Source organism: Anser cygnoides, chromosome 3, assembly GCF_040182565.1.
Source record: "Anser cygnoides isolate HZ-2024a breed goose chromosome 3, Taihu_goose_T2T_genome, whole genome shotgun sequence".
Lineage (NCBI taxonomy): Eukaryota > Metazoa > Chordata > Aves > Anseriformes > Anatidae > Anser > Anser cygnoides.
Window position 1 is genome coordinate 115,966,078 of NC_089875.1, and position 144,179 is coordinate 116,110,256.

The 144,179-nt window shown below is 39.0% G+C and overlaps 1 long non-coding RNA gene across 2 annotated transcripts; it reads left to right on the forward strand.

Moving 5' to 3' along the window:
* Nucleotides 1-5,293: 5,293 nt before the first annotated feature.
* On the forward strand, nucleotides 5,294-102,197 carry LOC125182987 (uncharacterized). 2 transcript variants are annotated; one of them, XR_007163931.2, is made up of 6 exons: nucleotides 5,294-5,810; nucleotides 51,405-51,492; nucleotides 75,785-75,846; nucleotides 87,747-87,878; nucleotides 98,412-98,527; nucleotides 100,767-102,197. It is a non-coding gene; the product is annotated as an uncharacterized lncRNA (long non-coding RNA). The 2 variants fall into 2 exon arrangements; XR_007163934.2 differs by lacking the exon at nucleotides 51,405-51,492.
* Nucleotides 102,198-144,179: the final 41,982 nt, after the last annotated feature.

Here is a 144,179-nt window from a genome sequence, read left to right on the forward strand (position 1 = left end):
AAACCTGCCAGCCTCCATCACTCAGGGTCTGGCTCTGATCCTCCCTGCCCTCTACCTCTTGAGTGGTGCCACTTCACACCCACTTCATATAGGTGTCAAAGACTGGCTGAGGGTGGAGGGCAGTGCACAGCCGGTGCCAAGCTATTAATTTGTTTATTTAAATTATTTTAATTTTTTGTCTTTCAGAATGTTCAGATTATAAAAAGTGTGATCTGATCAACTGCATACAGCTAATACCTGTGCCAACAGACAGGGCTGAATGATAAATCTGCCACCAGTGTAACCAAGATATATTGGGAGCGAGCTTGATGGAGGAGAGATTAATTTAATTGGCTGCTTTGCTCCAGCTTTGCCTCAAGCTACCCATGCTACCATCTGCTCTACGTGCATCATCATCAGGAGCAGCTGATGCAGAGCAGACCAGACACATTCACAAGTCCCAGTTCCTACAGATGAAGTGTTTGCCGATCCAGGCTGTGCTCTGGGCTCTCCAGGACGAGGATGGCACAGCAGGGCATGGAGCCTGACCACATGGCACTGCACTTTGAGGCCCAGAGAGACCCTCTGCTCTTATTAATGTGGATGTTAGGTACTGGAACATGTGAGTACAGATCATATGTCTCTCCTTTATTCCCAGTTCTTGCCTATAAATAGATCACAGAATCACAAAATCAGAGAATATCCTGGGCTGTGGAAAGGTACCACGACAGATTAATGATTGCTCCACTGTTGTAGAGGTGACAGTGAAATCATGAATACTTAGTGACTTCTACACATGGATTTCTTATAGCCAAGTACATTTTCATGGACTCTCACGGTCTGTTCTGAGCTGTCAGCTGCATTGATGTTTTCATGACTGAAAGGTAACTCTTTGTTTCGGTTCTAGCCATCCACCCAGTTTCTGCTGGGTTTGAAGTGGTTCTAACAGAAATACACTTTTCTGTCATGTACAATCTTCCAAGCCAGTGTAATTATCATAAACACAGATTATGCTACAATTTCTATGGAGAACAGTGTGAAAATTCCTTCTTTGCTGTATTAGACCTTGGACCAGATCTTCAGTACTGTACTGCTACTAGTACAGTACTGAAGTTCTGGTATAGTACTGGTAGTTCTGGTACTAGTACAGTACTAGTACTGGTACTAGTTCAGTACTAGTACTTTCCCAAACTAATCTCTTGCAGAAAGGGGAAATGTGGATACAAGCCTTATGGACAAGAATGGATCTCCTAGCCTTCTCTCTCTCTCTTAATTTTATTTTTTATTTTTTAGCAGTGTAAACATAGCAACAGGATCTGCTACTACAGCAAAACCATGCATGTGAATCCTCCAAACGACTAGATGTTGGAGGACTATTATTATTATGAGTTAATTCCTGAGAATAAATCTATTCTATGATTCCATTTACTTTAGTTTCCTTTGTATTATCTTTCATTGTTCTATTTATGTGACTTTTGCACTTGCATTATCTGACCCCTAAAGTGCAGTTTTCTTTGCTGATCAATTGTTTTTATTATCTTCCTAAGTTCCTGCTTTTTTTTTGCTTTTTTTTTTTTTTTCTTTAGTCTATCTGGACTAAAGGTAAAGCAACACTAGCCACTGTAGTTGTAATGACTAATAATAATTTTGTTATTAAATAATTCTATTAATAAATATGTTTGCATCCAGGAATAAGTAAAGTCTATGAGTATTGTTAGTTCTCCAAACTTTCCTTGTGAAGTTCTCCTATAATAACTCCTCTTCTAGTTACTCACAGGGATCTCAGTCTCTGTTCTAAACTCTGTCTTCCCCAAATTTTTGACCCAAGAGTATTCTGGTTTTGACCAAATCATGTGTCTACAGTCTGTTTCATTACTGTATACCATTCTCCTACTGCTGTCATCCTCATTCCTATCTTCTGAAGGTGTGTACCTGAGTGTCAGTATTTCACCATGTCAGATATGTTAAATTTTGCAACATTCCTTATTCCAGGAACATTTCTGAAAGTGGTTTCACCTCTGGTAGTACCCTGGTTAGTCTGATGACACTGCTCTACCCAAGACAAGGATGTGCCTTCAAGGTTTCTGGTGCTTGGCTCTGGCATGGCCCTGGCTGAGTTTTAGGGCAGAGGTGAGAAGTGATGCTGGATGGTTGGGGGCAATGTTGAAATCAATTCCTCTTACACTTGACAGGTTTACAGATCCTGTTACTGGAGATACTCTTTTATCTCTAGAGCACTTTTGGAAAGAATCTGATGTTTTCCCTTGCACCTCCTTTTCTTTAGGCCGTTAACTTATATCCTCTGAGGCTTAAGTCATGGTGTTTGAAAAGATTTCTGGTTTTAGCCCCCAGCTGCTCATCTCTGCTAGGTGTTGCCATACTCTAAGCACTGTGTGCCGTTTCTTCCTGTCCTAATGTCCAGCTGAGCCAGGCTCATAATGCCCTCTACTTAAATCATTTACACTGTCTGTAACAGATTTGGATGCTCTCGCCTGGTAACCTTAGCCTGCAGACCACTGGGGACAGTAACCTTCAACCCTGTGTGCTGAAAAATGGCTGAAATAAGCCTACAGGCTGCAACTTCCTTATCTATACAACAAGACCAGGAAGCATCTAATTTTTCTTACTCTTCTATGCCCTCAAATTAAAATTAACCATTGGAAATGGATGATGTGACCACTCATGGTTACAAACCCCTTGTCCAAACACTATGTGACCTAAATTGTTCTGCATTTACCTTTTTCTAACAGAACAAATAAACTTATGTGCTAACACACTATGTTCTTTTGGCACACATTTAATTTGGGGAAAGGAAATTATTGTTTAGATTTGCATATTCTAGTACCTTCTGGATTTTACAGTCTGCCAGGGGGCAGGTGCATCATCTGACAAATGCCTCACTGCCTCACCTTCTCTGTATCCCTTTAGTTTGTATTTTGTAATGGATGGATGTATAGCTGAAATGCAGCTTCTCAAAAATTTGATCTTTTCCAGTTACTGGTGGGGAAAAAAGTGCAGGAGGACATTGTTGGATAAGATGGAGAATTTATTGGATGCATCTGTAGATATGGAACATTCCTCATCTTTAGTGACTTTACCCTTTAATAACTGTATCATGCATTAGCTAGATCTTTAAACAAAGGCTATGTAGGGAAAATGATTTGTTAAATGAGAGGTGTTAAACACACTTCTATGCATGGCAGAAGGATAGAGATCTGCGTATCAATGTTTTCACTTGGCTGGAAAAAGGGGATGGGAGGGAAGGTAGTGTGACTGGTAGAATTGGTGAGGTGTAAGGGAGGAAAGAGAAGAAACACTTATTTTCGAGCAAAATTAGGAAAACAGGTGATAGGGGATGTAAAGTCTTATTTTTGTTCTTTGTCTCTCTTATTTTTCCTTTCTTTATTCACTTCTTTGACCAAAACTTTTTTTTTTCCTTTGCTTCTGTTACCCTGTTGTCTTCATCTCTTCCAACACTTCTCTCTTGTAGTATTTCATACATCCCTTCTTCTTCCCTTGCATGTTTTATTACTACCTCGTCTTCAGGAGATAAGGAGAACCACACTTTGACCTTCCTATCCAGGAGGAGTTCACAGTTTCAGCTGCCTTTTGCTCTGTCCAGTGTCCTAATTGTTTTCCTCTGTGTAGTGAATCATTCATGTGGTGACTCCTTTTCTCCCACAGAATTTTTTGCTTCTTCTCCTTGGATACAAATGCATAGGTTAGAAAATCAGACCAAGGCATTTGCTAGGTCCCTGTACCACTGATTTTTCATGCTACTTAACTGCTAGCACATGCCCATGTGTCTGACTGAGGTCAGACATTTTGCCTCCTGTTTTATTTAGCAGCAGAAACATAGGATATGTCAGTAAGCTTGTGAAAAGGGCCATTGCTGGTTTTGTGATGGGGGTGACCCTACATTATCTCATTTTCTTCTTTTTTTTGTTCTTTATTTCTCATACTTGAATGGACGGGTTTTATGGTTATATGGTTCTGCAAATCCCACCAATGTTGGCTGGGACTGAGCGCTTCAATGCTTTTTGTGCCCCAGTGACTTCTGCTCTAAACAGCAGTCAGGTGAAAGGATAGACCGATGCTTTTAGCAGTTGCTTAAAGTCATCAAACAATTCTGTTTCTCTAGTTGAGGGTTTGATTAAGCCATTATTCTCATGTATGGCTGTTTGAATCACTGAAATGTTCTTTTTTGCCAAGGCTTAGGAAGAGGTAAATCCATGACACTGTGCATCGTGGTACCAGACCCACAACTGGTGTCCATTGGTGACTCAAGGCCAGGTTGAGGGCTGAGCCTTGTTAAATGCCAGGACAAATCAACACGAGCAAGCAGAGGTACTGCTTCCCCGTTGTGTAGTGCCCTCTCCCATATGATGCCCCTGCCTTTCTCCAGAAGGTCTGCTTCAGCCACATGAACAATGAAGCTGGGAGAGGCTTGGAGCTGGGTGGCCACATGATACTCGGAGCTAAGCCATTTACATGGATCTGAAATCAGCATTACAACATGGGAGGTCTTCCAGAGATTATTTATCTTGAATCCGGTGAGCTGCTCTGTGATGTTACCAAAACCATTTGTAAGGGGATTTAAAGTGCATGCTGAATGGGGAGTGCAATCTGACAGAGCAGAGGTTTAGAGACAGTTCCTTTGCTTGTTATAAGCTACCTCTGTGCTGTTTCATCTGAAAAAATAAAAATAAAAAATAAAAAAGAGTAAAAGAGTTAAAGCAGCTTGAAGGCCTTATTCCTGGATACAAAAGGAATTACACAACGAGTTAGTGGTGCTGAGAGGAGGCAGCTGGACTCCGGTGTGCTCCTTGTCCATGGTAAATAGAGAAAGATGAGGAGAAATGTCATGGAGCTGCCTGCTATGGAAATGAAAGTGGTTCTCAGGAAGTGGAACCACATTTTCCTGCTATTAATAAATGAGGGCCCGCTCTCTGGCCTGGAGACCAACTGGCATAGCCTGGCAGGGGACCGCGTAGCTCCCTGACATCAAGAAAAGCAGATTTAATATGGAGCTAAACTCATGCTTCTCCTTTGCTGATAAATTCAGTTTGTTTCCTGCTGTTCAGCTGGAACAAATGCTTCCATCTCCCCTGCCCAGATATCAAATGCAGGAAATAGCTGAAACCTTGGCAGGGCATTTTTATTCTCAGTGTATAAAGAAATGCCTTTTTTTGTGTGTGTCAGTTAAACTCTTTTAAGACTGCCTGTTTTTCTGTCAAATACCTTTTCATCTGATAATTTCTCATAGTTTTGTGAGTTTTGCAAAAAATGCAGCTATGTATGAGTTTTCACAGTCTCTTGTACTTGGTTTTGCTGTCATCAACAGCAACAGAATTGGAGAAGCAATTGCATAATGCTTTTCTTTTAGCTGCTTGCACCTGATTAGTCAATTAATATTTACAGTGGACAACTGACTCTCAGGAGATTTAACTGTGACATAATTACAGCTGTTGAAAGCACAGCTGCTGTCATTTATTTGTTTGCCTCCAACAGCAAAGATTTTCTTGTAACAGAGAAAAGAGGAAATAATGAGAAGAGAAGGCTAAATATAAACCTAAATACTGTCATATCTGTACGTCGCAGTGAAGATATGGGGAAACATCTCCTTGTGGATTTGCTCTGTGCTCACGCTGGTAGAGTTGCCTCAGATCTCTGCTGCTCTCTGTACACAGCTGTTTAGGGCTGCGTGGTTCAGTTTCAAAGCATTGCTCCCTCGCTATGCGGGCGTGCAAAGTGAAACTCCACATTCTTATGGCATCCACAGCTCATGTTCCTGACTCGGTGCTACTTCTGACTGAAAGAGAATTAAGGAGGTAAGACCGAGGAACAAGGGGGTTGGCATGGCTGGAAAATATGCTTATGTGTCTGAACAAGGATGGGTTAATCAGCTTACGTAACATAGCTGACAGAGGTACTACCCCTGAACATATGCCAGGCTGGAAACTGCAAAAAGAAAGCAAACCGAACTAGAGGTTGGGTATTCACTGGTACTTTGCTCTTCTCAGACCCGAGCTATATGATTCTTTTAACTCAGGAAAATGTTTACCATTTCCACTTAAAGTCTCAGGAGAAAGGACAATTATTAGAAGATGCTCTGTCAAAAAAAAAGAAAAAAAGATGTGGTTACACTTACTAGTCTGTCAGTTTTTCCATCCTGAAACAAGCTGATATTCAGAATGGTGCAGTTCATACACTGGAAGCAATTCTAATCTCTCGGTGCCAAATCTTCTCACATGAAAGAAATCCCCATCAGACCGTAAATTTCTTTAAAAGGGCAACCTGCTATCAGTAAAATAAACAGTGGATTTTTACAAACGAGTGCTATATTTTTCTGAACAAGCAACCTGCAATGAAGTCACTGAACACATCTGCAGACAAAATCTGGAAAATCCTAGTGGAATAATTTTACAATGAAGACTTCTTGACTAAGCTGCAGAGTTCTGTCTAGGTTTACTGGGAACTGAGAAGCTAAGGCCAGGCTCAGTCATGTGAATCACTGCTCATTTCCAGCTATATTTAGTGAAATTCATAACACAGGTGAGAATTTTATTTCTTCTGTACACTGTCTGTTTCTCTACTTTTTCTGTAGTTGTAAATCAGGTGTGACTGTACTAAGGTCATGAAACGTTTGGACAATGCTCTCAGACACATGGTATGATATTTTGGGTGGTCTTTTGGAGACCCAGGAGTTGGACTCAATGATCATTGTGTGTCCCTTCAAAGTTCGGATATTCTGTGACTCTGTGATTCTATGAAGGTCATAGGAATTATATTGCATAAGCTAAGTTTGAGAAACGATTTAGTAATTACCTCTTTGACAGCTACAGACACTCATCTTGCAAAGCTGTACGAGGGAGCTAGGTTGTGCTACAGTCCTCACCAGATCCTGCAGCAGGCTTCTAAAAATGAGTTGAAAATAGTGAACAAGGGACATCAATTCCACACAAATAAGGCTCATAGGTGAGGAGAAATTTCCTTCAGCAAGCCTAAGCATCTCATTTTTATAGTATTAGATAATCTCAGAAGCTCTTCCAAGATTTTGAGGCACAGTTTGATGATTATTAGCTCAATTCAGTGACAAAATTACTACAGGCCATTTGACATGAATGTATCCCCAGTTGCTATCCATTATACTAGTAGCTTTGATAATGTCAGTGCATATAGCTGAGAGCACTGTACATCATAAAAAAAAAAAAAAAAAAAAAAAAGGAAAAAAATGATACATTAATATCACGGCTCAGCTGTATATTTATAATATGAAGCCCGTGACAACACCATACCACTCAAATATTTAGGAAAAGGCTACATTGCATGCCAGCTGAAGGCTACTAAAATCAGATGTTGGGCCAAAATATGATTCTTTTTTTCATTACCATTGGCACTGTTATTCACACATAAAATTGTCCTCTCCTTGTGGATTAGATTCATCTCACCTACCTTACTCACCTAAAAATTCATTGCTTAAGTCTGAGCTAATCACCTTAGACTCAGTAGAGTCAGTAGAAAGAAATATGTATCTCCAGAGGGTGATTTTTCTCACCGTGAAATAGATGTTTGGATGGCACAGAGGATCTACCCCTTCACATGCAAATAACTACATGAATTTTCTCATCTATCCTTAATTCAATAATCACCTTGTTTGACTGTAGTGTGGTCAAAGAATTATTATTTTTTTCCTTAAGGGAGACTTACCATCTAGAGCAACCACAGGGTGACTGGAAACCATGGAAGTCCCATTCCCAAAGAAAGGGCATTCAGCAAAGGAGGCACCAGTCCATCCTGGTGACACCTGTACTGTGTGATGACAGGGTACAGGAGTAAGTGAGATGTTTCTCCAGTAAGATGCAAAAGGGTCTGGGGACCTAATGCTAATTTAACATAGTTGTCTCTCAATGTCAAATGTTAGCCAGCGTGTTTCTGGCAGTAGGAAAGGGAGAAACACACCTTGAACCTCCAGCCTCTCTTTGCGATTGTAACAGCTGTAGCTCCTTGTTATACAGAAGTCACTTCAATTTTTAAATGAATATATTAATTGAGACCTGGAAATGGTCTTTACTGAGGACTTCACCTTGTTTAACTTCAAAAGAAGTACAAGATAACTGTTTGCAAAATGGTTTGCAGGGCTGGATACCTAATTTCTCTTATAATAAATGGTAGCAAAGGTGCTTGCTCTCTCTAAATACAAAATGGAGGTAGGGGAAAAACCTATAATGTAATTAGATCTCTCTAAAAGGGCTTCTAGAGATAAGATCCTGTGTAATGATAATGTAGTGACACTCAACAGCGGAAACAAGAAGGCCGCTGGAAGCCTTTGCAACACTGCATGCCCAGGGTGCCTGCCTGCCACTTTGGAGGCCAAGAGGCACAACACCTAATGCACAAACCTCCAGCCGTGTGCTTGTTGGGGCTGTGGTGCTCTAGAGATTGCCTCACATCTCATACACCATCCCCTCGATGGAGAACAGGGGAATGGAAGAAAGGCTGATGCCCCCACAATGCCAGTTGACCCAGCAGCCAATAGAGCAGGAAGGTACCTTAATATTGCATGAGAAAAAAATTAAATGGGGATTTTCAGTGTTTACAGTAGGCTTTGCAAGTCCCAGAGTTAATGAAATTGCCCAGTAACCCCAAGTCACTGCTAAGAAAGTGCTGAGGAAGCTCTTGAAGAAATCCCATTTCAATTTGCTTATTTAAGTTACTAGAAAAAAAGACCTCCTTGTTATCTAATTTGTTGATGAGTTCAGACACTTTCTGGAATGATTACTTGCATAATTTACTTTATTGATACATTATTTATAAGTCCTCATTCAATTCCAGGCATGGGGTTTGGAAGTAAGTCTTACATAATGGGTAGCTGGTGTCACTTTGTATCAGAGGAACCAAAAGTGTTTTTGACAATCCAGGGATTGTCACTAAAGCAGCAATGTAATCAGAGGTAATCTTTCATTGCTGATTCATTACAAAATGCTCCCTTGCCATTAACTCATAGGAATCTCATAAATTATAATATCCTTTATTGCTTGAAGAAGAGTTTCCTGAGGAGTATCGGTTCCTGACTAAACTGCTCCCTAAACTGAAATCCAATATCTACGACTGGAAGCAGTGCTTTCATGACTTTCTGAGAGCATAAGTAAAAGATCTATTCAAGTTCAATACAGAAACACAGATATGCGAGGACCCAAACACCATGAGCTTCAAAACACGGATGCTTTGTAAACTGCTTGGTGATACACAATGAATTTAAAAATTTAGTGAGGCTTTGGCTTGTCCCCAGGAGCTCAGCATTTCCTTTCCCTTCCTGGCAATGTATTTTAAAATATACGTATTCTGAGAAAAGTATGTGTATATTGACAAAGAGTATGTATATATTGACAGTTTCCATTCACTGTGGTTGGGAGAAACCCTTTAGAGTCAGGCAGATAATATATTTTGATAGAGAAAGGGAAGCAATCAGTTTCTTGAGGCAATAAATCCCTTTCTGTTGTTTTAAGGGTCTGATGCTAACTAGCAAAAAAAGACTGCTCAGCCTGTCCTGCTGTGAGCTGAAATATTTTTGTTTCTGCCTCGTTGTTCTCTTTAGCAGAGCAAGGAATAATTTATTACTTCAGGTTTATTCCATGGGATTTTATTACTTAATATGTCAAGGTTTGAACCAGGCTGGCCATATTAATGTAAGAATCATCTAATCAGTGTTCCTGGTGAAGTGTGCTAGGCATTTTAGATGGAATAAAATCCCTGTCTATCATGATAAGATCCACTGCAGGAGAATTTGTTCCTAACTTTAGACAAACTTAGAGTTTTGTTCCTAGCTGAATTTTAATATCTGTTTAGAAATAAAGACAGAGCTATGAAATGGCTGTTTTACTATTGCCTTTCAAATCCACTCCCCCCCCCCCCCCCCAAAAAAAAGTAATTGCTGCTTCTCTATTTAGAAATCCCTAAATTTTCAGTTCCAATACTCACAGTGTAATATTCTTAATTGACACTATTTGAACAAATATATGTTAAAGCTCCTATTAATGCCAATGTCTTCTGGTTTATTATTTTTTGAAACAAATTCTTCATTCTTTTTGCCTGCTGACTTTTAAGGGAGCAGTGGGCACTATGATGACATTTTAAAAATGCTTTCCACATCCTTCAGGATTTTAGATGTTTTTCTGAAGAAAAGGAAAAGTGCAAGTGTTCCTTCAAATTCTCAAGTCTTTTTCTTTGAAAATATTTTTTCCTTTTTTTCTTATTTTTTTTTCCGTTTTCTCTCTCTTTTTTTTTTCTTTTTTCTTTTTTTCTGATGTTGACTCTTTTCAGATAATAATTTTTAGCAGGTTGAATTGGATTGGATGGGCACTCATACTGGAGATCAGAAACAGAACAAAACCAACTCTACATAAGCAGTCATCATTAACCAGGTTCAAAGGAGCTGGCAGTAACTCAGCTCCCAGACTTTAATTACCGTCCCTTTACTGAATCCCCCTTGGAGTCTGAAGCACATCATTCCCCAGCCCTGTTCATAATCACCCTTCCACACCATGGCCTAGTGGGAATTCATTAAGTGAGGTACTTAATTATGTAAATAGTATGTCTTCTGCCTGCCCTCCCTTTGCGCTTGCAAGTGTGCTTGCTTATTGATGGCTGGCTGCATTCAGCTCAGCGCAGGCTGTCTTTGCAAATGCATTGGAAAGCAAGCTGTGTGGTGCAAGCCCAGAAGTAAGCAAACACTCACTGTTACAGGTCAGTAGGTAACAAAGCAAGCAGACATGTCCAGGTCAAAAATATTCCCTCAGGTGAAGGCAGGCCATGAAGAGAAACTACAGAGTGAGACATGGGGTTGGTTCAGGCACTTTATTTGGAATAGCAGCTGTCACGGACAGTTAAGTGCACTGTTTCAGGTCCACCATTTCCTGTCATTTAGATGACACACGAACTTGAGCCCAAGTGCAGACCTAAGTAGAATCTGAGAACTTCTTGGTGGGCAGGAGCTTTAGCACGTGCTGTGCATTGAAGGAGGATGGATGGACTACGACTACAGCCACCAGCAGCTGCCCTGCTCTTCCTGGTCACAGTGTAAGCTCTGTGCTGACCTCCCACCAGGCTCATAGCCAACACTGCAAACAAGAATTTTGTGGGGCATGAGTATATATCATTCTTTCCAACCATGTTGTTGCAAAGGTGTGGATACAGAGGTCACCAGAGGGGTCTTCGCCTCCAGACTGTGCACATAGAGACTAGGTGCACACCTAGGTATAGATAGGTATAAGGGGAGTTGGCCTGGCTGGAGGTGGCCAAAAATTATTTTAACCACTAGACATTCTAGCACAGTGTTAGCTAGAAGGGGATTTAAAGAACATTATTTAAGGAGCTTTAATCATATTTATGGAGAAATTGTCTTCTACACTGATAGTAGCAGAAAAAAAAAACAAACGACAAACAAACAAAAAAACAAACATGGGTGAAAGCTGCAGTGCATGACAGAAAACCACTGGACAATTTACAGCTCTGAGCATGATGTACAACCCATCCACACTGTGCTCTGGTCAAGGAATGGTGCCTGAGCAAAGGGTCTGCATACAAATTGCAACAAGATACTACAGGGTGGTGAGTCATATAAGAGCAATTCAGCATTAGAATTGGAAACCTGCCTTTCCACGTGGGTAGCATTCACATATGGCAGCTAAAAACTTATCAGATGTAGGTCCCCAAGATGCTGATCCAGGCTGCTTTGTCTTTGCAGTCTGGGTTTTGGTTGCTGCAAACATGCTACTTAGAGCAGCTGGGGGAATGTGATCCTTCCTCCTATAGGAGGATCCTTGCCTGTATCCCACGCAAGCACATTCCCAGCTCCTGCTTGCCCATTGCCTTTTTGCACGTTGGACCTCTTCTCATCCATTCAGAGGGACAAGAGTTTTTCAGAGTACCTTGATCACAACCCAGAATGCTGCAGATTTACCAAGGATGACTGTGCCAAACTCCTACTTTGCTAAGAGTTATGAATACCTGAAAGGCAGAAAGAGAATGAATTTGAGAACTATGGAATTTAAATTCGTGGACATCCATTAGCTGAGTCACCATGACTAATTTCTGTCTCAGGTCACTTTTATAAATGGAGGATTAAAGATATGTGTACAAAGATTTTAAAGATTTTCTTTTTCTCATAAGGCATTTATGTATAGGTGCTTCACTGGTCTTACAGGAAGAGAAGACACAAAGAATACCCCCATGGCTTGGAATGAAAGCTTCTTTTAGACAGCTGTCTGGCAAGAGACTTTGGGGTTCTGGATTTTAGCAATAATTCAAATGCACTGTCTCGGGAGTTTGCTTAATGACAAAAAATAATAAGAAGATGCTGCTCCAGTTAATTTGGTTCAACAGGAAGGGAAAAGAATACACTGGTGCACTGTTTGGTGTTTTATTCTACAACTGCAAGAATGCAGCCAAGTTTGCAGAGTTACATGTCTGTGTTTGTTAGTTAAATAAAAGAATTTTGACTCACAATGGAAAAAGCTGAGAAAAAGCTTTAAGCACAGTTTTGGAATGTGTACATTCAAACCCTTTGTCTTGGCCTTATCCCTCAGGTGTGTAATTCTTCAGGTTTTACAAACACAACCAAAAAGGCACAGATGCATCTTCCTGCACCAGTTTCTACCAGAAGCACATGAATATTATGATGAGTATAGAACATCATTTATATTAATTTATGATGTTTATAGAACAAATATTATAAATATTTGCATTCAAATTGCAATTAAAGAGAAGCAGAAAAAAAGCAAGGAGACACCTCAACGGAAAAATAGAAAAATAAAAATACACCCACTCTCTCAGTGGTTTCAAACTAGAGCAGGACATCAGAGATGAAAGGTTCTGCTTTTCTTTTAATCTCACAGCACAGCTGTCTCCTCTATTGTTTGCAATGTGTCGGTGTCACAGATGCAAGTTTCACCTTTCTCCAAAAGCTACATCCTTTTGACAGCAGAGATAAACAGTAGGCAGACAGTCAGACTTGCAGGATCTTTGAAAATACCAACTCCCTGGACCCAGTACTCATTTCTTCAGGACAGCTCTAAATCATGCTCCAACTTTTCTGGCTCCCAGGGACCCCAGGGAAAGAGAACAGCAAAACAACGGTCCTTCCAGCCGGATCTTTTGTGAGTGTCACAGTCTCCAGCCGTGATCGTTTTGGCTTGCTTATTTTGGTATAACAAATGCATTAACTGAAACAGTTTCTCCAGGAGGGATGCAGATGTCCTCTCTTTTCTTAGGCCTGCAAGGGGAATGCAGGTCCCTCTGGAGTCTGACAAATGGCTCTCTTACCCCGTTTCTTTTTTTCTTTTTTTCAAATTATTATTTCATGATTATGATTATGATTTTTATTATTATTTTAGAAGAATGCATCAGAAGACGATTCTCCCTTGTCATGTGCTGCGGCCAGATTCCCAATGTGATCTGGTACATCAGTGGATTAGGAATAACAGTAGAAAGTTAGTGAAAAATCACTTCCTCATAGCCTGGATAAACTACACCAAGTGCATTTTTAAAGACCATGACAAAAGCTTAGCTGTGTCAGAGTAAAATAAAAGGTTTCCTTTTCTTTGAGTTTCTGATGAAAAAAACAAACAAACAAACAAACAAAAAAACAGTTTATTGAAACTTTTTTCTATTTATGACTAGGGCAAAATTAGTACCTGGAGGATAGAGTAAATTTGTCTAGCCCTGAGGGTGACATATTTGATGAAAAGTAAATGAAGCCCACAAATCTTTGGTGATAAACTGGTTAATAATGTATTGATCTCTGAATTGAGGGACACAGTAAAAGTACCACTATATCTTTTTGGTGCACACAACTCTATTTTCAGGCATTTTGTTTATTTAGCCCAGACACATAAATCTGCATTATTGGGAAGAAAGTCAGCTACAAGGTGATAGTGGCTGCTGATCCAAAATTTGTTAGAGAGTGACTTAATCATGTAACTGGCACCAGTACATGCAGGAAAAACAAACCACAATATTTTTGAGAGTCATATAAAATATGACAGTTAGGTACCAATAAGGTCTAAATCAGTCCTTATTCTCCTTGCTTGTGCAAACATTGATTTCCATATATATAACTATAGGTGTAAAGCTTAATTATAATTAGAAAGCTTAATTACCATAAGCAAGAATTAAGTTTGCCTTTCTAAAGCACTGCCTTGGTGAGCTAACTGGGATGTGAACCTCTTGCCAATGAAATTATGGACAAAAAAGTCATTGAAAGGCAAAAATCCGTCTCCTAAGTTTCACCTGAGTTACTTTATAGCTTAAGAAGTATGATTGATTTTGCAGTTGTTCCTGGTTTGCCAACATTATACTAATCTTTCCAGATCATGCAAAATCTGCACTGGCTAAAATTGAGATATAGTTGCTCATGCTGCCTTTTTTATCTAGTTAATTATGATGTTACACCACAAAATGTATCAGGCACCTTCAAAGATAGTGCCAGCTGTAATCACAGAAAGCAGCACTCCAGAGGCTTACATGGACTCAGTGACAGCTGCACAGGTTGGTTTGCTTTGGATCTGTTGAGTCAGTGCTAGACATTAGATTTTGGGCAGGCCATAGAGGAGGAAAATATGTAGTGTACTGGCAGAGCATTAACTATTGAGGATAAGACAGCAAAGGAAGGCCCTACTGTTCAACTTCATTTTACTTAAATTATTTAGTAATATAGACTTTGGGTGTGTTTTTTTTTTTTTTAAAAAAAGAGAAAGCTTGAAACTTGTCAAAAAAGGGAAAGAGAGAATGGTCTGCACAGGGAAAAGTTTGAAAATAGCTGCAAGAAGGTAGTTCCAATGTTGCAAGAATAAATACTACCTGCAGTAGTAGCACTTCTAATTTTCACTTTGATAAAGGATTCTTTACTTGACAGTTGTGCAATTCTCTCATGTAATCAATCGCCTAGCACATGGAGAGGAAACAGCAAAAACAAAGTACGCACTTGTCTGCTCCGATGCCAGCACCATGGCAGGAAGCATTGGGAGTGCAGGTCACACCAAGACCCTTGACTGCTGCTCCCAGACTACATTGTCAAAAGGCACTTGTAGAATGTTGTCTACTTGTAGGCCAGTCTGGCCACATCCACACTATTTAAATCTTTATCTTCTAAACTAGGAATGGGCTGTGTATGTAGAATAGTCATTTTTGAAAATTAACCCTCAGGCTAGCCTTTGGAAATGTACTGAGTTACACGAAGTCTACATTAGTACCAAAACAGAGACAAATTCTGACTGCAGGCATCAGCGTGTGTTTGTCCATGCAACTTGGTGGCTTTAGCGTTGTCACAATGTCCAGACACGATTTGAAAGATATCATATTCCCTACAGATGATATGGATGAGGACCTCCTTTATGGCAGAAGAGAGCCCAGCAGTATGCAGTTGTGCTGTTCTGTACTTCTCATCCCCTGGGGGCAAGGAAAGAAGCGTGGCCAGGGTCATTTCCTGGTACAGATGTAGCATTTGTGTCTGGCTTTGGAATTCAGAAGTGGTGTAAAAGTACTGAAAACACTGCAAAGGCTGAATAAACGTGTTTCTGTGGTTAGCAACATATTTATAAAAAGCCCCGCAAAAACAGCATGGACTTTAAGAGCTGCTGGTAAAAAATGGAAACAATTATTCTCTCCATGTTTGCAAAGTATTTTCTATAAAGGGGAACATTTATATTATCAGAAGTGTGTGTGGACTCTATTTTTCTATGTTTCTTATTACTACTGCAGAGATTTCTGTATTACGGAAGGGTTTTTCTAATTCCATGCCTGTTTGCTTGATCACAAAATGAAGTAGTAAACCTAATTTGGACATCACTGTTTATTGCCATAAATATGACAGGGATGCTGTCTACTATTATCACTTGCAATATGATACCTGTCCTTTAGTGTTAGGCATACATTTCTCTTTCCTACTTGTTCCTACATTGTCCAATTAATTTTAAGCTTTTACAGCAGAGGCTTTACATTTACCTGTATTTTTGTGCCACCTCGTAAAAACTGGTTTCATGTTTGTTTTCATTTCTTCTTCCTCGATAATTAAAATAAAGGATTACAGAATCAATTCATTTTTAGGAGATGAGGTAGTCCTTTCCTGAACCAAAAGGGCAATTCTGAGGTGGGTTGGTGGAATTGCCCCTCAAATGGGTATTGTGGTAGCAAATAAGCAAAATGTCCTGTGATCCTCAAACTCACCTACTGCCACCAGTAGAATCTCAAAACTGGTTGCAGAAAGCCATACTCTACTTCTTTCTCATATATATGTTAAGTAGCATAGAGAGCTTTATTTTGGTCTAGGATCTGATTAGATAATTCTGCTGTGAAAGGACAACTTGCACTATGATTGAACAAGCCTTGGCTGAGATATAGGAAGCTCTTCCAGAAAAAAAAAAAAAAAAGAGAGAGAGAAAAAAAATTGTCTTTAACCTCACGCTGAGCCTTTGCTGTTACATTTGTCCATGAGTCTGCCACTCTCTGCTGGTATATTACTTTACTCTGTCACCTGACACAAGAAGGCTGTGAGTGTGTGGAGTATGTTTGTTTCAAAGTGAAAGACAGATGAATTTTTATAACACTGGTACTCATATTCTGACTGCTGCACACTCATGGAGTAGCAATAAGGGTCACACTGACTTCAAAGGGCATTCTCTGACTGTTGCTTCCTCTGGCTCTTAACCTAGAAGTCCCATACTTCTCCCTCTGTTGAATTTAGCACCAAAACTGCCATTTACATTCAAAGGTCCCAATAGCTTTTTCCTGACTTATATTCATAGCTTGAAACATTTCTCCACATTTTTTTGTTGTTGTAAAAAACGATAGGGTGAAACTCATGCAAAAAAATGTCATCAGTCTTCAGTAGGATGTTCTATTGATTTCAGATTAGCAAACATCGTTTCAGAAAGGCTAAACCTAGTCTGGCCTTAAGAAAACCAAACTGGGAAAAATGGGAGCAAGGATCTTGCAAAACAATTTGCTCAACCTGGTGCAACAGAGCAGTTAATTGAATACTACAGGTGTCTCTCATTTATGAACATTGCATAGGATTCCTCTATTTATTTTACATCATTTTTCAGCTTGAGGGATGTGCCACACAAAAAGAAGGCACATTCTTAGGTTTAAATGTTCATTTAAATGGGAAGAGAACAGAGATTTCTCCTTCAGAGGAGTGATGTACTGAACAGATCTGGTTGTCCTCCAGACAGATGAACCTCGTCCAGGGTGCTAGCTGGCAAAACATTTAAGTATGATCTACTGAATACGTCTTAAGTCTGTGGGCAAGTAAAATACAGTCATGATTTGAAAAAGGAGATGCCACCTGACCCACAGGTATATGGAGAGTGCAACGGAGAGTTCGTAGGGTTCCTTAATAAAAAAGGACATGGGCGCTTTGGTTACCAAAGGTTCCTATTTATTACAAATCACTACAAATCACCACTAGCAAGAATACTATAATTAATAAGACAAATATATGTATACATAAATAGATAAAAACTATTACAGGTACTACCAAGAAACAAGATATGTGAGTATATATGTAAGAGATTATATATTAAAGAGATATTAAATAACACCACTTAATAGTAGAGTTAGTAGAAAAGCAATCTGATGTAGGAAAATCAGTAATATAGCAGCAGATAGGGTTTGAGGATAATTACAGGTCAGCAAACTTACCACTAATACCATGACAGTGAATGGACTTACTACGACTAACAAACAATAATATAACAACAAATGTGCTTGCCACAGATACTCTTATTAAGACTACATTTGTTACAACTCTATTTATCAAGAGCAAGAATATGCTTATCACAACTATATGTATTAAGACTGTATTTATCTTTTTATCTATGTGTATACATTCATAATATCATTGGCTCCAAACACTTCAAATGATCCCAGAAGAAAGTGCCAATGTCATATGACCTCAGAGGGGTCTAATGAAGAAATCAGCCTCAGGGAAAGACCAACCTCAAAGAGTCTAAAACCAGTCTCAGAAAGAGACTGACCAAAGTGATGGACAGTCTCACTTCAGAGTTGATCCTCATTATGGGGTGTGGAGTGTCACAGAAGCTAGGAGTCAGTGTTGCAGTGTCATGAAGACAATGTTCCAGTGAAGCTTCAACCTATGAGAGGAAAAAAAAATGAAAAAAGAAAAGAAAAAGGACAACGTGCAGCACAAGTAGTTTTTCAGAGAGGAGCTCTGTCTTGGGTAAAAAACAGGCCCTTTTTCTTTCCTTGAGACATAAGAAGGCATAGGACACCAGCACTTAGGGAACCAATGGATGGTGTACATTTTTGTCTTCTTCCTGAGACAGACAAGACACAAACACCCTGGAGGTGTTCAAGGCCAGGATGGATGGGGCCTTGACCAACCTGATCTAGTGGGTGACATCCCTGTCAATGGCAGGGGGGTTGGAGTTAGATGATTTTTAAGGTCCCTTCAAACCCAAGACATTCTATAATTCCATGATGTTCCTTGCTTTCTTTTATTTTCTTTAAACAAGAATTGTATTTCTCGTGTCAATTCCCAGTTTCTCAGGTGATATGTTGTCCCTCAGTTTCTTGTTTCATTTCCATCAATGATACTGTTGTGGTTTAACCTGGCCGGCAGCTAAACACCACACAGCCGTTCGCTCACCCTCCCCCCTCCCTCTCTGGGATGGGGGAGAGAAACGGGAAAGTGAAGCCGGTGAGTTGAGATAAAGACAGTTTATTAAGACAGGAATATAATAATAACAATAATAATAATAATAGTGATAATGATAATAGTATTAACAATAATAATGTGTAAGAAAACAAGTGATGCACAATGCAATTGCTCACCACCCGCTGACCGATGCCCAGCCTATCCCCCAGCAGCCGGCCCCCCACCCCAGCCAGCCACCCCTATATATTGTTTAGCATGACGTCAGATGGTATGGAATACCCCTTTGGCCAGTTTGGGTCAGCTGTCCTGGGTCTGTCCCCTCCCAGCTCCTGCTGCACCCCCAGCCTGCTCGCTGGCAGGACAGAGCGAGAAGCCGAAAAGTCCTTGGCCTGGTGTAAACACTGCTCTGCAACAATTAAAACATCAGCATGTTATCAGCGCTCTTCTCATCCTAATCCAAAACATAGCACCCTACCAGCTACTATGAGGAAAAATTAACTCTGTCCTAACTGGAACCAGGACAGATACCTTCAGGATGCCTATGGTATGAGGTATCCACCCACACATCAAGGATATTTTTCCTCCTAGGCCGAAGGCCAAGGAGCCAGGCCTGGTTACCAAGCTGAGTTTTCAGGCTGACAGACCTTTTCTCCTGTATTTAGCAGTCATTTTATGTCAGAACTTGTCTCATTAAAGCCATGTTACCTCTGGAACTGCTCCCATCAAGTACCTCGTTGATTTGCTGAAGAGTGGGAATTGCTGAGCCAGGCTTTTAACTGTGAGAGCATTACACTGTAAAGACAGCTCTTTTTTATGTATACATTCTGTGCACATTTGGGATTGTATTTTCATTCAGCATCCTCATGATGTTTAAAATAGCACCGGGTGAGGCTAGACAGAATGGTACACTTGAACGTGGGCACTCTGATGCCTTTATCTATAGATTTACTTAATTTCGTGTATGTACTCCCAGAGTTGATTCCATGCATTCATCTATTTTTCACGACATATTCCCATTACATGACATCTTCCCAGTGTCACTGTGTGCCTCTCAGCACAGATTGGTTTGTTCTGAGGAATAAAAGGGATATAAGAACAGTCATCATCACCTTTTATGACCTGAACTCTTAACAACCATAAATAAAATTGATTAAGACTGTTTTGCACTACTAAGGCCCTGAAGTTTTCTCTGACTGTTTTAAAAGAAGGTTTTGAAACATTCAAGGGGAGAGCACTATTTTCTTATGAACTCATGATTTTGTTATGAGAACCTTAGGTTTCCTTCAGATAGAGAAACTGCTTTGGAGGTCTTCCCAGGCCTTCTCTATTGCAGTAGGAGAAATTGTGGATTGTAATGCAGTGAGGGAAGAGACTGAACTGCAATGCTACCTGAAAGAGTGCAATACACAGATCAGCCCTGGGTCATCCCAACAACAAAAGAAAATACCGAGGCACTTTACTGAAGTCACCTAAGGACAGACACAAGTGCTTGTGAATGCCACAACTCATCTCATCTGTCTCCTTTCAGCATTGCCATGTAAATTTTGAATATCCTCAGCCACTCTGTTGAACAGAAAAAATTTTGGACAAATACAAATAACAAATGTGTCTGGAGGAACTCTTCTACCTCCTTCTCCCCTCCTTAATATTTGAGGAGAAGAAAGAAAATGAATGAGCAACTGTGTTAATTGTCATGAAATATGTATTCAGTCCAGCCTACAGGTTCACCTGCCCTGCAGTGGATGTGATCCTTTCAATGCACACCCATGTTACTCATGGGGAGGGTCTGGAAGTCTCCAGCTTTATCCAGAGTTGAACTGACTAGTCATGCAAGTACTGTTTCTGATAAGCCAGTAACGATATTGAAATTTTAAACTACTGAATGTGTCAATGCAATTTATGCTTTCCTGCAAAGTGGACAGCATTTCATATCCCGTCTGATCTCTAATATGTGTTCTAATATTTCCAGGCAGGATCACAAGAAAAAAAAAAAAATATCCCATAGCACACGTCTGTAGCTAACATAGCCATAGTAAATCACACCTATCTGTTGTACCAAATGAGATGTCTGAGAATTTGCTTGGCTAACTGTGTGGATTCCCAGACATACTTAGACTAAGACTTCCCAGCAATCATGTTGCATTCCAGTGTATACAGATGCACATTTGTTCTAACGAGTGATCAATGATACCATCCCAATCAGTACAGCATTAATGGAGCATCTAGAAAATGAAAACGACCAATTAAAACTCATTGCTTTTCTGGCATGGAGAAAATGAGCTAATAATAATCATCATCATCATCATCTAGCTTCCAAACACTGCACACTCACCTTGCAAACTCAAGCCTGGAAATAAAACGTGAACAACTTGATGCACTTGCAACTATATTGAAGAAATTTCAGTAAGTGATCAAGACTTCAAAAATGTCACAATTAAGAATGTCCATGAAGTTTTAATTTGCCTTTTGTGTGTCCATGTGTGGAAATGGTCCATAATTCTATCGACGCGTTTTATTTGTTTACATGGGGCATGACTTGCTTGATTTAACCACCTAAGCAAAACTTTCCAGAGATTTGGACTGTGAAGGAAGGTTAATACAATGATTTCCTTATTTATTGCAGAAGATTAAAAAAATGTAATCATAGGGGAAGAGCAATACTCTGCTTCATTATTAGGTTAAAAGCAAATTGGCATAATTCCTTTGAAGTCAAAGTAGCTGAATGTGTTTTTAATTTATGAAGACAGAATATGGCCCATAGGAAATATACATTTTCTAAATCATTTCATAAGGGTTTCTCAGATCTCCGTGATTTCAGTGGCTGATTATAGGCTTGGGAGTTTGAACTTCTGCCTGCCTTTCTCCAGTACCCTCAACACCTTCTTGTCCAGTTCCTGTCCCTCTGCAACACTTCCCCTTTTCCCATGTCAGAAGAAGGGTCAGGTAACACCCAGAAGATGTGTCCTGGTGCAAATCAACAAGTAAGGATCAGGGGGATTCAGAGGGATCTGGATAGGCTGGACTGATGGACCAAAGCCAATTGTATGAAGTTCAACAAGGCCAAGCGCTGGTTCCTGCAGTTGGGGCACAACAACCCCATGCAACGCTACAGGCTGGGGGAAGAGTGGCTGGAAAGCTGCCCAACGCAAAGGGGGCTGACACAGATCCCAAGCCCTGTTCTACCGTCCCTGTCCCCCTGTGCTCCTGTCCTCCACATGGGCATGAGGAACATCTCATGCAATGTGAGGACAGAAGGAGGAGAAGACATTCTGTGGATAACCTATGTGGTGACAAGGGTCTAGCTGCTCACCTTTCCCTCCTTTCAGTGCTTCCTAAGGAGGAAGATCCTTTTACTCTCCACCTCGAAAACTACTTGGAGATTCATCCCCCCTCCTCCCTCTACCAAATCCCTTCTCTCAGCATGGCCACAAAAGCCATCCTGGTACCACTACATGAAGTCAGTGGCTAGGAGGAGCCAAGGAGTGTAAGACAAGACAAAGTGCTTCAAAATGTTGCCTGGCAGGCTACTTCAGGAGGCAGAACCATGTCTGGAGCAATGTATCTGCTGGATGTTCTAACTGGGAGCAGGTGGAAACAGGGAGGTGGGATGGAAAGTGGTGCAAGGAGGTTCTGTTGCAGCACATTTGATGTTCCTTTCACATCCCTTACATTTCACTGACTCCATCAGTGCTGAACTAAAAAGTACCTTGGCCAGGCTGGTACAAATCACTATGTGGTCTTGAACTGCAATTTTACCATGTCTGATTACACACCAGGCCTTTCCGCCAGCCCCAGTAGAGTACTATTCATTTATCAATTTTCTGGAGACATTTCTGGGATGTGTATGGGCCCCAGACTGGCATGCTATGAGTATGCCTGCATGCCTGGCCCTGAGAATGCTTCTGACAGGCCATATCCTAACTGCCAGGCTGCAGACCAGGTTCAACACCTCTCCTGCCCTGGTTTCCATGGACTTCCATATGTAGATTACAGACGGCAGCCAAGCCACAATATTTTTAAAGTTGTTCTCTGGGCAATTGAAGGACTAGTATTGTATGTAGCACTGTGGAAAATGTCTTCTTGATGCTGTAGGTATTGCCCCTGTAAACCCTGTTATTGCCCTGCAGTGAAGTAAGAACCTCAAAAATGAGGTTGTGGCTACTCTGTGCTCCTCTGGCCATACTCACGGCAGGTGAACTGGACAAATAATTTATGTGTTGGACTGTTATGACTCTTATGTGCTCTTTTAAAGCACGTGCAACCTCAAGATTTTGGATTTTTTAAATATTTAGTAAAAAGATGGGTGCTTTTCAAAGGAATGGTTAAAATTTTATGTGTGACACTAAACTGATTTTCCTGACAAAGCAAAAGGATGAATGAGCTTCCCTAACAAAAAGTTCTAAGTATACAGACACGTATAAGTATATGTGCATACACAGAATGACTGACTGATGGCCCCCACACCAACTTTAGGGGGAAAAACAAGAAAACATTTTTTATTTTATTTTCTGAAGCTTTCCATTAAAAGTATTTTTGAAATTAAATATATATATATATTCTTCCTTTGTGGGCACTAACTTTTTCCTTTTCCCATGCAGGCTGAAAAAAATGCAGAACATTTATAATTTTTCAATACAAGTTTCTTCAGAAGCATGATATTCATTCAAAGCAGGAGTCTTAGAGGGCTGAGTGACCAGGGATCACTGTTTAATTTTACACTCTGGATTGGTATTACTATAAGCCATATCAAATATAAATGGCAATAAATTAGAATAGCTTCTCTTCTCTTTCCAAACCCACACATTCCCCAAGGAAGGATATATATATATATACATTTTTTTAGCTTGTGAACCCAATTAGAAATAGACACTATGAGTGTGTAAATGTGATGTCTTTTTACTGGATTCTATTCAAAATTTTATATGGGTTTGGGGGTTTAAATTATGAATTTTCCTGATGTCCATAGTTATAATTTCTTTATGAAAAGGAAAAAGAATAAATCAGAAGAAATGCCAGGAAGATGCATTGCATACTAGAAAATTAACAACATCTCAAAAATTCTTCTTATGAAGAAATGAATTATTCAAAAATCATTTTCTTGAGTTCAGGCTGTATTGGGCTGTACTCTCTCAATTCAGATTAGAAACCTCTGAGTAATAACGCAATGATGTAAACCACTGTCTCATCCCCTGCACATATCTTGCATCCATTATGATGAGATGATGGCCTAACAGCTTTGTGAGCTATTATTGACATTTCATAGAGGGGCAGGGGAGTAAGGAACTGATATTTTCTAAGTGCAAAGAAATAAATGCCCAAGTTAGGGGTATTTCTTACGGGCACGATGACCATACAGTCATCACAGTCTTCCTCTGTGTAGAATAACAGACCTTCAAAGTGTTAATCAGATCCTCTCTCTCCATGAATGGTAGAGGGAATTCAAAGCGTTTGGGGAAACAACGTCCTTAACTTGATGATCTAAAGTTGTGTGGGTCTTACTGGTGTAAGAGCTGGTGTAGCAGAAATGCACCTTACTCTGGTGTGAATTTTAGCTGTAGTTCAACAATTTATTTCCTTACAGAGTAAGTTCATGGTTGGTAAGAGTGCAGTTCACTATTCTCAAAATGAATTTTTTCACATTGCAATGAATAAATACAATGTCAGACTTGTGTTTTCTTTCTGTTTCTGGATGCTTTTGTACTGCTGCTGATCATCCAAGTTATGCAGCCTGTCAGACAGCACCAGATGCACATTATTAATGCACTAGTGACATCATTATTAATGCCATCTTTTTCTTTGCTTGTTTGTTTTTGCTTTTGTTATAATGGGCCAGAATAATTCAAATTAGAAGGGAACGATAAATACTATCATTTCAAAAGGATTTAATTCCTCTATAGTCACTCCTTTTCAAAAGATGGCTGCCATGAGGAAATTACTGTTTAACTGGACAACATATAACTCAAAAATGCCAGGACACGTGTCTTGTTAATGAAGAGTAAGAAAAAGAGGAAGCCAAAGAGTTATCTAATAACAGCCTACAACTAACTGAATGTCATCTACCAATATGGTGAAGCTAAACTCCTCTTCTTTTGATGGATATCCACCCATCTTTTCTTGGGACAGGCAGATGTTTTCACACGACATGGGGGTTAGAGTCAGTGACTTGAGGTGTTCAATTGCCCTTTAGGAAAAAAGACTTTCCCCCAGCAGATGGAGTAAGACAGGGAGAGATTGCTCAGACAAGTATTGGCATCCCCATCTTTGAATGTTTTCAAGACCTGCTCTGGCAAAGCCATATCTGTCCTGATTAGATACCAGAATAAGGGGGCTTTTCTGACACTGAGAACAAGACTGAAGTAGGTGACGAGTGCTAACATTTGAATTAAGAAATAATTTTAAATAAAAAATTCCTGGCACGTTTCCTTGCATCTTAGCTCTCAGATTTGTTTTCTAGCAAAGGTTGGGATTATAGCCAACTTTTAAAAGTAATGTGCATTTTTACAATTTTCCACATTTAAGAAGGAAATAGTCTTGTTTTCATCAAGAAAAAATGAAATAAATTATTTCCTGGAGTTTTACGGTATTTAATGTGTTATAAATCCAAAGAATGTATTCTTTTGTCACTTATACTGATTGCTGCGCTTTGCATATTCTGCCAATACAGTGTTGGGTGTGATGATTTAAGAGGCTTTCCACTAATTTACAATGGAAGAAATGTTTTTGAAATAATTCCCAACTTCTTGCCTGGACTCATATTTTGACTGGTGTCTCCCACTGTGTTACATGTGCCTGAAACTTGTGTTGAAATACACTTTTGAGATGATTTCCCCTGCTTGTGTATTGGGATGGAGTTGGTTCTTTATAACACGGACATAGTCAAATCCATCAGGATTTAAGCAGTCATGGGTGAAGTAACACCTTTTGCTCAGTATGAAGCTGTGCCACGGTGGAGAGAGTTTTGAGGAAGCTTTGACTGACCCAGAGGGATGCTTCTTCACTGATAAAAGAAAATGCAAAATCTGTCTGAGTACATCAGACTTCCTATCTATGCACAGCTACCTTTGGTAGCTGCTGAGGTTGACTGAAGCAGAGCTGGAAACATCTCTCTTGCTGTCCACTTATCACACAGGTGTGGAGGAGGCAGAGCAGTCATGCACCCATTGTTCTTTTTCTCCCACATTATTCATGGCTACAGTCCTGTAAGCCTAAAATGAGGTGTTTGATTCTTCTGAATGTCTGTGTAGGAAGAAATCAGAGTATAATACCTATTAATCAAGAGTAACTTTCAAATATTATAATCAGTTCTGCCCTTTAGACTATTATACAAAGGAAACTCTTGATACTACCTCTTCAATTCTCTTTATAAAAATGATCATAATGGCTCAGATTTCTTTTTTTTTTTTTTTTCCTGTGAGAAAGCATCTTTTCTGTACTTCTCTGGTTCCTTAAATTCTGTCCAAGGCACCTAATATGGGTGAAAGATAGGTCTGGGTTTGCAAAGGGGACAATGAATTCCATATAATTACAGCTTGTTTTGTGAAAACTGTTTTTTTTTTTTTTTTTTTTTTTTTTTTTCTCTTGTTTTAAACCAAATAACAAAGGTGATGCCCCTCTTGGTAGAAAAATTACTTCCAGTTAATGTTCTACTGCCTTCTGTTTCCAAAAACCACCCAACCCTGCACCCAAGGGCAGTCAGATCTGCTGTTCACAGATTCCCAAGTTTGGACACAACAAATTGAGATTTCACATTTTTGGTCTTCTCCTCGAAGTGCTCATAGACCACTCTGTTTTCCCTAGAAGCCTAGCCAAGTGTAAAAATTTCCTTTTTTGCAAATCCCACAGGCATAGGGATTGCCATGTTTGCCTGCAGGCAAACATGGAGGGCGTGATCCTGCGAGGTGCTAGGAGGTTCAGCAGTCCTTGAAGTTGAAGATTTACAAGTAAATGCTGGATGTTTCCATCTTCAGCTCTTTCATGATGTCTGTGCCTTTGCTGATTCCTGTTTCCAGAAGGAAAATGTCCATTTAGTTTAGAGGGATGCCTCTGGCTTTGCCCTGCTGCTAGCTTCTTCAAAATCATCAGTAACTTTTAATTCTAATTAAAAGTGAAAATTCAACAATTATCAGTTATTTTTGTCTATAGATTTGTGCTGTGCTTGAAATGTCCTATTTTTTATTTTTTTAGTTTTTGGTATATTTACATCAGCATCATCCTACTCCTACTTCACCCCTAGTTAAAAAACAGAGTAAAATAAAAACTCTGTTCACACTTATTTGATCCAGGATCATTCATGCTCTTAACTTCCAACTCCAAGATTTAATTCCTCTTGGTTATCACTTTATGCACTTCTGCTGCAACCAACATTTTATCTAAGGTTCCCATGTTCCTTGAGGGATATTGCTCTGTCACGTCACTGTGTACTGCCCACGTTGCCTTCAGCCGTACTGATTTCCACGTGTAGCAGGACATACTCAGAGCATAAACAGTTCCTCTGTCAGTGGCTTGCTAATATGGCATCTGTGCTATGACAGATTTGATACTTTTCTATGAACTTTGAGGACTTTAGTGTAACAAATTCTGTAATTTCAGGTTGGAAAAAACTTAAGCTCTGGAAGAATTACTTGCATTATTTCTTTGTATATATTTTTTTTTGTATATGCATAACTTTTTGGAGAGCCAAGGAGAAAAACTCTAGAAATGATTACACCTGCAAAGTTATGAGAGGCTGGCTATGTTAGGGAGGGGTGAGATTTTTATCAACCCACCGATAACAAATCCCAGAAGTCTCTGCTGGGAAGGCAGTTGTGCCAGGAGAAAAGTAACCTGGGGAGGCATGGAGGAATTAATATTTCACTTTTAAGGTCCAAGATTTCTAAGGTGACAAAGATTTCTATTTTTCATAAGCTGGAATAAGGGTTGTGTCTCCCTCAGTCAGTGCTGATCTGTTCTGGCTTCTTCTGAACTGGTTCAGTCTGCCACACACCACAGTTCTCTGGTGGCTCCTGTCTTCTTTTGTCTCCAGAATCAAGAGTTAATCCCAAGAAAGGCTGAATTAAATGACCCACTTGCACTGGAACACACAACCATGTGCTCAGCTCTGGACTGATATTTTTCATTTGTCTGTTCTGCTTTTTGAAAACATTTACCAAACGGAAAATATAATTTCCTCCTTCCGCAAGTTTTTGTTGCCTCACAATCCTTGCTGTATATGTAGCAAGACACGTAAGCTGCTCTGCTGACTGCAGGGGCATTAACGATATATTAATTCTGGGCAAAAATATGTGTTTAGAGAAAAAGTCTTCAAAAAATCTTAGCAGGTGTAAACAAAGGTAGCATATTGCTCTTTACGCCTTGTGGCTCCTACTGCTTCAGTAGCTCATTGATACAACAGCAGATTTATCAAATTACACCTGAGCCTGTAAGAAATCCATTTCCAAAACAACTATGAAAGAAAAAATGTTTCTTATTTGTTGGGAAGTGCCTGTGTGCTTCTTCACATTGTGAAACTCTTTGGCAGTTACAAAATAAAAGTTGCAGCTTTGTAATTAATTTCAAATTGACAGAAACATATTTTTACTTGACAGTTTTGTTACGCTCAATTTTTTAACAGTCCAATCTTTTCTATTTTTAAATATTTCTGATCAATATTATCTCATTATTTTATTTTAGAGTCCTCAGTTTTGATAGTTTCCAGTGTCTGACTTGCTTAATCAATCAGATCTAACCACTGAAAAGAAAAAAAAAATGCAACAGAAATGAGATCATCTCCTGGAAAAATAATGATAGAAAATAGAAAACCTAGAAAGGAAATAAAAGTTCAGAAGATACTGTAAAAGCAGTGGAGTTCTAATAAGAAATATTCCTTGTGAATATTTCAAAATAGTCAGAATTAAATCCAAGCCAAAATCAGGAATGTCTATTACTGAAGTGGGAGAAAAGATCTGCTGAATTGAAGGCAACATCTGACCTGGGAATCTTTATGCCTTGTCTAATCCATAGAAGCTGCTGGCTAGTGTGGTAGCAAGAAATACTTGCTAGCAGTAATAGCAGTAGTTGTTGTAGCAATGTGAAGGGGGCTTTGGCACTCAAAAAAGGATACTTTAGATATCTGCAAGCCAGCAGGGCTGGTCAGAACAGATAGCAAGTGCCAGGTGATGATCCTGAGCTGGAAATTCTATGGATGGTGTTGGAATGTCAAACAAGTCTGCTGGCAAAACAGGGTGAGACAGATGAGGAAGATGTTTGCAGTGGTTCCATAAACTGATGGAGAAGGTGATGGTGAGAATGGAAGGGAGGTGGTGGGAGGGGTGAGATAGCACAAAGATGTGTTAATACAATTGTTGCTTCTTGTTTCAAGAAAGGGCCCAGATGTGGATATCCAGGGAAGACTTCCTGGCTGGTGACTTGATTTAGTCTTAAGAAATTGTGTTAACCATCATGCTTCTGCTTAGGGCTTCACTCTTGACCCTTCCCTTTCCTCCAGTGTGCTGCAGCAGCATGGGGCTTTGTATGAGCTACGTGATACCAACCTGAGCCCAAAACCTGATCTGTGAACCAAGAAAGAGGCAGTACCTGGAAACTTCTCTTAGCAGAAGCAGCAGAAAGTAGCAGAAAACGTCAGCAATCTTACACATCCTGGAACTTCCAGATCCATTTTAGGAAAGTCACTGTGCAGTCATGTGGATCCAAAGCACACCACTCATCCTGCCTGGAGCTTTCTGACCGATCTGACATTTTCCACACCGACACAGCTGTGCCAGAGTGGTTAGAAAACTGGAATTGTTTTATTACAGTATTACTTTCCATAGGTTATGTCACACTTTCTTCTGGGTGAAACAAAATTAATTGGATTTTTTTTTTTAACTGAACTTTAAAAAAATTACACGAGTTAGTCAAAAGTCTGTAATTGCTTTTGTTCAAATACTTATGGATCTGCTGTGCTTGCTGTGGGTGGGCATTCTTTCCCCGCAGAGCTCAACCAAGACCTATTTCTGTGAGATGATGTGCTATTCTAGGTTTTATTATTTATTTATTATCCAGTGTCTTTTACTGGATCACTTAACACAAGATACTGTGGATAGTAAAAAGTCTGTGAGTTTGAAAATTGAGCAAACAAACAAAAGAAAAAAATTATTTTGAAAGACTTGAAATAAAACAAATAACGTTTGGCTTAGGAATGAGAAAATGGGTATGTGCTGGGAGGGCATACCAGGGATTAAAATATGCTAAATTGCTTGCCTATGCTAAATATGCTAAAATATGCTAAATTGCAACCTAATTTGCATGGGTTGTGGTGTTTCTTAAGATTAATATGCTTATATTTCATTCCTTTAAAAAAGTGCCACAAGAGGGTTGCAGTTGTATCTGGACTTTGCTGCCCTTCATGGTACAGGAGTGATTGGTCTTAGGTTGAGCAAGCATGAAGAGCTCTTCATGTTGAAGCTGTGGGACACAAGCAGCATCCTCTGAATTTTTCTGCTTCTTTATGACCTTGATTTAATGTTAAATGCACCTCTCTGATCAGGGTCACTATTCAGGGTTTTCATTAAGTTCTGGGTCATAGAAGAGGATAACAAATAAGTTCACAGAATAATTCAGGCTGGAAGGGACCTCTGCAGGTCTCCAGTTCGACCTCCTGCTCAGAACAGATCTAACTTCAAAGTTAGATTGGATTGCTCAAGGATTTCCTTGCTTTCAATTTTTGAATATCTCCAAGGACTCAGATTTCACGAACTCTCTGGGCTCTCGTCCTAGTATTTTAGCACTTGAAATTTATTTTCCTCTTATGAAGTCAGAAATTTCACTGCTGTAACTTGTGTCTATTGCTTTTTGCCCTTATACTGTCCACTTATAAGAATAGCCACATTCCATCTTCTCTATTTGTACCTTTTCTGTAGTGAAAGAAAGTGCCAAGATCTCGTCTCTAGACTAAAACATACCCAGTTCACTCCAGTCCATCCCAGCAGTGGTTTTGGCATCTCATTAGAAGACAAAGTGTCCCCACATGGGGTGAGCCAGCTCAATCCTGCTCACAGGCAACATTCAGCTTGATCACAGTGCCTGGAGGCAGAAGGTACAGCACAAGAGAAACATGCTGAAATATTAAACTGCAAAGGAAAACAGGGATGCTATGATCTAGCTGTCTGTGATTGCATCTGGCGACATAATTCAGCTGTGAACTGAAAGGAAGGAAGGTAGATAAAGAGTGGAGGATGCCCTAGATGGTTTCTACAGATTGGGTGAGGCAGAAAGTGACTTTTCACCATTGAGTTGTACCAGCTGTATGGTGTGTATGAATATTTTCAGTCTTAGTACTGCCAAATGCTGTAGAAATGGAAATAGCATTGTGTAACAATCTTGCAGGAAATTCAACTGTTGGTTATAGCAAACAGAACGTAATAAGGTCTTTTTCTGTTTTTCCTCCCCTTTCCACTCCCCCAACACCAAGATCTTAGTTATTGAAAAAAGTCCATATATTGACACCTATAATGAAATTTAGTAAGTGATGTGCAGAAATGTATACACCTTGGCAAAACTTCCACCAGGAAAATTTTCTCCTAAATTGGATGCAGCTTTTGCTAGGAAGAGAGAAATCATATTTCGCAGCTTTCATGGGAGCTTAAAATGTTGAGGGAAACCTCATCTGTAGTACATGCTCAGGACCAGGTAGTGTTGCAATGAGTATGGGGTCTCTGAATTTGAGATGCCTAGATTACTGAACTGGTAAATCTGAAAGAACAGATCTCTTTCTTTTTCTTCAGGAGATAAAGGGATCTCATGCAAAAAGGCTCTCTTGTCTGTTGTAAGATGAATCCAAATAATGAAGGATCAACAGTTCATGCAAAACAGAATAATTCTTCCTTGACTGGCTCTGATATTATGTAATCCCAGATTTCCAGTATCTCTCTACAAGATCTGGTGTCAAAAAGTTAATTTCCAGTTGCATATTAAAGATGTTCTCTTGTTATTTTTTTTTCCAGTTATTTTCAATATATTTATATATTTTACAAACAGAAAAACTCTTTATTTTTATTATTATTATTATTATTATTATTATTATTATTGTTGGCATCTGATTTATTATTTCTGTCTGTTTTATTGTTGGTGTCTGTTTTATTATTTATTATTAAAATGTCTGTTTTATCGCCTCAGAATTGAAAGAAGATGCTTTTATAAAGATGACAGAGCAGCTATAGGTCTTTTAGAAAACAGAGCTTAGAAAATGATTATTCTGTTACAGTAGCTATGTTAAATAAAAGTTTTATTAAGAATACATAGAAGTTTCACAGTCACATTTCATTTTCCCAGATTTACTTCACCTGCAGATCAGGAGAATACTCAAGCCTCCAGTGCTAAAGATATAGAATCTTTCCTAATAACTTAACTTCATTTGCTTCTGCAAAGAAATAGGAAACATCCAAACCATGATGCTATAGTTTAGGTCCAGTAGCAGCATTTAGCAAAATTTCAGTTCCAAGAATGACATGAAACATCAAATTACAGTGGGCTTATGTTTATCTGTACCTCCTGCTACTCCTCAGCTTTTCTGATTATCCTTAGCTTTGGAAAAATGTAAGACTTGATCTTCAGCTATAATTAAGTGTGAATTGTGTAGAGAAGAATGATTTCACTTGTAGGTCTTACATTTCTGAAATCTATTTTCCTTAGTGTGGGAAAAAAAAAATACACAGTTTTAAGAATTGTTCAATAAAGCAGGACAGAAAACCATGTCTGATATTGACATGTCTTGATCTGATGATCTACAGGTGACATCTTAATGAGCTAGGCTGTACTGGGAAGCAGGAAGAGACCCCAGTTAAATGAAATCTTGCATTATGGAAGCCCTTTGTGAGTAACTTTCCAGTGCAGTTCCTGTTCTTATTTATCACATTGCTTTTAAAAAATGACCTTTCCACCAGAAAATATATATTTTATATTACTTATTAAATTTGGGACATTGGGGTGTATTTTGCAGTATTTTGAATCAAAACTGACAGACTACTGTGTGCATGCTACCATCCCCTATATCTGGTTTCTTATTTTTCAAAGAAGATTCAGAAGTGTTGAGGAAGCTGAGGATGTTGAAAGCTGTTTAAAGAAAACATTTTTACTCCTGTTTTTCCTGAAACTGGCTCACATAAAAATTCAACTGCTACTAATTAATTTTTCTGTTAGTCTGCTGTCACGTCTAGCTTATCACAAGATGGACCTAAACTGTCAGCACATATAGCACTTCTTTCTCCATTGTGGAGCTCAGCAAATTTGTCCCCAAGGTCAGGCATCTTTATTAGCAGCTTTCCTTTACTGTATGTACAGTAAGCTAGCTCATCTGCTCTGATGTTATCAGATAAAACCTGATTGCAATGACTGCCTCAGAGGTGACCTGACATAAGATGTGATGCATCATTCAGCCATGCAACAGGCAATTTTGCTTGAGTTGTTTAAAAAAAAATCCAAAAGAAAATACTCCTAAACCAATGGGTTTGTGTACTGCCCTGGAGAACTTGTGTAGAATTTGCATGGTTTTTGCTTCTCGCCTAGGGTAAGGGGACATATAGACCTATACCTTTACTGCTAACACATTTCCTTTCATGTAGCTGATATCTGCCTCACCGTGGGTCAAATCTGATGGCATGATGAGGGACCTAGCATAAAGAAGAATATTTATGGCTATTTTTAACTTTAACATAGCACCTAATGTGATCACACATACATGTCTTTGTTGCTGTTAGAGAAGTCTTGTACCATCTCCTGCCCTGACTGCAAGTCCAGGGTGTGAATTTTCTGAATCTGGCAGTGCAATGGCAATGCTCACTGGTAACGTCCGTGTAGTACCCTCACTGGCATCACACACCTAACCACAGCCCTTGTAGGGCAGAGAAAGTTCTCACCTGATTTATAGAAAGGCTCTAGGAGATTTTCTGCAAGATGTTGTAACAATTTCACTCTACTTCAAGGTGCAAAATGGAGATAGAAATATGTTTTAAATCTTAAAGGAGCTCAACGAATAGCACAGCCTTTGATTTGTTAGTTACTGCCATGCTGGTAAAGTGGATTTTTTTGTAATAGTAATTGTAGTAGAATAATTGTAGAACACCTGTAGTGGAGAAATTACACTTTATTTGTCTGAATAACAAAGGCTCTGGGCAATGTATTAGATCACCTGTTGAGGTATTATCCAGCTTATTTTTCTAAGCTTCTGTGACTCTGTTGGGATGACAAAGGCTAAGGACAAAGATTTGTCTTCTCGGAGTTTACAGTAATTGCAAAGCAATTGCTGAATGTGATCCTTATAGATTAATTTTACAGCATTGGGGCAATAGAATGCTCAATTCAACAACTTTTTCCTTTCACTTGGTGCTGCTCCTTGCTCCTGATAAAGTGCTCTCTTGGTGCTGCACGTTATCATCTTTCATAAGCAACAATTGGAGAAGCATTAAATATGTAATAGAAAAGGCCTGATCTTGTTCCCAGCCTGGTGCGGGTGAACTTTATGGTTGACTTATGTGTGATTAGAATATGGCCCCAGGGACAAGCTGCCTCTGAGCACAGACCAGCAAACTCTTGTTTAGTCATTCAGACTTGTACTGCAGAGTGTTCTTCAGCTGCCCATGGGGCAGCGTGTATGTGCTGATCCTACCCGTGGGATGGCAGCCACTAACTCAACACAGCATTGAGAGGAGTCACCAGGGTGCTGACACTGACCTGACAATATGGAAATGCTATTTTCTTGCCTTTGGCCTGTCCATTTCTTCCTTCCTTTCTTCATTCCTCAGACAGCTCACTAGTTACAGATGGGTCTGTAAGGTGCAGCCCCTCGTCATGGAATCAGGGCTCCAGATACTCCTGTCGAGTAACTGCAGAAAGCGTCAGGTTGGTTCCTTTAATTTATCAGCCCCATATCTGCCAAGATTAGGCTTAGGTTTTCTGTAACTGTAGCTGTGGGACATTGTGAGAAATTTTCTAGGTATATTTTCTGTAAACACAGATCTACCCCTAAGCCAAAGTAAATACTTAGGAGATGCGATCTAGAATTAACTTGTGAGTTTCCAGAAATCAATTTCATTTCAAAATAACTTTGTCACAGAGAATTTGGAGATGATCCCACCTATCTGGCCTTCCCTCACAAGCATTTCCATAGAACAATCTCCCTCTTCTAGGGACAATGCAAGCATGGGTGTTATGAATTTTCTAAAGTGGATTTCCCCACTTGATTCCTAGAGATCAGGTCTACAAATCAGCCAGAAAACCTCCAGCAAACTGAGGCAGTCAAGTTGAACCTAAATATTAGGCTAATAGTAAAACACTTATGCTGGAAGTAAATATCTTCATTTCTTACGTAGCCAATGTCTTGCAGGGGCTACATTTGAAGGCTTTAAAGAAAGATCCGACATTCTTTAGCACCTCTGCTAGGGGGGGTGCAACAACATTTTGCTGGAGATCCTTCAGAAAGATTGGCTCACTGGGCACCAGAGAGCAATTCATCTTGTATGCCTGTGCTTTAGGATAGGAAAATCATCTTCTACTGATCTATTTTCACTAACAACAGCAGGACCCAAGTCCACAATATAGACAACTATATACCCAAACGAGGTCAGAGGAATCCATGTCTCCCAAAGCCTGGGCTCATCTGCTGAGGCAAACTTGATGCAAACTTTTACTGACAGGCAATTTCATAAATGTCCTGCAATAAGAGACAGCTTTTACGCACTCCTTCCTTTTCTATCCTGATACCGTGCAAAGAGGGTGCTCAGTCATCAGCCAGTTCAGGAAATTCACCTAGAATTGCAGAAGTCTCCTGCAGGCATTTTTTTTTCTGAGCTGTCCTAACTCACATAAAAAATAATTGTCATTAAATAAAAAGCTGAACATGAAGAGGATGGACACATATCACACATTTTTTCATGTGTAAGATACTTTTTATGGTCTCCTCTGTGTCTATTGATGTTTTCTCTAACTTCAGGCAAAATATTGACACTGGGAGGATCACGTCTGTTATCTCTTAGTAAAGTTTGGGGAACTAAAGGCCCATAGATCATGAGGCCAGGGACTAATGAAATAATCTACTATGAAATTCTGCTGAGGGAAAACTTAGATTAAATCATTCTTTCTCTCCCTGTCCTTGTCTCTCTGTCTCTGTCTTTCTCTCCCACGCAAAGCCACTTGCATATTGTATATATATTGTGAAGCTTCTTGTACTGCAGTTTGGAAGCTGTCTCTGCTCTTTATTTTAAACCATTTTTTTTTTTTCTGTCAAAACTGAATGCTTGTTTTATTCTGAAAAAAATCTTGTCACTCCTTAACAATCAGTAATTTTTTATTTTTTATTTATTTATTTATTTTTGAACAGACTGTCATGTACTGGGGATTGTGATCTAAAGAATGAAAGAAGTGATTCAATTCTTTTGCAGGTTATGTGTGGCTATGATGCTTCAGGTAGCCTGAGCAATAGACTTCCCTATATCTTCCCTTTGACTTTCACTCCTTGCAGATCTTCAGGGGAACATTACTGCAGAATTAAAAAGTGAGTTGGAAATGCGTTGATGTTTACCTTTAAAAATAGTGTGTGTGATGAAATAATAAGACTCCACTGTTTTTCAACCTAATCTTTTATTTGTCATAGTCATCAGCTTCTGTACCTGGAGGAAGAGAAGACAGGTGTGTAAACCAGATGGACAGATGGAACAAAATGTCACTGAATTGTGCAGGCATGGAAATAGAAAGACCTAGGACAAATGGCATTTTGAATGGAAGGTGACCCAGTCAGTCAGTTGTAGTTAATTCTTATTAAAACTGAAAGAGACTTTTAGAAAACAAGTTGGAATGTAGATGGAATGATGCTGAATGTTTGTTAGTCCATTTTGTGTGTGTGTGTGCTGGAAATAGGAGGACACACCCAAGACAGGTCTAAAACTAGAAGCTTAATATACAAGAAACTTATTGGGTGGCTTCCTTGGAGGGAGAGGATGTTATTTATTTATTCCAGTGACCCACCTTGCATTAACTGGGACATCACTTACTGTCATTAAGAATTTTGGGGAACATCCTTCATTTCAGAAGAGCTCTGTCTGGGAATGTCAGGCGTATTTCTGCTCTCCTTTAAATTCTAACTTCTTTGAAGCCAGTTTTTCCACCTTGCCCCACCTTGGTTTCAGCAGCCCTAATCCGTATGCTGTTTCCCAGCTTCTTATTCTGACCTATGATCTGGATATTTGTCAGTTCATCCTTCACCAATATCAGATAAACTGCCATGCAAGAATTTATGCTAAGGACCCTTCTATTATTACTATTGTATGCAAGATTTTATAATAAGGGCTTTTACTGTTACTACTGTTGTATAATGATTAAAGTAATAGCCTGAAAATAACAACTCTAGTGGGATTCCCATCTTGGCTAGACAGCAGCATGGAACACGACATTTTGGCACTCAAATTGTTGTTTCTGTGAGGCCAAAAAACCCCTACAATTGGCTGTTTTTCATTATAATTCTAAAATCTATTTTTTATAGACCTAATCCTGGAAAAATCACATAAGCTATAAAAGTAACCTCAAATCTTTTCATGTCAAGCACAAAAACTATTTTTCTGGGGATCATAATTAAAATAAATAAATAAGTAAACAACAGAAAAAAAATAAGCATATAGTAATTACTTGGTATTGACACGAACAAGAGTAAAAGAAAATGTGTTAGTTTTGGTCTTTTTGTAAAGTGACCAGCTGCGCAATGTGTCATAATTAAACAGACACACACAGTAATGAGAATGATAAGAATCCTCAATTTTCAATTCATACACATGAATGTACTGCTGAAGAAGTGCAGAATAATATCCACCTGTGACTGGACTGCAATAACTAGAAATAAAAAGGAATATCCACCTGTGACTGGAGTGCGACAACTAGAAATAAAAAGGAAACTTTCCTGTAGCTTGAAATTCAGAGCAAATGGGACAGAAAACACAAACAAGTGGTTCAGCACATATACAGGTTTCATCTTCAGACAATCTGATTCATTTTGCACTTAAAAAGCAATTTATATTCATTCATCTGGTTTTATTTATTTATTTATTAGAACTGCATTTCTTGATGCAAGTTTATTAGCTGAAAGAAGGACTTTTTTCTCTATCTACCAGAGCATTTAAAATGAGAAGATTTATAAATTTGCATGGGAAAAATGTTGATTAGGCTATATAGGTTTTTATGTGAGCTATTAAACAAAAAATGTTTTCCTTCCTCTTTAGGAACATGCAATGGGTATTCATCAGTACTAACTACTATAGATGTTTTTTACTCACTTTTTCCCATTTAATAACCCTTATTTTTTTCAGCTTTTCAGTTTTTTCAGACCTTCATGTTCAAAACAGTAGTCCAATAGGCCAGCATAGTTACCTTATAGACATTTACCTGTAAAGTGAGTGGATTATATTTTTGTGACAGTTTTTGAGGGCTGCAACACCCTGTATGATAAAACTCTCAGATACTTATTCATATTTGTTCTTCTTTCTGAAGCTTTTCATCCCCTCATTGGTGTCCAATGTTATATGAAACTTTATGTGAGTCTGCTCTAATTACAGGAGATGGGTCTCAGGAAGGCAGAAACAGCTTTGGTGGGAGAGAGAAGATGGTCAATGTTTTTTAACTTAAAAAGAAAGTCAGTCAAATGCATTTCTAGGACAAGATTAAAAATCCTAGTTTGTAATAAACTGTTTCCAATCCTGACCCAGTCTTCATATGGATCTGTAAGCTGATGGCCACCATGACTCTTCATATTAATCTGTTATGGACTTCAGATCACCAATTCCACAAAAAATATTAAGAAAATTAGCTTTCTTGCACAAAGTAGACTTCTCCCCAGTGAACAACTCAAGACAGGCATTTCCTGACACTTCCTCTGTTAAGGAATAACCTGAACTTAGTGTCATTGTATTTTTTGGTTGTTTTCTTTCCCCTGTGACAGGAGGTCAATCATTTGGTGGAAGCTGCATCTACTTCTGCTGATTAGAAGGAAAAAAAAAAAACATTTTTAGTTTGGATAAAATTGCCTTCTACAACACCAAATTCTTCTCCAATCAACCCCACTGCCTGCAAGAATGGCACAGGTCCAATTTTTGAAACAGTCAATGTTAATGGTGATATAGTTATTAACAGAGACCATCCTCTCTCTACCGAAATAGCTGAGTTCCTTTGGGAAGAAGAATCTAGAAAGAAGACTTTCATGCTTTAATTCAGACTAGTCTAAGTAAAGAGCTCATTTGGGGATCACCTTGTCTGTTTGAGTAGGGATGTTCAACATAATTAACATTAGAATTAAAAAAATATACATGTAGATACTTCAGCAAAGAGGAGCCACCTGGGATGAAGAAAGGGAAAACAGCAGGGGATTCCAGTAAACTTTTTAAGTCTCTTGCTATTTGTATGTATCTTTTCAAATTTTCCCTGCCCTTGAAGCACTGATCTAATGAACCCCAATAAATTAATTAACACTGAGATGGCTGTCATACTCCCCTGAGAGTATCTTAGCAGGCCTGGAGAGTGGAGAACAGGCAGAAGAGCCTGAAGGATATTGAGAGAGACAGAGGAACCTTGGTACAGGTGGACTGGGAGTGCCCATGGTTCCCTGTACAAGGGCTGCCCTGCTCCCCCTAAGAAAAGAGGAGAAAAGGGCAGCCTGTCTCTATACAAAGCAGGGAAAGAGCAAGAAATGTATCTAGATCTTACCACCCTGGAGGTGTTTTTAAGTTTTGTAAATCCTTTGTTACAGGGACCTAAATTGCTCCCAGGTTACATTTATCACACCTGAGAGAAAAAGAGATTTATCCCCAAGAGAAACCTGGACTGGGCAAGCCAGCAGAGCTTGTCCCTGTGTGCAAGAAAGAAGGTGACCTTGGTTAGACCATCAGGTGTCATAGCAATCTCCACGTTCAAGGTGAGAAAACACAGCTAAGCCAACCACATTAGGAGGATTAAGAAGGACTCAGAATTTATCTGTGCATATTCAGGTACAGGGAAACTTCTTGCTTTCATAAACTCATTTATGACTGGTTAAGCCTCTTTCTCTCTTTCCTCATTCACTCTTTTCTGTTCCCAATAAATCTTCGTGCCTCTCTTCTATCTTGTAGCCTTATCTGTGGGGAGGGGGGAGATAGTTCCTTAGATGCAAGTTGTTAGATTTATGTTCTTGTCTTTGATGATAAAAGCTTGTCACTCCTTGCCAGACAGTGCTATTAGTTCTGAATTTCTTCAAAGGCAGCAGCAGCCTCTCTTTGAAACAAAGAGGAAACATTATGTGAAGGTACCGAGAAACCCAGATGATGGGAAAAATATCCCAACTCTTCCAAAATAGTGGGGGAAGAGAAGGAAGACATTTGAATTACAACAGAGTGGGGAAAGCTGGGTTTGCTCTGATTTGACTGGGAAAACATTTAGTCTTGTATCTCTACTAGAAAACTATCCAGTGCCAGGAGCTTTTGTGAAGCCCTGAAGCCAGCTGGAAAACCAGGCTGTCATTCAATTCCTTCCATAATCCAGTGCCTGGTGGAAAGGTCTTTGGTCTGGTCTGGCTCCCAAACCATGCTGGGGAACCAACCATCTGGGAAACTGATAGTTGGTCCGGGCCAAAAGCAGCTAAGGGCTCCTCTAGCTTTTTAACAGCAGGGATAATGAATTCCCGCACCTGTGCTCTTGTCCTGGTGTTGTTAAATTTACTGGTACAAAAATGGAAGGTGGGAAATGAAGGAAGAATATTAGGCTCCGTGGGAGTCTAATCCCGTGATATTATAGGGGTACAGAGGCAAACCCACAAATACTCCTATTTTTTCTCAAGACAGAAAGAGCTAGTATTTAATATCAAGTGCTCAGCACCTCAATAAAGATCTCTTTCTTCAAAGCCTGCTTGACTTGTGCATAACCTGGTAATAAAGAGTGCTGGTATAAGGGATGTTTATTCCTTTTGACATACTAAGACCTCCCAAATAAATAGTCTGACAGGCAGTTCCTGCTTCCTGGGTTTTGTGATCTGTTCTTGTTTCAGAACTGAGAGAGAGGGAAGAGATTTTCTTCCTGTCTGCTTCTGTTTTTTGTTTGTTTGTTTCTGTTTGTTTGTTTGCTTTATAACTTTTTTTTTCCTTATAAATCCAAACAATTAAATAAATAGTTTTGCTCTGTGTTTGCAAGGTGGCACAAATGGAGACAAACTGTGGCCTTTCTTCCTGTATTGACCTCTAGAAATACTGAAAATAAAATACAAAGCAAAGATCCTCACAGTGCACTGGGGTTCGCTGAACTAGCTAAGCACTGCAACCCAGGCTGCCCATTTATTTTTGACCACCTACCCATCATCTCAAGCTAGGGATACAGAATTTGAAGCACTAGAAAGTTGTGCTAGAGTTCCTTGGTGTCTCTTGCAGTGAAATGAGAACACAAAAAGTCTTTTCTTACAAGGGTTGTATGCATTTGATATATTTTATCAGCAGGCAAAAGGAAATGCTGTTTGTGCTTTTTTGACATTGCAGGGTTATTCATGACTGACGTCAAATGGAGATCCAGGTGCTTTGATTTTTATGGCTTCTATTTGCACTGTTTTCTCACCACAAAATCAAAAACAAAACAACTGAAATGCCAGTAGAGCATATTGCTGAATAACTGATTACTTTCTGCGATGAGGTGACAAGAGAAGAGCAGTGGGTGTTTGTCAACTTAGTAAGGCTTTTGGAACAATCTCCCATCGTAAACTTACAGTCAAATGTAGGAAATAAGGACTGCACAAGTGGATGATAAAGTTTGTGAAAAGGTGTCTGGATTGCTGGGCTTGGAATGGGATGTTCAGTGGTACAAAGTCCAACTGGTAGCTGTGTATTAGTGGACATCCTTGGGGTGGGAAACTGGGAAAAACTATTACTTAATATCTTCATTAAAAATCTGGATGATGGGGCAGTGCACCTTCATCACTCTTCATATTGGGGTAGTTGATAAATGGAAAGCAGAGCTGCTATATGGAGGGACCTAGACAGGTGAGAAAAAGGAGCTGACAGGAAATTTGGCAGAGAGCGAGAAAGAAGGAGAGAGAAGAAGAGAAAACTGCCTTTACAATCTGGTAACTGATGGACTGAGACCCGTACATGTCACATTACAGTGTGGAATAAAAGCCATCTTTAAAACATCAAATTTAGAGTGAAAATGGTTGTACTATGGGTATCTCTAAAAAAATTATAGTTGTTGAGACTGATTCAGTAAACAGGAGAACAAATTTCATGGTTCCCAGCACAGAATAAGCATCTCCAGGGTAAGAGATCTCCTTTATTATTTGTAGCACAGTACTGCTGGTTTCCATACTTGCAAATGTTAGTTTTTTTTGTTTTGTTTTTGAATTATTTTTATGTTTATTATTATTATTTTTTTTTTAAGCAGTGAAGCCACTGGTCCCAGAGGATAGTACTATTTTCATGAAAAAAAAAAAGTCATTGTCAGTTTATTGTTCCTGTGAATGATTTGTTAATTAAAAAGAGGCCAAAAATCATTAAGGATCATGGGTAGCCCAATTGAATTTGGTCTTTCTTTGCATTTTAGCTTTTAAATACTGTCAAAGGTTAAAGCTGAAAGGAACTGGATTAACCAAACCCAGACTTATACTGATTGGATTTATTTTACTTTATTCAGGGATGGGATTCTGTCCATCTGGTTTTGTATGCCTGCAGCGTAGATGCCTGCATCTGAAACAGTCATCTTGGGCACTGTTTCTACAGAATGGAAAGTGATTGCCACTTTTATCTAATCTATTCCAGCTGTCTTTGTTAGAGCAAGAGGAAAAGGTCCGAAGATGATTATATTATTCATTGAATTCAAAGTGAGTTTCCGTTAAGTTTGGGCTGTGGACAACTACATCCAAACTAGTAAATATAGATATTTACTTTTTAGATGTCGGCAAAGGAAACAAAACTGAAATTTCTAAGTTCAAGATTCCTATATGATTATCAAGGAAAACAGACACAGTCAGTAGGAGATTCATTCAGCATCTTTCAAAATGTTGAATCTCATTTGAAGATGCCAGTTTCTTTCTTGAATTGAATATAATTGAAATGCATAGGAATCTCCTGCTCTGAATTACTTATGAAAGGTGCCATCTTCTTCCCATTGATTGTAGAAGGAGACAAACCTTTTTTTTTCTTGACACCTGCCTTCCTTGAAGGGTAGATGGTAGGGTAACAAGGATTCAATCTATACAGTAATAGATCTGGGCTTATTTATCACACATAAACCTAAATACATCCAGCATTAGGCAGCTGGTTTGGGATGCAAAGTTTTGCTGTTCCACTGCTGTCTCTTACTCCTTTTTGTCCTTGTGTTTAATGGTGTGTCTCCACTTGCCAAGGGAAGAAAAGCAGTTGTGACTTCTCTCTGTGCAGCGTATCTTTCCATGGTAGGCTTTTCCCTCTACATCTTCTCATGCCTCACTTACTCCGCTATCATCTGCTCTAGTGGAGGGAGGATGAATGATAACTGCATTCCCATTAGGTGTCTTAGTGTCTTCATGATGTTTCTGAGTCTGCTTTGTTCCTGAAATGTCCTGTTTTCTGTAGAGTTAGTAACTGCTGATGCAACATCTGCCAAAGCATGCACTTGTGGATGGTGAACTTTCCAGTTCTTTTCTTAAATTCAGAAGGTGAAAGCCCAAAAATCTGTAGGTGTGCATGACTATAGTCGCTCATAGCTGGAGCAGGGGCTGACCTCTTCCTCTGAGTGTAAAAAGCTTTGCTTTGTGAGCAAAGACCTGTCCCATGTCCCAAACTTTATTAAACTCTGTATCCAGAGAGTCTTCAGATTGGAGCAGGCTCTGATGTGTTTCAGCTGGGCTGATAATTATCCATTTTATGGCAAGTATCATTCCTTGGCAATTTTTCAGCCTCAAGATGTAGGCTATAAAATATGCACGACTCTATTACAACAAATAACCACCAAAAAAACCACATTTACATATTTTCTATGGAAGAAAAAATCCGTATACAACTATACAAATAAATTGATGTCTGGCATAAGAAGTTCCTGAATTGTAAGTCACAGAAAAAGGGGATAGAATCATAGAATATCCTGAGTTGGAAGGGACCCACAAGGATCATGGAGTCCAGCTCCTGGTTCCACACAGGACCACCCAAAACTGGACCCTTGTCTGAGAGCGTTGTCCCAACGCTTCTTGAACTCCAGCAGCTCGGTGCCGTGACCACTGCCCTGGGGAGCCTGTCCCAGTGCCCGAGCACCTCTGGGTGCAGAACCTTTCCCTCACACCCAGCCTGACCCTCCCCTGTCCCAGCTCCATGCCGTTCCCTCGGGTCCTGTCGCTGTCCCCAGAGAGCAGAGCTCAGCGCCTGCCCCTCCGCTCCCCTCGTGAGGGAGCTGCAGGCCGCCATGAGGCCTCCCCTCGGCCTGCTCTGCTCGGGGCTGAACAAATCCAGGGGTCTCAGCCGCTCCTCACACGCCTTCCCCTCTAGGCTCTTCACCATCTTTGTAGCCCTGTGTTCTTCCCTTTTTGGGAAGTCATCCTCCCAGGTGAGTTAGAGCTTTGGGCATAACTGGCTGCTATGAAATACCACATAAAACATCATAAAAAGTAATAATCAGAAAAACATAGGCTGAATATATGTATATTTTTTTCAGTGTAGTGCAATGAAATAAGGTATCAAGGCACATACATGTCTTCCTTCTGTTGTGCCCAGGCAGGAGTGGTTAGATGTGAAGTCAGATCACTAACCAGATCTTTACCCCTTCTGCAGTAAAAATAAAACGATTTCCACTGTGCATCATGTTAGCCTGCTTGTAAGAGGAAAGCAAAAGCACAGCTTTTGAGCCTTTTAAGAAGGAAACCCATTGTATACAAAAGAACACAATAAATGTTTGTGTGCAGCCTCTATCAAGGTGATGCATATCTGTACCCCAAGGTTTCTCATCAATTACCAGGCAAAATAAACAAGGCTCAAGGGATTTGTTTTCTCTATATCTATGTGCAAAATTGCTGTGCTTAAAGGGTGTGAAAAGGAAGCTGGCAAGCTTCTGCTTGCAGTAGTTAAGTCTGGGATTGGATTTAATTTGATCAAAGATATTACTGTTAAAAAAGAAGAAAACATAATGGGCGTAATGCAATGGCTTGCCTTACATTGTATATACCTGTATTTTCTTCAGATCCAACTCATAGGTAACCGTACATTGTGCTTGAGGCACACTATTAAATGAGCTACAAGTTTTTAAAAAGAATTGTTGCAGTACCATTTTTTAGTAGCGGAGGGGTAGGGATGCAGCTACTACACTGCAGTGCTATTAAACGGCAATTTATGTACCCTATGAGATCTAACAAAGGGTCAGTGGAAATAAGGGTCTCAGCCACTATTAAATATGATGAGATATTTTACTGGTGTCATGAAAAAGCAACACTGCTGGTTTTCACGAGGAGTAGGTTCACGTGTTTTAAACCCAAATCATGTTCAAAGCAATAAATTGATAATGACATGTAATTAACTGGAAATCGCTGAACAGTACATTTAGGTTTGATATCAATTAATAGAACAGATAAACCTCAATAATAGAGTTGGGGCAATACTAGGGGTGCAGGTCCTCTGCTTGTACCCCCATCCCATTGTAAATGAGGGTGCTCCAGATGTACATGTGCTTGTGTCATACACTTGGGCAATAAACATTGTGCAGGGGCACACAGAGCACCCTGGGGTCCCCACTCATTGACCCCAGCTCTCCCTCACTGACTGGGTGCCGTGTTCCTGTATTGTCCCAGGGGACAATGCTCAGCCCAGCCTGGGCAGGGTTGTGATGCTGCAGGGTGACTTCTGGCAGCACCAAACCACGTTCTGCTCTTCTCACTCTGAGGTTTTTCTTTCTCCATTACACAGTTCCAGGATTCTTCTACATTTCTTTTCAAGGTGACTCCTTTCATATTGCCAGTCTCTCAGCAATTCCCTGCTTACTGTTTGGTTACACTGCTGGTCATCTTCATCTTCACCATGATGAGTTTTGGGCAAACACTCTCCAGACAGTGCTGTGTATTTTTAACATACACACCATGTGCTCTCACATTTTTATACTAAAAAGGGTTGGTTGTTGTCCAGGCCATTTGTCAAGGAGGGGACCATGAATGCTCTCCTGTACTTGCGTAGTGCTTGGGTCTTTTAAAATGGATAAGACCTTGTTGTGAAGGGTGTTGTTGGGAAAGCATGGAATTCCAGAGTCCTAGCAGTGGGAACCTACGTGAACTAATCACAACAGCAGTATATCTGCCTTCACTTAACACCAGGGGAAGGATGTGAAGAGCAGGGCATGTATTTCACAGTGAAGTTGGGACTCGTGCCTTTTGGTTTGCAGTTTCAACCTTTCCAGACTCTTCAAGTTAGAGGTAATTTGTTTACAAGTAATTGGACAGATTAACCTTCTAACAGGTTATCTACGAAAAAAAGTCTCACAACACAACTTGACATTTCTTTACATTTCATCCATTGTCTCTAATGATAATTACTTTAGGTCAAATAATAACTTCTGTAGCTCTTTGAACTGTTTTGTTTCCTGGAATAACCTGTGTAATTTCTTAGTCACCAAATAGTGTTCTCTACTAAACCTTAAAATGACTTTGGGGACTGTAGGTGAAGGTAAGCAATGGGAAAAACAGTCAAGCTTTGGGAGGCCAAAGGATTCCTTGTCTTTTTCCAGGCATAGAAACAGCTGCTCTCCCTGGACAGGCTGTGGTGGAGGGGATAGCAGCATAGGAAAGGATTAAATGTTTCGTGGTGGCAGCTGCTATGTGAGAGCTTTTCCACATTTGCAGGGTGAGATGAGGATTGCATACATCACATATATCAAGATCATAGTCTGAGTCAGAACTGATATTTTTCACTGCAGACCCTCTGTTTTGCTTATTTATGTGAAAAAGCAAACAGGCTGGCATACCCAGAGGCCTCCAAAAAACCGCACACTTAACATATACATTACACCATGAAATTCCTTACAATTGTTCTAAAATCACCTCTTTTCTGAATGCAGTCTTTGTCTTGCCTCGGATAGCTGCAAAGTACATCTGTGCCTAAATGCCTCTTTTTGTCAGCCAGATTGTTAGCTAGCTACCTCTACTGTACTCACATGGAGAGTGTTGCCAGTATGGCTGGCACAGAAGTGAGAAATAGTCGAGATTTATAACAAGTTATCAAAGAAGTTTATAATAAATGAAGGTAATCACATCTGAAGAGAAAAATTCATTTCTGTAGTAACTCCACCAAATTACACCTGGGATGAATTTGGACCATTATTTATTGAGTTAAGTGTTAGCAGCCCAGCACAGTAGCGAAGATAGCATGGCGGGGGATCCGAATGAGAAAGACCCATGTGGCTGTTTTCTCCCCTAAGTATTTCTTGTTTTGCTCACAGATGGATGTTTCTGCTAAGAAATTAACAGTGAAGCTGATGACTTTGTTTTTCTTAGTCTGAACAAGTCAAACAACTTGTTTTCCTTTCTCAGAAGGTTTATTTTGGCCTATCTTGAGACTGAGAATTAAAACTTGCATTTCTTTCCAGTACTGATAACCAAAATCACAAAGGAAACCATCCCAAAATCATGAAATAGAGTCTGAAATTATGAAGTTTTTATAGAAGAAAAAGGTTCTTTAAGGATTCTGAGCCTTGTGGGTCCTTTTATATAAAGGAATATAAAATATTTGTTTTATATGGAATATCTTCTTCCAGGGAAATAAAGAACATGAAAAACAGAAGTTGTTTGATATTTCCAGACCATCACCATTTTGGGAGCTGGAGTTTTAAAATGGATGTGAAATAGAGAAAGAGTTTCAAAAAGATTGTCAAGGTAGGTAGCACAGTTTGAATAACAAGTGACTCAAAGGCAGTGATCTTCATCTTTTCTCTTAGACAATAATCCTAAACAAGCAATGCCCTGTAGGGAATGCCATGCTTTGCCAGGTGAATGACTCTTTTCATTTTGTGGGGTTATAAGTGGCATCACAGTTCTTGAGTCAGTGCATTCCCTGGTAGTTGGGAGGTTAGTTACTACAAGATCCAGAAACACCAATAATCACAGGCACAATGATATTATATATATATATATGTATATATATATACTTTTTTTTTTTTGCAAGCACAATTACTTTTGTTTTTATTGAAGGAATGTGACACTAGTCTCTTACTTCAGGGAAGTTCCTGATTCAGGGGGGTTGATTGGTGCAATGCAGGTACTCACAGCAATGCAGCAATGCAGTACTTTCTTGCTATTTTTAGTTTGCTTGTTTGCTTTGTTTTGTTTTGTTTTTCAGACTTGCATTAGAGTAATCAATTTGGGAAAGTTATAGTAATCTGCAGTAAAATCAGGTTTCCTTGCTCTAAACAAACTCTCACGTTTTTTGTGTGTTTTGACTACTGTTACTGACCAAATACAACCAGTCGTAAACTCTCTTTGCTGGATATTTCTGGTTTTGCTGTTCAATCCCCACTGAATGGCAGTCAGAGAGACTATCTGTTCAGAGTTTGGTCTGTTTTGATTATGATATTTTTTTGCTGTGGAAGAATTTTGGCCTATTTTTCTTTCTTTTTCCTTATAGGCTAATCATAGAAAATAATAGTTTCATTTATCAAAGTCATCCACATACTTCACTTCATCTCAGAGGAGCTACTGCGCTGTCGTCTTTGAACTTGAGCTCAAAAAAAAAAAAAAAAGAAATCAAAGGAGGGAAGGCTCAAAATAGTCCTATCACAGTCTGAATATACCACTTATCTCATTTTTTAAGTGTCTTCCTTTCAGACAGGTTTTCAATGCGGTTATTTAAGTAGCTGCTTTAAAAAAATTTTGGGGGGGTTTCTGCTCTTATACCTAGGAAAGCACTGACAAATGAGAGGAAGCCTGGGAGAGGGCCTGTTTGTGTCTATGCCGCTCTTTAGATGCTCATGAGAAATGAGGGGAGAGGAAAAGGAGAGCAAGAGAGGACAAAGATGTGAAAGTTTTTGCAAAACAGCAAGGATAAAAGGAGGACAACCTCTGCTCTGTCTACCCAAGCCTCTAAAGAGCCATGCATGACATCTGACTGATAGGAGAGGCAGCCCTGCTGAGGATATTCAAGCAGTAAGTTTAATCATTTCTAAAATCCTTCCAGTTCAGCTGTGCACATGGCACCAAGTGATAGCATTATTTGTGATGGTTTTGGAGTCATAGCCTGTCTGAAGAAGGAGGCTAAGAGGAAGCAGATGACTCGCCAGGAGCAGGGGACACTTTAGGACACCAAGGGAAGTGGTAAACACATAAATAACCTTTCCCACCTCTCATGACATGTCTGTGTGCCCTGCCTCAGGCGGTTAAGGAGATAGGCAGAGAACAGTAAATCATTCTGCCCTTGCTCCTCCCAGAGGAGAAACACCTGAATGTGTCCGGTGATGGGCTTGTCAGGAACATTTTCTTCACCTTGACAACATGAGTGATTCCGCCAGGAGTGTGGGAGCTAACACTTGTGAGGAAATCATTTCCAATATTACTGAACACCATCAACATCACTCTGAGGCACAGCCTGTCCCTTCACCTAATCTCACAGCACCATTGCCCAATCTATTTTAAAATGCAGCCATTGACGCAGCAGATCCGCAGCCTCGATGTGTGTCACAGCACAGAGCTGGCCACTCCTCGTGGCAGAGCTGGCAATCCTGCACCCAGGGGACACCTGCAGTCAGTGACAAAGATATCTGAAACCACCTTTAACACTTTCTATTAATCTGTGTAAGACAGTCTCTAAAGCATGCTACTCGTGTCTGCAATGTGTTTTAATATCTAAAGTGTCTTATACCCATGAATCAATAAGGGACACCTCAACTGCGGTGATGACGACTCTTGACTATGAAATACCACAGGTCTAGACTTGGCTGGTGTGGCAGGATTAAAATCAGTTCACAATGCTCTGGGAAAGTGATAACAATGATCTTCAGAAGACAGGGGACATCTTCACTGAATGGTTATGAACATGACATCAGGAGATTGCATAATATGGCTGCTGAGGGCCGGTAATATGCAGTGACATAAAGAAGTGAATAGTAATAAAGATGTAGGGGATACTTGGGGCTGTTTTCATTGCCACATATAAATCAGTGCTGCATCTCAACTTTGATTACTAGCTTTTTATACTACATCATGAAAGGATAGCATAGAAGTCAAAATAGTTCAGAGAAAGATGATCAAAATGGGAGAAAGAGGTAGAAGATTTTCCTTTGGGGTCAGGCCTCTAGGGTACCTTAGACTGGCCACACAGAAAACAGGTTCTACTCAAAAACAAGGAATGGGGTTCTGTACAGGAAGTAACTAAAGTGATCTCACTAATGTTAGTTAGATGGTCAAGCCTAGGACATTATTAATCTACTAATGTTTTAATGTTGCCAGTGGCAAATTGCCATTTACAATTCCATTATTCCTTCCAAAAAAAACCCCAACAGCCTTAAACTCAAATCATGCCACCAGGGATGATTTTATCCTCAGATGGAATGGTCACTGTGCAGCTAAATTCCTGATTTAGTTGCTCTTACGACTACCTGTACTGCAGCCTGTGGGGGGTAAGGACCAAGGAGTGAGCCTTTGCTACTTTTGTTATGGCTCTCTATTTACTTGTATCCCTTTTCACCTTAGAGAAATGGACAGCACTATCTTTCCAAAACTAGACTAGAAATATTTTTGTACCTCTCTCTTCCTAAAATAGCCTTTTTAGACCCTAATTCTGGTTGGTTAAAGTTGTCACTTCTTTGATGTCTGTGGAAAGGTTCTCATTTATACTATTCAATTTTACCCAATATTGCTTAAATGGGTTGCTTACTGATGCTTATGATGTACCTGCTCTTTTTTGTTCAACATCTACTTTCAACATTCTTGTTTAAAGGTTTGTTTGGACTTTATTGTATATTATAGCGTTCAGAAAGGAAGAAGTCTTGCCTAAACATACTTGAAGAACTTTTCTTTTTTTCCTTGAAAAACTTAAATAGAACTCATCAAAAGATAAAGTTCATGTTCAAAAAATGCAGTCACTCCTGAGCATTATCATATGCTGCCCTTTTATCTGCCTGTTATTAATGTGTTAGCTTAAGCACTGTGGACTTGCGTATTTTTCATCCTTGACTTGAGTCATTAACCTGTAGCTAGCTCCATCTTCCTCTAATTGTGTTGGTCCCAGATCTTTTCTATGTCCATCTAAAACATGATTCACACATAGATTGCTGACAAATGAAGCCAGAGCTCCTGTAGTCTTCTATTCATATGAGAACAATAGGAATTTGTGCACTGTATCACCTATACTATGGAAAACACTCTCTCCCCATCCATCCCCTGATGCTCCAAAGACATAAAAAATAGTACACCAGAGAAAAGCAGTGGAAGAGAGGAAGAAAAAAAATAATGAGAAAAGGCAGGAAAAAAAATGTCTTCTGAGTGCAGATGTTTAATGAGATGGAGAGGTGATGCATTGATGCATTGATGCATACATGCAGTATGCTGGAAGGAAAAGGAAATGCGGGGAGAGGAAATTCTTTTTACAACAGCTGCCTATTCTATAAGAGGTGGGGGAGTACTGCATTGAACTTGCTATTGGCAATATTGCTTAAACGAAATGCTTTTGATAAACATATAATCTCTACCAAAGTGTATTAGTATTGTCTCAGGAAACATGACAAATAAATAAATTTAAACAGTAGACCTGCAGTCCAATTACATTGTCTCACAAATAGCCTTTAATTCCAGATCCTCAGGAATGTTAAAAGAGGATCTGTGCTGAGATGCTGACGGTGGCTGTAAGACAGAAAACAACCTGGATGGCACAAGCTTGCGTGTAAGTTCAGAAGGAAACCTCTGTTTGCTGGTTATATTTTATATATCTAAGGATGGCTTTGATGTTACATATAGGAGAGTACATTTATGGTCATTTACCAGCATAACAGTTCTCTAGTTACAGCAGCATGCCTTGCTTTCCACTAGTACAAGGTATTTCTGTGGCACAAAGGAGGAATTTGGTTTATATTTGAGCTTGAGAATGTACATGTGGTGACGAGTAAATGAACTGCGGTGGTAAACTAGGTGTCTGCACATTTTCTGCAACAAACGGTAATTTTATCAAATGGATTTGTCAGTAAAAGTTAATGACCAAAACTCTTTGCACAGGTTTCATTCACTCTCTGGTTTGTGATTTATGCTGTGATTCCTTTGGCTATAAAAACAGGGCTTTTTATTATTATTATTACTTTATTTTTTTATTTTTATTCTTGTAAGGTATCAATAAATGTTCATGAATCCAAAGGGAAAGCAAGCAAGCTCATTCCAAGATTTCTGGAAACATAATTGTTTTCAGACATTATGCAAGATCTTCTTTATGTGCTAATTTCTCATTGATAGTTACTACCAGGTTTTTGTGTTAGTTCCAGAATCCAAATTGCAAACCACAGTCTGCCCTACAGTCAGGGCAAAAATATCCCTACATAGACCTAACAGCCTTTACATTCCTGGTGGACATGTTGGACTTTACATGTGCTGGCAGGCCTGGGTCTCCCGTCTAAGCGAAATAACCAAGATACATGAAGCTGTGTTTCCTGGCTGTCAAGTTTAAAGGGACTCCAGTGTCATCACAGGGGATCCACTACCTGTGCTAAAGAGGATGACAAGGAGTCTTATATTAATGCTATAGTAAAGCTGTGTGGATCACTGTGTAGGATACAGGACTGCTTTTTTCCTCTGTGATTCCACACTTGACTTTGCATGTTAATGATCCTCGAGACAGTGAGAGTATAAATATTTGGAGTCACCCACACTTTTGGCTTATTCAGCTGTAAAACTGGAGTATTTGTGCTGATCCATGTTCTAAAGCTACTTCAAGAGGCTAATGACAGTCTCTGTTAAAGTGTAAAGTGTTCCTATTTTCAGCTTCTTTAACAAAACTCAGATTAAATGCTTTGTATTGCTGGACATCAAATATGCACCTAAGAGTTATGACTGACATTAACTGCTAACGTTAACACTCAGTAAGTCAGCAACATATTAATCTATAAAAATGAATATTTTTCATTTGAAACCTGTTTCCGTACCATGATTTACTGGTAGGAGGACTCAATATCAATGCTTCAGTAACTTGGAGTCAGAGGGCCAAAGAAGATGCTCTAGTATGTATCCCTACACTGCAGAACCCTACTGCCTCCAGCACCTGCAGCTTTAGCCTACATCTTTCCAAGAGGTGGTCACAAATGGAGAAGACAAAGATCTGCCTGGTTTGTTGGCAGGTACCTCATGACAAGAACGTCAGAATCTATTTTGACCAGAATTGAATTTGATTTGAGCCTGGTTTGCAATGAAAACCTGGTTCAATCAGACTTTTTTTCTAAAAGGGAAATCAAGGGAATGGTATCAGAGAAATTCCAAAGAACACACAATTTCCCTTCCTTCCACCTGCACCATATATTTTTTATTCATAGCTTTCTTTTTAATGTTGTGCAAGGTTTTTGACTTTTTCCCTTGAAAAATCACGAGGTTATTGATAAAAAAAAAATCAAAGCCATCAAGTGCATTTCCCCTTCAAGAAGAGATAAAGACCACAAAATTACCATCATCCGGGAAAACTTCTATTTGCCAACAATTTGGAAAGATCTTTGAAGGATGAAAACACCATCACCTCCTTATGTCTTTTCAGAATGATTTATTTCCTTTGTCCTTTAACATCTAACAGTGATCATGATTCAAATTGAAAAATCATCTATCATCATTCACTTTGTAGTTGTGTGTTAAAGGACAAAGAAAAAACATATAGTAGAAAAAAAAAAAGAGAACTGATTCTCCATTGTTTTTTGAGTTAGTTGTTAGCTTATTTATTTAGTACTTGTTGGAAAGCTGAACAAGAAAATTGGTCATGTACTTCAGTGGGGCAGGAATGCTAACTCAAAGAAATCTGCCTTCCATTTCATCCGTAAGTCAGTGTATGATCTTTATGAAGGACTTATTTCAAATCTATCTGAGGAGGAAGAAAGTGTACTCCTGCCTACACTTGATGTAGATGGACATACCCATGTGAGGAAGGGATGAGTCTCTTGAACACTAGTTCAGGGGTTATGGCAGACAAAACAGAAGAGTGAGCATCACATTTTGGGATTGGTATATGCAGGCAATGATGACTCTTCTGGAGGGAAGACTAGGACTGTGGGAGAGTACTGTTTTTTATACAGCGCTCAGACTCAGAGCTAACTTGGGCTGTCTGCTCTACTGCATGAGATAGATAAACACTTGTTGCATTACATTTCTTGGGATGCCTTTTCTTCATTCCACAGCTGTTAGTCATGATGTTCTTCAGGTTTTACCACTTCAGCAAATTATTGTCAGAAGGAACCTCTTATTTTCCCAAGAACTTACATCATTACTCACAGTTCTCATTAACAACTCACATAACAGTGGCAGCAATATAAAGCAAGGGCTTGAACCAAGGAGTTGTACACATTGTGGGCTCAGCTCCTCCTGTCTTACCAGACATCATGCATAAGGACTCTGATGTTCCTCTGCCACAGCTTATCCATCTTGAAAAGGCCAAATAGAAACATACATATTGTGAGATGGTAATACTTCCCTGTAGAGAATATTTCCATTTTAAAAAAAGGCTGTGTATTTGCTTTGCTTGCTCTTGCAGTCACATGCTTAGACATTCTCTGCTCCAGTCCATCTGGCAGCTGCCCATGGAAGCAAAGCCCACGTCAAGCACTGCTGTCTATATCCTAATTAGCAGGGGAAATGTTGTGCTCCAACATAGCTGACACAGAGGTAAAAATGGGAAACAAACATTGTCTGACAATCTGGCATATAATAGATTAAAATCTGCTTGTTTCATAATCACAGGCAAACTGGGCTATAGACAGCTAACTCGAAGGATCCTTGCCACATAACGTGAATTGCAAACTTTCAGGAGATTGTCAGCAAACCAAAGACAAAAAGAGTAAAGTTGCATTGATCCTTTTCTTTTAAACTGAGTTTAAGAACCGAAGTGCAAAGTTCCACTTGACGACTCTGGAAACTTCAGAGTGTCGTGGCAAACGGCATTGCTGGTAATGTAGCTGCTGGCAACAGTAGAGGAGTTATGAGTTGAAAATATCTCTGTGATAAAGAAAATAGGGGTGTGTACTCTGTTGCAAAGGAAGAAAAAACATTTTCAATTTTTTGAAATTTCCCTTTGCTCAAGAGACCTCATCTACAGGGACAAATTTTGTGCCTTGACCTGCCAGCAGATAAGAAAATGTTACTGGTATATTTAATTGCATCAGTGACCATATTTCCTTTTTTATTTTTATTTTTTTTTTAATGTTGGTTTGCTGTGCATGGAAAAAAAAGATTTCCTCATATCCCATTTCTCATAATTGTCTGTGCTGAATTTGTATCAAAGGTAAGTTTCTGTCTCCCTCTACAGTTTTCTCTACCAAGCATGTTTTTTTTTTTTTTTTTTTTTTTTTGGCTTAAACAATAGTGATTTATATGTGTTAATCTCAAGCTCAAAGGTTTCACTCTTTGTTACTGATGGCTCACCCAAGCATGTCACAACATGTGATGTGAGCATTGAAGAAGAATGCTGAATGTCCCTTCCAGGAATATTTGTAGAAGGAGTGGGAAGGATGGACCCACCCCAACAGCCTGCTTTGCAAGACCTGAGTAATTTGTCTATTCTTGATAGCATACAGCAGCATAAAATGCTATCAGTGCTGAGAAAAGGAAAATACAAGAAGGAAAATCACACCAGGAAAATTATGATTTAAATTCAGTCAGTGAATTCTGTTTTAATTTTCTCTCTCTCTATTTTATTATTATTTAGGCTTACCATTTGGATAACATATTCTGATCCTTTGTTACCCAGTGATTAATATTAATTATCGTGTCATTGCCCCTGTTCTCTTGATTGTCCCTAGTTCTACTTATTCTCTGAATAGCTGTACTCCAGTAATTTTAGGATTCCCCAGCTCAGACCTTTTGCACATCCCAGAGCTGTTTCGCTGTCTATACAGTTCTCTTCAAATATGTAATCTATTTGACAGACAATAATAGTATTACTCTTTTTCTCTTGCCATTGATTTTAAAATACCATACAAACCTTTTAAAACAAAAGGTATTAACAGGGAAATGGAGCATAAAATTTGGTTTTTGCTCTTTTTTGCTAGGAGCAGTTATATCCTAGAGATTGTTTTCAAAGGCATTTTCACAAAACCCTTGGATTTTAATAAGAAAACAAATTGAGTAGTCAGGCATTGGGGAAATGAAGAACAAACTTGTAAGTATCATTTGGTCAATACTTGGCAGCACATTCATTAATTATAATTGTTATTATTGCTTCCAAAGCCACCTTCTAAGACTTAACCCAAATAAAGTTTATATCTTTAATAATTCATTTATTTATTTTCTCACTGCAGTCATATACTACCCAACTGTAGTCATTATTACATCTAACTTGTTCTAACAGAGGAAATAGTCACTCAGGAGACCTTTCCTATTAATGAAAACAATTCTGGGTAAACCACCATTTAAATGGAAAACTCATCTGGGAAGTGCTCAAGGTGAAAGAAGTCAGCAGAGTGGAAAAGGAAGGGACTTATGTTGTGTAGACACATGAGCTGGTCTTGGGTAGAAAACATGCTGCAGGCATGAACGTTAGGCCTTTAATTTGGTTTCACGTCTTCTTTTGTAATCATCCCTCTGCCCCATCTGCAGGGAGAATTCAGGAGCTGAGACACATTTCCTTACATGAAAATATTCTTGAGCTTAGGTGGGAGATTAGCGGGTCTTTCTTAAATGAAAAACTTGGTCTTGTGCTTGTTCTGCAAATATAGTATTGGAAAAGCATGGAAATAAAGCCTTCGTGCCCAGCTCAGCAGTGGGAGAGTGTTCACTTCGATAGACAGTTTAATAGTTAATAGGTGCTCTTAATAGAGAAGAGAATATAAAAGTGTTTCTGTACTGGGAAGATGTTAGGAAGCTTCGCAATATCCTCTGAAAAATGAGGGGTGGGGTATTTGTGTATCTGAGAGTGAAAACTAGCTTTTGGCCATGTTGGGATGGGGGCAAATGGGGTCCAGTTTTCAGCTCTGGTATATATCAGCTTGCTGTAGCTCTTTTTCTCATATCCAAAGTGAGTGCCTTGTGAATCAGACTGTTCTAGAATCTTCTATTACTGCCATAAAAAATCCACTGCTGATACCAAAAAAATACTTGTTCTCTGGGGACACTTTCACCAGTAAATTTCTTTTATAAATAAATCAGTGTTTTCTTATTAAAAAAGTAGTCATGAGAAAATTCCTAACTAATTCAGTTGTTCCATTTCTTATTAAATTTCATTTCAATGATACTTCTGAGAGATTTCAAAATGTCTCAGGCATGAATCACTAAACAAATAAGTCACCACTAACGCTCTTGAAATGTTGATGTAGAATTGCAACAAGCAGAGGGAGCTGACCTGAGACCATGGTCTTATGGAGCTGAAACATTTTCAGTAGAAGAGATTATGTTAACTAAAAATCTAATTCATTCCGACTGTTATTTATATCTCTCTTGACCATGCATGTAGTTATCATATGAAAAAGTACCTTCAGATGTTGTGGAATAGCTGCGGAAGGCGCACATCTTAGCAGTAAATTGCTCAGCTCTGCTTTTCCAATCATGATGTACCATGCTCCTAATTTCTCCCTTCAGAGAACATATGTGGCTTTGTAGGAAGAGGGCTGAAGAAGGATGTGCTGTGTGTGCTAAACAGACCTGAAGAAACAGCCTGATGACTGCAAAAGGATGGAGGGGGAATGCTTTGCTGAAGAGTGCACTATTCACCTTTTCAGGTGGAGAAAGTGCTGATGCATATTTATTTATTTATTTATTTATTTTTATTTAGCATTTAGCATCCATCCTCTTCTTAGAACTTACTCACAGTGGGAAATGCATTCACTTCCAAGGAAGTGCTTTCTCTGCCCAGATGGCTGTGGGTTGCAAAATACATTGGGTAGGCAAGGGAACAGACTATCAATCTCCTGTGTTAGTGCCAAGGCCAAAGGGTTCTGTTCTAGCAAGCTCTGCCTTGAAAAGAGCATTAGAGAGCTCCTTGCAGCAGCTGTTCACGAATGCCAGGAAGGAAAATCAGTAAAACAGTCTGTCTCAGAGCAGTACATTAAATGGATCTTGTCTGACTCTTTGGAAGATGAAAATGCTGCAGATTGGCAAGGGCAGGAAAGGTAATGTGTTTTCTATTGTCGGTTTAGGGTAAAATCACAGCTTCCCTGCACTGAATGGGAGAAACTTGTGTTTAACTATGGTGCTATCAGTTTGTCACTCAAAGTGTTGAGGTGGTGACCATACTGTGGGTTGGGTTTCAGAGGAAAGCAGGTTTGTGGCACAACTGTTCTGTGCCACGTTGTGCACACTGGTTTGTGCCATAAAATCCAGTGTGGTGATGAGCAGGTCTCAAGCTGCCAAATTGCCTGGGTTTTATGATCACTACAGTTGGCCAAAACCACCCAGAAGTTTAATTTTCTCTCCTCTCCCAGAATAAGTTTAGAACAGTCATAAAAAAACATTTCCAGGCAGAATGTCCGCTAGCGTACAGCGTGTGTGAAAGAAAGGATGTGAAGATGGAGAAATGATGTTTAGACCCTTCTATAACACATGGCACCTGCAGCTTGTCATGTCTTCTGCACTCCAGTTCATGACTCAGGTTGGAGGCCTGGATGGGTGGTGGTTTACACGGTGTAGCCAGGAGAACTTCTGGGCTTCTTCATTACATCAAAGCTGGTAGCACTGCCTATATGTTTAAGGGGATGAGATGCATCCCTTACTGATTCAAATTATCTCCTGTCTTCTGCTGTGGACCTGTTCCATGGAGACGTAAAGATTTACTGACCATCACCTGGCATCTCCTTTGCTATATTTCTTCCAACTACTTCTAATTATTTCCTTAGGAAACACGTTCCAGCTCTCCTGGCTTATAGATGATGATGTCACCATTTCTCTATATAAGGGATGCATTCATGGGATGAATGGAACAAATCATGGGGGATTTAGATGATTTTTGAAATTTGTCCTCCCTTTTAACATTTCAGTGGTGTTCTAGGGTATAAAAAGAGTTTCAGTTCAGTCAAAATAGGTCACTTTCTATTTCTGTTAGAGTATAATACATTTCAAAACTACAAAATGAAAAATCATTTCTATGAAATAAAACTGTAAGTTTTTATTCTAACAATGATGAAACTGCATATTTAAATATTGCAAGACCTATTCCGATTAATCCTTTATCCCCCCTGAATCTCCTTCTGATGTGATTCCATGAAGTGTTTGCTTCATTGTTGAACAGGACTCCCTGTTCTGATACTTCTCTGGACATCTTTATCGATCGTGCTATAGGAGCGTAGAAAACAATAAGAAAGTGTACAGAGAGTTTTTTCAGCCTGCTCAGTCTCAACCCATCTCAACATCTCTGGCCAATGCTTTACTTTCTCAGTAGGACCAGAGCTTAATCAGTGCTTATTTCTTGGTCACACGTGAGCAGGCTAGCTACAAGTTGTGTATTCATAAATAATCAAACTTTCCCAGTCTCCCTTGGCTTCTTTCCCACTGGTTTCCACCAGGGATGGGCTGTAAGATTTAGCCATCTGAGTTAGCACATGGACTTGTTTGGCTTATTAGCTCCACTAACAACAGAATGGCTGGATTTCTTCAAGCCTTTAAATCTCAACAGCCACAGCTCTTCCAGCTAAATTAACAGTAACGGGAGGCGGGAGAGTGGCAATTCTAATGGAAGATTCTGAACTGCTTTTCCCTTTGGGAACGGAGCAGAATGTCATGCATTTATATGCCTGCAAATGAGCACAGGCACATATCCTTCATGAGCAAATGATCCTTGGTGGTAACCAGCGGGCAGCTGGATTGCAATTAATGGATTAATCTCATACCAATAAGTGTGCAGTGTAAATAGTACAACTGAGAACAAAAAAAGTAAAGAAAAGTTGGCAAAACAACAGTCTGTTTAATTATTTTATTTTAAATAGGCATTGAATATATTATGATTGCTGAAAACAGGGTGGGGTATAGGGAAGAAAAACCTCAGGTTGTACATATCTCTGCTGGTAACAACAGCTTGATTTGTACCTTTTCCTTTTCACCTTCTGGTTGTCTATGGGTGTGAAACACTTTGAAATTCTCTACTAGAACCAAAAAAATAAATAAATTGTAAGACAGTCTCCCTGAGTGCCCCCTCCATGCATTATGGATAACTATTAGGGATGGATGAATATGCACAAACTTAGTATTTCTTCTAGTGTGTTCAAAGATGTAAAGAGCTGAAAATTGGGAAAAGAGCCTCACTTCTCATCTGACTTGCTTCACTGGATACATGTGAAAATGCTCTGAGCAAACAGATATGCAAAATGTTGTTTTCTGCTAAGTTCCTAAATAACATAAACCCATAAAAATCCCAAGTACTGTAACATAAACAAGAAACCCATGGCCAGGCAAGAAAAGGTTAATCCAGTGAAGCAGGAAAACTGGGCAGGGAAAAATCCAATCATGTGTATTTAACTAACCTGGGCTGTGAGAGGTCTAGAGCCAAGTCCATTTGCTCTAGGCAGTGATTGTAGACTATTTCCTTCATATCTCCATGTGTCAAACTTCCTCCTTAGCCCCTGTAAATTGATTTATGTACCTAGCAAGAAATTTGAAGCATTCATATGTAGGATTTGTATAATAACCAGAGACACAGATTTTAAAGAGTCCACTTTGGTAGGCTTGGCTGTTTCTTCACCAGCTAATTAAATGTCCAGAGAACAGTCTTGGGTACCTAAAGCCAACTGGCTCTGAATGGCCTGCATCTAAGCTATTAAACAGTCTTAGCCTCCAAAACGGTGATTGCATCCAACGTGATTATTAGGAATAGTTCCTGGCTTATGTTAACTTCTGAACCATATCCAGGAGTTGTTTGGGGGAACTGCTTTTGGCCAGGGACCACTCTAACAATTTGACAGTATATAGACAGCCAGCTTTTAGCACCCAAGTGTGTTTGCTGACACTTCTTAATTTTCTTGTATGAGATTAACATTTAGGATGCTAATAACCTTCTTAAATGCACTTGCTAATTTTACGAATGCAAAATATCCCTTTCCATTGGCAAAAGGAATTTGGAGCATGCACTCCAGGACAGTACTAACCAAATTCTATCTTTTGCCTACACTATCCATTAAAACTGTGATGGTAGCCCAGCTTCTGACTCTTTCCATAGCTGCTCTCTTAGCTATTTGAAGGTCTCTCTAGTGTTACAACAAGAAGCTCAAATGCTGTTCTCTGGTTAGTCTCTTAGAGAATTGCGGAGACGTTCAGGACTCTCAACAGAGCAGTCTTAATCAACAGATGCTTAGTTTGTGACTCTTGACTTCTGCCTCTCTGTGATGAAGAACTCAAGCATTCATTATATGATGCAAATGTGAGAATGATTGCATACAGAAATGAATGTGCCTGCAAACACTCAGCTGAGGAGAATTTGGGCAAAGAGTTAAAAAATGTATTTGTCAGAATCAAAACTGTAATTTGAAAAGATAGACAGTATTTCCTACAGGTGATAGAATGGAAAGAAACTCTGAGGACTTTGTTGAAAGCAGGTCATTCAATTATTTATGAGAAGTCTACTTTTGGGTAGTAGTGACTTTTAACATGTTCAAACAACATGTGACAAATATAGTAGCAGCTAAAAGGCAAACTTTAAAGATGTTATGTTGCTAAGGGAGCTAGTGTCCTCCATGGTCAGGATGTCCAACCCAAGGGACATGTTGAATTTCTGCCCATTCTTTACTTACTGTTTTGTGAAAATATTTGAAGATATCTTCTATTGTATGTGAAGGCAAAAGAAAATTTTAAAGACCTGTCAGTGCATAGAGTAGGACTTTTTTGTTAACTAGAGGTATTCTTTAGATCTCAGGCTGGGGAATGGTCTTTAATTATTAACATCATTCACTTTCTGGACTCAAATGTCTACAAAACTTGCACTTTTTCCATGGCAGGAGGGGAGGCTGGTCCTGACACATATTGCTGCTTTACTTTGAGACTCTTTGGTGACCGGGACAAGCCTTTTGCAGGAGACAGATCAGCTGAGGCTGGTTTGTTCAGCCTGACAAAACAATGTCTAGGAGGACATAGATCACAGGAAAACCAGACAAGGAGAAGAAAGCAGTGGAGTGTGAACACCAAGGAACTTAAGACTAAAATTTAACAGCATAGGTACAACAAATTGTTCTAAGCTATCCATTTGGCTTGCAATGTGGAAGAGAGCTGGAAACTTCTGTAGAGGCAGAATGTTTAGCACAGTTTCTTAAGATAAAGCAGAATTGGAGGTAAAAAACAAGCAAACAAACAAACAAAAAAGACAGCCTGTGGTGGACACCACTCCAGAAAAACTGGTGAGGAAACAGTCTAGTGAAGTAGTGAATGATTTCCAGTGCTTGGGTCTGGCAATGCTTAATTTGTTGATACAGACATAGCATTAGTGTTCCTTTTTCTGTGTTCCTAATTGTCCTGGAGTTCCTGGGAACTGAGCATGACACATCTTATATGATGGGGATTCTAACAATAAATGTATATTCACATATTTCCTCATATTTTCAAATATGCACATAATAATCCTTGTATTTCACCCTCTTTGTCCCTGCTTAAGTGTGATGTTCATGGGGCAGTAATTGAAAAGCAAGGGAGAACAACAACAGCTCTTCATGCTGCAGGAGTTACATCTGTTATTTGACTAATTAGTGACACATAATGACCTGTATGAGCCTTGGCAATAGGAAAATCTTCCCTAATTTTGGCCAGTCTTCATGCAAATGTCCCAATCTCACATTTCCATTTGTGAAACTGGAAAGCTATGTGTTATTGTTGGGAAACAATATTTTTGAGGAACGATTCAATTCAAGGAAGAAGGGGAGTAAAATTGCTTTGAACGGATAGGCAGAATCAAAACTTGCCCAATTTTGTTTACAACCAGAAGGAGGAAGTTTAGCCTTGTATTCTTTTGCATGACCAGGACAAATCCTGTTTTAGTCCAGTGGACTGGGTATGTGCTCAGGGAGAAGTGCAGAGGAAGCAGGAGGGCTCCCTTATCTGGGACACTGCAGAACTGGATGGACTTGGGATCCCTGATCTTTTCATCCTTGCTTGCTTTGGTAGAGCTTTGGTTTAGGTAAAATGTATTTACCCAGCACATTTCATTTAGATAGTTCCTGACCTTATCTGGTACTAGAAAAAAAATAAATAAAAATCCACATGATCACAGAAGAAACTGGCAGTTGCGAGTTAATATTTTCTCTTACATGTATTGATTGCAATGTCAAAGATTCAAAATCAATTCCTTTAAATGTCCCTTTAGAAAAGAATATAATAACCTGCCAGCCCAATGAAATAATGCCAAACTAGATGGAAAAACAAAACTGACACCACCACCCCTTCTCAAACCCTGAATGCATGGATGCATCTGATGTCAATACAAGAACAATGCCTTGATATCAACAATAAAAGTAAGCAAGATTAAAAATAGATTAACAAAGTATCCTATTTTGGCATTATTTTTTTAATTAAAGCATAAAATGTGAGAGGTGGATAGAAGTGAATTCAGAAACCATCTAAAATCCTCATCACATTCTTTCCTGACTGCTTCCACAACTTCCCCAGCTCTGTTCTTGCACCCTTTTTTCCCTGTTGCATCTCTATAAGCTTGCTGGCCCTCTGTTATCTTTCTCAGTTCCTTCCTTCCATGGGGTACAGAGCTAGCAGCATCTCCATGGGACTTTAGTGACAATACCAGCTGACATTGCCCCAGCAAACGCTAGACCAAGATTTGCATTTGCTGAAGCTGCAGGAGCATTCTGGGCCCTGACTTGAAGGGTACCTTGGAGACCGAATGACCATTCCTTCCTTCCTCTCCTTTAAACGAGTAAGTGAGCAGGAAAATCTATCAAAGCACTAAAACCAGAGCCAGGCAATTTGCTCTTCACTTAAGTTACAGGAATCAGTAACATTTTTCCTTTTCAGCTGCTCACGCTGGATTATTGATGTCCTGAGTGACCGAAGGTCTGTTCCATTCTCGTGGAACCAGCAAATGCTCCATGTACTTTGTCTTCGTGCCTTTAATCATTGCAGATAGATGGTGCCGGGGCAAAAGACAGATAGAACATTGCTTACCAAATAGCTTTCCACTGTTTCAGGTTTGGATTTTGTGTAGGTTGGATGTGAATTGTTGTTCAGCTTGGTTCTTGTTTTCAATCAGCTCGTTTCATTCAACTTCAAACTGACCAACGGGTATAAATTAAATCGTAGGATTTTTATAGATTGTGGCTGCATCTCCTGCACCTTTTCTTATGGAACAGAAAGCCCAAGCAGTTAACCTGAAATCTACAGTGTTCTGAAATTACATCTCCTAATTTATTGAAGAGATCCAAACTAACTAAGAATGTCTAGCTACCTGTTTTCTGATATAGATTCTGATGTTATGGTTTCTGGTGTTCCCTCCTCTTTGTCAAGACCAGTCATGATTGCATTTCCCCAACATTCAGCCCAGTGAGAGTGTTAACAGAGAGCAGGTTTTCTGGAGATCTCTATATACTGGATAATAGCATTAAAATTAAATAAAAACGCTTCCCTCTGCCCTGCCTCCCCACAAAAAAACAAAACCCCAAACTAGTAAAACAATGTGTTTTGAACCAGACAAAACATTACATTCAAGTCAAACAAGTTGTATTTTTAGGCATATTTAAGTTTTAAAAAAGTTCAGAACTACAGCAATTTTATTTTCATTTTTTAATATTGAAATGTTTCATGAAGAAAATAGGGGAATGAATGAAATAGTTAATCTGTTTTTCTGTCAGAAAAGCAACAGAATAAAATCAAGATATATTTGCCAGCCCTGATTTCCATACATGGATTAGAAATGGCTTAACGAAGACTTGTCGCCTGACTCCAGGCCTGACAAAGCCTCGTTAGTGATGATACAAAGGGCTTTTTCCTTCCTAAAATGCTTTATGGTCTTGGATGTTGCCAGGTGGTGAGAAGGAAACAGTTGCAGGGGTTGGGAGCTCTGTCCTCCAGCCCTGTACCCTTGCTACGTGCAGGAGGTACAACTGGTGCTGGTGGGACAAGAACCTGTTCTGGCTGGAGCCTGGTGAGTGCTTGGCTATAATCTGCGATCTCCTGTTTTTATTTTTGCTTTTTGGCAAAATTACAGCTACAAATGGGTTGAAGCGGGCTGAACAGACTCTTATGCAAGCTGGCTGGCAGAAGGATGTTTGCAGCTTGCTACAGAGTCCTTCCCTCCTGCCCTTGGTGATGGCATCTGGAAAAGCTTTTATGCCTTCCATGAACGTTCTTGTGGGAAGACCTCTTCCAGTGGTACCTCTGGGCTCCTTCACCCTGCCTGAAGCGCTGCAAAGGATCTGGGGTGCCCACACATCCATCCCCCAGGGAATTCCCCAGCTGTGTGAAGCTGGGCCGGGAAAGTGAGTCAGAACTGCAGCACAGGAGGCTGCTCCCAGCTCCTGCCCACCTTTGGAGCTGCAAGCAGTGTGCCAGCCAGCAAGGAATAGCTCAATAGATGTGACAAGGCACTAGGGATGTTTCAGACTCCCTCGCTGTAGGGGAAGTGACAGCTATGGAAACAGGCTGTTTTTAGCAGTGGGGCAGAGAATCCTGACTTGAAATTTTTTTTTCCGAGGAAAATAAGCAGGCAAGTTCTGCGTACGTATATTGAATTTGCTAGAAAAGGGGCTGGAGGGGAAATGAAGCTTTTTTGTTGTTGTTGTTTTGTTTTGTTTGTGTGTGTGTGTGAAATTGTATCAAACAGTTTTGCCAAGAAGTGGGAGAAATGGCTTAAATGTCAAGCATTTGACTTGAACGAAAACATGGATTTTTATTTATTTATTTTTTTAGAAATGGCAGCTCATGTCAAAATTGGCAAAGTGAGAAAAAAATCAAAAGTCATTAATAACTTGAAATGAAGCATACTTTAGTACATTGTAAAACAAATTATTCTGAGGGGTTTTCTTGTTGCTTTGTTTGACTGAAAAGAATAATTTTCTTTGGGCTGAAATAGATCTCCTATCTCTAATAGATTTCTATTTCTGAAATAGATTCTCCTCTCCTCTCCTCTCCTCTCCTCTCCTCTCCTCTCCTCTCCTCTCCTCTCCTCTCCTCTCCTCTCCTCTCCTCTCCTCTCCTCTCCTCTCCTCTCCTCTCCTCTCCTCTCCTCTCCTCTCCTCTCCTCTCCTCTCCTCTCCTCTCCTCTCCTCTGCTCTCCTCTCCTCTCCTCTCCTCTCCTCTCCTCTCCTCTCCTCTCCTCTCCTCTCCTCTCCTCTCCTCTCCTCTCCTCTCCTCTCCTCTCCTCTCCTCTCCTCTCCTCTCCTCTCCTCTCCTCTCCTCTCCTCTCCTCTCCTCTCCTCTCCTCTCCTCTCCTCTCCTCTCCTCTCCTCTCCTCTCCTCTCCTCTCCTCTCCTCTCCTCTCCTCTCCTCTCCTCTCCTCTCCTCTCCCTTTTGTGGATTAACCAATGAAATTAAAGGTTATTCATCCAGCTTTCCAAATGGAACATGAGGATATCCCTGCTCTGGAAATGCAGTAATACTGCACTATTAATATTATTCCTGATGTGCTGAGGAATGGACCAGGGCCCAACTCGCAGCCTGATGACAGGGCTGTAAGAGATGGGCATTGACCTACACCTTATCACCCCAAAAGATCAGCTATTGACTCTGTGCACCATTCCTGAGCAAGGCTACTTAATCCAGACATTGTCCCATTGCACATCACACCTATCCCAAGTTCTAAACTGCTTATTGGGTCAGCTCATGTGGAGGAAGGGAGAAGGCTGAAAGACTGCATGCTGCTTATGAGTCCACAGCCTTTTTGACTGAAAGCTGTCTGTGATGATGATGAGGTCAGAAATTGTTAGTAACAAGTAAAAGATCATGGCCTGCACACAATTTATTCTAAGCAATGATGAAAAGTCTTGGATCAATCATTAGAGTCAACTATTATATATTTCAGTATCATTCTCTAAACCACCATCATGAGGGAAGTGGTAGCCACTTGATGACCAAAGAGCTATCAACCTAATTATGCCGTGATGAATTCCTTTCATCTCTGTAGAGCATCAAATGCATTCTTAAATGAAGCCATCTGTAATTTGAAGCCTTCCAAAACACTCTAAGTACAAGGCATTGGACTCCAAGAGAAGCTGATTGATTGCTAATGAGGTTCCTTCTCTTACTAGACAGATTGGAAGAAGCAAGGAAGCAAAACTAGAGCAAAACCTGGCTGATGTTTTCAGATTGTGGAGTCTTTATGAAAATTGTAGGATAAGGTTTTTGTCACCTCACTGCTAAATTCACACTCCGCTGGGCAAAACCAGTGGTGTTTTGTAAAGTGTGCATACATATTATCTGTACACATTGTGTGATGCTTCCAGCAAATATCTGACTTACTGTGCACATATGTCAAGCTGATGACACTGACATCAAAACAGACAATAATCCCTGTTTAGAAGGGGAAAGTAAGAACTCTACGTGGGTACACCTGGGGAAAACACCCACAGGAGAATGTGTTGCTTCAGAGTAAGAAGCTGGAAGTGTCGCCCTGGATACTGGTTTTACTATACAACTTTGATTTCTGCATCTTTTTTCTTTTCTTTTCTTTTCTTTCTTTCTTTCTTTCTTTTCTTTCTTTCTTCCTTCCTTCCTTCCTTCCTTCTTTCCTTCCTTTCTTCCTTTCTTTCTTCCTTTCTTTCCTTTCTTTCTTTCCTTTCTTTCCTTTCTTTCCTTTCTTTCTTTCCTTTCTTTCTTTCCTTTCTTTCCTTTCTTCCTTTCTTCCTTTCTTCCTTTCTTTTCCTTTCTTTCTTTCTCTTTCTTTCTTTCTTTCTTTCTTTCTTTCTTTCTTTCTTTCTTTCTTTCTTTCTTTCTTTTTCTTTTTGCATTTATGTCTCCTTTTATTTTTCTCAAAATAAATAAACTCTAAGTCCCTCCATTCATTCTGATAATCTGAAAGCCAAACTACTCCTTGTTATTCTGCATTTTTATACATTTTTGTATTCTCTACTTACGTAGACTGCCATGGTGCAGAATTCACAGAAAATGAAGCTTGGAGCTTGGGAAATTTAAATATGTCTACAAAAATATATATTTTATCATTCTAAAAGTATTATGAATTTCAGGCTATATAGCTGAACATTTCCCAAAGCAAGAAAAAAATGCTGTGTGCCTTCTTATTTTTTCCTGGAATGTTCTTTTGCTGCAGTGAATAGATACTTGGAGGATGACATTTGAGGAAAGCTTCTGAAAGGAGACTTTGAATCCTGAATATGATTAGCAAATAAACTTCAGAACGTGGGGGGAAACAGGCTTAAAGAGCATGTTCCTAACATTGTGTTTGACTTCTGAGGTGTCTACATGAATGAAAGTCATAGACTCAATCAGAGTTTGATATAAATCCAATAAAGCTATATATTTTATACTTTTTTTTTGTTTGTTTGTTTCTGGAAAAGGTTCTTGGTAACTGCATTTCTAATTATTCTTTTAAATGAGTGGAAATTGTATTTTGGAATAATTCATTAAAGAAAATAAACAAAGGGAAATCTTTATTATTCCCAAATACATTGCTGCAATCTGAAATTCATAGCCTGTCTGTTCAAACAGCACAGATAATGCTGAGCAAAACTATTCCAACACAGGGAGGTGCCTCCTGCAATTTTATTTTGAGGAGCTAGAACTGGAACTGAGTGAAGACAGTGGCTTTTGTAACCGCATAGTGAAAGGCTGGCCAAAGCCTACGTGACCTCCCTACTGAGTGCACTAAAAGCTTGGCTGTTTGTGTAACCAAAGACATACTACGGAAAATTTCACAGCTTGTCAACTTTGACTAGCTAGCACAAAAGACTAGGGAAAGAATTATGCAGTGGTACTGCCAAGCGCTGCAACCTCTGAACAGCTAGATCAACACGTGGTTTATATGGTCACCAAGATGTTCTGCAGTCTCAGGGAGCTGCTTCTCTAGATGTAGGAGCTGTGAGTTGAAATTTTCTTAAAGGTGGAATGGACTGGCAGTTTTCCCACTTCTTTGCCAAGCACTGTACCTCTCTGAGGAGGTAACTGTCTTCTGAGTAATTACGCACATCTCATTTAAGGTCTTTCTGGCACTTGGCACGTGGATGTCCATTTGAAAAATTGCAGCATATTGGGACACAGCGCAGGGAATGACCATGGTGTAGGCAGGAATACAGTGTCAGAGTAAGCACGGTGAGAGCTGAAAGAAAATGCCAAGCTGCTGAGTATCCCAGCAGTGATGGGATGATATAAAAGTGAACGTGGAATGTTGTCTACAAGTATGAATCCACTCAAGGTCTATAACAACAAAATAATTCATTACCAAGACATCTTTCAGGCAGAACAAATGGACTGTGATTTTCTCATGGTTTTGTTTGCAACAGAGTTGATTTTCTTTGTAGAGGCTCACACAATGTTGTGCTTTGGATGTGTGATAAAAACTGTGGTGATAACATACAGATGTTTTAGTTGTTGCAGAGCAGTGTTTGTACACAGCCAAGGACTTTTCAGCTCCTCGTGCTGCCCTGCCAGCAGGGAAGCTGGGAGTGCACCAGAAGCTGGGAGGGGACACAGAGGTCCTCGATTTGGGGAAGTAGAGCGAATGAGAGCAATTTGAGCAATTTCCTGTATGTTTGGCAAGATGTGTAGATTTGCTGGTGGCAAATTTGAATAAATTCATGCAGTACTGAAACGCTTTCATCAGGAAGGGAAAAAGGTTATTGGGTTACTGAGGAACATGGAAAGATATAAGGATATTTGCACTGTGCTTGTTAACATAAATTGGCTTAGAAAGGTGAAAAACTGGAAAGCCTAGAATATTGTGTTTTATATTCCCCAAAGGAGAAGTTCTGTGAAGTTTTATTTGGTGCAAGCATGATGTATGTAGATCTATCTTGCTCAAACTTGTATTAGTTTTATTCAGGCAAAGGGGAGGATCCAAGCCTACTTGGAACATGATCTGTTAGAAATTGTTCTAAAACTACTCATCCTGTCTTTCTTTTCTTCCCTTCTGATCTCTATAAACCTAGTTATATGTGCACTTTGGAAGCCAGTTTAAAAATTAAAAAAAAAAATTATTAAAATAAATAGCTTCTAATAAAAGTATTTTATACTTAATAGGCCTAAAAACTCTTATATTTCAAAGGTCTGTTGGCTTTGATAGTTTCTACAATACCTAGCCCAGCAGGTTTAACTCTTTCTGTGTTTGAGGCATGAGGTGCCATTGAAATAAAAATATTCATAGTTTTTTGCAGTGTGTATTTATATTATCATCTTGAATTGTTGCACAAGGGGTATTAAAGAGGACTTGTGATAGAATACTTTTTTTTAGATTGCCTTTTGTTGTGTATATGTAATCAAAGTGCTACTGAAAGTTCAGTGTTTGGAGAGGATTTAATATATTTCAGCCTTACCTAAAATATCTACAAATAGAATACTATAGATGAGGAATTAACTGCAAGAAAGAATAAACCCCCAGCTCAAGAGTGCACGAATAACATTCATAGGTGGCCATGTTGTATTGACATTTTAGTTGTTCACTGGCTGGCTCTACGCTGTACATTCTATTGCACCAATTACACTTTGAGAGGTTCCTGATCGCTTTACAGCATTAGTGAGATCAAATCTTGTAGAATGACAATAGCCAATTATATAAACACAAGGCCGGGTAGATACACTCCAGCAAAGCTGAAGCTGCAATCTATCTTTACCAGTGGTGATTTTATAGCATGCACTCGCATACTTAGCCCCATTCACATCGATCTGGAGGGCTCTATCGCTGCACAGCTATGCCAGCAGCCCAATTAAGAGTAGGATTTAACATCAGAGAAACTTTATGAATCAGAACTTATTTAAAACCATTTTGATTTAACTTTAAAGTTCCTTCCTTGAGTAGGAAAGGCATTTGGAAGCTTTTCCAACAGCAAGAAACATAATTTTCCAAATGATTTTCTACCCAATGATAAAAATGTCTTTTGTAAGATCCAGCAACATGCTCTTTTAGGAAGCATAGCTTTAAACAGTGAATCACTGCCTTTTTAAAGACTGAAGAGGAGTTAAGAGTAGATGTTCTTAAAATTAAAATACTTATTGCAGTCATAAGGAATGTCAGAGTAAGTGCTCTAATCAGGAAAAATTATGCCTTGAGCTTTAGGGGTTTCATGCACGCACAAAATTCAAGGATGGTTTATTATTTTGTGCAACTGTCTCTGACACTCAGCCATAGGAAAAAAATGGATTAAAGTAATCCCTAGGGTAACTTTTCTCCCTCCCTGAAGCATAAATTTACTACAGTGCTTTTGTTCCTTGCTGTTAACAAATATATATATATATATATATATTTAAAGAGGGGAAATGTCCATAATCAAGGAACTATTCAGCTATCTTTTCAGAGCTACCCTGGATATGTAGGTTCTGCTATGGCAGAAGCAAGAAAGTTAACATATGTTGTCTGGATGGAGCTGTAACTTCACAGAGCCTGAGGCAAGGTAGGCAACCAAGCAGCGAAAGATGCCAATTTAATTCTAGTTAATGCAGCAGGGCTTGTTTATGTGAGTTTGTCCAAGGTCTTTTTTTTTTTTTTTTTTTCCTCAGTAAGAAATGCATTCTTCACCCACCTTGTAAAGATAGGAACTTATTGGTAGTTTTTGTCCTAGTTAATAGCAGCATCTTCTGAAGTGTGGTTTGTGCATTTCTCTCTTCACCCAGCAGCAATAACAACCAGAGCTCTACACCACTGCCCAAATATCTGTTTCTGCCCACTTACAAGTACAGGATAACTGAGATGGCTGGAAATTTCTCTTTGTTTGGGACCTGGGGGAAAAGAAAATTTAGGGAAGGAATATTTGCAGCCAGAAGAGGAAGATAGAAGTGTGCAAAATTGTAGGAGGAACTGAATTGAATGACAAAGCATCTTTGGTAAAACAAAGTTTGGGAACCCTTGGAAAAAGAGGAATGTCAATTAAAGTTAGGGAGATATTAATTGAATAGTGTGTGGGGAAGAGAGAGATCAAGATTTACGTGAGTACCTGAAGCACAGCCCAGATAGATTACTTGCTGCTGTCAGCATCATCCGTGCAATATAAGAGAGATTGAATGTGTGCTATAAAATGCATCGTTTAACAAAGTTCAAGCTATTAAGTAATTACAATATAATATGTGAACATGCTGAATATGCTTATTTAAATGTAAACAGTTATTCACTGTTTATTTTTAGTACAGGAAAATTATCCAGCTTGTTTTGTTGTCCTTGCTGTTTCATATACTAGTGATCTACTGCATGCCTTAAGCCAGCACAGAGGTTGTAGCTGTTTTTTTATCAGTGGCATCCAGGGACTCTTGAAAGGTGCAAAGTGCATGAGCTGCAAAGGAAACAAAAGCAAGGTGGGTAATAAATATTCTTTGCTCCAATGGACTGAGGGAATAGCGGCATTACATTTCCACTCATAGAGAGACTGCTAATTTGCCCATTAGTCAGTGATGTTAAGGGACAAAGCTTGAATGCCTAATCAACTATTATTACTCAATGGGAAAGATTAGCCATAGGAATAAATGGGTTTACTTATAAGATAGGGAAATACTTCATTTAAGTGAGAAAAAAGGAAGTTATGTTGGTTGTGTGCTAGCTTTTAGCTCTCCTGGCTCTGTCACTGGCAAACTGGGTGGCTTAAAGCAGATCATTTCACCTGCCTTTGTGAAGGCATGGCCAAACAGTTTTCAGCTGTAGACATCAAAGCAGTAAACACTGTAATTTCCCAAATGAAGACTACAGTTTGGCTCTCAATTATGTCTTCCAGAACAATCACAAAAAGTGAAGCACAGTATGTCTGCAAGGTCTTTCCAATGCTAACACATTCTGATCCAGCAGCTGGCAGCATTAAGCAGAACTTTGCTCTTGGTTTGGTTAGCTCTGGTGCTAGTACTTGTCCCAGCACCTTCAAATCAGAGCTGACCAGCATCCAACCATCATAGAGAAGAGGCAAAGAAAATGCTCATCTGCCTGAAAGAGGCTGCAGAGATACTGTTTTCCAGTAATACAGACAAGCAAATCTGGGTACAGACTTTTTGGGGGGTTATATTTAAAACCATATAGTGAGGTACCAAATTTAGATCTAAGGCCTTTATTTAAAGATCTCTGATATCATTAGTCTTTTGTGACTGCAAGTCAGGGAGATACTAGGCAAGGAGATATGGGGCAAACCTCAATTAGGAGAAAGGGCACTGAAGCGCCCACTCTCCTACAGACTTACTGTGTGACTGGCTGCTTGGCCTCAGGGCCAGAGAACAGGCTAGCAGAGATGTAGCCTCTGAGTCTTGGCTTCCATCAGTAATTTGAATGCAATTTGGAGAGCTCAGATCCCATCATGGCTGGTGGGTAGGTGGCTGCCACAGGGGAGAAGTTCCTGTAAGCATGTATGCAGAATATATACCAAAAAGTGAGTAGTGTTTTGGAGGATGAAGAAATAAAATCCATTTAATTGCCTTGGTATTTATTATTACTATTATAAATAACATAACATAAACATGGCAGGAAAAAAAAAAAAGAAAATCAAAATCCACCTCTGTTAGGACTTGGCAGGATTCATGCCTTCTTCCCTCAGGAATATATGACAGCTGTTGAGGAACCTGGGGATAAAGATATTATTATTTCCCCAGGAATTAATATCTGTTAATAAAGTGCAGTCTTAGCCATTCCAGAGATTAAGGCAGACAGAAAACTAAACAATCCATTTGTAGATCTTTGTGTTATTTTTGGGACCTTCCTATAAGGTAGCTCTGTGTGGGAGTACTTAATAAAATTCAGAAAATGAAGAGTTTTATCAGCTGGTGAAGTTGCTTTTTCCTCTGCAGTGCTATCAGGAATACATAGGCCATGGAAAAGGAAGGACATGCAGCGTGGGACCAGCTCTTATGTAAAGACCAGCACAGAATCTATGTACAGATTCAGTGATGCATTGGGCCTAATGTTTTTAATCTGTGCAAGACTAATTACATCTATGGCAAACAGATAGCTTGAGTTGGGAAGTGTAATTTTCTTACACTGTCATCAATATTCTGCACATAATCTAGAATATTACTGATACAAAATTGGGGGTCTCACAAAAAAATAACAGTTGATGCAGCAGGTGAGGATGCTGGGGATACCGGTGAAAGACAGTTAATATGTTATTGTTTCAGGCAGCATTAAAAATACAGATTTTTTAATAACAGAAATACATTTTTTTAATAACAGAAAATTTCCATCTGACCTCACAGTTTGTCACACAACTGAGCACACATCTCACTCCACTGAGCACTGACTACACAATAAATAAACGTGCTATTATCACACACTTGCCACATACCTCAAGAAAGTAAGTGTAAAAGAAGCTTAGAAGTGAGATGCGTATGAAACAGTTTGGGGAAATGCATTTCACTATGCAGTTGCTTTGATCTGAGAGACCTACCTGGTCCTTTATGGGTGCACCAATAATGGATTGCAACTCATCTTTGATCACTTCTGATGGGTCCTATGTTGGAGGTATCTTTAGTGCCTTGTACAGTTTCATGCTTGGCATCTCAGGTGCTCTGGCCATTGCTGTACGCCTGACAGTTTTTGAGCAGCAATGCTCTAATTATGTGAAGCGTACTGAATAGAAGATAGCTGTGGTAGTTGCATTAAATAAATCCTGCTGCATAGAGAGAAAACTTTTGATAAAAATCAGGTGGAGAAGAGCCAGAAAAAATAGATGTTTGCTGCACTTCTGTAAATGTTGTTTCTTAATAAAAGACGACATTCTGAAGTGATTCTGTAGGGCAAATTTTTTGGCAGTGGAAGATGACAAGAAACCGATTACTTGCTCTGCAGCACTAAGAAAAAGAGATCTTTTCCCTCTCCATTTTGATAAAAAAATAGGCTTTTTTTTTTTTTGTTAATTTATTTTTTGCTTTAGTTTTTGTAAATATATATACAGGATACATTTTATAAAAATGGTATACAAATAGCTAGGACTTTCCCATGATTTCCTCCTTAAATATTTTAAGGTTTTTGGAGACTTTTTATTTGGAGACTATCATTTACTTATGCCTATAGACCTTGCCTGAGCTATAAATGAGCTTTGTAGCTGTGGCCCTATGCGTAGTCTGCACGTCTTTCCCTTTGGCCTTGTCCAGGAATTGCCCTGTCACCATGTCTTCCCCCTCTTTAGGACACAAAGACCAAACCACCTTTAACTTGCACCATCTGACTTTATTCACATCTTTGGGTACTGGATGTGAAATGTCTGTGCAAAAGGTATTACAAAAAAAAAAAAAAAAGCTCTTAAAAAAAGTCCGACATAAATGTCAGCAGATTATCATAACTCTACTGCATCACCTCTCAAAAGGAAAATCCCATGTTTGGCTTGTAATCACTTTCAGTTACATCGAAGACTCAAAGCTGAGGGATTTTTCTTGAGAGAACAAGATTGAAGATTTTAAAGGGAAAGATCAGAGGGACCTGCACCAAGATCCTTTAAAAATTTCACTTTTTAACCTCTAAATAGTGGAAGGTTAGTGAAATTGTTCTATTGTAACACAGAGGAACCTCAGGAAACAATTAACAACCCATTTGTGCCTTTCCCCCCAAAATTCATCCCTCAGGACATACAGATTATGGGCACTGAGAGGCAACATATATATATTAACGAGCAAGACAAGGTAACCTTCAGGCTCCAAAATGTTTCTTATATATATAGAAAAAAAAAAAAAAAGAAAAGAAAATTTAAAAAGAAAGAAAATCACAACCACACAGAAAGCAAACAAACAAACAAACAAACAAAAAAAGGCAAAAGCAAAAGAAACCCCCAAATTATAGATGTCAGTGAATTTTCTTTCTGACTGTTGTCAAGGCATTTTAGTGATTGTTTGGGGAGAAGTAATGGAATGTTGATGGGATGTTGATTACATCCAAAGAAAATTTGTTGGAAGAGTTCAGCAATAATGTGATGTGAGTACTGAAATGTACAGTTACTGCTCCAATGCCTTTTTTTTTTTTTCAGGCAAAATTAGGCAAAGAAAGAGGGAGGGAAGCTGGAGGTGATGGACATCATCCATCTTCAAGGTGAGGGTAACCAGAAGGTGTCTGTGGGTGGAAGGGTGTGGACATGTGCAGACTGGGAGAGTGAAAAGGGAAGGAACTGGGTTTGGGAGGAGGAAAACAATTGAGGGAGCCTGTCATTGACAGCAGAACGTGTGTTGTAGGGCTGGTCTGAAGGGTTCAATGGAGTGGATCTTTGCTGTTAACAAGGAGACAAACCTACAAAATGCTCTGCAAGGGACAATCAGGCACTGGGAGCTTAATGGCCTTTTCTTTTTAAATTCCTTCAATGTGTTTGCAGGCTTTTTCTCTTTGTTTGCTTTTTATTTTTATGATGCATCGGCATTCAAAGCTTAAATGTGTAGGACTACAAAGTTATAGCTTGTTCCCAAAGGAAGTACCAGGCAGTGACTGCTCTATGGGCTGTGTGTATGTCAGCAAGCAGGAAAATACAGCTGAACTAGCTTTCTTAATGGCAGCAGAGTCCCTTTAGACAGCTTACAGGCTTCCACCCAAAGTAATTGCATACAGTCAGCTCCTAACATACTGCACTTTTAAATCAGAATCTTTTTTTTTTTTTAAATTGCTTTCTTGTTTCAAACTTGCCCAAAGGTACTTCATTAGTGAAGTTTATTCCAACTGTTTAATATCTAGCAACCTGATGATTTAAAATTGCAAAAAACTGTGGAATAATGAATGTAAAGTACATTTAAGAAAGACATGCTTCTTCTGGGATGGAAGAAACATTCAGATGCTGGGATTTTCTGACATACAGAATTATAAATGTGGGCTGAACATGAGACATTGAAATAAAGAATTTTATAATTTTCTAAAGTGGCAGTTTTTGAAAACAAGTTTTTGAAGATTTTTAGACAGTTTAAATTCAGCGACATGTGTTTAACAATGCCTCTCAGTGCCCTTGTACTACCTTTTCTCTGATAGTTTTCTCCCAAATCAACAACCCACCTATAATTACTTTTTTCCTTTTTTTTTTTTTTTCACAGTGGCACAGGTTTGTTATACCCATAGCCAAACCTGGTATTTTTGACACTGTTACCTACTGATATTGCACATTTGTTTGGTATTACTGATAGGTTCCCCAGCTGCTATGGCCTTTCAAGGTCCTGCTCTCCAACAGGTCCCCAGTACTCCCCTTCAATTACCTGTGAAACTTGGCCATTTCTCACAAACTTTCCCTAGGATGGTAAAGGAAAGGTGAGTGGCACAGCAACCCTACCATCCCTTGCGGTACTATCTGGGGCTTTTGTCAGCTTTGCACATTGCTCTCATCGCACAAAGCAATTTTCTGTGTTGTGTCCAACAGTTTCCCATGTCCTGTTCAGACAATGTAACCTCAGGTCAGGGCTTAAGGAATGGTCCCTGCTTGATAAATCAGTCATGCAGGGACAGAGAAAGTACTTTACCTGTGCCTGACAGTCAAGGTCTGACCTTGTTCTTCCTTCTCTCGAAAGTCAGAGATTAGTAATAATGTGTTCTGCTTGTCTAATAATGTCAAAATCACATAATTTAAAGCATATGACTTCTTTCTCCTTTGAATATCTTCATTTCTGGAAGTGTCACTGAATCTTTTGTGAGCATATCTGATCTCCCAGGTGCTGTGTGGAATGATTAAATGTGTGATTTGGAGAAGCATTAATGGCATCGTCTTGCTGAACTATCCTATGCAGTACTGGGAGGGAAGACCTTGAACAGGACATATTCTCCACTGCATGGAAGTAACTCAGAAGAGCAAATACAAGTGGTTCCAATTCTCACCTGTTTAAGATCACTTGGTGAAAGTGAGGAGAAAACCAGAGGCTACATGGTCTGATGTTCAAACATGCATGGCTTGAAGGCAGGCACCAGCCTCCAAATCCTGTTCACCATCACAAACATCCATAAACTCATGTTTTTGCAATGCATGTAATGCTTGCTCTTTAAATTAAATGAAATTTAATTGGTTTAAAATAAATTTAAAAGAAAACATAAATGTCAGCATTGAACCAATCTCAGCTTCCTCTTCCTCTTCCTCTTCCTCTTCCTCTTCCTCTTCCTCTTCCTCTTCCTCTTCCTCTTCCTCTTCCTCTTCCTCTTCCTCTTCCTCTTCCTCTTCCTCTTCCTCTTCCTCTTCCTCTTCCTCTTCCTCTTCCTCTTCCTCTCCCTTTTCCCTTTCCCTTTCCCTTTCCCTTTCCCTTTCCCTTTCCCTTTCCCTTTCCCTTTCCCTTTCCTCTTTCCTCTTTCCTCTTTCCTCTTTCCTCTTTCTTTTCCTTTTCCTTTTCCTTTTCCTTTTCCTTTTCCTTTTCCTTTTCCTTTTCCTTTTCCTTTTCCTTTTCCTTTTCCTTTTCCTTTTCCTTTTCCTTTTCCTTTTCCTTTTCCTTTTCCTTTTCCTTTTCCTTTTCCTTTCCCTTTCCCTTTCCCTTTCCCTTTCCCTTTCCCTTTCCCTTTCCCTTTCCCTTTCCCTTTCCCTTTCCCTTTCCCTTTCCCTTTCCCTTTCCCTTTCCCTTTCCTTTTCCTTTTCCTTTTTTTTGTTTCTTATATCTCATGGAAGTTGTATGAAATTCATTTAGTTTTAGAGAGACCCCTGCTGTACTCTGACTTCCTCGGGTATACTTTCTATCTTGTTTGAATCCTGTAATTTTTTCTCTTTCTACTTCCTTGTCGATCTCTGTGAATCTTTATTATATACGGAGAAATTCCCCAAATCTTTTTCCACAAATTGTTTTGATCCAGAATTATTGCTCATCAAAAACAGATGTGAGGGTTGGACTTTTAGGATATAGACTTTCAGCCATATGCTGGTAGGAAAGGACGATAAAATGTATCTGTGAAGGCAAAAGAAGATGAGGAGCTGCTCTTAAATTCTGCCAGTGAATCCAACAGCTTTTGTTTTCTACTTCTGTCAAGGAGAGACTAGGGAGAAGGACGAGTCATTTACAGGCACAATAAAACAGAGCATTAGCTATACATGGAGAGTCACTAAAGTGGGTATTTTAAAATTTTACATTGGAAATCAAAATATTTTCTTCTGCCTAGTATAGCAGAAAAAAATTAAAAATAGATGGGGAAGTTGCCAATGGGTTTATTGTGTATTAACAAAAGTTATTTTTGGATCAGTATGCAACCAGTCAAGAAACAATTCTTCAATATAGCATCTCAGTGAGCAAGTGTTTTATTTTTTAATATTCTGATGGCAATAATCTGCCTGATGTTGGGTGTCAGTTCTGATGATGATCAAATGGATGGATAAATTATTAAGCAGGAGTGATGGACAATTCTTCAGGGTAACTACTTTAACAGTAATAAAAATGAGTATATAAAGTACACATGCTGACACCTTTGTAATGGCAAATGTTGCTTTTGGAAGCTTTCTCTGTAGCTGTGTCATGCTATATTACCACAGTTGCTAAAACAGTAGTACTCTAACAGCCATGGAGGACAAGAGGAGAACATGGGTGAAACGAATTTGGATGTTCTTTAATATTTTCATAGAGCAAATATCTCCTTAAGGAAAATATTATCACTCTTGGCAATCTTGTCATTATCCTTGAAAGACAATACCAAGAGTAGGACTGGAGACTGAGCCTGGGAAATACTAATCCATAACTACCAGACCAGAATTCTGTTGTAGCCCAGGAAAGCAAATATTGTCATCATCTTCTACTTACCTCTTTAATAGGTGTAAACAGCTGGGCCCACGTTTCCAGACAGAAACTCTGTATATATACTCTGTGTATATATATGTATATGTATATATATATATATATTTCCAGGATGTGCTTATCACTATTAGGAGAGCATGTCCAAAGATTATCGTAAAAAAAATTCTTTCAGCCATTACCAGTGATAGGAGTCATTTCTTTCATGAGGAAGACATTTGTGCAAGGAGTTCTTGATTTTGTGTTTCTTGGAGGTTCTCCATGCCATCTACCGATGCAGATGCTTTGATATGTAGTCTCATTTTGACCTCAGTTGTTTCAGGTCTGTGGCCCATAAGTTTAATTTCTGAGGATGAATTTTTGCATGACCAGGACATTTAGAATGGATGACAGAGAGCCTGGGAGATGCTTAGCAGCAAGCAGCAAGTCCGACTGGTTGGCCCACTGGTCTCTTTGGACCTCGGTTGCTATAAAACCTGTGAAACATCCTCCACTTACACTGGGATGTTGTGAAGACAGTCACTTTGCACTTGGAAGGAGTCTTGGGATAGACTCCTTTGTGCTCCCCCCCCCCCCCCCCAATTTATGCTGCTCTTCCACAAAGTTGACTCTTATTTATCGCAAACGAGTGGGATCCATCAACTTCAGTTACTGTCCAAAGCTTCTTGGTGGTGTCAGGTAACGTTTTCTTTCAGTTAGAAGAGTGAAGGTGGCCATTTACCTTGATGAAGCTGACAAGCTGTAAGTTGTCGTTAAACTGCAGAAACTCTATTTCTGTCACTCATATGTCAGAAGTGATAGATTCACTGGGCACAGACCTCCAAGCACTTTGAAACTGAGGGCTTGGCTGAGCCCAAATGCTGTATTGTGTTAGCTATCCTTGCTAGTGTGAACGTTTGCTGCTTTAAGTGCTTCTATACAAAAATATTCGCTTTCCACTGGTGAATGTCACCTTATTAGCACCTGATTGTGGTTTAACTGCATAACTGAGTAAGGCACTGACAAAGCCTATGTTGGCGTTAGGAAAAGTAAAACAATAAGAAGCTGAGGACATACAGTTGCAAACAAACAAACAAAAAAACACCACCAAGGATCATTGAGTCCAACTCCTGGCCCCAAAATATCAAACCATATGTCTAAATGTTTAATATTTATTAACTAGAAGTATTTATTATTTGTTAATCTAATTCTTTCAGTACTTCTCTTTGAGAAGATTGGCCCATACCTGACAAATCCTGAGTAAACTAACCCTTTTGCCTTGATATTCCTTGAAATCTAATACAATCAAATTCATAGTATCATGGAATATCCTGAGTTGAAAGGGACCCCCAAGGATCATTGGATCCAACTCCTGGCTCCACACAGGACCACCCCAAAATTTGACCCTATGTCTGAGAGCATTGTCCTAACACTTCTTGAACTCCATCAGCTCGGTGCTGTGACCACTGCTCTGGAGAGCCTGTCCCAGTGCCTGACAACCCTCTTGGTGAAGAACATTTTCCTAATGTTCAATTAGGAAAATCTGGTCTATCCAGCTATCCTGATAGACCAGAAGAATACAGAAAGGGGAAGATCCTACAATTCTGCTATAAAAATATCTATGTTTTCATGGATTCTTAGTGTTCCTGGTTACTCTATCCCAGAAGCTTCCAGAGATTTATTCTGGATGATTATTCTCTAGGAGAATTCTCCATTCACATATACATCATTTTCATACTTGCTTTCCACAACAAAAAATACAAGGGTGTCATCCAGAAAGGGACTGTAGTGGACTTTAACCATGGCCCTGTCAGGACAATGGAGAGGATGAAGCTGTGGGGACCAAGGGGAGGATAACTGACTATCTTCAGCTGCAGGCATGATAGAACTAGTACACATGTAGAAGGGAAGGATCCTCTCTTCTGCAGGATTAGCTAGTGCTTCAGGGGAGAAGGTAGCTGTTTAGCACAAAATCTCCTCTTCAGATATGCTCAAAAGATTTTTCTGATCTTTGTTGGTTTGTTTCGGGAACTCCTGTTTGGTTTGTTGTTGTTTGTTTTGCTGGGTTGTTTGTTTGTTTTCTTTAGCTGTATGAGTTAGTTTCTACACATCCCTGCTTCTATCTTTAGAGAAGATTTTGTTTAGCACACAGCCAAACCGCTGCTGCTGTGGAACCTGTGGGAATTGCACTGCATTTTCCTCTCTAGGTTTTAAAAGAACTCTAGTCTGCATATTACGGATTCATCTTTTACATTAGGTAATTCAAGAGCAAGAGGTGTTGAGAAGAGTGGATTAGATATCCTCTCAAACAGGCCTTGGGGAATTTTGCAAGAAGAAGGGAAATAAAATTTGTTAGGTTGTGGTTTTCGTCACAGGTAGCCCTCATGGATGGAAGAGGGACAGCTTTCATTATTGGTTTGTATACACTTTACAACTGTGGATACTTGGTTGAACCCCTTCTGCAAAGTGATTATTCTGTGTTTCCCTCAAAAAAAAAAAAAAAGAAAGAAAAAAATGACATTTTACACTGCTAGATGGTGAGTCTGAAGCAGCATCCAGAATAGATGACCCTGCAATAAGATGGAAATAATGCCACGATTTCTCTTTTTGTTTTACCTACAAGTTCTTCTGCTTAATCTGTGCTATGCTTGCAATGCATTTCTTCCTCTGCCAGAAAGACAAAAACTGACTCATTCACACTAGTGTCAGTGAAATAGTGCAACCAATGTCAAATTTCAGTTTTTCACTAGCTTCTCTATCCAGCCACTGTTTCTGTTGTAACAGTGACACCAGCCATACTATTCTAACCCTTGTCTGTCTAGACAGAAGAACTTGCATGCAAACCTTCCTGAGGATTTAGTCACTAAAGCTATTTTTTGTATGTATATATCATCTTGCTCTTTCCATAGTATTAAGAATGGAAAATACAGAGTAACAATATGGCAGTACAAGAACTGGGGAAACTGGTACAATCATGATTTTTGTTCACAGTGTCCTAAGCCTACACTGAGGTTGAGTGAGTATGTGAGGTCTCTTCTTGACTTGAATGGATTAGTAAGTTTTGTTCCATTCTTTGTGACTGGTGTGGCCCTTAGGGCTGGCATACCAAGGAAATGAGTTTTCAGTATGCTTGGGTTTACAGCTATCAGTGTGGGCTGTCTTACTTTTATTTGACATTCATCTATGAATGATCTCGAAGTGGATAAGCTGTTAAAGGTCCAGATCTGTGGGCAATACAAATCATATTAATTATCTTTGTCAGATGTTTTATGGCAGCGGCGACCTCTATAAGGATCTGACAAAAATGAGTCAAAAATGTGGCAGATGAGCTCTGTTATGAATAAATGTGCAGTAGTTCATCTGCGGAAAAAAATCTAAACCATGCCTCCATGATACTGACAGTCATTTCAGAAAGGAGATCCTGGCATCACTGTTGGCAGGTCTTGAAATCAGTGGTTTAATGTGCAGTGACAGCCAAAAAGCCAACAGAAAGTGAGGCATCATCAGGGAGAGTACTGAAGAAGAGATCCTTTGCTGCTGTTCAAAACTTTGGTTGCACATACACTATGAGCAATTCTGGTCTCCACATCTCAGGAAGGATGGGATGGGGTTATAGAAAACAGAGAGAAGGGTGATGAGGAACCAAAGCTAATCAAATCATGAAGGCAGTGGAAAAAATAAATGCAGAACTCTTACTCACAAACAACAACAACAAAAAAGCAAGACAAAGCACAAACAAACAAAAAAAAGCAAACAAGAAAGCATTCCTTGAAACTTGTAGGATATCAATTTAGACCATATTTTTAACAGTGCTTGTTTTTCTTTTTACAAAGTGGGTAGTGAAATTCAGAAATTTGTTTCCAGTAGAGTGAGGATGTCTGTGGTCTGTTCCTAGAAGAAAAAAGAAGTACAAAAGCAGTACAAAAGAAGGCTTTCCATTAGCTGTAAACAGTAGCTATGGGATGCGGTCGCATTGTACCTTTCAGGGTGTAGTACATTGTATAGTCAAACAACAGTTGTTTTGCTTAATTTAGCCAATCTATACCAGTAAATCAAACAGTGCTTGGTGGTTTCCTGGGCTCCAAAACTCAACCATCTATACTATCAAGATGTTGTCATGGGTCTTGGCACATTTTTAGCGTGGTCCAATTAGCAGACTCCAAAATATTTTTGGTTATATTTTGAGAGTTAGCATGGACCAGGGACCATTTACAATGGCATTTTGGATACCGTCACCTTGGTGTGTGATAGGAGAATCTAACTACATGGATGTGACCAGATAGCTCCACTTGGTCTCAGGGTATCTCAAGGAACAAGTACTGGCCCTGTATAATTTACTGGAATATGTGTAGCCGGAGTGTTGAAGATCTATGGCTTAAATATTACTGCTGCCATTTGACTATGGGTATTATGGGCCTAAGAACAAGAATCATGATAGAGCTGTACCAAGTGTACATACTCTGTTGAAGCTGTCACACAATATATGTGTGGCAAGTCGGGGTAATGAGGCTGAAGTGAGAATGAGCTGCTCATTTAATGTAATGGCATTGATTTTTGAACTCTGCCCTTGGTTTTAATACTGAAGGACTTGGGAACAAATGCTACTGCTGGTTGAAGCCGTGTTTGCCCATTGTATAACCTCATCCATGCACATCACTTGCATAACTAATTTTTGCTTCAACACCTTGCCAAGCCAGCTGTCCCGTTTTTCCTCTGTGTTTACTCACTGAGGGTAGTTTTAGACAGCTCTGGCTCAGTGAGCTGGTAATCAGTTACTAGGCTCATGGATTTTCATTCTACTCATGCTTCTGGGAAGTGCCCAAAGATTTCTTTGCAGAGTCCTATACACCCATCTCTGATTCCTTCTGTAGCCATGAGTGAACAGCTGCTTCCAAGTCTGTGTGACTTACGGAGCATGACTGTACCATTTGTGCAGGATGACAGTTTAAGTGAGGAAACCTCTTTGATGGGTCAGCAGGGGAAGGCAATATTTGAATAAAGCCATAAATGACTATCTGAGACAAAGACACTGTAAGAAATTCTGGAAGTGTTTCAAACAAGGAAATAAAAAGATTTTGAATTTTAAATTTGTCTCCTGATGGTTGTTTGCAAGGTGAATGCACATCCTATAATGAAGAAGCCATCCACTGTGAAATCTGGTGTACAGGAGGTGGGTGCTGACATCCTTTGTTTATCTCCACTAAAATTACATATATAAATCAATTTACAGAGATTATATTGTGCGGGGTGGAATCTAACACAGTTTTCAGATGTCAGGCTAAATCCTAGCCTATCAGAGGGACTAGAGCACCATGTGTACATCAGAAGATGATGAGCAATTATTCAGAGCAGAGCTTTCACCTTTAAGTAGCTTTGAAACATATGTGTTACTTTCCCCTTTTGGGTAACTCAAGAAATATCATGAAGGATTTTAGTCTTGGAGCTGATACACACTTAGAATTGCTGCACTGAGTCAGATCTGAGGATTATTTGGATTGGTTTCCAGTTGCTGTCCATAGGCAACATTAAATCCTGCAGAGTGATGCCAAACAACCTCACTCTTTCCAGCAGTCAGACATGGAATAATCTCCACCTATCTCCAACAAACACTGATAAACTTAAGACCTGGAAAACCTTTCCAAAATGCTCAGTGTCACCCAGGAATGATTCAAGATAGCCTTACAGTAAAAATTGCAGTGTCTTTTTTGATGTCTGCTGAATTCCCTCCTTCAAGAAATATTTTTGCCTTCAGAAACCAACATGAAATTTATAGGTATGTTGCAATCAGTTCTAACAGTGTAGGTAGGGATGCACTGAAGCATGTTACGAACACACATGAATTGACATCTCTTAACTACAGTGTGAACGGATCTGATTATATCACCAGACCCACAGCCCTCCCATTGACCAGGTTTATTACCAATCCTGGTGTTATTGCATTGGCTCTGTCACTTCCCAATTAACAGCAGTTACTAGGGCTGCAGAACACATTGCTCTGACCATTAAGAATCACAAATTCTCTGAAGATGCATTTATATATTTATTTATTTTGCAAAGGACTAAACACAATTCTGAATTTTCCAGGTCACAATAGGGATTATATCAGTAATTCTGTTGCTTAAAAATATGAATATAGAAATTATTTCTGATAACTTTCCATATATTGTTCTTGCTACTCCCATGGGAAAGCCTAACAATGCACATATACAACCATGTTTTCTCACACAGCAGACATGCACCCTTCTGATTTAAAGTTGTTGTTCTTTCTAGCAAGAGAAATGACATTGCTGTAAGTGTGCTGATATGTATTTCCATGAATTTAGGATGATGGCACTTCTGGTAAGTCCTGAACCAGCTTGGAAGATACCTAAATACATGAAATCAGTTCATATATAAGGAAGTAGGTTGTTTACATGATTAACCTACACAGTTTCACAAGCTTTCAGGTCAGCACCTCCTACAGATCTAATTCAATAGATCTCAGGATTGGCAGAGCTGCACTCTGTCCTGGTTATCCCCGTGGGAGCTCAACAAATTGAATTATGCTAGGTGCTGGAGACTGAGCCTTCTGCTGCAGAAATATCTGCACTGAAAGATTCTATGCTAATGCACAGCAGATTGGATCCATCCAGCCTGAAATTTCGGGTTAGGGCAGAGGCATGTAACTGCAAGCAGTTGTGTTGTTGCATCTTAATTAGTTACTGCTCCCCAGGTGAACCACAGTAAATGGGAAGGTGCTCTCTGCTGCTCCTTTCCATTCCAGCATAAAATGCATTGGCGTTAGTTACCAAAACACCAACAAGTTTTGCCTCATAACCGCAGCAGACTAACAACACAGGTCTTAAAAATGTTAACTTGATTGCTCTAGGCCTGTATTCCTCTTATGTCAGTGGTTAAAACTTCAATCTAATTGAAAATCTGAATGAAAAGCTGGCAAAGACTGATTCTCTGTGCACCACCTTGGCTGTTTTCTCAAAACAATGGTCTATAAAGTTGGTTTTTTTTTTTTTTTTTTTTTTTAACTAAACCAGACTTTACAGTGACTTTTTTACTGTTCTGTGAAGGTAAAAGTAAAAAGTACAAAAAAGATGTATGCCTACCATGTCTGACCTCTGCTAGAATTCAACTGGGCATTTTTCTGAAGCATATACTAGTTTTCCTTAGATGACTTCAAAGAAAAACTTAAGATAGCCTAGAAATAACAGGAGTGTGAAAATGCTGTCCTTTGAAAAGGGTAGCTTTACAAATTCAGAAAAAATTACCTTTGATTCCCATAAAGCTAGGTTTTAAAATGCTGTAAAACTTTGGTTGTTCCTGCCATACAGCTAACTGTTCTCTTACTTGAACTCTGCAACACAACACAGATCCTGGATAATTAAGCTGCGTATGAATCACAGAATCACAGAATCACAGAATCGTCTAGGTTGGAAGAGACCTCCAAGATCATCTAGTCCAACCTCTGCCCTAACACTAACAAGTCCTCCACTAAACCATATCACTAAGGGCTACATCTAAACGTCTTTTAAAGACCTCCAGGGATGGTGACTCAACCACCTCCCTAGGCAGCCCATTCCAATGCCTAACAACCCTTTCAGAGTTCTTGAGTAGAACTACATCATACTGAAGAGCAGTCTGATGGGTCTGAACAATATCCCATGGCTTTTTCACCTGTAACCAATTTGGTTGTATTAGCTCTCAAGGAATATCAAGGCAAAATGTTTAGTTTACTCAGGATTTGTCAGGTGTGGGCTGATCTTCCAGAGGAGTACTGAAAGACTTGCATTAAACAATAATAAATACTTCCACATAATAAATATCTCCCTTGCTGTCCTGGATTTTTCTTGTGTCTCCTTTTGGTGTGGTCTGAATAATATTCACTCAAACGTCTACCCCATGCAGGGATGCTGCAAATGGTGTTCTTTACTCCCTATAACAGCATGTACACAATCTGATTTTTTAAGTAAAGCTGAATGTTCTTCACTTCTTACTGATTTGAGTAGAAATTCCTATGTATTTACTAAATTTCCAAGAATCGAGCCATTTCCGTACTTGAAGAAAGAATTTTAAGATGTTATAAGTAAATTGTGGATTTTATACTTAAACCATTAATTTACCTCATATCCAGAAGTATTAAGCAAGAGTTCGCTTCTGAGGCTGTTCTAGATGTACATAACTCTTTTTTTTTTTTTTTTTTTTTTAAAGTACAAGCTATTTAAGGCCAAATATTACCTACTTCGTTTTATGCATTGAAAAGACAGAAATAACTGTTCTGGCTATCCTTGCTTGCAGTTTGAGGAGACGCAGAAAGACAGCCTTTGTTTCACTCCCTGCAATTCTGCTGGTGCAGCGGTGCTCAGCAGCCCTGGGGAGCTGCAAAGGGAAAAGTCATTCATCTAGTTCTGATCACCTGATCTGAAGCAGGTAAGAAAAACAAACAAGTAAACAACAAACCAACCTAAACCAAAACTTCTAAACTCCAGGGAGTTTCATAACAAAACCTGTCTTGAGCTAATTTTCACTTTCATTTCAGGAATTTGACTGGATGGCAAGACTGGATTTTGCTGGATGGCAAGAAAGGCTTTTTTTGCTGTGGCAGGGTGCTTGATGATGTGAAACCTCAGCAGACTAGCTTACCTGGGTCCAAATGGTTTGGGCATTGAAAATGTGCATTTAAGGTCTCTCATGATCTGAAGGAAAACAGACCTTTGGGTTTCAGATCAAAGAGCCCTGTCAGCAGAGAGGGAGCTGTCCAGGAGGCCAAAGCAGGACAGGGGCACCTCTGTGCCATGAATTTGCAACACACTCAGTAAATGCAATCCCTATGGAGTTGGATCTCCCTGACATCCCTGGTGCTCCTCAGCCTCTTCCTTCTCTCCCCTTTCCCCACATCTGTGTTCCCAGCCCCATGTCCACCCCTGCCCCATTTGTCTGTTTTTCTCTTGAATCAGAACCGCTGAAGCCCTCACTGTGAGGTGTAGCTGCTGCTCTCTGAACCATGGTTGTCTGCAGTGAAGGGATGAGCCTTCACCTTTGTCTGTCTCTCCTGCCAAGGATGTGTCTGCTTCCTCTGTGGTGAAGGTTTAAAATTCATATGTATAGGCAGGAACTGAGGGCAGTTTTTAAGAAAAAGACAAAGTAGTTCTTGATGGTGTGCCTTCTTAGGAAGAAATGCCAATAGGTCTTGTACGAGGCCTGAAATCTGACATTAAAGAAGGCCTGGCTGGATCTCTGAAGTGATCTGCTGCTGAACACCGCTCAGAAATCCAAGTGATATCTGTGGTGGAGGAGGATATGGATGAGGTAGTGCATCTCTCTCAGAAAGCCATTCAAACCACTATAAAAGACTTTGTAGTGTCTGAGATTCTAGCACACTCCTCAGTAATTTCTTTCGCTGCTTAATTGAGCTTGCAGTTCAAAACAAAAAGAAAAAAGCAGTGTGTTCTTAGGCTGAATTTTCTAACTTCATAGTCACAGAATGGTTGAGGCTGGGTGCACCCCTGGGTGCCCCTGTCCCCCCCTGCCCCAGCAGGGTGCCCAGCCCCACGGCCCCGGGCTCAGGGAGCTCTCCAAGGAGCAGCCCCCGGCCCCTCTCGGGGCAGCCTGTGCCAGGGCTCCGGCACCCGCCCGGCCCAGCGGTGCTGCCTGAGGGGCAGGGGGAGCCGCCGGGGCTCCGGGCTGGGCCCGGGGCCTCTGGGCCCGGCCCTGGGCACCGCCGAGCAGAGCCCGGCTCCGGCCTCTCCGCACCTCCCTGCGGGTCCTGACGGCCATGGGGGAGCTCCCCCGGAGCCTCCTCTGCTCCAGGCCCAGAAGCCCCAGCTCTCAAGGCCTTTCTTCACAGAAGAGCTCCAGTCCTTTCAACATCTTCTTGGACCTTTGTTGGACCTTCTCCAATATGTCCATGTCTCTCGTACTGTGGAGCTCACGTATGGCCTCACCAGTGCTGTAAAGAAAACTTCTGTTGAAACATTTGATGCCACCAAGGTCCCCTTACTGATAGAAATGCCTTCTCCATCTAAGTGTGTACAGAAATGAAAGTGTTCTTCTCTTAACTTGGTTCATCTAGTGAAGTTTCTTCAGTGCTTCAAAAAGTAACTGTAAGACTCTGTGTAGACTAAAGATATACATAGGTTGAAAAATAATTAGAAGAATTATTGTGGAAAAAAATGCCTGCAAAATGGACAATAAATGTGTTTAGCAATAGCATTTAGCACTGACAGTCCCTAAACTGCAGCTTGCTAGAAACTGCAAGTCTATACCAGGCGAAGGACTATTCTATAGTCCCTTGCTTTCTTGTCCCCTTTTCTGATGCTTATCCAAAAAGTCTTGATAGAAACACCACTAAACGAAGGAGCAGTTTGCTTTGACACGGTATGATCATGCTTGGGAGTCTTTGCCTGTGATGTACTCTTGATGTGCTGCTATTGTCCGTGTACAATTGATGTGATTCCTAGGACTATGGCTATTTTCAGCGTCCTCCATCTCAAACAGAATCTGTGATTCAAAGGGAGAAGGTGAGTGAGGGTGTCACAGCAAGGCAATTACACAAGAAATAACAGCAGAGAAGAAAATTAAAAATAACTAGGACTATTTTAAGGGCATGTATACCACAGGGCAGGATGTTATTATGATGGGCAAACCAAACTGAGAGGAGCAGGGGGAAGGGGACAGTATAAGCAGCAGTGTTTTTCTATTTTTAAGGACCCAATGTGTTTTATTTGAAGGTGAAATGCAGGATACCAATATTAAGTATTAAAGATAAATTTGTTTTGAAGAAACACCAGATGCTTATTAAGTTTCAGTGGAGAGAATGTACATAAGATAAAAGAACATCACTAGCGACGACAATAAAGAAACAGAAGTAGGATGTAAAAATGCAAATAAAAAACTCTTTTTGCAGAGTATATGGTTTATTACAAATACAGAATCAACCCATCTCTGAGTCAATTGTTAGAAAAGGATGCCTTGCAATAACATCCTACAGATCTAAATTAATGAGACCACTATTAGAAACAGTAGTAGAGAAATGTTAATGTTGCAATGAACATTTAAGCTAAGAATATTTTTTCTTCAAGCTGTACTTTGCCTGAAATGTGTCCCTCCCTTCCTGTCTAAGTTTAAGGAACATGTTATAAACCAAAGAGTCTATTTTATGTCTACACATCTAAAATGTAAAACACCATGCCTAGCACTTACTTATAGCTCACTTTTCTACTACTTTTCAAAGAAAACATAGTCAAGTAGCAATAATGAGGTAAAACGGCATCTCCATTACAAGTGAGATGTACTCTTCCTGGGCTGTTAACAGAGAAGACACCCCTGACCCTGTGAAAGTCTGAAATCAAGAAGACCTTTAGCTGAATGTGCTGCTTCTTTCATAATAGTGCCTGAATTGTAGCTAAAGTCTGCAGCCGGTAAAATTTCCCCTTGTTTGATCACCTTGCTGGTATGTGTTAATGCACTCATTTTTTTCACCTTGGTAAAAATGCAAAAAATGCTTGAACTGGAAACTTCTCCTGACTGAAAGCTAAACAGCACATTCAGGTATCTTTGGCTAGCACTGCATTAATATTATGGAATCCAGCAATAATGCAAAAACATACTTAAGATCTGCTACAGCTGTACTGATTTGATGCTTTCTCCTGCTCAGGAGGTTCTCGTGTGACCAAAGAGGTATAGGGGGTCATGGAGAACCCACTCACACAGGAAATGTATTCAAGCATTTGCTAACTTCAGTTCTGCTTTGATGTCAGCTGGGCTGGTAACTGAAAGAACAGTATATATCTGCTGCATGTACTGCTTCATGATGCTCTAAAAGCACAGGAATAGCTGCCCTGCTGTGTTTCTCCCTTGGCCTTAGTCAATTGGTTGTTTTGAGCTTCTACTTCCCTGCATTTGTCAAGCTCCTATAAGTGTCTTTCAGCCTTTGAAGTATTTTGAAATCCTTGAATGCTCTGATATCAAGTGCTACAGAAATGCAAAGCATTGCTAGCATATGGTAGCATGCTCTTGATTCTTGAAGGATGCAAAAGTCTGCATAGCAGAGAGAGAAGAGCTGGGAGGAGAGGAGTTACAGACAGTATAAAAAGCAGCCTCCTAAAAATGAATTCTGGTGAGCTATGTCCATGTACTATTCTTGATTGTGCCTACACTTGAGGCTTTATACCTTACACTTTCAAATACAGCGCTTCAGGAAAGGGGGACCCACAGTACTGTGTGGCTGATCTTGTGACTTGCCTGAATCAAGCAGCATGCTCCTTCCTACTGCATGGCAGATTGCAGTCCCTGCTTGCCCTGCAAAGAGTTGTGATCTCTAACAAGACCTGCAGCCAGGAGCACCAGAGCTGTGCAGCATCTTGCTTCTTGGTAGACTGGGGCTTCTTTCAGAGGCGAAGTAGAACCAGAAGAGACAAATAAAATGTTCCAACTTTGGAGAAAGTAGATTGCTTAAACACTTCTAGAATTAGGGTAGCTCTATAGAAGGAAACACGTGCACAAACAATTTATTCTTTTTTTCAATCCAAAATATTTGATCAAATATATCATTTGTTTTGTTTGTTTGTTCATTTCTTTTTTTTTTGTAACCAGAGCTGTGTTGAAATAGGTTAGTTGTTTATAGATATGGCTGAAAAAATAGCTAAAAATGTTGTCTGCAGTTGTTATTTCTGCTTTCTCTCTCTCTGCCTTCTTGAGGTAAGCGAGGAGGAGCTCTGCTATTGCATGGCGTCCTGAACTCTTCATGTATGCTGTGCTGACAGTGCTTTTCTCTTTACATATTAATGTAGTGTGTCTACACCTGAGAATGCAGGGATCGTGTATCAAATATCCTCTAGCTGCGTATGAATTATATGGCTAATATGTACCACTCTTTCTCTTGTCTTTCCTCTATGAGGACTGTGTGTGCAGCATTGTATTTAGGTTTGGAGATTCATTGCAATGCAATTCTTGCATTGTCCCTAAGGAACTTTTTCTGTGCAGAAGAGCTTATGCATTTATTAGAAATTATTCCGCTGCCCTTAAGTAGTGTCCACTGAGCAGGAGAATTTTGTCTCATGTTGAGCTCAGGACAACTAAGCGACCTGATAAGAAGAGGAAGAGTTTCAGCAAAGGCAAGTCTCCATGGCAGTAAAAGGTTAATGTGTTTTTAGTTCTCTCCAGGAAACTCCCGAAAGGCAGGACACTGTCCTGGCCTTTATGGACGTCCACAGCTGAGCTCACATGGGGAAACTGTGCTTCCCTTTGCTGATCTGCAAATACAACAATATCAATTTGCCTGCTCAGTGAGCTATCACGGGCTCCTTTGTTTGGAGGGCACTTCTGCAGAACGAATCATATCTTTCCTTTTGCTTAATGAAGTGATGTTAGGGTATTCAGATGGATCCACTGGAAAAGAAGCCACATGAAGGCTCTTTGTCATTAATACAAAATTCCTAGTTTTCACATAAAAACAACAACAAAAAAGATAAGAAAAAAAAAAAGAACAGAACAAACTAAGATAGTGTATCAACAAACTGGATAATCATACCTCTTCTTTCTTCCAGTTATCTCTCAATTCATTGCAGAAACAATGCAGAAATTATGTATAATCCACCGCAATGGTGAATTGGTTCCTGAATTTAGAGTGCTAGCATAGTATTGATCACTAACCAAAACTGAAATCTCTTCAAAAGGAATGAAGATTTCTGAATGTTTTTTAACAATTTCTGTTGTTTTGAAAAAGACTTTAGCTGTCCTCACTAACACAGGCAGGTAGGAAGCTGTGGAAGTCCAACTGTCCTCAGTGTATGGTCTGAGAGCAGGGACTGCAGGTCCTTAGGTCTTTGTTGGAACAGGGAATTAAACCTGAGTTTCCTCCATCTGAAGACATCTATCTTATTGCACAATCCAATTCTTGCTTGTAAAGCATAAAGGACTATATTGCTATCTCCCACTATCTCCGATAGACTGGCACCCAGAATGAACGTTGAGACATTATCAGTTTCTTTTAAAAAAAATGTGTGTTTTACAGTTTAGCTCCTCTTAAAACGTTTATATTTCCTATTTGTCTTTATGGTGCTAGAATTAAGCTTGAAAAAAATAGTTTGAGACCCTTCAAACTCCAGATAACAACTCTGATGTGAGCCCAGCAAAGACTTGTTTTTTCTTGGTGACAGTGGCAGATTCAGACCTTCATTTTGAAAAGGTCAAAATGAAGGCTTCTCTTCTTGCCTTTGGTGCACTAACATACAATTTCTCGTTCGTATTTCTCCACTGATTCAAAGCAGCAAACTCTTTCCTTTGCCTGGCTTCAAAAGGTGATCAAAAATCAGAAATAATGGCTATTTCCATGGGAAAGGGTGCGCCATATGGGACTCCATCAGGTTTTACAGTTACATCCCTGGCAGATCAGTACACTTCATCACTTCATTAAATCAGATTAATTTCTCCTTGCACAGGACTGACAAGGTAAAAATTTCATTTTTTTATGAAGAACAGAGTCTCTGCTAACGTGGTTAATTTTTTTCTCCAGGAGGGATGTGAGTAACACAGGTTTAGGGACTACAGCTGCACTGGGGTCTGCAAGTCAGGTGCAATGGGCTACAAAAATCAGCCTTGATGATCATAGCTGGCTGTTGAATCGATCTTGCTAAGAAACATTGTTATCTCCAGAGCAAGAATGTATCCTTCCTGCAAAGCAACAGCACAGAGTTGTAAAGTATGAACACTGTGAAGAAAGGAGATTGATTGAAAGGTATGGGACCACATAGTTCCTGGGTCAACATAGTTCCTCTGACTCTGCTACATTTGGCGACTTTCAGACCATGGAGTCTAGAGATAATTATGTTTTTGTTCATCAAATTCATCTTTAAAGAGAAGGGCAATGCACTGTTCAGGCATTACTGTGGGGTGGTAAAAAGGCATCCTACTTGTAAGGTGTACAGTAAGTCACTGTGGGCTCCTATACAAACACGACAGTTATCTGCTGCCTGCTGATATTTCTTTGTAACTGTACCTCTTACCCTGCTCCTTAGGCAAAGATATATTGCTGTCTCTGCTTACCTGTTTGCAAAGCCCTGGGAAACAAAAAGCTTCCTCTTCACAATGTGCTAATGGCTCACTAACTCTCAAATCACTGCAGTTCCTTAACAAAGAATAGCACAATCCAGCAATAAAGGGAAGCAAGTTTATAGACAAAGTGTAATTAGAACTGGCAAAGCTGCTCTTTGCTATTCAGCAGCATACTTGACTCTGTTTTCCTGTTGTTTACTTGTAGTCTTTATTTGTCTGGAAGAATAAATCTGAAAAGGGAAGAGGCACAGCATTTTATTCAGCAAAAAAGGACCCCATGTTGACGTGTAGAAACAAAAAGAACAGAAATTGTTGTTGTACACTGTCTGGAGATCTGGACAGGGGTACGATAATGCAATCCCTTAGCTTCATCATTATTTTACTGATTGATACCCACAAGATAGAGTCCCACGTAAACCCAAGCTTTGTGTTGATGCTCTTTTGTGTTCGCCAGGAGTGGTGGTAGCTTGTCTTCCAGGGTGTGACACCCTGGTGTCGTGTGTCCCCAGCAGCTGTGTCTTGCAGGTCAGCAGTGACTACTAGGTGGGAGTGTGCTGTAGCCTTCCAGCCATGGAGCCACCCCATGGACAGCTGACCTGAGTAAGGTTGCTAAGGCAAGCTACTACTTGTGAAGTTGGCTGCAGACAGACTTGTGGATCCTGACCATAATATATGTTGTTTGGGTCAGGGGAACAGAGCTGGAGGGGGAGAAAAAGAGGAGATTGTAATGCAGAATGCCAAGTCCTTCTTAGGTCCATTACAGTTTATACACAATGTTTGCTCTGACAATTTTGAGTTCCACGTTTCCCTTTGAACTAATGCTAAAAGCTTTTCATTTTTCCTGCCTCATCCTTGGTTTCTAATCTTCTCCATTCTAGTTCAAGGGTAACAAACCCTTTCACTAGTTTGCCCATTTGCCTCTTCCCCCTCCAGCTTCTTTGCTGCATTTCTATGCCTGTCATTTGCAGCTTTAAATTTTCTGCCTCTTGTGAAGTGTATTTCATCTTAGCTAATTTGTTTTTCAGGCATTTGGTGCATCATTTTTCTTCAGCTAATGATTATGTAGCTTTTTCTCCCTCCCTCCTTCAGTCTCTGCCTCCCTCCTATAATCCCCATCTTTCTGGCATAAAGGCTATATTTTAGTCTGAACGCCAGCTGAAACCAATCCTTTCACCTACCACCAGCAGATGCATCTGCTATCTTATGTGCTCTTTCAATCTCTTCTTCAAACTCTATTGGTATCTAAAACTGGGAACACTTTTCATTTGCAAATGGCTTCAGTTCTAATGGTTTTTATTTGAATCAATGGCTTGCTTTCTATAATTTACCATAGCATTCTGATAGAGATGTGGCTACAGAACACTTCCATTGACTCACCAGAGGAAGCCTCTGAATTTTAAGCTCTTTGAGGCAAAGGGAATGATTTTGTGCCCTAGTTCTGGAAAGCGCCATATGTAGTGAAATGAACAAGTTGGAGAAAAATACTCTTGGAAAATAAGTGAGAAAGTATTTGAGTGGAAATAGCACAGTGGATGTTTAAGACCACCTGGGAAATCAGTGACCACTTAACTTGACTCCAGTAGGCTAGAATGAGTAACGGGGAATTGTAAGAATAAGTATTTTTGGGGAAATGAACTTGCTGAGCAATAAGCACCATGAGTTTGAGACATTAATCATGTCTGACAAAAACAGTGGCCTCTTTTTATATTACAGGGTGGGTGGGTGAAATGCATGTGGTGGATATTATCCATCTTTTTTTTGCGTAAAGTGTTCCATACATTGCAATCTAAAACTCAGGATGCTATGGAAAGTTGATGGTGTGATTAACATTAGCAAACAGGTCACAATGGCCATCAGAGCAAACAGATGATGGAACTAAGGGTGGAGGTGCTGGACATTTGACAATACCATTCAGGAAAATTACAAGAGGTAGCAGTATCTGGATCACAACCAGAAGTGATCTCAGACACAGTCTCAAGAATATATATGAGATCAAGATTTTTTCAGGTTATTTCTTCTCAGAATTCAACTCTGATTAACATTGCAAATTGTACCATGGTGGGAAGTGTTACAAATGGCAGCCAGAAAGAAGATCAAAATAGCTACTAAATACCCAAAGTGAGAGCAGAAAGGAGGAACTCCTAAGTGACAGGAAATTTTAAAATAGAAACAAGGAATGTGATATACATAAATGCTCTAGAAAGATGACAACTAAGGTTTTTTTCTAAAAATCTTTAGAAAATACTGAATTACAGAAATTATTTGAAATAGTGTTCTGTTAAGAAAATCAAGTACTCTGCAATTGCAAGAAGATTGCTGCAGAGCAGAAAGTGACCTAGTTATAGTTTTGTTTCTGAAAGTCAGAGATCCTTCAGCTGATTAATATTTCAACATTAAATAATGTTCATGCTGCAACATTTAATGTTCTTGTATCTCTGAGGCTGTTTTCAGAGCTCTTTAGTTTGCAAGTACACTTGGGGAAAAAATCAACGTGAAAAAAGTTAAAAAATGAGTTAGAATCATAGAATATCCCACATTGGAAGGGACCCATAAGGATCATCAAGTCCAACTCCTGGCACCACACAGGTCTACCCAAAAGTTTAGACCATGTGACTAAGTGCACAGTCCAATTGCTTCTTAAATTCAGACAGGCTTGGTGCAGTGACTACTTCACTGGGGAGCCTGTTCCAGTGTGCAACCACCCTCTCGGTGAAGAACCTCTTCCTGATGTCCAGCCTAAACTTCCCCTGCCTCAGCTTGACACTGTTCCCATGGGTCCTGTCACTGGTGATAACAGAGAATAGGTCACCTGCCTCTCCACTCCCCCTCGCGAGGAAGCTGTAGACCGTGATGAGGTCCCCTCTCAGCCTCCTCTTCTCCAGGCTGAACAGGCCAGGTGACCTCAGCCACTCCTCATATGTCTTCCCCTCTAGGCCCTTCACCATCTTCGTCTCCCTCCTCTGGACACTCTCCAACAGTTTAATGTCCTTTTTGTACTGTGGTGCCCAGAACTGCACACAGTACTCGAGGTGAGGCCGCACCAGCGCAGAGTAGAGTGGGACAATCACTTCCCTCGACCGACTAGCAATGCCGTGCTTGATGCATCCCAGGATACGGTTGGCCCTCCTGGCTGCCAGGGCACACTGCTGGCTCATATTCAACTTGCTGTCAACCACAACCCCCAGATCCCTCTCTGCGGGGCTGCTCTCCAGCGTCTCGTCGCCCAGTCTGTATGTATAGTCAGGGTTGCCCCGTCCCAGGTGCAGGACCCAGCACTTGCTTTTGTTAAACTTAGAAGTTAGTTTAGAAGTTAGTTGCTTAGTTGCTTAGAAGTTAGTAATTTACCTTAATTTAAGGGTTTTACACTTAAATTCAAAAATAAAAATTAAAAAAAAAATAATAAAAAAAGTTTTTACAAGCCTAATTTAGCTGGGATTCCTATTAATGTAGGACATCTGAATTTGGTCACCAAAATGTGAACTAAACCCCCAGTTCTCATTACAGTCTTTGGAGATGAACAGATATCATTGACATCAGATATCATGACGTCTGCAAATTACTCCATATATCCCAGGTAGGTATCTGAAATAAATTATCATTGGATGAGATGATTTAGATCTAATAACTTCTGTTCTTCAATAGGATAGTGGAAGTAGGCTGCTTGATCTCAAATCTCTGGGATGAAATGCTTCCTTTTAATGCCTCATCACTTTCATGTTTTCTTCAAGTTATCAGAAACATTAGTTCACTATCTTCATAGGTAATCATCATCTTTCCGTCTCTTTCCACCTTTCCTCACAGCATTTTTAAGTGTTTTTGTTGTTGTTGTTGTTGGTGGTGGTTGGTTTCATTTTGGTTTTGTTTTGTGATGAAATGAAAGTAACTGGTGACATCCTGGATGTTTTGCAGAATCCAAGCGTGATGTTAACCGTTTCAAGTCAAGATCACCTATAGCTTGAACCCTGAAGGTGGCCTTCTAAAGACAAGCATCCGGATTTGCATGCTTACATTTAGGTCTCTTTAAAGTAAGTATGTACATGTGTGTTAGGTGTCTAATCTCCCATAACAGTCAGTAGAAATGAGATGCCTGAGGAGATAAATCTGTTTTTACACCTCCCACAGTGTCAAATTGCTTTCAGCTACAGGTGGATTAGGGAGATATTAATGACCTGTGAAACCATCAGAATCTAAGTTTAATTTGAAAAGGTACTGTCCAAGGGCTGCTTGATGTCCTAGTTGAACAACTGGATTTGACGAGGGAGCTTAGATATCTATCATTTGTAATGAGCAGATCCTTCCCATATGTTAGCAGGCTGGGTATTATGGGTACCCAGGTCATCCAGAAGAGCTGTACAAATGCATTCACAAGGATGCAAAGTGGACATCAAGTACTTTCCTTGGAAGCTGCTCTTTTTCCTGGTGTATAACAAAAAACCCCCCACAATATAAAAATCATCACCCAGAACCATCTGGTTACAGAAAGAGAGTTGAAGACATGGACTACTTTGCACACTGAGAACTGCTTCATATTCTGAGTTGGAAGGTGGTATAAAATCATTCAAGGAAAAGGTTCATCTAGACTAGATTTAATTACAATTGAAAGGCAGTAGGGAGGGAATTCATAATCAAGAAAATATAGTGTTTCCGTATAGCGTACAACTAAGACCAAAAATGCAACACATTAAAAAATGAACTGATGTTATGTAGATAACAAGAATATATTCTCAATACTTCAATACTTCTCAAATTGCATTAAAGATCTAGAAAATGATGTCAAACATCATGCTGCAGGATTATTAACATCTAGCAATCAGTAGCTCAGAAGCCTTATTTGAAGGGGAAAGTGGCTCATCTCAGTCTGAGGGATTCTGTACTCATGTCCTTTTCAGTCCCTGGCTCTGACTGTTGTCAGAGATGGCATTTGGGATAAGGTGTGCCTTATCTTGATGCAGAATAGCAGTTTCTGTTTTCTTAGGTCATGCAGGAACCAAGGTCATTTTCACATCCTTCTTGAATGTTGTTTAGATACAGAGAATAATTCCTGCATGGGGAGAACGTTTTGACTGCAGATTAGGTGTAGAAATGGTAGATGTTCTGTCAAATTGGCAGTAGATGAGAACTGAATAAAGCACTGCAGAAGGTGAAGAGAAACTGAGTGCTAAACTGATGAGGAAGGGTTTGTTTGGCCAAGCAGATATTTTCATTTCTCTTGTAACTTTTGCACATTTCCCTCACTTTGTCTTTTTCCTTAGCATTAAAAGAAAGAATGTTTTTCCTATTTTACATGCAGCCATCATAGTTTTAGCCAAAAAAAAAAAAAGGCAGACTGATTAAATCCTTCTGAGGTGACATTCTGAGTTGTGTGAGATACAATTTCATCAATTCTCATTGTATCTATGTTGTATCCCTGCTCCTTATTGTTTTAGCATTTTTTTTGCATTGAGGTTATTTGCTGCATGGTAATAAATTAATCTTTCTCTGGTTTGTACAGTCAGAGTCATGAAAAGTAAAGTCCTGTGCTGTTGCATTGCACCAGATTCATTTCATCAGGACAGCACAGTCACTGTGCTTTTTCTTCTGCGGACCCTGGTGTGTGTGGTAGCTGTGGCAATGGCAGTGATGATGCCATCAATGATGCCAGTGTGGCAATCACAACTCAAACTGCCATGGTATTTAGGTATTAGTCATAACTAAAACAGCATGTCATATAGAACGGGGGCAAGCTTATGTAGATCGGAGCTGAAGGAACTTCTTTCGTTAATGATGGGTGTTTTAAGCAACAGCTTCCCAGGACCTTATGAAGTGTGATATATTTTACTGGATAAATACACTTTTTTGTAAGGTTCTTGGTATTTTCTGATCTCTGGCGCTATTGAGATGGGTTGCACTGTATGTTATAACTTTGAGATTAGTAAGAAAGTTTTTCTGTTCTTAAAATGACTATTTCCCCACAAGGGCAGGGAAGAGCATTTCAGGGTTGAGAAAGAGCAGAAATGTATTCTTCAGCAATCTGTGGGACTCAATTTTTAACAAAAACTCTCTTGCAACTGGTTTTAAATCTATAAGATGCTTTGGATAAGGTAAAAGTAGGGAATATACAATTGTTCTTCCAGTACTGTAAGCCTATGGGGAAAATACCGTGCTCTCATGACCTACAACTCACAAACTTGGGTAGACTTAATAAGGGAAAAAATATATGAGTTTTCTCTTTTTGGTGTTTTGCAGCAGAAAAAAATAACATAAATGTTTGTGTTTCTTTGACAGGTTTAGTCAAAAGCCCAAGGGACAAGTTCTCAGCTGGCACAGTGTTACAGAAGATAAAAAAGCAGACATATTTTCTACGGAACACAAACTCATCTACAGACAAAAACAGGAGACCCAGCCTCCTTATGAGCATTTCCCCAAAATCTGTTTAGTGCAGAAGCATGTGAAGCAGTTTATAGAAATCTCATAAAGGACAGATATATTGACAGAGAAAGTTTCTCTGTTTACATTTCTGGCTTGAAGGGTATTACTGTCAGTGCTACTTAGTGCTATCTTCAGATACTGTCAATACCTTGTATCTATATGAGAGCCTTTTGATCATAAAGACAGAGGCAATAGACAGGACATGGGCTATATGATAGAGCATGAAACTTGGTGCTACATGGAAGTGGAGACCACCTGAACTTCAGTTCAGAGGGTTAGGCATTAATTAATTAATTATCCACCACCTTTAGAGGCTAGGAGATTGGTGGCTTTTTTTTTTTTTTTGATAATAAAAACAAACAGAAAAACAAACAGACAAAGCACAAACAACATCTCTGTCAACCAATTCAGGAAAGTCAAACAGGTGACATTAATGAGCCACTGAAGGTGGTGTGCCCACTTGTTTGATTTTACCCTAGGAGGAGCTTGTACTGTTCACGTCATCCCCTGCAGCTGGCAGGCACCTCTCAGCTTTCCATCACCACTCCTGCCTGGGGTACAGTGACCCATGGGCTGGGAGTTCCTGGGTGGTTCCAGGGTAAAGACAGACAGGTAAGGGTGGGTTACAGCTGGAAGAAGAACTCTTTTGATTTCCACTGTGATTGATGAGAAGCCTTCACACCACCAGCTGTATGTATCTGAAACGCTTCAAGCATTTACTCCTTTCTCAAGTGGGAGTTGTCCAAACAAAATAAATCATGAGTGATGAAATAAAACCATATTGGTGGGCATAGCACATTAGCAGACAGGCCATGGAGCTGTGGGGATCAAGAGCTCAGTCCCTCAGCTCAGTAGAGATATCCTAAATCAGTTTGGCTCTGGCCATCCTCTGTGTCCTTGGGGATTTGGTGTAGTCTTCTGTATAAGTTCCTCATCTGTAAAATAAGAACATTAACAAGCCCGTTATCTACACATATTGTAACTACTTTGAGGTGAACATTGTCTCTTGCTATTTGAATATACAATGCTTTGCATAATGGAGCTTAATCTAAGTTCCTTTAAGGTATCTCTGCTGAATAATAATGATTAATAAAATTGAGTAAATAATATTTAGAAAAGATAAAATGAGTGCACTGATTTACCTTTTTCTTCATAGGAAATGAAGTGAAGAAATAATTGGAAATGAATAGCAGCACCTATTTAAAAGTGATTAGGGAAACCTGTTATATACTACAACATTAACCTTCAGATTTTCTTATCAAAAGCTTTTAATAGGGTTTGTATTTCAGCTAAATAAAAGAAATTATTCTCAATGGAAATTCTTCTTTTTTTTTCCCCCCTAAATGCATACCAATATTCTGAATGCTCACCCTTTAAACGAATTCTCATCACAAAGACATACATAGGATTACTCATAAATATGTGTAACAAAACCCTTTTATCTGTCTTCTCACAAGATCTCCTCTCACAGAGAGAAGGCTGAATATTGCATTAATGAAAATACACATGGGCAATTTGGAAGGAATAAGGAAAGGTGAGTGATTCAGATCCTATAGATGTGTTTGTATGACAACATAGTCACTGTGGGGTAGGATTCATCTCTGGTCTAAGCAGTCACCTGGGCACTCTCAGTATCCAGTGGCACCCCACAGAAAGATTCCATTTCTTTTTGGCAACCCACTTGTTTTAGGGTGCTCTCCTTCTCAACGGACTAGGACAACAAGTCTGTAGTAATTAAAGTAGATGAGAAGCAATTTTTCAAAGCTGTCACTAAGGGGATTTTCTGTCTTTGTGTGGCATATACACAAGAGAACCTTACTCTAGGTAGTTCAGGTATTTCTGTGGTGGTACAAACTTTGACATGTATTGATCCAGCTTGCGGAGTGTCCTTGATGTTTATGTGCACATGTAGCAGCAGCTATATCACTGTCTTTTCTTGATAAGGCTGCTTCAAAACTAACGTGCCTCCACATCATGTGGTCACACAGCTTTTGGTGGCATGGACATATCCTTTGTGCTGTGGATTTCTGAGAAAACCCTCTCAGCAGTTATGAAGTTGTCCTTCCCAGCATGATTTTCAACAGCAAGCGCTGCTTTGCTTTTTTACAGAAAGTTGAAAACTGAAATATCTGATAATTCTTTGTCATCTTCTGCCATACCAAAAAGCACCCAAGTAACAAAAAATGGGAATAACAAAAAATGGGAATTCCCTTCATTTGCATTCTCTCTCCCTTATATACGCATTTTTGCCTTTATATTCCCTTGCATAGCTAGGAATAAAGAACAGTATGGGAACAAATTCAGCAATTCATTTGCAGGTTTGTGACATTATGGTTGAACACAGCGTATAAAAATGGCAGAAGGTGTGCTGAACCATTCAGAGACACCTGCTGTCCCAACTGCTAAAAACAGCCCGAAAGAGCCAAAGACTATTATGGTTCTTGAGTAGGAAAAATGCTCCTGACTTGGCCTCCTGCTGCCCAGCCACATCTGTTCTCTTCTAAATGCTGGAAGCAAGAGAAAAGTCAATGTGATACAGGAGGATATGGAGTTCTGAGTATGGGATAGAAATGTGTCAGTGAGATGACACCTTCACCTTCCTCTTGTTGTTTAGACTACAAAATTAGTAGATGCAGGGACTGTTTCTAATTACGTGTTTGTACACTGTTTAGGAAAATGGGGTCTTGTGCTGGTCTGAACTTAGCTCGTCGTGAAAATGAGGGATGAGAACTATTGGGGATCTGGTTTCAGCAGTTGAGCTTTGGTATTGGATCGAATGTGCAGATCTTGACTAGTGGAGGCTAGAGAAAAGCGCTCTGGGGGAAGAGAGCGGAAACAATAAAGAGTTTCATGAGAGGCAATGCTGAAGGTCACTGGAGCAGCAAAAGGGACGTTTCCTTGTTCGGGTGAGTGAGGGAGAGCCAGAGGCTGGGCCAGGTGCACACTCTGAGTTCAGTTTTGACTCCAGAAAGTGCTAAAGTCTATTCAACTCTCATTGCTTTCATATCAGACATCCTGTAAGCCGAGAAAAGGACAAGATCAGGGTTATAAAGTAGATTGAAAATTTAATCTCCTAGTTCTAATGAATGAGGGGCTGATGTTCAGATGACACGAATCAACTGAATTACTCATTTGCATCAACTGCTTTAGAGATCAGATCTGACCCTTACACATTTTACTTAGAAATGAGTCATGCCCATTCATAAAGATTTTTAAAAAAGACATAACTTGAGTTTACATCTTTTTTAATTTTAAAAATGTTGATTTTTGTTCAAAATTTCTGTAAATACATAAGTATACTTAATACCACAGCTGTAAATGTGATGAAAACCATGGTATTCTTAAATGACAGATAAGCCATATCTGAGAAAAAAGTCCTGTCTTTCAGAGCAGACTTTTTATGATATACTATTTACAGAATGCCCATGAAAAGGAGAGCCCTTATATTTGTTTGTAAGTGAGGCATAATACCAGTCTGGTGAGCAGACAGTTGTGAAGTGGCCACCAGACAGTATGTTTGCAACCAGTTTTGTATTTGCAGAAAACAATCCTGCATTTAACAAAGAGTTACAAGGGCTTCTGAGTGTGCTGTGAGCAGTCACTCACTTGCAGAATGCAGATGATAATCTTCTCAGTGGTATTGAACCATTATTCTAGGAGGAAGTGGCTCCACCAGGAGAGGGGTGCCTATGAAAGTCCATGTGGGAGAATTCAAAATTCCCACTTTAGCCACGTATGGACCATGGGCAGGCAGCAAATGATTCTTGAAATTGTGTCCACAGTGGTCTTTTAATGCACAATTTTTGTGCCTTCCTGGATGCATCATTAGTGCATTTTGAGTCTAAACACATCAAGGAAGCTCTTGATTCATTAGCATTATAGCTAGATGCAAACAGTGTCACAGCCTCATGCTAGATGTATCTGATTTGTGCTTATACATAGTCCTTTATCATGGTTATCCATTTATGTTTGTGCAGAATGCAAGACATATTGAAACCATAGTGCTTAAGAGTCATTTCTGGAAATGACTGCCCCAGGTATGCTAAAGGGGAGAATTGTGCCTCTCTTTTGTTTCTTATGAACCTGCAAGTGCACATAAAATTTTCTGGGCTGTGATCTTCTGGGAGTGCTCACAATGGCAGCATGTATAAATTTATGGTGTATGGAAAGACCCTGCTCAAGGAGTTTCCTTTTGGGACAGCCAGTGCAGCAAAAGCAAGACTGAGATGCTGAAATAATATCTCACTTTCCACCTAGGTGTTGTTAAGCAGTGACCTTTAGGTCCAAGTGTGTTTCCCCGTATCTATTTTTAAGGGTGATTAACAAAACCCAAAAGGGACATGGGGGAATTGGATGATCTACTTTCCAGGAAATTTGTTAGATGGGAAAAACCATCTATTCTGAAATGGGAGTAAAATATCACTACAGCAAAACCTTCTAGATTCTTCATATCAAAATTAAAACTTGGGAAAAAGGTAAATTTCAGACATTTACAATTGTATTGTTTTGATAATGCTGAAATGTTTTATTCTGATTTTAGGCTTTCGCAAACATCCATTATGGATCATGGCATCCCCAAAATTTAAAAATAAGTTATTTGAAAATGGAAGTTCAGAAACTCTCAAAATGTACTATATCTTCACTTCATTTAATCAAAAAGGCTCTTTTTTTTTTTTTAATGATGAAATACTTTATTTGGAAAGAAAAAATGCTCTGCTGAAAAATATTGGTATGGCTCAAAAAATAACGTGCATTTTCAGGGTTTTCTTAGAATGGCTAAACTTAGAGCTACACTGTTCTTCAATGCTGTTAATAATCGTACTGATAACTGTGCTGATGGAGTGTTTGCAGACGGGCACACACAGAGCCTTGGCTCTGGATGGATGTAAATAAGGGGAAATGAAGCCGGGTGAGGCTGAGGTCCAACTCTAGCTGTGATCCTCAAGGCAGGAGGAGATTCCATTCATTCTGTTCTTCTGGCACCGGGTGAAGCTCACAGGCCATTTTTTTTTTTAGAAAGACTTGTGACTATGACCACCATTTCCAGCCCACAACAGTTTGTGCGTTGTAGCATCTGTATCTGCTTTCATTCACATATGCATACAAATTTTATCCCTGCCTCCTTTAATTAGACCAGTACTGTGATTTTCAAATTCAGGGCTTCATTCAGGAGGTGCAGATCATAAAAATGATTTTTTTCCCCCTGTTCCTTTTGTGATATTCATTTCAGTCACTGTATTCCACTTTGGCTTTTGGCTAGTGGCATGTAACAGTTTGCTCTTAAAGATGCTTTCTCCCCACAGTTTTGTTACCTGGGAAGGCAAGTTTAGTCCTGTGATAACCAACTCATAAATTTTCAAGAGCAAAGATCATTTGTTTTCAGTCTTAATTTCCCAAAATGTAGAACCAAGATGAGACTTATAATTATTATGCCACAGAATAGTTCTCCTTTGGCCTGTGACTGTAAATCCTGATTAAGGGTAATATGAATCTAGATGCTGTAATTACAAAGAACCTATGCCACTGCATTGCATGTCATCCAAGAAACTGTAAGGAAAAACAATCAATCTTACTTTTCTCTGCATAAGGTTCACTTTTTTTTTCCCTTTCTTGTTACGTCAGAAAGTGAAACGTTTGCTATTACTGAAAGGGATATGAACTGGAGATATCTGTGCTAACTTTAGTTTCCCAGGCCTCTCATTGATGGGTAGAGAAGTACTGAGGTGTTTATGCCATCTTTGCTATACAGAAAATAGGTGTCATGGATGAAATGAACAACTATTTGAACCACTGAACCACTGCAGTTTATAGCCTGGCAAAACTATATCCGTCCTGGGTTTTGTTTTCTGAGAATTTTAGTTTATTTTTCAATGTTTTAGACTTAGAATTTAGGTGTTTCATTGACTGCTGCTCAACTTTCTGAAATAAATTGCTAGCTCTCAGTAATATCAGAATGAATCATGTCAAATAGAATTTTTAAAAATACCAAGCTATTGTACAAGGTATTCATCAACAGAGAGTCATAGTCAAATAGGAGTGTTTCTCATGGGGAGCAACACTCTAACATTATTCCTAATGATCTCCATATACCTATAAAATTCTGGTAGATAACAACTGAAGCTGACTTACACACTCTCAGGCAGCTGTAATTATTATGATGAAAAATGATGTAAGGTACCTTAGACCAGCTTCTCACACTGTGCCAATTCAGACAGCATGTGTTTTAATACGGTGAGACAAAATTAAACTTCTTCAGGATAGCGCAATGAAGCTACATACAGCATATAGAAGACTGCATCTGAGGATTAACTTCTTGAAATTAAAGTCAGAGAAATTCAAATTATAAATCAACACTGTATATGAAGTGAGACTGATTGACCACTAGAATGGGTTACTAAAACAAGTAGAGGTTTCTTCATAAAGTCATTGACTGAATGTGAACAACTTTGTAGAATGTGCTCTGCAGTCAATCAAAAGTTTTCAGTGATACATGCAAGGTAAATTGGATCACCTACAGTTTTTTTCTATGGGTCAGACCTATGAGCCTCTAAAGTTTTTCCTAACATGACAGCCTTTGCAGCTGAAACACTGGAATAAATGTTGAAATCTGTGGTATGCATATTTGTATTGTTTGATTTTGGAACTTTTTTTTGTTGTTATATAAAAAATAAAAGTAAATAAAATATTAAAATTCGAAACCAACACAAACACATTTATTTTTTATTATTTATTATTATTTTACATCTATGTGAAAAACAGATACTGAGTGAATGACTTTCCATGAAAAAGCTTGAAGTTAATTTAAGAATAACTTGAGTATTCATTTTACTGAGATTCTTTACAGGAGCCATCAAAGGTTGCTGAATTATTAAAGATACAAAGAATTGTCAACACAACACAAATTATGCTTGAGCTGTCTGATTCCTCAAGAACTGGAAGAAGGATTCAGCTCCAGATTAGACGTTTTAATGTTGGTGTCTACATGTCTAAGCTCTCATTAAAGCCACTGAAGAACTAACTTTTATAGTCAATTGTAACTGTTATAACCAAATGATCCAAGAGATGGATTATGTGCTTCTTGAAGCAGGTATTTACATTTGGTCAGATAAATCACATCTTCTATGTAATTAACTGTACTGATTAAGAATGTGATTCACTTGCTGAAGGAGACTGCTAGTAGCATTTGAGAAACTGTGCCAAATCTTCTCTTGCCACTCCAGAAGAACATGCATCCCTGAGAGGTCTTGTATTTGCCCCTCTTCTGTAGATGCCTGGAAAACCCCTGGGTACCTCAAATCACTGTAGATACCTAAGTTTGGGTAGTTGACTAGAGACCTATTTTGTAGACACAACTACATTTAAGTGATTGAGGCTGGAGCTGAACCCAGATGTAGTAAGGGCTAGATCCAGGTTAAGTGAAATGAGTGGGTTTTACTTTTCAGTACAAAGGGTGTTTGTACATTAGTAGCTCTTTGTGTCTCACCTTAGAATAACACTTTCCCAGTTTCCCAGCACACAAACAACAGCGGGCACATCACCTATGCTTAGAGATGGTAATGGCCATGAGTGAATTGAACAGTGGAGGCTTACAAGCTTCGATGTGCGTTTCACCTGTGTCTTTCCTGGTGGCACCTGCAGATCTGAAAATGAGAAGAGTTCATTATGGCCACTTAGCTTAGTCTCCTGAATATCACAGGCCATAAACTTTAACTTTTGACCAGTGGGTGGTAGGCTGCTAGACTAAATGAATTAGTCTTTGCTTTTGTCATTCTACTTAGCCTGTTCAAAGACAGTTATACAGTGAATTACAGTTACCTGAAGTTGGCTTTAGGTAGTTTTTCTGCCCCTTTTCCCACAGAGAGGTTAATTGTTCCATTTTACTCTAGTTTTTCATCTTTTTCTCGTTGTTGCTGTATCTACCGTAACTGATCTAAAGCAAATCTGTGTACACTTCAGAAAGTGTCTAGCTTCTTTTTTAACTACTCTGATGGTGTCCTTCATTATTATCATGCTCCCAGGAATTCAGTGTGTAAAGACCTGGCCAGAAAGCAAGTACAATTCACAGGCAGCTAAGCTACAGTTTTATTTATTTATCTTTTCATTTAAAGACAAAATTCAATTTATTTATGTATTCATTCAACAAATTATTCACTACCTGAGAAAATTCAGATACATAAAGGGTACTTAAAAAAAAGTATGATATCATGTATATCTGTAAAACTTTACAGATTACAGATTTACAGATTTTTCTTGCAGATCATTCTGAAGTTGCTATTTTTTAATATATATATATTTTTAAATCTGTTTATTGCTAACCCCTATTAAACAGAAACTGTTGCCACAACTAGGTACAGAACCTGATGTAATGATACATCAGTTTTATTGTGATATTTACAGAGTATGGCAAGGCAATAAATTCACCATTATATATGTGTTAAAATTTCAGAGATATGAGTCTCTGAAAAGTTCTTGTGATCTGAGTTTCAGATGATGATACAAATATTCTTAAAAAAATATTTATGACCTAAGAAAGAAAATGAACCTCAAAATTCTTTGGTGAACTTTAATGGATAGCATATACTCTTGCTGATACTCTAAAACTGCTGATTATTATTCCCTTGTAGTGCATAAGTAACCCAGAATTCTTTTCTGCTGTATCACCTCTCCATTAAATTGTGATCTGTGTAGAAATGGATTACTCCCTGTGCTAAGTAAAATATATCTCAATTCCTCAGATATGGCATTTTTTTTCTCCTCAGTTTGGAGATAGTTTAATCTTCATTGCAAATAACACAAGGAACTCTTTGTACACGGGATTTTACAGCACTGGAAGTCATTTGCCCGATGCAGCACTGCTGGTGTGTGCCGTGCATCTATGCACATCTACACAACCATGCAATGGATTTAGATCACGAACAGTTTCAGTGCTATGTCCAGGACTTCTCAATGATTAATATCATTAGATGCTGTTGTGGAAGACCATCCTTGCACTGCAGCTGGAAGACACAGAGGAATCCCAACTTTGAGAATCTGCCATCGTTTTCTGAAGGCAGAGTTTCAGAATCAGCTACAAAAGAAGTGGATGTTCACTCATTCTGTTTTGAAGATAATCTGTCAAAAGCTAAATTCATGAAGCACCACAGACCCAAAGTATTTGTTTTGTTTTTATTGTTGGGATTTCAAAACAGGAGCCTGAGTCACTTTCAATTTTTGACAGAAACAGTTAGAAGTGATAGATTCTGTGATAAGGTTACCTTATGGCTTTCATTAAGAGTGGTGGCTGGAGGGCAACCAATCCTTCTGTTTTACATATCTGTACCAACAATATCAAATGAATTTTTTTTTCATAACTCCATTGGGCACATGTTTGTTTTTAATCTACTTTTGTTCATGTTCAGGTCTTTAAACTATGTTTTGTTTGCTGTAGTATTTCCACCAAGGAAGTAGGATAGATTTCTTTACCATGACCTTGGAAGTTACTCATTTTAATTGTTCAGCGTAGAAATACATAGTCTGAGAAAATGGTGATGATTCAAAAAGATTGGCAATGTTAATGGATTTTCAAGAGGAAGCCACAAGCAGCAATGTGGCAGGGTCATCTTGACCTCATCTCCATCTCTTATCAAGATATGTTATCAGCTAGGTCAGTAATGAAGGGAATTGCACTGCCTCTCTGTTGTACACAATATAAATTAATCAGGGAGAACTACCACTTTTGATAGCTGGCAAGCACTCTGAAAAATGCAACCTCATTTCCTTTAGGGCAACAAGCAAGGAGGAAGGCTATTCCTCATTGCCTATATTCCTTGTCATCTTTATTAACTTGCAGCTCAGCCCCCAGAGGCCCTATTCAAAATGGGAACTTTGTCATTAAAAATAACATATGAATATATTCAGATAAGAACACATCCTGCCTTGCAGTGATTGCAATCCAAATATGTAAAGCAGAAAAAAATAGGGGGAAAATATAGGAAAGCCCCCTGAAAATTCCAAGTGCAGTAACAATAAGATGAGTACCAAGAAGGAAGAAAAACTTATTTAAGCAAAAAACCAACATGGAACATAAATACTAAATGAGATGAGGCTGGAATATAGCAAATGAACGAGTTATCAAAGGAATAAGGTCCTGGAAGATATTTTCAAAGATATAGTGGAGCAGAAACAATAGAATTGTAAGACAGCATTTGTGTGTTATATCAATATGACATGGATGCCTTTGGTTAGGAAGAATGGGACTCAGATTCAGTCCTAAGTTCCTAAACTCATATCTAGAGTAAATGTGCTTTCTCTTCCTCTCACAACAGCCTTCAGAGATACTATCAGAGTTGTACAGGGTAGCCATGCTGCAATATTGCCAAAAAAAAAAAAAAAAAGTGAAAAAAACACCTTGCATGTAAAAAAGTATATGTCATCACATGAGGTATATGGTTATGCTTCACTGAGCACCTATGCCATAGAAACTGGTGCTCCTGCAAGATATCTTTCCCTTACTCCCCCCCCCATCTTTCTTACTATCTTCTAAAACCTCCAGATCACAGATTGTATGGTTGACAAAATTCATGTCAGATTGTTACAGCAACAACCTTCAACTCTCAGGACAGGAAAACGCATTGGAACTGAAGTAGCAGGAGCACCAAAATGGCTACCACCCTGGGATTAGGAAGGACAATATTAGCAAATGTTTTTTAAAAATGAGGTGATCCAAACCATGTAGAAATTTAGTATTGCAAAGAGGTGGTAGAATACTCCAGATCAAGTTCTGTTCATACTTTCAGATGCTCTTTATTTGCTAACTTTGCTGAAAAGGACAACAAAACTCCACAATTTTCTGCTGAGGTCTAGCACAGTAAAAGCACTGGTTAGCAAAAGCTGAACTTTTTCCTTGGGGAAAATCCCTGCTAGCTCAATATAAATAAACTGTTTGAATTTTAGGGATTGCTTCCACCTAATACATTGCATTTGCATGTGCACATACTCCCACACACATAAATGCAGCAAGTCAAATTGAATACATAATTCTGAAATCTACAGACAACAAAAACAAAAAACAAATCTTTCTTTTCTTATATTTTTACTTATTCGAAGCTGTGTCCCATCCCAGGTTCTTTCCCATAGGCCAGGTACCCTGAGAAGTTGTCCCCAGCAATCCCTTGAGCTGTTCTGACCAGGGAAGGTAATACCTGTTCATAGCATGCACAGGAAGATGGATTAGAAACCACTGAATCTGCACTGCATAAAGTAGCAGTACCTAAACTGGAGTCTTGCAGGCTCTTGTGTGGCATATGGATGTTTCCTCATTTTCAGGTTAATCTCTGTGTTCTCTGAACTGAGAGCTCCTTGGAGTGCTGTTTATGCCTTTGGATTAGCAAGGGTAGAATCCCTTATGCAAGGTAGCCTTGGGTCTCCTTCTCATATAACAACTCAATGAGAGCACTTTTGGAAAAATAATTTCTCTTTAAATTAGATGGAGTGCTCCAACTTAGATATACGAAATGATGTTTTAATTGCTCAAATAACTCTGGTCTCATCTGATTACCTTTTACCTTCTGGAAATAATGTGAGATGCTTTGAGGCTCAAGTCTCTTACATACCCTCCTAACTTGTAGTTAATTGGTGGGCTGTGTCATAATTGCTCTTGAATTAAAATACCTTTTAAAAGAACATTTCAGTTCCAATGTCGCCTGTTCCAGTATGGTTACACACCAACAGCAGCAAGTATAGCAATGTAATTATTTTCTAATGAGTTTTTACAGTCATAGAATCGAACTACTTTAGGTGTATGCTTAATTTCATACTTTTTTTTTTTTTCTGTCTGATTTTACATGAGGATTCTATTTGTTTAAAAAAAAAGCTGGCAAAGTTCTTAGCACTGAATATATGCAGATGGCAATTTCAATTTTCCTCATGCTTCTTTACTCATCTATTTGCTGTAATAGAACTTTCTTCTGCATTATTGACTTAGAATGCAATTTTAGAAGTATATATGAAAACTAATAACATCGTTGTATTTTCAGCTGCCATTGAAGAAATTTCATGCCTCCTCTTTGGAGCAATATTAAGACTGAAAATACAGCACAATTACTATGACTCTGAAGGGCACACTGGTAGAAAGATTTGTAAATTGTAAGAAATTCAAAGAAAAAAGAAAATTACTATATAGTCTTGGTACTGCCGGCTACTGAAGGGTTTAAAGACCTCTGGGGAAATGGGAATTTCATTTGTTTTTACTTGTGTACAAGCCATGCGGGTAAAAAGAGAGAAAAATAACGGTAAATATCTGAAAGGTGCAAGTTTAAAGGAGGAAGAAGCTCTAGAGCCTTTATGAAGCAACATGAAAGAAAAACTCTTTCTTCGTGCAGTGAATCCACCCCAGGAGCTGTTTTCCTTTGCATATCTCCTACTGTTGTGAATGGTTAGGTGCCAGCCAACATGCAGATTGGCTGTGGAAAATTAGTGTAAAACGCAGTTTGAGGGGATATCTGCAAAACATAAGATGGCTCAGAACAGTGTGCACTTACCGGGTGACTCCTGTCTGCCTCTTCATCAGCACCATTTGGTTTAAGGCACACCAGGGTATGAGGTGAGATAAAAGCTATATGGTCACCTCTCCTTCACATTCACATTGAGTCTATATGATTCAAAAAAAAATTAAAAAGAAAGTATAAAAAAAGACTAGGTTGCCTGCTAGAATAGGTCTGTTGCTTTCCTTTTCACTCTTTTCTACAGTTGTGTATCTTTTTTCTCCCAACAGTGTGGAAAAAGTCACAGCCCTAATGATAATGGTAATGATGGGGTTACACCAGGCTGGTGGCCAGACGCTACTGGGGTTCTGCAGGTCTCCAGTTTAGGGATAGTTCACTTTGATGTTTTCATAAATGACTTGGAGGCAGGACTTGAAGGTAGATTAAATAAGTCTGTGGATTAAAATAAAATAAAATAAAATAAAATAAAATAAAATAAAATAAAATAAAATAAAATAAAATAAAATAAAATAAAATAAAATAAAATAAAATACTGCTGAGCCAGCAGCGTGCCCTTGTAGCCAAAAGGGCCAACTGTATCCTGGGGTGCATCAGGCACGGCATTGCTGGCTGGTCGAGGGAAGGGATTGCCCTGGTCTGCTCTGCGCTGGTGCAGCCTCACCTCAAGTGTTGTGTGTAGTTTTGGGCACCCCAGTATTAAAAAGATATAAAACTTTTAGAGAGTGTCCAAAGGAGGGTTATGAATATAGTGAAGGGTCTGGAGGGCAAGATGTATGAGGAGCATCTGAGGCCCCTTGGTTTGTTCAGCCCAGAGCAGAGCAGGCCGAGGGGAGGCCTCATGGCGGCCTGCAGCTCCCTCACGAGGGGAGCGGAGGGGCAGGCGCTGAGCTCTGCTCTCTGGGGACAGCGACAGGACCCGAGGGAACGGCATGGAGCTGGGACAGGGGAGGGTCAGGCTGGGTGTGAGGGAAAGGTTCTGCACCCAGAGGTGGTCGGGCACTGGGACAGGCTCCCCAGGGCAGGTCACAGCACCGAGCTGCTGGAGTTCAAGAAGCGTTGGGACAATGCTGCCAGACATAGGTCTGGTTTTGGGTGGTGCTGTGTGGAGCCAGGAGCTGGACTCCATGATCCTTGTGGGTCCCTTCCAACTCAGGATATTCTATGATTCTAGGATTTTATGATAAACCATGAGAAAAAAAATCCAAAACAAACAAAAAAAGCAAAACATACAAACAAGAAATAAATAGTGAGCATAGTATAGAATAATTTTATTTTGCTTCATGATAGATAGTCAAATTAATATTCAGGTTTACATTAGAAAACAAAACAAGGTAAAACAATTCTGGAGAAAATGTCTCTGCTGGGATTTCTTCAGCAATTGTCATTATTTTATGTGCTTATTAGCAAACATTTTATTGCAACATCATGAGAAGGAGAAACAAGTATTAATATATTTGGCATCTTTTTCTAGAAGTTTAAATTTAAGATGCTCCCATAGTATCACATCTTCCCAAATCAGATTGCTTCAAATCCACATTTCAGACTACAACTTACTGCTTCATGTTCATAGCTCAGTAAAACCTAGAATATGAACTTACAAAAGCATAGTGTTTGCTTTTTAAATTAGAAGCAAAAATCTTCAAAACTAAATACAAACTGAGAACAATTGCTCAGAGAGTAATTAGATCAATTAATCACTTAGATTATTTGAGAACAAAAGTACCTGGTATGCAGAAAGCAGAAAGATATTTGTGGTAGAGTGATTGCTCTAAAAGGAAAGAGAAATAATACTTTTCAAGTGCAAAATAAAGAGAGTCTACCAGGGAATTATGATTATGTTATATCAAAACAAATATTTTTAATTAGTATGTGCAATGCTGCTGGTTTTGGTCTTGGGGTTGTAATTTAAAGGGTTTTGTACCTCTCCCTGAAGGATGAGGACTGAGAGCTCAGAGACTTCATGACTGCCTTGCAAGAAATGTTCCTTTTCCCAGCTCTTTCTACTATTTATCAGTTCTCAGAGTGAGCTCATTCAGGTGCAAGTAGTCTTTTTGCTTTACCTATGTGTCTTCCATAAAAACATTTGATGCACCTCAGAGGTATGATTGCAAGACCTGTTGGTTCTCTGATGGTCTGTATTCTACTGAATGAGTTTTGTAGATGAGCTGGTCAGTTTTACATTTTTTACCTACATAGTGTCAGTTTGTTCAATATAGATGGTCTACAGGTAGCTGGCTTCTGTTGGTTAGTTTATTATTCAGAGAGCTGATTGAAAGCTTGGAGGGATAATTCTGAGAAATATTACTTCAGGACAGGATCTTATTCATTGAAGGTATATTTACATAGCAATTCCTGCCCTTGGCATGGTGGTATGACCATCAGTGAGATCCTCCAGCACTTGCATGATTTTTGGGTGATTCTTTTGGTTTTATAATACATTTCATTACAGTGAAAGGTAACATTCTTCTTGAGGTGATTGGGGTGGGTGTACTGTATTCTGATAGGAAAATGAAGTGGTGTCTCAAGGTCTGCCTGTGTGCCAGAAATATTTGAGCGTTGACTTTGCAGACGGTTTGTGTTGGTCTGACTGCTTAGACTTGGCCTCAGAATAACCCTATATATAATACCTTCCCTTTAACTGGGTGCCCAATTTACTTACAGTCCCCTTGAATATTTGACACCTGGAAGATTAGGCAATCACTCTGCTATCAGTGGAGAGGGGTAGGTACTCTGGAAGATCTGCAGTGTAACTTATTTTTTCTCTGCCTCTTACATTAGTAATGCAGAGACCCAATGGTACATGTTAGGTACCTGAATCTGTTGAGCTTCATATATTTATAAAGGCAGTTGCCTGCTTGGCCAAAGCAAACGTAGCTCCTACTGCTAAGGAAGCAAGAATTTTAAGTTCTACTCATCTAGAAAGGATTAAACTCACATCTAAGAAATTCAACTTAATTACCAGGATACCTAAGGATATCCTGCATAAATATCTCTTTCCTTGTTCCCTTGAAATTAGACCCCTTATACGTCCAGGAGTAGGGCCAGAAGAACAGCAACTAGGAGGTGCCTCGCTCTTCTGTGGTTTGTAGGTCACTTTCTGGTGAGAGGACACATCTGGGGTTGAGTACTCAGCTCCTGGTTTTACCCAGTGGTGGTCTAACACATACACATGTCACCAAGCAAGACTGGACTGCTCAAATTCTGTTCCCTCTGCGGAGTTCCTTAACAAACAGGTTAAGATCAGACTACTTCCAGCTTGGTCTTTTTCTGATCCCATGATGTTTCTGCTCTTGTCTCAGCACCAAATTGCATTGGAGAATATGTTCATATTTATCATAGTACATTCTACTTCTTCATCCTCTCCTCCAGACTTTAGTAGTCAATTCCCCATCAGGACAAGGCCTTCCATGTTATGGCTGAGTGCACAAAAAGGTAGGTGATTGTGCAAAAGAATTACAAGATGCTAGCAGAAGTTGTGAGACTAAGGCTTCTTTTGATATTTAGCACCTGGAGATTCTCTGGGGAATTCAGGCAAAGTCCTGCTTCCTGGTGGTCTAGGTTGGATGTTTCTGGATCTCTAAGAAAAAAGCAGAACCCATCATAAAGACAAATATACCCAAGGGCCTATAGATGTAGCTGTTATGTGCCCTGGGAAGTTTCAGTCTGAGCAGGAGGATGCTCACCATTTTTAGGTGTCTCCAACTAGATTCATCAGCTTTGAAAAATAGGTGGGATTGAATCCCACTCTGCAAATCAGATGGGACTGAGGTATTTTCATCCTGGCTTATGTGGGATTTAGGAAGGGTTACTTCCTTTCTATTTTTTCTGACATAGACCTATGTGTGTGTGAATACACAGATGAGGTATGTCATAGGAGGTCTGCTGGCTTCTGCTGCAGAAAACAAAAATGCTGCTGAACAGTACAAATCCTAAAAAGGAATATTATCCAGTTATAATAAAATACAGAAGTGAATGAATAGTCAGTGATGAAAATTGATAACAGCATAAGCATTTCCAATCTGTTTTTTTTTAATGCCCCCAAAATGTTTGAAATGGTTAACTAATAATATTTCATAGTTATGATTTTTAAATTGACACACTTTTCTGCTCTAGAAAGCCCGTGATTTCTACCCTCAATTTACCACTAAAATGTAGCCTTAATCAACAGTTTCATAACCGTAGCAATTCTGGAGAAAAAAAAAAATCTCTCTATCGCACTACAGATATTTTACTTCCTGGCTTTGGATGGAGACTACAGATATGGATTTCATGTCAGCTATACAGACATTGTCAGCACTATGTTTTGAACTTGCCTGCTTGCTCATCACATTTTAATTAATGAGGGCATGAGCCGAAACAGGTGTTGGTAACAGAATAGGCAGCAGCTGGCAAACAATTTTTAGATCTGCAATTAACTCATTTATACTATTGTTCCAGAACACAGAGTTCATGTAATTTTACAGAGGAGATTATTACAGGACTGAGCTGTGAAGGCACATTCATTTTTCTTTCCTTTTTTTTTTTTTTTTTTTAATAACATTTTCCCAGGCTTGGTTCTCATGTTAAAACTGATTGAAAAGTTTAGGCTATTCTTTTTCCAGCAGTAGGCAATTTATATTACTAAAACAATCTAATCAAGGAACTAAATGGCCTTTGAATAGAGAACACTGAATTCACTTCATTATCATCTCTGTTTCTAGAGTGAAAGCGGCATAAATTGCTTTGGAACTAGAGCTCAGCAAAACCCGTCTCCAAATCTGTATCTGTATAAATTGCCTCAAAATGAAAGTTGTACAAGTTCAGCAGAACCTACAGTACATTAAGAATCTAGTTAAACTTTAAACTTTCTGATTGAAGCATCCCAGGATCTTTAAAGAGTATAACTGACTTTACATGCCCTTGTTGTTACCCATTCCAAGACATTTCAAATACAGCTTTTCTATTATTTTTGGTAAAAAATCTTCATTTAAAATGTGAACCTTTGGCATTATATGGAGTGCTTGCCATTCCTCAGTGGCTTAGAGCCAGCCGTCAAAAATTAACCAGCAAAAATTCCATCAATCCATGAAATTATAAAGGGTAATAACTTGGTATTACTTTGCTGTCTGTACGTGATGTGTCACAGCAAAATCCACAAAGAGACCCGAGAGAGACAAAAGTCTGAGGCACACCAAAGTTCAAGCCTGGTTGGGATGGAGTCAACTTTATTCAGAGCTGCCCACAGGATGCTGTGTTTTGCATCTGTGACTAGAAGCTCGATGTGTCATCAACATTGTTTTAGCTATGGCTGAGCACTGCTTGCACAGCATCAAGGCTTTCTCTTCTCACACTTCAGTGAATAGGCACGGAGTGTACAAGAAACTGGCCAAATGGATATTCCATGCCATGTACGTCACGGTCAGCAATAAAAACTGGTGGTGGAAGGTGTTATATCTCTGCAGGGGAGCCATTGCTTGGAGACTGGCTGGGCATCAGTCTGCTTGTGGGAGCTGGCGACTGATTACCTTGGCATCACCTGCATTTTATTCTTTCCTCTCATTTTCCCTTTATTTATCAAACTGTCTTTATCTTGAGCTGACTTTTTTTTTTTTTCTTTTGCCTTTCCTACACACTCTCCCATCCTATGTTGTGTCAGTCCCATTGGATTCAACATTAGAATTAAACTGCATGCTCCAAGGCTTTTCAACTTATACGTAAAACTTCTCAACTTGTACATAAAGTCGAGTACTTGACTTATATATAAAAATACTGTAATCATAACTACTTCTGCCCTCAGGGCAATTAAAACATCAAATACATCAGCACCACAAAATCATTGTCAGCTGTTGCCTGGTAATTCTGTGGGAGCTGTGTGGGCTTCCCCATCCTTATGAGCTCTGAAGAGGAAAACACATACCTTGGCATCCTTCAGGCTGGTCAGCCTGCTTGTCAGAGAAGTAAAACATCTTGATCTTGGTATTGATGATCGCCATAAGGCAACCATGGGAATTAGGAATTTGCGGATCGCTGAGACATTGCTCTTTGCCTGCAGGTAGTTTCTTTATTACTTTGTTTTGCTACCAGCCAAGATCCAACCTCAGTGGTGTTGCAGCTAAGATCAGCCAGGGAATGAACCAATGTCAGAGTACAGTCTCAGGCACAAACCTCCAAATATCCACATTGTTTAATCATTAGCACAGTTCCTGGCATGTTTTCCATGAGTGCTAATTAGCTGAGCCCTGGACAGTAGCCTGGCATTGTTTGGGGATCACATTTCTCAGAAATTATTCCTGCTGATAATTTGAATTTAGACACTTTGTTTCAGGAAAAAGAGAGTTTAGATATGTGAACATCAGTAAAACCTTGTCATTTGACCTCAGAAAAATATCGTTAATCATTTTACTTAATGGTACAGGCAGCATAGCTTGGAGGATCAATGAAAAGTGAAAGCATCATGTGAAATTGAAGGTTAAAGCTGTGAGTTATTGTATGAACACCACAGCATAATGTAGCACAATTTTTGAACATGAAGAATTTATATGCTGAATGACCCAAGAGGCCAAACGAGTATTAGCTGTTGTAAGTAATATTATTCTGTGCACACAATCTGACTGGAATAATTAACAGAATAATGGATTTATGTTGCCATAATGCATTTACATTTCCAATTTTAATTTTAATACATGCACATATCTTTGAAATTATGATAGCAGCTGTAAAATTAGTGCATTTCTTTGTTAAAAATGCCTAGATAATGTAGTTCAAAGAAGAGTCAAGGACAAGATTTGTTGGGTAGTTAGATGTGTAAAGAAACACATAGTCATTGACTGGCATTTCCAGTATGCTTTGGAAAGCTCTCCAGGCACCATCAGTAATTTAGGATTACAAAAAAAACGTGAAAAATCTGCACTTAAAGTTATAACAATATTATTCTCCCAAGTGCTTACAAAAAGAAGAGGCACACGCCTAAAAAGAGAAATGGAGGAGTCCATGTTCAGGTAACTGAACCCAGGGTTTAATCCCCCTGGCCTCTCATGGGTTGCCACATGCCTTAATGCATAAGTAGGGTCACTGAGTTTGCCTGGGGTGACTCCCATCCCTTAAGTTTACTGCAACAATCTGTAACTCTAAATGTTTAAAACTGTTAGACCTCAAACCCTGTATTATGCTGGTATATAAAAATACTCTTAATTTGTCTTTGGAAGAGAGCAATGACATGTTTTCATCCACTGCAATACTTCTGGAATATTTTTTATTTTTTTTTTTGCCATCGTTTAGTATCGTTCAGTGAATATTATCTTCTAACATTAAAACATTTCCAAATCTATTAGTCTGTACTACTCATAGTTACATTTGTAAGTGAGGAAAGATTTGAATAAACCATCTGTGTAACTTTTTAGACGTTTTACACATTTGAAGAGATTCTAAATGCTAAAAGATTTTAAATCAGTTAGAATATTCACAAGAAATTCTGAGCCCTGAGATTAATATAACTAAAAAAAAAAAAAAGTTAATAGTTCACTTAAAATTCTAGAAACAAAATTTAGAAATTAAAAATATAATTGACAATAGTAAATTGATGATTGTCAACATGATATCAAAGAATATCTTGTAAGATCTCTGGCTAAATATGAGGGGGCACTTTATTGTGAGGATGGCAGAGCACTGGAACAGGTTGCCCAGAGATGTTGTGGAGTCTCCTTCTCTGGAGATATTCAAAACCTGCGTGGATGCCATCCTGTGCAATGTGCTCTAGGTGATCCTGCTCGGCAGGGGGGTTGGACTAGGTGGTCTTCAGATGTTCCTTCCAACCTCGACCATTCTGTGATACTGTGAAAAAAAATATATTTTTTCTACTGGGATTGTAGCTATAACTGATAAAAGAAACAAGATGGAAATAAATTTCTTCCAACTAGAGAAGCTCTAGATTTATTACTGTTTTGGTAGAAAATCTTTTAGTTACTTATTCAGGTATTAAATAGACTAAAAACTGGCTCAATGATATATCTCAAACTGATGTTATTTATTAACTGTTATCTGTATGACAGCTTAGATAATTGTTAAACTGTAAGTAATAGTTTTATTAATAATTTAGAAAATATGGCAGAATCCTTACCAAAAGGCTTACTGCAATCTGACAGAACAGTAAATGTTGAGAGTAAGTTATTTATACTGAGCTATTTGAATGGCTTGGTTTCAAGCCTGGAGAATTCAGCTTTCCCCACAGCAAATCTACATTTGATTAACTGAGTAACTTTCTCGACTTGAATGACTGTATTGACTAGATCTCCATTGTCTACAGTGGAAGCGTTGACATTTAACATTTCAGTGCACATAAACAAAAGTAATGCAACAGGGAAAGACGAAGACAGGCTTTGTCTTGGCATGTGGATGCTGGCTGAGATCATGAGGACTCGAGGAAGATTTTGGTGTCCATTGAGTTCACTGCAGCAAGCAAGACGTCATGCATAAGAAAGTGATCTTTCCTGTGGATTTGATAAGACTATTGCAAGCCGTTTCTAGTTATGGGGTCCCTGTATTAAGATAGATGTGGAGATAATACTAAAGAAAATTTAGTGGAAGATCCAAGGTTTGGACATCAGCCTTACAATATAAGCTTCATGGAGCTCATCTAATTAACTTTATAGAAAGAAAAAAGTTAGGAGGCGAATTAATCTCTATGTACAGCTATTTATAGAGATGTGTGGAAGTAGTAGGTTTCCAAACTTATGGACAAGAGCTTAACAGTAACCATGGGCTGCAAACCAAAGTTAAAGAAAATTGATTTCAGATAATCCACTCTTGTACTTTGTGTAGTGAGGACGGGTAAACACAGGGGAGGCTTACTGGGGGATGTAACTGAAGATACTGACATTGGAAAGACTTTAAATAAGACTGGGATCTTTTGAGAGAGAAATTATTTACTCCCTGAGCACAGTAATCAGGTGAGAGGTTTGTGCTGGTTCACTAGATTTTATCGAGTCTTTCTGGGATGCAAATACTTCTAATACTTGAAATACTTCAGATAATGTATGCAATTACTTAGCATACATCAGGGCTTTCACTAGTCAAGAGGAGCAGAGCTGAATTAATGCTTGAAAACATAAGCAGTTCAAGTGACAGCACAATGTACTCTATTTCTGTGAAGTATATTATGGTAGCCATTAATTTGTGACACGAGAGTGGTATAAAGCAAATATTCTGAAAAGTCGCATTTTTAAAAGTTGAATTTGAAACAGATGCCTTGGAACTCAGCAATGGTTTTTGTTTTGAATTGATGCCTTGATGTGTTATTATTTAGTCTTTCTAAGAGCTGAAATGAGGAGGCATATTATGCTGACAAGGAAGAAAACTTTCACTTGCTGTTGATGTGTGATTTTTAAAGCACAAACATAATTCTGGTACAAATTTATGGAAAAGCATTTTGAATAGCAATAATGGAGAAAAAAAATAGTTCTTTCTCTACTACCATATATTTTCATTGTGGAAAATTTAAGGTACAGAAAATGCCAACATGCTTTGACGTAAAACCTCCTGTGAAATGTAATGAATATCCTGATGAACCTCTGGGGCAGGTGCAACATCTCCTAACGCTATAATAGCAATTACTTAACAAATAGTTATTCCAACTGCAATAGTGGTTATATATTGACCTTGTTGCATATATCAAGTGTGGACTCTAACAGTAGATTAGTGTCCTTGAGTTAATTTTGCTCATTTGTTACACAGTTTAGTGCAAGGTAGGGGTTGGTTTCTAATTGTGTTAAAACCGTATTCTATCACTATCACTAATTCTGGTGGCACACATTTATTTTCACTTTACTCAGGTTCAGTTGTTCTGAAAAACCCACTTTGTCAAGTTGTTTTACAGCTTTGCCAGCAATGTAAAGTAATGCCTGCTTATGTCAGTGACAGCGGGGCTGCCTTGTTTTGGGTAATGTGGTAGCACAACGAAAAGGTAATCTTCTTTCCTTTTGCCAGTTGCTGAGTTCCTAAATTACAGTACGTCGTTACAGCTCTCTTTCAGAAGCATTTCCCCCTGGATCCCACACATCCCCTTGGCACAATGAGAGCTATTCTGGACAAAGCACTGCAAACTCCTGAGAGCCATCTGCAGTGCCTAGGAGCCCTAATAGGTCTCTTGAATCTACATTTTCTGTAATTCATTCCTTTTAGTACTAATAACGTGAAATGTTTCCTAGAGAGCTTTCATCCAAACATCTGGGGGTACTACAGGAAATCAGCATGGGGTATGAGAGCTCCTGACTGGCTGTGTCTGCTTATCAGTGTCTATGTCCCCTCCAGCTTGGGTACAGCAAACTGGTTCCCCTTGCAAGAAATTAGACAGTGGAGGTGAACAGATGCTCAGAATTTGCTTGCGAAGGTTAGATTATTATCAGTAACCAAATGATAAAAGGATTTGCTAGACTGTGTTTTCTGTGTTTGCCCTGTTGTTGTGAATGGTAATTCCCTCATTAAGAAGCTTTAGTAACTAGAGGTAATGTAGCACTTACCAGTATAATGGAAACCACAGTCAATGAGACAAATATAACACAGCGGGACTATTAATTGGTTAGTGGGAAGAAGGAATAGGAAGAAGGAAGAGATTCTATTTATTTCCTTCACTCTTGTGTATCTGTCCCCTGCTTTCATTTCCACAATCTGGAATAAAAATAAAAATGCAGCACAAATGTGTTTCTATAATGGGACCATACGGGAGCTTATGGTCCCATTATATATATAAGATGCGTGTATATATATATTATATATATATTATAATATAAGGTACCAAGTTATTCCTCTGTCTTGGACCTGCCTTGTTAGAACCGCAAGCTAGCAGTGATGGTGGTTTTTCCAAACAGATTTTCTATTACTCATCTTCCCCCCCCCCAAAAAAAGAAAATGAACAAACAAACAAACAAACAAACAAAAACAGATAATCGATTGGCCATTGCTTGTTTGTTTGTTTGTTCTCCTTTTCCTGGTGGTTCTGCTGTTTTGGTAAACTAATAAGTACCCCAGAAAATAAGGATTGCGTCTGTGCAAGAAAATTCATATCAAAGCCTCTTCTTTCTAATCTCTTGTCCTGCCCTTAAGCGGGCTGCTTCTTTCTTCTCCACAATAACATGTACAAGCTGACTCTCTCTGAGAGTCTTTCTGTTTCTCACAATTTGTCTGTCTACAACAACTTCTTATTTGCTACCAGCTCCTCCACTTCTGGACTGCGCCATTTCAGTTTCCAAGTGCTCAAATGTCCTCTATAGCTCTGCTAACATAATAAAATCTTCCAGAGAAGCTCTCCCACCTCCAGGTAGTGGTCTGCTTTTAATGGCCGAAGCAAACGAGCTCACTGCAGGCTGCTCTGTGGCACACTGAGGCGCTGACTTTAACGTGAGATTTGTCTATCCCAGGTGTCATACAGCTATGATGTGGGAACTGTTTGCTCTCCCCTACAGCAGATGGCTAACATAAGTCAGAGCAATTGCAAGGATACAAGTGCCTAATTCACTGAGAGGAGAGGCAGTTTGAGAAGGAGGGTTCAGTTCGAGGACCTTTAACTATAGTAGTCAAGAACTGTTTAATGCAGCCTTGGGTGTTCCCCACACCAGAGAATTTCTTGACCCATCCTCTGGCCATGAACTTGCAGGCACAGTCTGATGTGTCTATATTATTGAACTGTCAAAGCTCTCAAGACACGCCAGTAAATATACTAGCAATGTTACTGCTGGAGCTGTTAGCTCCACTTCTCTTCCACTGGTCACTTCTCTTTTTCCTCTCATTCTTTTCTGCTCTCCTTCATAAATCTGTCCCTGACTAAATCTCAGCAAACAAGATTACTACTCGGATGGCTTCACTCATTTATTTTCCTGACGTATATCTCCACAATTAAAGTACTCTCTACAAGAAGAAAAGCAAAGGGGAGCCCAAGGCCTGTATGTATCTAGACCATGTCCCATTTGATTTCCTCCAGTCCTTGTGTGGGCTTTGGTTCAGGGCTGAGGCTCGTATTGTCCCATCCAGGCAAAAACCATGCTCTCGTTTAGGAAGTTCTGAACAGACCTGAAAGCAACGCAAAATATACGCGCTCTGCTGTAGCTATAGTATTTTAATTGCAGGCATCTGCCATCAGAGTAATGCAGATATGGGTTGAAATGTTTACTTCATTACCCCCTCACAAGATCTTAATTAAGCTAACTGGAGATTTGAACAAAAGAGGATAAAAAGGCATCAATTATGTGTATTACGGCACTGAATAGGGCTCTGAAACTCAGACCCGAACTTCTGTCAAAAGGGGCTGTTCAGGAGCGCTTATCCAAAGCTGGTGATTGCAACCAGTCATTTTCCACACTCTGGGGTAAGACTGCATTCTTCTTGCAGCAATAGCAGCCTTTCATTTTGGTAATTGTGGGCTGTTTATGCAGCGTGAATGTCAGCGGGGAGATGTCGTATGATCTGACAACATCAGCCCACAGTGAATGACAGCAAAGATGTCATTCAGACCCAGTAATCAAGCTTAGGGAGCACCAAATTCAAAGTCAGGTGTGGTGGATAAATATTAGCTTTCATTCAAAAGCCCACATGAATTTAAAATTATGAAGACATGGAGGTATTTATTGATAAATATATACAACAATAATGTGAAGCAAACTGAAATACTTCTGAAGGAAATTTGGGTACACCTGAGGTATAATAATGCCATGCAGCCTTATTCTGCCCAAATCTCAATCAAAACCTCTGTTACAGCCAGGTAAATGGGTCTGGTAAGAGAAAGTCTTTGAATAGCCCAGCCAACCTGTATTATATATTCATGCTTGGCAAGCCAACTATTTTTATTAAATAAAAAATATTCATATTATGCTGTTATTTTTTAAACATTCATTCCTTCAAAAGGTTCAGAATTTGTATTTTTCAGTCCAATTTGGGTTCAAAATAATTTGGAAATAAAGCAGTCTTATGTTTCTTTCATGGGGGCTTTTATCAGATTTTAGATATGCTTTTTAATATTAATAGTATGTTAGATCTTACTGTGCATAACAGTATGTTAGTTCTAACGTAATTGTATGTTAGAACATAGCAAAATGACAGGCAACACAATACCAATTAATTACAAAATTCTAAGTAGAATATTCTTTTAGCACAAAAAAAAAGTGGGGCTACTGAAAGCTTTCAGCAATACATTGGTTTTGAAAAATGAGTTTTCATCTGAATCAGATAAAGCAGCAAAATTATATTTGCAATAGACAGTTTTGAATGTGTTTGGTGTTTTTATTTATTTTTTGGATCAGATATGACAGTGAAAAAATAGTGTTAAAAAGGTACATAGTTCATTTGGATTCTTCCATCAAAACACATTGGTTTCAAGACTTTTTGTAAAAATGAAGAGTTAAGTCAAGGGTATAGCAGACAGACCATTAACTGGCCTGTAAGAGAGTTAAACCACCTGTTTCACAGTGACATTATGCCTGGTCCAGTTTGACCTGCCATTCTGACAGTCACACAGTATTAAAACTAGATGAGATGCTACTAACATAAACCATCTGAACATAAACTTATGGTGTGGCTTATATTAAATGGGACTCTATTTCCATTCATTGCATGATACATTTTCCAGCTGGGTGGTTGAATTGAAATCCAGTTTAACAATTTTTAATTGCAGTGCTTTTATTTAATGTTTGCCTCATTCTTTCCTAAGAGTTGCAGTTAGGAGTACCAACTGATAAGAAGCTTACACTGTGCCATGTGCTGCGTAAGATTTTCTTTTTGTGTTGTACTTTGCAATGATTTTTACCATTGACACTGATAAGGTCAAAAAGAAACCAACAGAGGTGGCTGCACCAGCAACAACCAATAAAGATAAAGCTCTTGTGTGTGTTGGGATTTTTACTAGGACGAGCAGCATTGCAAACAACCCGTGAAGAAGAGGGCAAACAAGGGAGCATCGATTTGAGGATGTAGTCCCCATTGTTATACATTTATTCATCTTAGCTGGTTTCATTTAAGAAGGTGGATTTTTCCTGTATTCTGGAGTGTGAGATGGACTTTTTAGGCAGACTTCAGATGAGTCATAAACTGATGATATTGTTCAAATGCTAAAGTTTTGATTTATCCTATTGCCCTCTTGAATAACATTGTATTGTAAACATTGACAGCAAAGTGGACCAGTTGATGTAGTCTCTTTCCAGTAGCTCTCTAGTCCTGAATCTTTCCTCCTTTAAGGGGAGTCTGAGGTACAGAAAAACTTGAAGAAATCTCAGGAGAACTAAATTGTATTAAAAAAACTGAAATCATGAAATCTATCTGATTTCTGTTGGAATTACTTAGTAAAAAAAGGCATGGCGACATCGTTTCTTGATTCCCCGGGCTAGCATTTGCAGAACGACAAAATATTTATAGCTTTTTTCAAAATGACTAATTCAATCTTTTCACTTGTATTACACAAAAGTCAAACTCAAATGAAATATTTCAAATGGTTTACAAAGGATGTTTTATTTCCCTTCACAAACTGTCTCCGTACTTATACATCCTTTGCAGTTTTTCAGTGGTTTGAAATAAAGCTAGTTTTCAGTCTTCTGAAATTGATCTGCTGTTTTCTGTTGTTGGGCAAAAATCTCTAATAGGATGGAATTAACAGTTTTGTTGGCAAATTTTAGTTTTCATTTATTTATTTATTTGTAACTGGGGCTGAAGATCACATGACTGTAGACACAAAGATGAATTCTCTTCTCTAGGTGCAAGGTAATGAACAATTTGGGTTAACAACCCTCACAAATTCCTAGATTTAGCCAATCTTGAGGCCTCTCCTAGACACATACAGTCTGGAGATTTGGCCTACAGTAAAGATGCAGTTTATATTCTAATCTCAGAATGATTAGAATACATTAGCCATGCAGAATGACTAGCCAAATTCCATTGTCAATCAAGTTTTCAAACAACAGACAGATGTCAAAGTTAGGAGGACTGGATAAGAAGTTAGTTCATGCATTTTTGATGACCGTTCACGATTTTGCTTTAATGTGATGTAAAACATAAAACGAAGAAGAGCACCATAAATCTTTGTGTAAAAGTACTGATTATACAAAGTTTTTGTTTATGAGGTGCAGCATTTCCTTTCTCTCTGACACTTATGCTTGTTTTGAATTAAAAAAATTAGAGCAACGTCATATTAATTAAAACACCCCCCACATACACACACAAAAAACTAACATTTTTTTTTTCACTGCATGTTTTTCATTCTTTTCTGCTCACAGATGGTATTCTGACATTTTTAATATATGCTGGGTCTGAATTACAGTTTCCCAGAACATATTGATGAGAAACACCAAAAACTAATTTAATCAGAGAAAAAAATCTGATGTCAGATTGAAAAAGATCTACCAGCTTTTACTAAAAAGAAAAAAAAATCCCTGTAAATAATGAAAAAAGAGCCTTATCTTCCTCTTTCCTCTTCTCAGGAGTTTACAGTTTTTGAAAAAAAATTGTTATACAACAAGTGAAATCTCTGAGATATGTCAGGTTTTATAATGTTTTGTTTCTATTCTCCCCTCTCTGGAAATTGTGGGTGCCTTTGGCTGCTAATATTTTTCTTTTCTGCAGGCACTTTGTATCAGAATCAATTCTAGCAAGGTGGGAACAAGTCAGGCCTTTATTATATACCACATTGTTTTCTTTCTGACTCCACCAGCTGCAAGAGAACTTAGACTTTTAAAATTGTTTTAATGGGGAAAATATAGATACAATGGATCTAATACTGCAGGTCTTTGTCAAGGTTAATTTTACTCATGTAGGTAGTCAAGTTAATTTGGACTATTAAGAGACATTCATTCCACTGAATTTTGGATGTCTAAAAATTAGCTGTGTACTCCAGACTAGTCATCTTCATTTCCTCCATAGGTAACGTGCATGGAAGTTACCTCCAGTGGATAATTCAGCCTCCTTGTCTGAGATGCATATGGGGAGGAATGGAGTGGTGTTTGCACTTACCAGTCTTTTTGTGCTATCTCTTCTGGCAACCTTGAGAACTAACCCTGGTTGGATGCCTGCTAGTTGGTTAAAGAAACATGAACTCTTGCTTCTTGGAAACAGATAGTTGTCACACAAGGCTTTGCAAGATTGCTCTTTTTAGCAAAGATCAGCAAAAATTAAATTATTTCAGAATTTTCATTTCATATCGGATTCAGTAACCTAATTTTTCTCAGCAATTTCTAAATATTTTGAAGATAAAAAATACTTACAATTCAGAACATTTATGTCATGAAGTCTAGACTTTCAGCACCTATAATATTTCATTACCATCTGAGGGAGGGATTTCAGACTCAATAAAACACAAATGTGAGTTTATTTTGAAAGTGGGGCAGCAGGTATTACAATTTATAATTTTTTATCTTGGATTTTAGCATAGAATCAGGTCTCATACCTTTATCAGAAGTAGCAGTTTCCAATAGTTCTGGGTGCCCTTCTACACTGAAATACAAGATTTCAGTTAGCAGACCTGATTTTCTTTTAACACTGCATAGAAACACATTACATAGAATCACACAGAACACAGGCAGCCTTTGACAGCCCCAACCAAGCTTTCAGAGCAAGACCTTGAAGTTTTATTGACCTTGTCCTGGAAGCAATGCCAATATCGTTCTAATGATTTCAAGAACTGGAGATGAACAACTTGAGGACAAGGCTTGTGAGAAATCGATTTGGTACTTAGCGAGGTGTTAGGAAAAAGGTTCAACTTCCAGAATTTCTGGCAGCACCAAGCAACATTCATGTGAATCATGGCATACCTCCAAAAGACAGCACATTTCTATTCCTTCTACTTTATTCCTTATCCTAAGAGATGCTATTCAATACTTAGGAGTGATGACAAAGCACAGAGAGTGGACATAAATAGTAAGTATATACTAACATGATTACAGGCAAATTTAGTGCTAAGTAAAGAGTAAAGAGCTGTGCAGCATACTACAGAGAAAAGAAAACTGCAGGAACCACTGCTATCTACAAAGTTACCCACCAGATCTTAAAAGCAGGCAGCAAGATTTGTTTTTATGGGAATGCTGCACATTTTTGTAGACTGTTATTTCTTCCAAGACACTTAATATAATTGTACTTACTCATTGATATTTTCCAGAAACTTTGGTCCTGCTTCCAATATATTCCACAAAGCTGCATTGATCCTTACGAAATTGTGTTGCAGAAGTGGAAGTAAAATCTTCAAAACATCAGCAGATAACATTTTAGAGGTTTTGAAAATTAAACTTTTTGATTTTGTTTTCAATTAAGACCTTTTGATTAGAAATTGACTTTTTTAAACATCAGTAGAGAGGAAGGAGGAAGAGATTCAAACTACATTCAGAAGTGTTTCTGAAAATATGAAAGTCTGTGTATTTTTTTGTTTGTTTGTGTTTTGTTGTTTGTTGTTGTTGTTTTTTCCCCAAATTATAACTTGTTTATTTTGCCAGCTATCAACAGCATATATTGTTTCTCCACTGGCACTGAATTTCTCTAATAAGTACACATAAAAACATACATATATATCTAGTCAACTCTACAAAGAAAGCAGCTCCAGATAAAATATTAGTTAAAATGGAGCTTATTTTAGGGTGGAAAGGACTTCTTGTTGAGAAAGCACTTTTTACAGACTAGGATACACGAGAGAGAAAAGACAGGTTTCCAGGTGCCGTCAACCTACATAGTGTTCATGGACTTTGCTGCTCTCTACTGAATTATACAGCTGATTAACATGTGTGATACATGCTTCCTTTCCAGCTGAGAGGTGATTTTAAGGTATTTTTCCCCTCTGGACCTTCTGGAAATTAGCAAAGTGAACTGGGGAAAAGTGAATGGATCTCTACCAGAGAGATGCAATAATCTGGCATTTGGCTTTCTCCCTTCTCTATCCACAGACCTGCCAAGCTTGTGCTGAGCATGAGTGAGGATTTGGCCCTCGCTTCAAGCTCTTCTCCCCATTATTTTTCACCCACCCCTCACTGAACTCGTGTATTTTATGCCTATAGAACTGAGTGGTTCTCTCCTGGTGTTTGACTGCATGTTGCAGCTGCACGTGGTCATCTTGAGCTGCGCTGGGACTCCAAAACAGTTCACCAGCAGATATGCCTTGCAGATAGGGCAATGCTATGCCAGAGGACTGATCTTTGAAAGCTGTGAAGGGCCACGCACTCCATGCTGTAAGATTGCTGGTAGGACATCCATGATGTGGTATAGAAGGAGTGTGTTTCACAAGACAGTTGCCTGTTCTGTGTCCATTAGTATATGATACAACCCAGGACCCTGTACGATGGAATTCCTATATCCTGAGAGACCTCATTTATCCTGATGTACCGAGGATCAGTGGTGGATTAATGGAGACAAAGACTGAGGGAGGGAAAGACAGTGGAGAAATGGAGTGAAGAAACTCAGCCTGACCACTGGGCTAATATTGCAAATTTATTCAGGTAGAGGATGCCTGTATTGATGCCAGTAGAGGTTACACTGAACAGAAGTACACTGGAGAGCTGTTGCTGGTAGCTGGCAGACCATGTGGGGAAATTATCATTTAATTTGCTGTGCCTTATACCCTTATCCAATATGCATTTGCTTACAGTCACTGCTAGTGTCAGGACACTGCTAAAAATGGACTTTTCATCTTGCCTAGAGTAGGTATTCTTATGCTCACATGTGGATACTTTGCAAATTTTTACAGCAAGATCATCCATCTGTGATTTTCTGAAGACTTACTGGGGCCTTCAATGTTTCCAATTCATCTCTGAGATAGTTGCTTCGAGATATGAAATGCTGCAATTTCAAATCCTTCCAAGGAAAAAGCTATTAAGGAAATCTGTCTGGTGAACAAAATATTTTGTAATAAATTTTGACTGCTTTTCAACTGTTCTCAGCCTTGAAAGCCCAAAATGTTTCGGAAACAACAGAAGTGTGTTTACAATCACAGGTTATGCAATTAATAGCTAGTGACATTCAGGGAATAACAGTGTGTCTAGTTTCCAAAGATAAATATTTATAATGTAAACATTTAATGGCTTAAGTATCTTATTTAACTGCCCTTCACTTCCATTGCCTTGTCTAAACATTGCACAGAATGCTGATGGCACTAATTTCTGAAGTAATAAATTCATAACTGTGTTGTGTGCCACGTTATTTCCAGCTGATGTAAAAATCCTCAGTGGTTAATAGGAAAATGGCATTCACTGGTGTGGTGGTAAAGAAAGTAGATAAACTCATTTTTTTTATTTTTGGTGGTCCATTGCAGGCTGTGAAAAGTGGACACAAAAATCTACCTATACTGCCCAACATTGAGGTGGGTGAACTCTATTTACATGTTGACCAGAAACAAATTAATTCTCCATAGAGATAGACATGAACTTTCTGAAATTCACACATGGATGATGACAGGGTCTTCGGTATTTGCTGAGATTGGTCTGCTTGAAATAGGCTTGATTTCCATAAGGGTACAAATATATACTTTTATTATCTTCAGTTAAATTCAACAACTAAGTATATACAGAAGATAGCCTATAACAGTGTACTGTGAAGGAGATGGACCACAGCTTAATGTCTTTATATTTTTTCAGCCTTCAGTGTGGCATTGTCCACCATGACTTGATTCCTGTTACTAGTGCACTTCTCATGCATCTTAGAAGCGATGCTGATTTGCACAATGCTGAGCTGTCATCCTACATCTGTTTGCAGATCTCTTCCGTAGGGGGACCACAAACCTCTCCATAGCATTGGGGTATTTACAGTCACTTGAGCTAGCCAGAAAGGCTAATCCTCTAAACAATAAAGCAATCAAGGGTGTTAAAACAAACATACAAACAAAGAAATTGTTGAAAGAACTTTTGATTCACGAGGTCAGATCTAAGAAAGGACTAAGGTACACCTATTTATGCATTTTGCATAATGGTATTCCTGGATATAAAATCCAAAAGCACCTAGAAAAATAACTGCAGCAGTGCAGAGACAGGCTCCTTGCCCTCCTGGCCTCGCTCTATGTTTATGTTCTTCACTGTAACTTTGTACAGCTCATGTGGGTGACCATCTGTGTTCCCTGTCCATTATGTCCACAACCTGTGGTCCAGGTAATGGCACAACTCACACAAATGCTTTGCTCACTGGCCAGACACTTATAAAGCATGTAAGGGTGCCATATCAGCAAAAATTTAAAAAGAGAGCATCTATTTAAAAACAAACAAAACTAACAACACAAGTCTTATTGATTTGACTCTAATATAGTATATTTCTAACCATTCTGTGTACAGGCAACATTTTTACTCCTATGTTCTAAAAATCTATTTTTATTTCTGTCTGTGTGCATGTACATACAGCACATGCACATACATTTGAAATGCTAATCTGTGTAGAGAGAGCCAGTCTGAGAGACTGAGGTCACGCCACCAACTTTTAGAGGTCCTTTGTCTTCGTTTTCCAGCAAAGTGCATTACAAAACCAAAAGAAAATGAAACAGGGTCATTAAGGATGGGAATGCATTTGAGGAAGGCATTTGATCCAAAGGAAAATAGACACAGCCTAAATAGTTCAAGGAAGGAATTGTCTAAGCATTAAAGATGCACTGAAATTAATAGTACACGAAACAGTGACTGCATTTCTCTACCTGGAGATGCTCCTAGAAGAAATCTAAGAAATGTGGCAATAAACAGAAGTGACAGATAGAGCTCTGAGGAAGGAGAGTAGGGAAAAGAGTTAAGACACAAGACAGACAGGGAAGTAGCCTTTGGGACCTGTGCTGGAGTTCACTTAAAAGGAGTTCATACAGTTCATCCACAGTGCGATGTGGATGATATTACTTCATTCTTCCTTGAAAAAAATCCTGTAATTGCATGTTACATTTCAAAGGGCATGCCCTTATGTCTTAATTTAGTGACAGAGAATACCAAAAAGAAGGGAAAGAAGATACAGGACAACGTAAAGTTTGCTAAAATGAAACCCTCAGCTCAGATTTGCAAGATCTCTGGCTGCTGCTTTCAGATTTCAGGCATTGGTCCAGAAAAGCATTAGGAGGACAGATATAATGGGAATGGCAAGGCATCAAACATGATCAAGTGATGGTGGCTTAATAAGAGACCTGTTAGCAGCAGCACTGCACATGGGTGCTCTTAGCTGCTCTTGGACCAAAGCAGACTTGTTGGCACTAGAGTTTCATACTGAGCTTATAATTAGGTTGTAATTTGGATCACAGCCAAAAGTTTTAAGGTGGTGGAGAGAACTGCGCATCCTCCAGTTAGAGCCTAGATACTGTACATAATTCATAGATGTGCTTAACTTTGTGGATTGCCAGTATTCCCCCTGAGGTATTGTTTAGGAATGTGCCTGAATGTTTTCTAAGAAAGCATTCTGATGTCAGCGCTCTTCTGTCCTGATAGGAACAGATCATGTTCTTATGGTTATACAATAACTCAGTGGGGTGTGTATCTCTTACTTGTGGTCACCTTATACCTCTTGTGGTCACCTTATACCACTGTAATAGAGGTAATAATGGGCAATGTAAAAAAAAAAAACAAACACAAACACACAAAAACAAACAAACAAAAACCAAAACAACAACAAAAAAAAAAACACAATACTGCTTTGTATTTACAGAGCTGCTCAAAGATCCTGATCCTGACCGCACATACGTCCAATATATTTTCTAACTAAAGGCAAACTTCAATGGAATTCAGGCATCAAATGAAGCATCATAGCAGATTTTTTTAGCTTACTTTAGTCAACTTAGTTTAGTCCTAGTAGGCTAGTAACAGATATTAAAATAGCAATAACATATTTGTCTTCAAAATTTTATCATCATAAATACAAAATTACCTAGTGTGTAAAAAACTCAAGGTTGAATCAAGAGCAGAAAGCACTGCAAAGAGAATCTGACATAAACATCATAAATGTTAGTATTCTTCTTCAGTCCAGACCTTGCCACTGATTATTATGAACATATTTTTGATATTTTGTTCCTGTGTATCATGCTGCTATCACAAAATTTACTCTTGTTTTTAATTCTAATTTTAATTTTAATTTTAATTCTAATTCTAATTTTTACATTTATTTTATTTTTATTTTTATTTATTATTTTTATTTTTAAATTCTAAATTCTTAAATTTTAAATTCCCAACTAGAAAATAAAAAATATTAAACAACAAGTGATCAGAAATGTTAAGTCCAGCCATCTCCAATCTCTCAATAGAGCCCACAATTTTTTCCAAATGTAATTTACAAAACAGTGTCTTTAAAGTAGCTTGTGTATCCAACCTGCCTTACCACACAAGCATCCAGGATCTTCTTACATGCAGAAGCACCTGCACATCCTGGGATTTCAGTACTAACACTAAATATCAGATGAAGGTCTGGATGTGTTAGCTTCTGTGACAATACAAAATTTTAAGGACCAGACTTAATTCCCTTTAGGTGGTATAAATTGTAGATTAAGTATTTTTATGTTATTTCCCCTAGGTTAAGAACATGTAAATGGACAGTTATTTGTCAATTGATAGGTGTTAATAAGGTAAATTGTGTCAATTATATTCTGTGCTAAAATGGTGGTACAGCTATATGCATATATTAAACATAACATTAACCAATTGTGGCACTACAACCCAACCTTCTCTACTTTTAATACTCTTAATCCTTTTTTTTTCTTTTTTTTTTTCTTTTTTTCCTGATACAGCTAGCATGTTCCCAGACAATTTCTGAGGCATAGTTTGAAACTCAACATGAACTTTAAGTTATACATCTTGTTTTAGAGGTTAAGAGTGTTTAATAGTTGGAACAAAGCATGTACATTCCATTTCATCTCATATCCAGAAAACAATTCCTGGCATTGCTTGTTTAGATTGCAAGTAGAAAAGTAGCCAGGGTCTTCTAAACTATATGCATCAGCTTGTAATCTGTCAAATGGAACAATAAAGCCTCTTTTCTCTCCCTGTAACATATCAAATTGCTCTTGCCTTGGTCACCATCTCTTTTATTGTGAATAAACATAACCTCACACGGCACTATTCTCATCTTTTTGGAGTTTTAGACAACACAGAAATATAAATAATTAACAGAAATTGTAATTACAAGGGGCCATCTGTCCTTTTGCAACTGTTTTACATGCTACAGAATGTTAATACCAAAATACATTCATCCACTTTAATAGACATCTGGAGCATAATCAACCAGCAACCACTTATATAAAAGTTTCTGTATAAAATAATTACCAGTGAAATATGGTAAATAAAAAACTGTCTTTGAAAACATTGAAACTAAAATCAGATTCTTCGAGCTTCAAGAATTAACAAGGAGAGAGCTATGCAACTGCCAGGTTTTTCTGTAGTATAGCGTTTGATGTCTCTTTTTCAGACAGCATAATTAGTCTGCATATAGAACCCACTGGCATGAGCAGACTTCAAAAGTTGGGATAGAATTATAGTGTCACTTAGGTTGGAAAAGACCTCCAAGTTCATCAAGTCCAAACGTTAACCTAGCACTGCCAATACTACCACTTAACGATGTCCCTAGGTACCACGTCTACACACCTTTTGAAAACCTCTGGGGATGGTGACTCAACCACTTCCCTGGGCAGCCTGTTCCAATGACTCACAACATTTTCAGTGAATGATTTTTTCCTAATAACCAACCTAAACCTCCCCTGGTGTAACTTGAGGCCATGTCCTCTAGTCCTATCACTTGTTGCTTGGGAGAAGAGACTGACCCACCACCCCATTACAGCTTCCTTTGAGGTAGTTGGAGAGCACAATAAGGTCTCCCCTGTAGCGTCCTTTTCTCTAGGCTAAACAACCCCAGTTCCCTCAGCTGCTTCTCATAAGACTTGTTCTCCAGACGCTTCACCAGATTTGTTGTCTTTCTTTGGACACAGTCCAGGTACCTCGATGTCCTTCTTGCAGTGAGGGGCCCAAAACTGAACACAGTATTTAGGGAACAGTCTCACCAGAGCCTCATACAGGAGATAATCTTGATATACCTGGTCCAGTTTCTTCCTCCTGTCCTTCTTTCTTTTTCACGTAATTTGCAATGTTAAGAATATGAATTACATTCCAAAGGTCTTCTGGCTCTTTACTAAGCAGACCCAATGATGCTGACTCCATTCTTTCCTCTCAGTACTGCTCAACATTCTGGGGCTTGCAAATAGCTCATGGGACACAATAATATCCAAGAGAACAAAAACTGTGACAAGAAGATGAAGGGCACCTGAATTGCAATGAGATATCAGACCTGCTTTTAGATCAACGGTGTCATTAACTATTGAGCAAAATTTGCCTACCTTCTGTCTGGAAGCAGAAAATATAGCAGCTCTGAGACTTTATTTCTGCATAACGGTGTTGCCAGGAATGTTGATATAGAATTGGTTGTTCTGTGATATATATTTAAGCATTGGCACAAAAGGGCAGTAACCAGTAGCATACTGGCTACTGAAGTCAGTATGTCATGTCCATATATATTTCAGAGCTCTAGCTCAGTCTCTTAAAACTGTGAAAAGCAAGTAAACTTTCATCCCTTTATCATGCAGAAGTTACTGGGTTATTTTCTCCTGCTTCCAGGCAATGAATAATTGCTACATGTAGTACTGTCCAATTTGTGATCAACAGAGGCAGTTAAATAGAAAATGCCATGTTATAAATAAGCTATACATGACAGTCCCTCCTCAGGTATCAAATGTCCTACTGGAGGACTAATTTGATCACCCCAGTGTTGGGTCTCACTATCATGGCTAGCAGAGACCTGTCAATATTTTCTGATAAATCATTCCATCAGGAAAGTACTCCATCACTTTGATTTCCAAACTCTTCTTGCTTAGAACCCCAAAAAATGGTTAATAGATGGAACAGATAGGACAGACAAAAATACAAATTATTTTGTTTTTTAGTAACTTAAAATTCACAATAGACTAGATAAATTATCAGTCCCATATCCATCCTTCCTTCCTTCCTTCCTTCCTTCCTTCCTTCCTTCCTTCCTTCCTTCCTTCCTTCCTTCCTTCCTTCCTTCCTTCCTTCCTTCCTTCCTTCCTTCCTTCCTTCCTTTTATTTCTGTCTCTCTCTCTGTCTCTCTCTCTTTTCTGCTCTTCCTCTCTTTCTTTTACCATACATAAATTCAGTGTAATCCCTGCAGCAACACAGACTTCATGATTAATTCCAGGCTTTTTTTTTTTTTTTTTTTTCAAATCCATTCTAACACATTTACTGTTGAAAGTTAATTTAGTCTTTAACCCCAATTATTTAAACCCCAATTATTTCAGAAGGCCTTTACTCAACTGCACACTGATTAGTTACAGAGAATGGGCTGTTGATGATAAAATGAGCAGGAGGAGAACAGAACAAAGCAAAATAGGTCCTCTTGATTACATAGCAAAGATCACCTCCTTCTGAGATTTTCTGATTAATGACAAGGATACCATACTTATTAGCATCTCTTACTGGCCAATGGCACTTGCTGTTTTAGGAAGTTTTCTGTCCATCATTAAGCACCGATTCATGAAGATTCTCTTTCCAATAAGAGAAGTCTCAATTTGCATTCAGTATGGACAAACCCCTCAAAGTGTGGAAGGGAAACTGCTAGCTTTGGCAGCTGTGTGATTGTCTGCATTAGAGTTTTAGACCTTGTGTAGCCAGCCCTCTGTTTAGGAATTGAGCTAGTTGACATAGATGCAAGAAGTCCTCACATATTCTGTGCTGATAGTAAATAGATGTTTTTGAAGATTTCTCTTAACTAAGAAATTAAAGGGGGAAAGGGGTTTTAGATTATATAGTCCCTGCCTCCTTTTAAATGGCAATTAATTAAATCCAATAAAATGCCTCTGTATTCCATTAAAAATTGATTAATTGCATAATTTCTGCCTTTCCAATTCTTTCTGAGAGTTGTTGGTTGCTTTGAAAAACTTCAGGAGTCTTGTCTGTTAAACTAGGTGACTTCTGTCAAGAGCAACCAAGGTATTGAGAATGCAAGGTAGACTAAGGAAGCCCACTATCATCAAGAGCAAAAAAAAAAAGTAGTTCAGAATGGCCTCCAACTGAGTCATAGTGATGCCTGTGACATCCTAGTCATAAGATCCATGCACAATTCAGCAGAGAATAAGCACAGGATGAAAATAGCTATACCTCCCAGAATAGCAAGGAGGTGACTGACAGAACAAGGTTTTGCTTTCCTTTGTTATGAACCAATGATTAGGTAAAAGTCATTTGCATGGAGAAGAAGAAAACAACAGCAAAATGGACTATCTTCTGAGTGAAGCTACTGTAGATACTTGCATTATCTGCAGAATTATGGCGTCTGGGAACCTGATAAGTAGGTAATTTTGCACAGAGCACTGAGAATGACTTATCCCAATTAACACTGTAGGAGTGTGGGCTCAGTCCCAAGAGGTGTTTACTCAGAGCTACTCCTTTCAGGACTCCCATACTCTTAAACATGCACTTCTCTCTACTCATAGTAATGAGATTTTGGTCGGTCTTGAGACTTATTTCTTCTGAAATGCTTCTGTTATCTCCCTGACTTGGCCAGCAAACCAGAAGAGCAGGATTAGGGAAGTGGGAAATTAACTTCAGATTCCAGAAGTTCAGCTCCGCTTTTTGGTTTTGGAAGAAGTATAAGAAGAATTCTGTGTGTTTAATCGTGTGTGTTTGGAAAGATGCAGACATCTTTAGTGACCTACATTTTCTATTTGCTTCCCCTCCTGAGTAATTCTTTTTTCCCTTTCTTTTTGTTGTTGTTGTTGTTGTTAATATCCACTGACTAAAACAGAGGAAAAAAAAGGTCTTAACTGTCATAACTAGGTTCACTGCAGAAAGAAAGATAAGAAGTATTCTGCCTTTACTTCTCATTACATTTTCCTTTAAAATAGAAAATCTGTAATAAAAATATTAGAGGGGTTTAAAGCAGATTCTAAAATAATGGGGATTTAAAAGGCTGTGTGCACATGCATAATCCTCTTTAAAATCAAGGTGAGGATTTGACTGTACCCTGCCAAGCTTAGGGACATTTGGAAAGCCCAAAATATCAATGAGATTTAAAAATGAGAGGGGGAGAAAAGTGGGTATATTAGAGAAAAAAAAAAAAAGTTAATTAGATTGCTAATTAAATGCTATCCAGGATGCAGTGATTAAATATTTATAGGAAATTTTCTAAAGATGTTCTCTTTCAGAAATCAGTGAGCCAACCTGGATGTCATTTTTTGGATCCATTTAAAGTGCTAGTTCCTTAAAAATGTCCTCCTACTTTCAGCAGGTATTGCGCTTGCCCAAGGGCAGGACTTAGTGGTGTGACGGTCATTTCAGAGATTTCCAGCCCATTCTCCCTCTCTTCTCCCAAAGGATCTCTTTAGTTACTACTACTTTAGCAACTGGATCCTGCTGATTTAATTATGTACTGCCGAAGTGCTGGGTGTACGGCGTGGTTCTGCTATAAGGCCTCATAGGCACATTAGTGGTACCATGTACAAGGTCTGCAGGAGTTTCTCTCCAGGTACAGTAAATGAGTTCTTGCATGACTGCTATAAATAATTTGCAGTGCAGCCTGCCTCAGTGCACCCCATAAAATGGGAATAATGCCATTCAGAGGTCATTGGTGAGGCTTGCTATTAAAATACTGGGATATCTAAGAGACAGTCCCTTTCAAGTATGAATCATTATTGCTGATAAGACATTCCATTTTTGGTAAAATTCTATTCATAGTTATTTGGGACATCAATGAGACAGTAGCACCTTCTCCACAGTGCATCAGGGTAGAATTTGCTCTTCAGAGCACTGAAAGACTTTGCAAGCATTTGTTAGTGTTTCTGTAGAATATTATTATGAAATGTTTTTGAAGCGTCAGTAATACCTCTACAATCCCAGAGATAATGGGATAGGTTAGACAGACATTTATTTGTTACAATCATATTCTTAAAACAGCTTCAACTGAATTTCCTAACATGCACAGAGGATACATGTATGACATCATCTATTTTGGCTGATATAATAGTAGCCAAACCAGGGATCTGAGAGCTAAAATGTAGAAGCTATTACTTTTTGAAGTTGAGATTGCTTTTGTCTTGTCCTATCTGGGTTAGAGCACAAAATGATTCTGTGACATGTATTCTTCAGAGCAATATCTTGTACAACTATGAAGCTGTTTTCTATATGCTGTACTCAACATTTTGAATAGTTTGACTTTATTGAAAACAGAAGTTGATAACTTCTGCTTGCAGAAACACACATACAATGAAGATAGCTTTTCTTGAATCAAAATATTATTTATAAAACAAAACAAAACAAAATGACATTAAGTTTGAGTCAGAACCTTACAATTAATTTAAAATAACTACCACAAAAGGACCATCTGTAACCTGAGTCACAGAAAACATCAATATAACACATAGCTCCTATATATGAAGTTTTCAGATTCACCTCTCTTAATTTTGTTTTGCAAAAACACAGATTTCATGACATCTCATAAAGTTTTCAAAATTTCCAATTCCATAAAAAAACAATAATAAAATAATTAGAAAATATTCACTTCACTTCAACAATGATATTTTAAAAGAGATCTTAATTTTAATATTTCTTTATTTTTCAAATTTCATTTTCAAGAATAAATGTCTGAAATTGAAATAATTGTAGAATTCAAAATATTTTTGTTTCTGGATTTTACTGCTCAATTCAGTAAAATGTATCTGAAGGGTTTTGTTTCAGTTCAACCAATCTTTTTTCTGAGCTTGTACTTTCCAGAGCTATCAACAAACCACAATAAATAAATCAGTCTTCTACGCTGATCTACCCCAGTGCAATTTCCGACACCTGCAGAATTGAAATACAATTGGTCTTCTTTGTTCCATTTTAAAACCAGCATGTGACTCATTTTCAGCTCTGATTGCCAGGATATCATTACCCCTGTCATTTTCAGTCACCACTATTTAGTCACACTAAATTGCAAGCATCTGTATATTCTTATATGCTTTTGACGACATAAGCATCTTCAGACCGGATGGTGCTGAAGAACTGAGCAGAAGTCACCAAGAGTGGAATTGCCTCGTGTCTCCTGTATGCTCACAGTATCTGCTGGGAAACAGGCTAGAAAAAAGCATTAAGGAGGGCAAATTCAGGAGCAGACGGGAAACTTGAACTGGGTTTTCTTATGCTATTTTGCTCTCCTCATGCATAGGTTTGCCTTCATTGATCCGTCTCTCTTGTGAATTTTATACGTGATATCTTCAAAAATCAGGCCACTCACAGCAAAAAATACATATTTTAAGCTAAGGACCTACTCTTGTTTAATTTGATTATATTGGTCAAGGTATATTGTCATAAAATCTATGTGGCACCAAGAAGAATTGAATGCTTATACTGTATCTGTCTTTGCTTGGATGCAATCAATAGATATTCACTAATCTGTTCTCATAAACTTCATCCAACCTGCAAGACAGCCCATCTAACAATCCCACGTGGACCTTGAAGTGACAGTCAGACTAAAAGAATGGATTAAGTTTGTACTTCATCAATTCCCATTGCTCTGATTTTTGCCAGAGTGCTGGATTACTTTCATGGCACCTTCTATACTGTTTGAATTCTTATCAGATGAATATGGTACTGGAATATTAATGACATGTAAACTACATTTTTGGTCAAAAGCAGTAAATGGAGAGAGTAAAGCTAAACAGTCAATGAGATATGAATACTAGACAGATGATTCCGTGATACTTGCTTGCCTGAGTAGAACTGATGTTCACCTGTGCCCTGGAGAGATCAGAAAATCTTTTATAGATTTTCTTGCCTTTCTGGTCAGGCTATAAAACAGGAATTGCATAGATTTCTCCTAAATATGAGCACAAGTTGCAAAAACAGGTATCCAAAGATATTGGCACTACCATTTCCTGGTCATATACTAGCCAAGGAATCTGGTACTACCAATATTCAAACGTGCACAAATTCAATCCTATAATTTTCATCATTGCTCTGCAGCTGCTCATGTGCTAAGCTATTTTCAGGAATGGATTTCAAGTCATTGCCACCACGTAATAGCCTTGGGAATTCTCACATACTCCTTCAGGCCATGACCTCCCTCTGTGCCAAACAGCAGTGATGTTACCCTTTGCTATCATCTGATATTGCACCACCAGTTGTGGTGAAGCTTGTCACTGTTTTCACTTAACTATTAACTGAAAAGAAAGTACATGATTCCTAAAACACAGTTTTTTTTTTTTTTTTCCTTCCCCCTGCGTCTGCTGAAACCAGTAAAATCCCCCTCCCAAATTTAAAACAAAAATGTGTTATTGAACATTGGTTGCACTTTCAGGAGGCCATATCAACACCCACCCCTCTTCTCCACAACGAGCAAAAGCAGCAGCCTTTTTCTTCATTCAGATCTCTCATCTGAAGTGATGAAGACCAGGTTGAACTGGGTTCAATCTCCCTTCCTCCCACAGATGTTTAAACACACAGGTTATGCTGCATGGGTCATGACAGGCAGCACCGTTGGTCTCTGTGGCTGATGCCTTTTTACATTCAAGGCTCAGGTGGACCTTGGACCCTTCACAGAGTCCAGATCCCCTTGACAAACCCTTGTGCTGTTAAAGCTTGTGCTGTTAGCTGAGCATTTAGAAAAGGCAATGTGTCTAACCCATCCTCTGCTTTGGTTCTTTGCTGAAGTACAGTTCAAGTTCCTATCCCCGCCTGATCATTTCAAAGAACATTTTGTAGTACAGACACCATTCCACTCCTATCTAGGGCAGCCTGATCTTGCAAAAACACTATGAAGGGATTTAATGTTCAGATGGAGAGAACACGACCTTCCGTTTTTACGCTCCCATTTAAACACCATG